Source organism: Ptychodera flava, chromosome 7, assembly GCF_041260155.1.
Source record: "Ptychodera flava strain L36383 chromosome 7, AS_Pfla_20210202, whole genome shotgun sequence".
NCBI classification, from domain to species: Eukaryota; Metazoa; Hemichordata; class Enteropneusta; family Ptychoderidae; genus Ptychodera; species Ptychodera flava.
Window position 1 is genome coordinate 24,370,981 of NC_091934.1, and position 144,179 is coordinate 24,515,159.

The following is a 144,179-nucleotide window of genomic DNA, read 5'->3' on the forward strand; positions in this document are numbered from 1 at the left end:
TTTTGCGCCTCTTACAAGACCAAGAATAAAACTCAAGGGTCACCGTGCAAGGTTTCATACAAGAGAAAGAGTTGCCAAAGATTTACCGATTATTAAATTCAAAATGGCTGCCATCCATGTGTAAACTCTGTGGAGATGAATAAGATTTCGAATTTCGAAAACTAAGACGATGAAAAAATTCCTTTCTCCAAGAGCTTTAAAATTAACCCTCAGAAATGGGACGTCAGAAAAGAATTGAAATATCTGTCCCCAACGCGATTCTAACTTAAGTAACTACTACTTCAGTGTTAACTGCTTATTTGTATATTTTTTGTCTGTGAGTAATATTGAGTTCGGAAACTAATATTTCCTTTCATGATGGTGGGTGAAGAGTGACTTAGAATGTTGGATTAATTGTTTCGATTTATCAATATTCATTACTTTTGTTATTCTGATGAATTGAAATATTATTTGATTCGTTGGAGTAGCCGGTTGCTTATCGCACTATAGAATAAGACATATCAAATGCTTCATTGCAATTCTTAAATTATTAAAAACATACTTTAATAACGCTTTTGATCTTAGAGAATTTATCACTAATACTGAAATATTGTTTATGATAAGCATGCTATGTCTTGATAAAGTTAACTGAACTACAACTGTAGTATCTTTCAGTGTTAGTTGACGTTGCATCTGTAGATTTTCAAATGACAGTTTCAGAACGACAAGTGTTCGTTGTGGTTAGGATGATATTTCCCGACGCCCATGTTCTTTCCCTCTTCTCAATAGTGCATTTGCTTTATAAATCATACAGCGTTTTGTTCGTCCACAGCCAAACCAAGGACTACTGTGTTAACAGAAAGTTCAGGTGAATTAGACACTGGGGCCCTTGGTAACGACAAATATTATCCTCGCGACTGGATCATTATTGCAAACTCAAGGCATGTCATTGCCGTAGACTTCAACGCCTTTCACGTCATTGGTTTGTTTGCCTGTGAAGATTTATTTATAATGGTAAGGACAAAAAAATCCGCGTTCTTTAAAAGCCTTTCAGAATATTGAAACATCATTTGCTGTCGCATAGTTCACTGTAGATGAAATAGTGAAAGTATCGTAAAATGAGCAAACGCGGATTGACGAATGTCACTTGTTTGCAATTCCCCTGGTATTAAATCAACAACATACAACCAATATGTGAGAATTTGTGATTTTAATTTGTCTGTTCCCTTCTCAGATTCATAAACATGTTAATTGGTCTCACAAATTGAGGTGGACATGTTCATTAATGTTTTTCAGACGGTAAAATGAGGTTCATAAAGAAAACATTGAAATCTCGTTCAGTGAATATGATATGCAAAAGATATACCTTAAAGCTTCTAAATCTTCTTCATAAATAAAACCATTATCTTCGACTAGTATTTGCTCTTTTTTTAATTTGTTGATATCAATTATTAAATCACAATTTTTCATTATACACTGCAAAAGTATTTCTCATTATTTTGTTGAATAATGCAGTGTGCTCGTTTTTCGTTACAGTAATACAATAATTGATATGCGTTTCGCTTTGCTGTTCTCCTCTTCTAACAGGTTTACACTGGTAATGAAGAATTCGGGCCTTTCTGTGGAAACGAAAACGTGTCAAACCTTCCAGCAATCATTCAGTCAGCAAATAACGTCATTACGATTCGATATGTAGTTCATTTGTTGCAAGAAGGGCTACTTCAGGCAAAGTACAATATTGTAGGTAAATGAACGTTACGATTGTATATCTTGACGTTATGATTGTATATCTTGTCAGTAAAATAACAGCCAATACTTAAATAATCCTTTCGATTTTTTTCAAGATTACAATATGAAACTGTCATATGAGATTTCAGTATATTGTTGTTATCCGATTGCTTCATCTTTTACATCCGGCTGTTTTTGAAACGGTCAAGCGAAAGATGCCTTGTTTTCAATTATTTTTCCAATACGATCTATCTGACCAAACTTCCAAGCATATAGAAATATTGAACAATATAGTCGGGTCGGAAGGTAGGGTTCCCATGCACCCCATGGATGTATTTTTTAACCTACATTTTTGTAATCCTTAGGGTCTATATTTAATGAATTTTGATGTTCCCAAAATCAAATAGTGTCCCATGGGGTTCATTTGGCGCCATCTTTGCCGCCATCTTGGCCGCCATCTTGGATTTCAACAATGGGGTAGGGGTCACGTATTTACCACTCGACGGAAACAGAAACAATAAAATACTATAAACGTTACATTTTTAAAAAGCCAAGATCATGGCCTTTTCATTGATATATAACTTAATAGGGATAAATTAATATTCGAACGTCGATTAGACTTTATATCGGCCATTGACCGTAAATCGTAAAATTTGCTAAATTTCAAACCCAATAATTAAGTTCCCGTTCCTCCAAACAATTTTTCATAAGGTATTTATATATTTTTTGGAAGAACTCAGTACAATAACAAGAAAAACAATATTAAAAGTATGTGTCTTGAGATTTAGTGGGTGCATGAGCTTGTTTTCTTATTACGCGGTATGCCATATATCCGTTTGTAACATAAGGGGCAGGGGTAATGTTTCCCTTTCTGTTTCGAACCATGAATGATGAAACCAAAAAATGTTACAGTTTTTGAAAGTGCTGCATCAGACTTTTCAAAAAATATAGAATTATGGGGAAAAGTTGCATATTTAAAAGTTACAAAGCTTAAACCTTTCGGTTTGTGTCGATTTTAAGTGATTTTTTAAGAACGAAATTACAACATATGGGGTAGGGGTAATGTTTCCCTTTCTGCCTTGAACCATGAATTATGAAACCATATAAATCGTATACTGTTTGAAAGCTCTGAAATAGGCCTTGCCAAAAATGTATAGTTCTATTGGAAAAAGTCCATATTTTAAAGTTACAAAGCTTATGCCTTTCAGTTTGTGTCAATTTTAAGTGATTTTTAGTCCCCGCGGACGAAGTCCGGCGGGGACTTATAGACTGGGTCCCGTCTGTGCGTCCGTCCGTCCGTCCGTCCGTCCGTCCGTCCGTCATCAACAGTTTCTCAGACACTGCTGAACCAATTTCATTCAAACTTGGCACAAAGGCATAGCACTATGACCTACAGATGCACGTCAATTTATTTTGTGATACGATTGAATTTGGCCGCGAGGCGGCCATTTTGTTGCGATTTTTCATGTCTTTGGACCATAACTCAGACATCCTTGAGCAGATTCTGTTCAAACTTGGCACAAAGGCATAACACTATGGCTTTCATATCCTTGTCAAATAATTTTGCGATATGATCCAATATGGGCGCGAGGCGGCCATTTTGTTGCGATTTTTCATGTCTTTGGACCATAACTCAGACATCCTTGAACAGATTCTGTTCAAACTTGGCACAAAGGCATAACACTATGGCCTACATGTGCATGTTAAATTAGTTTGCGATACGATCCAATATGGGCGTGAGGCGGCCATTTTGTTTGCGATTTTTCGTGTCTTTGAACCATAACTCAAACATCCTCGAACCGATTCTGTTCAAACTTGGCACAAAGGCATAACACTATGGCCTACATATGCATGTCAAATTATATTGCGATAAAATCCAGTATGGGCGTGAGGCGGCCATTTTGTTGCGATTTTTCATGTCTTTGGCCTATAACTCAGACATCCTTGAACCGATTCGGTTCAAATTTGGCACAAAAGCAAAACAGTATGCCCTTCATATGAACACCAATTTATTTTGTGAAATGATCCAATATGGCTGACAGGTGGCCATTTTTTTGCGATTTTTTCATGTCTTTGAACCGTAACTCAAACATCCTTGAACCGATTTTGTTCAAACTTGGCACAAAGGCAAAGCACGTACTATGGCATGCATAGGCATGTATCAATTAACCTTGTGATAGGATCCAATATGGCTGCAGAACTGCCATTTTGTTGGAATTTTGCACGTCTTTGAAGCGTAATTCAAAGGTCATTACACCCATTTTGTCCAAACTTGGCACAAAGATCAAGCACTATGGCATACATGTCAATTTACTTCGTGACATGTTCCAATATGGCTGCCAGATTGTAATTTTTTTCCAATATATCTGCCCGATGGTCATTTTTGGATTTTTTCATGTCTTTGAGGCTTAATCATATGCAAATATTCCTTAACCAATGTTGTTGAGACTTGGTACAAAGATAAAGTACTATGGCATACATATGCATGTCTACTAATTTTGTGCTATGATCCATATGGTCAATAGACAGCCATTTGATTTCAATTTTGGTGTATATGTCTTTGAAACATAAACATAGGTCACTGTCCCTCGATAGACTGATTTTGTTCAAACGTGATACGAATTCGAAGATAAAATACTATGGCTGCATTCTTGTGCACATTAATTTGCTCATTATATGATTCGAAATGGCTGATAGCTGATAGCAACAACATACCCAATCCCATAGCATTTCGAAAATTCCACCAAACCATGTGTATAGTATGTGCCGTCATGACACTAGAGGCAGTGAGGGCATCGTTATGTGTGATGTAATCAAAAGTTCCTTCAGTGGTCATTACCGGCAGAGATGAGTCATTTATTGAACGTTCCTCAGATTACTTTATTATGCAAGTCACAGGCCTGATGCACCCGTTGCATCAATGTCATTCCACAGCAACCTAGACCACAGCTACCTAGACACCGAAGATTATAACAAAATGGACAAGCGGGGACTGTGTCATCAACGATGACTTGTTAAGAACGAAATTACAACATATGGGGTAGGGGTAATGCTTCCTTTCTGCCTCGAACCATGAATTATGAACCATATAAATCGTATACTGTTTGAAAGCTCTGAAATAGGCTTTTCTAAACATGTAAATTTCATTGGGAAAAGTCCATATTTCAAAGTTTCAAAGCTTATGCCTTTCAGTTTGTGTCAATTTTAAGTGATTTTTAAGAACGAAATTACAACATATGGGGTAGGGGTAATGTTTCCCTTTCTGCCTCGAACCATGAATTATGAAACCATATAAATCGTATACTGTTTGAAAGCTCTGAAATAGGCCTTGCCAAAAATGTATAGTTCTATTGGAAAAAGTCCATATTTTAAAGTTACAAAGCTTATGCCTTTCAGTTTGTGTCAATTTTAAGTGATTTTTTAAGAACGAAATTACAACATATAGGGTAGGGGTAATGTTTCCGTTTCTGCCTCGAACCATGAATTATGAAACCATATAATCGTATACTGTTTGAAAGCTCTGAAATAGGCTTTTCTAAACATGTAAATTTCATTGGGAAAAGTCCATATTTCAAAGTTACAAAGCTTATGCCTTTCAGTTTGTGTCAATTTTAAGTGATTTTTAAGAACGAAATTACAACATATGGGGTAGGGGTAATGTTTCCCTTTCTGCCTCAAACCATGAATGATGAAACCATATAAATCGTATACTGTTTGAAAGCTCTGAAATAGGCCTTGCCAAACATGTATAGTTTTATTGGAAAAGTTGCATATTTGAAAGTTACAAAGCAAAGTTTGTGTCAATTTTAAGTGATTTTTTAAACAATATGTACAAAACAGTTAGTCCGTTGGCAAGGTATCGAAATCATCACCTCTAAGGAATTTTACACACTATGATTTTTTGTTAGCTAGTATTCTCAGCTGTCATAATCTGCGTATTTTCCATTTAACTGATGGTGTGTGAGAGTGTAACGACTTGGTTGTGAAGGCTGGCACGCCCTCAGTAGTAAAATAGGAATGGGCTAGGGGTAACATATTTACCTCTAGTCAGAAACAAAAACAAAAAAGTACCATAAACAATACATTCTCAGAAAACCCAGATATAAGCTTTTTACTTTTTTGATAATTATTCGACTCGTGTCTGCGATTTTTTCCCGGAGGTTCCATTCAAATTATATGGCGTGATAATTAAAATTCCTTGAAAAGCACCTTCATCTAACACCTTTAAGAGCGCATTAAAAAAAAGGCACATAAAGAAAATCCAAGACACGGTTTTGAAGGATATTGTCAAGGCTTGTCAATGAAGGAATTCCAACCGGAAATCTTGCAGCGTGTTTGCAATAAGGCGGGAAAACCGGATTTTGGAAGGTTCAGCAAAACGCTTGTCACGTGACTCGTATGCAAATAATGACCGTGTACTGTGCTTGGTCGGATAGCTCTATATCAGGGCTTTCAGAAAATGTATACTTTATTGGGGTTTGAGACGTGTTCAATTGAGAAAAAAATAAAAATCTGAAAGTGTCTAAAAGGTATGTAGCTACCTTAAATGGGAATTTATTGGAGTAGATTACAGTAATCGAAGAGAATGGTTGACACTATAGAAAGACTTATCTCGGACTGCGGGGACCTAACTATAAAAGAACAGCACAGAATACTTGCCGAATGTATTGACTGTTCATGTATTGTACAGGCAGTACTGTACAACATGGAATGTAAAACATACAATCAAGAAGTGGCAAATTTTCTTAACTTTTCACAAATTTTATATTCCATCATTACTATCACGATTAGGATTTTCCCAATCTATAAATAAGCTATTACTAGATTACACCTTGATTCAGCATGACTAATATTTTGCATTTTGCCACGCAACCGGCCATGCCCGTTCCTGGGATCGCGAACAATGCATTTAACGAAGCTTTTGAACGCTTTTTGTGAATTGTGTAAGAATGTCCTCTCTTTGGAGTATAATGTGTGAAGCCGTTGTCTAGCTCGCTTGACTCTGATGATTATTAGTTCCAGAGACCAGCTCTGGAACTGTTAGTTTTTGCTCACTTTCCTTCTTTCTTTCTTTCTTTCTTTTCTTTTCTTTCTTTCTTTCTTTCTCTATTTCCGGTTTTACTACCATAGAACATGCTATACACAAATTTTACCTTAATTACCCAGAATGCATTGCGACACGCTTATGACGTCATCGCTCAGCTCGGACGGGTTTTACGGGCATTTCTTGTTTGTTTATTTATTTATTTTTTATTTGGCATTGCTCAACTATCATATTGCGTTCAGTTATTAATAATTCTAGCTTTCTTTCGCTTTGTTTTTTGTTGCTTTTTGATTTTATTTTTTCTCTAAATACTCGCCGTACATGGCGCTCTACTGTTTCGCCCGAATGCTCATGAGACAACATGGCGGCGTATCGATCGCCTCGCTCGCACAGAGAGAGAAAAGTAGCCTTTCCCTAAGTTTACAAGCGCGGCTGGGCACATCGTGTACCTAGGCGAGGTGGGTGTGCTCGAAAACGATGATCAATGCAAAATTTGGACTCAAAATCGGCTGTTTTGGCGGAGAAACTGCCCGCCGTATTTCTGAGGAGCCACCAGCGGTTTTTCCTATATCAGTCTGCGGGGCTGTGGTGGGAGGCCGTTTAACGCCGGTAACACACAGCTTTGCCATGCAGAGCTAGGCATTTATAGTGAACGTACTGTCTGTCATTCACCGACATGCGTTGGCTGCACGTAAAAGCAACTCAACTTTCCAAGATCAAATGGTCAGTATCTTGTGAAAACAGCGACATAGCAATGAAAATTGTTTTACTCTGTGCTTTTAATCAAATGAAAATGCATGTGGCTCAATTTCAACGGCCTAGGTCCGATGTCTCCTCTCGTCTGATCATCGTCGTAAATGACACGCCTCTTTACGGCAACAACACGGCGCTACCCGTCAAGCGATTGATTTTTGCTTAGGTCAGCGGAGCGAAAATTATTGCTCTGGCTCACGAGAATGTCGTCTGATAAACATTTCCGTGCGTTGTCGCCCCCGTATGTATCTGTTGCGTTTTTACCGTACATGTAGGCATTTGTAATCTGTGTACTGTAATTCCCCTGACTGCCTTCCTTTTAGTTATATTATGTGTTTACTGCTATCAGCCCTGAGTATTAAAATCCGAAGCACTCTTTCATTCTGCACCTATCTTTGTCACACATTCTCTTGTTTCTTCCGCTGCTCTGGTCTCTGGAACTTCGCTTTTGCTTGCAAATGCTTTCTAGTGTTGACTTATTTTTTCTTAGCTGCCGGTGGCTGATCTAGCTCGAAAGTCAGATCAATCTAGTCTCTCTGATTCGATCATGCTGGTGGGAATGGTATCTTCAAGCATTGACCCTAACACGTCCGTTTGTAGGGTCTTTGCTTCAAAGACGTCAGGGTCTACATTGGTTAAATGTCATCCATGATAAGAAACTAATGATAGATTTATTCACAAGGCATTTTAAACATTGAGGTGTCAATGGGAATATAGCCTTTTAGAATGAGGTTTGTCTCGCCTTCTTATTGCTTGGTGTAGAGAGTGTTTGTTCGCCTTCTGTTTACTACTTAGTTGCGTAATTTGAATGCGTTCTGTGACATTTGGCTTTTCGGGTTTTAGTTCCAGAATTATTTTGCTATTGAATTTTAGTACCCAGTCGAAAATGTAATCCTCATTGGGAGTATATAGTGTTCTGCATTGTAAAATAATTTCGAAAAATTGGTTATGATCTCTTGTTTTCTGGTAAGGAAGGTAAAGTGTTGTCGATCCATCTTATCTTAGTATGGAGAAGCTATATTGTGGATTAATGGTGATTTGTTTTGAGCGATAAAAGATTCTCTCGTGTTCCCGTGTGGTATTAAAAGTAACACTATTAATAGTGAGCTCTGATTTGCCAAGACGGTCACGTGACTGTGCATATATTTATGATATACTGTAAAGTTGGCCATTCCTATTTCCAAAGTGGGTTTCTTTTAAATTGTTTTTATTTTTATCACAAGTTTCAATATACTGATATAATATAGCGATAAACAACCCCTATAAGTTGGGTACACCACTCGAGCTCGGTTTTGACAATTTCACTCCTTATACACTCGACTGAAGTTCGTGCGTATATGTTGTTTACCGGTCGAAACCGTGTGCCGTGTGATATCCTTTCAAAGTGGTGCTTTATTGCTTATATATCTCTCGCGATATGTAATTAAAGAAAATGGATTGATTGTTGCTGCTGTCATATCAACTTAGCATGACGACTATGACAACCAATTTAGTGTTTGTGGGTTTGGAATATATAATTTTTGACATATTATAGCTGTTAACTTTCTTTCCCTAATTTGAGTTATTGAAATGAGTAAAACGTCTTTTATTAACCACCATTTTAAATTTTTAGTGCTATTTAATGCCTATAGAGTATTTTTCTATGTTCCTTTTAACGAGTAAATGTCAGTAAAGTAACACAAACTTTTGAGTTTAGGCATTGTCACTGCATAATTTTTGAGTTTACCCCATCAAGCCATATCTTGTTGGAAAAACAACTGCGTTAGTGTTTCAGAGATATGATATTTATGTGGCTTCCTTATTCGCTGCGTTTGGTAGGAGAAGAAACATTACCCATACCCCTATCCCTTAAATGTATATTATAGAGGGATGTACGGCATACCATATATTAGGAAAACAATCGACGCACCCCATAAGTCTCAAGAAGATACACTCTTTTAATGTTTTTTACTTCTCTATTGCATTAAGTTCTTTCAAATGATATATAAATACCTTGTAAAAATTGTTTGGAGGAACATGAACTTAATTATTGGGTTTGAAATTAAGCAAATTTTACAATTTACATTTCATGTCGGATATAAAATCTAATCGATGTTTGAATATCGATTTATCCCCCTTAGTTGTATACCAATGGTAAGGGATTATCTTGGCTTTCTAAGAATGTATTGTTTATGGTACATTTTTGTTTTTGTTTCCGACGAGAGGTAAATATGTTACCCTAACCCATTCCTATTTTACTACTGAGGGCGTGACAGCCCTTCACAAACAAGTCGTTACACTCTCACACACCATCAGTTAAATGGAAAATACGCAGATTATGACAGCTGAGAATACTAGCTAACAGAAAATTATAGTGGGTAAAATGCCTTAGAGGGATGATTTCGATACCTGGCCAACGGACTAACTGTTTTGTGCATATTGTTCAAAAAATCACTTAAAATTGACACAAACTGAAAGGCTTAAGCTTTGTAACTTTCAAATATGCAACTTTTCCCAATAAAACTATACATGTTTGGAAAGGCCTATTTCAGAGCTTTCAAACAGTATAACATTTATATGGTTTCATAATTCATGGTACAAGGCAGAACGGGAAACATTACCTCTATCCCTTATATCATAATTTTGTTTAAAAAATCACGTAAAATTGACACAAACTGAAAGGCTTAAGCATTGTAACATTAAAATATAGACTTGTCCCAATAAAACTATACATGTTGGAAAAGCCTATTTCAGAGCTTTCAAACAGTATAACATTTATATGGTGTCATAATTCATGGTTCGAGGCAGAAAGGGAAACATTACCCCTACCCCATATGTTGTAATTTCGTTCTTTAAAAATCACTTAAAATTGACACAAACTGAAAGGCATAAGCTTTGTAACTTTGAAATATGGATTTTTCCCAATGAAACTATACATTTTTGGAAAAGCCTATTTCAGAGCTTTCAAACAGTATACGATTTATATGGTTCCATAAATCATGGTTCGAGGCAGAAAGGGAAACATTACCCCTACCCCATATGTTGTAATTTCGATCTTAAAAATCACTTAAAATCGACACAAACCGAAAGGTTTAAGCTTTGTAACTTTAAATATGCAATTTTTCCCCATAAATCTATATATTTTTTGAAAAGTCTGATGCAGCACTTTCAAAACTGTAACATTTTTATGGTTTCATCATTCATGGTTCGAAACAGAAAGGGAAACATTACCCTTACCCCTTATGTTACACACGGATATATGGCATACCGCATAATAAGAAAACAAGCTCATGCACCCACTAAATCTCAAGACACATACTTTTAATGTTGTTTTTCTTGTTTATTGCACTGAGTTCTTCCAAAATATATATAAATACCTTATGAAAAATTGTTTAGAGGAACGGGAACTTAATTACTGGGTATGAAATTAAGCAAATTTTACGATTTACGGTCAATGGCCGATATAAAGTCTAATCGACGTTCGTATATTAATTTATCCCTATTGAGTTATATATCAATGAATAGGCCATGATCTTGGCTTTTTAAAAATGTAACGTTTATAGTATTTTATTGTTTCTGTTTCCGTCGAGTGGTAATACGTGACCCCTACCCCATTGTTGAAATCCAAGATTGTGGCCAAGATGGCGGCACAGATGGCGCCAAATGAACCCCATGGGACACTATTTGATTTTTGGAACATCAAATTCATTAAATATAGTACGGCGCGCCAAATGTTTCAAAAATATTTATCGTCATAGAGTAAAATAAACTGTCAAATTTTCTTTCTAAAAAAGTTTTAAACGTGTATGAATAATAAAGAAAAAGTTCTTTCGTCCATATCATTGCATTTTATTAATGTACCTTTTCATAAAAATAGATTCATTTGAAAATACGTGTCATTTATTTGAATGTGTCTGTGCAGATAAAGATGACGTCCAACCGTCTTTCTTGATTGAAATAAAAATTCGATGGAATTACGGAAGAAAATAAACGAGAAAAGTATTATTGCAAAAAGGGCAGAATATTATGTAATGCTTAATTGTAAAATATTCTTTAAACCGTAATGAGAAGATAACTTTTCAAAAATTTGGAAATACCACACTCCCATACTTATTGACGTACACATACACGTGTATTTGAAATAAAGGTGCAATGAATGCTGATTATAAGGGAAAAAAGGAAAAAAATCAAGCACACACACAAAAAATATTGAAATGATTAAAAACAAAACCACAAATAGTACATACACTACTACCAAAAAACAAAACGAACCACCATCAGGTCTGACTAAAAAAAGTCTGACTAAAAAAAGAAAGAGAATCACAATTGAAAAGTCGACCGAGATCGCGCCGGCGTTTAGACTGTAAAGAAACCAAAACGAGGTCAGCTTGGAAAAAAAACCAAAGCGAGGTTACAAAAAAAAAAAAGAGGTTACAAAAAAAAAAAAAAAAAAAAAAAAAAAAAAAAACTCAGTAGAAAAAAAGAGGCCCGTTCGAGAAAAGAAACAGAGTGGGACACCCCGCAGAAAAAGCCAAACATGAAATTGAATAATTGTCAACGTCATGATTGTTACAGTTTAATGCCAGAGGGTTTTGGATTATCACACTCGGATGTTGGACAAGATATTTGGGGTATTTCAGCGATAACTCTCATCTTCTAGTCTTCAATATCATCTCATGGACGTCCAAGTTACCGACACGTCGCACTCTATATTAATTAAACAGTTACCAGTTTTGGTTAAAAGTGGACAAAACACTCGTGGTGGTTCGTCGGCTGCCGGCGGTCCCCTCGCTCCAATGTACACTCGAGATGGTAAGCCAGCGGCCGGCGGTCCCTGAGTACAGTAGGCCTACACGCCGGCAACCAGCGATCCCCTCGCTGTAAAGTGTAGGGCCGCCTCTCCCAAACCATAGACAGTCTGTGCCCAAACCCCAACAAAACGATGGCTAGCCGCTTGCCCACGGTTACGTGTGATTCGATACACAGCGGCCGCCGTGTGGGCCACGCAGCGCGCAGCGGCCTAGTTCTGCATGGCAGGGCTTTGTGTTACCGGCGTGACACGGCCTCCCGTATAACGCCGGTAACACATAGTCCTGCCATGCAGAGCTAGCAGCGGCCGCTATCACAGTCGCTCGAGAGCTATTCAGCTATTCGCCCCATAGACGAGTATACAGAAGCGAGGGTTGTTTCTCGCTTCTGTATACTCGTCTATGTGGCCGCTATATATCGAACCACACACGTATACCGTGGGTTTAGCCTCTAAACGGAGTGTGGCAAAGGCAAAAATACTCGGGCTGAAACACTCCGTTTAAATTCGAGGCAACGTTTTCACTAGTACATGTAGAACGCGAACGCGCCCGACTTGCAAATTTGACAAACGCTGATCAACGCTATTTCTCTGTACACTGTAGCTCTGGGTGGCAGGGCTAGGCTGTGAGTTACCGGCGTTATACGGCCAGGTCGTATAACGCCGGTAACTCACAGCCCTGCCACCCAGAGCTATGTATAGGCTACTGCACAAATATTGTAGCTCCATATATTGGACTGTGTGGATATAAAGATTTCTGCAATGGGGATCGACATGTCGTGTATGTGCTGGTCTAGCCCTGCGAGTATAGTGAGTGTCTGGCGTTGCGAAGGCCGGACACTCTCGCCATACTCGTAGTCGTAGTAAAGGCTTGTTGCGTTGCTCGTCTTGTCGAACACGGAAAACGATGGACGTTCTCTCAACACGCGGCAGATTTCTTCAAAACTATTCAATTTATCATGATTTGGGTGATCTTTGAGGATAGACGAGGAATTACCAAACAACGAGGTGGTTTATTATCGTGGTATTTGAACGCGCTGTATCTAACCACACGTATAAAACTGTGTAGAAATGTAGGCCAAACGGCGATGACAGTGCGGCTCGGTGGAAGGCCTGCAGTGGGCTCCCATGCCATACCGCACCTAAGGCATCGATATGTTCGCAGTGTTGCTATGAAGGGTCATGGGTGAGCCTCGTGATCTGACCTGTGGACTGCCTGAAATTGGCTCAGTTAACTTGACTCTCTGGATCTATTCACTGTTAACTTGGACGTTCTTTAGGTGATATTGCCCACTTCATTTCATCAAGTATGGTTTCAAGTAGAGCAGGGCCAAGCCAAACAGAGCTAGCTTTCAAGATGTCACGTTATCACTGAAATGCTCAATTAATATTTCGTCAAACATTGGAGTATGTGGTGATCGGATTCCCCGCTGTTGGGGATTCATCGATCGAAGGAAACGTGAACCATGAGTTTTTTGAATAAAATAATTGTAATTTCGGGCTTGTTGTTTTTTTTCTGTGGCGAGTGCTTTTTTTTCTTTTTTTTTTTTTTTTTTTTTTTTTTTTTCTTTTTTTTTTTTTTTTTTTTTTTTTTTTTTTTTTCTTTTTTCTTTTTTTCTTTTTGCTGTGGCGAGTCCTCATTTGTTTTTTCTTTCCACAGGCCCACGCGTTTTTTTTTGTATCTCTGTTCATGGCGTTTTTTATTTTTTTTCGTTTTTATTTTATTTTATTGTATTTTTTTGTAGATGAGATCCACTTTTGTCTAGGGCCATCACTGCCGAATTTTTTCTCCGATTTTCTCTCTTTACTGTGCGGCTGGTGATTCATATTATATTTTGATTATCTATAATACGTTTATTATGAGACGTAGTGCTTTTTAATTTTCTTAAGTACATAAATAATTTTATGTATGCATGACTTTTTTTGTCTGATTCTTTTAAAATGATTTTCTGTATGTGGTTCACATTTTTATTTTTTGTACTATTTTTTCCGAGTGGTAGTTGTGATTTTTAGTGATTTTCTTGTGAATTTTGTGGACGTACCACTGTAAAACATATTTTTCTTTTTTTTGTAAAATCAGCACTCATTGCACCTTTTACGCGAACTATTATACGTGTATGTATGTAAATAAGTATGGATGTTTGACTTTTTCAAATCGTTGAAAATTGTTTATTTCCTAATTACGCTTAAAAGATTTTTTTCTCAAGTTAAAATGAAGTATTAAATGACATTTCTGTCTTTTGTTTTTAATTATACTTTTCTTATTTATTTCCTTCCTGATGAGACCGAATTGGCAGTTTATTTTTGCACTTAATCGATAAATATTTTTGAAACATTTGGCGCGCCGTAAATATAGACCCTAAAGATTACAAAAATGTAGGTTAAAAAAATACATCCATGGGGTGCATGGGAACCCTACCTTCCGACTAGACTAATACGTCATCCAATCTCAAAACCTTTCCTTAAAGCCCCAATAGCTGCGAATGTGTAATAAACCGATCACAAAATATCCAAAGTTTTCCAAGAGTTTTCTTTGAATAGAACCTATTAAAGACTGAAAAGTGTTTAACAATGTCATAAGTGTTCGAAAGTGGCATGTAAATTCAAACGTTTTAACATCATTTTAGATTTCCTGCCATTTTCAAAAAATAATCATTTGACAGAGATAATAATGATCGTAAAAACAAAATGTTGGCTCCCAACACGAAAGGAACTAATTTGGGATAATTGGATGGTGAAGTAATGTCGATTTAATCTACAAATGTAATCTCATCTGCTTTTTCTTTTAATGTTACAAACTTGTTTTATGAGTAGTTTGCAATATTGCAACATTCAGCTATACGGCAGCTAACACTTTTGAGAAATTTGAAAAATATGAAAATCCAATTATCCCAAATTAGTTCCAATCGTGTTTATTGTGTTTTGTGCATTCAAACAAATTGGCATCATGCTTGTTTCTGATATGATCACGATGTGCATGTGCAGGAAATACTTCGTTTTTTGTACTTTTCCGTGGGGCGCCATTTTATGACTGCAGCATCCGTTTATTATTTAACCTTTTAAAACGTGTAGGCATGGTCCAAATCAGCGAGCATTGATACTTCTATACACGTCCTTCACTTGACACATTTGCCCGTACCAACTTTGGTTTGAAAATAAAATCATGAAAATAATGCAAAAAACGCATCTATTGTGGCTTTAAAGGTAAAAATTGGGTTAAAACAAGTTTTACATTAGGTACATTCCGATATTCCCCGTGATAATACAACAAGATATGTACCGAAGTCTTCCATACAATAGTGTGATTGTGATTTTTTATTCTAAAACATCGACATAGAAAAATGAGCAAAAGTTTTGCGTAAACATTACGGCATTTGGTAGAGCCAAGTCGTAACGAATATCAAAGGCGGCGAAATTATACAGAAATCAAAAGTATCAAAATCAAAGCTACGGCTACATGAAAATGGTTACAGGGGCATTTAAAAGAAAACACGAAATATATCATGTAGGACACTCTTTGAAGAAACACAAAAGATTTAATACAATGATCATATATTTTCAGACCCCTATTCAGCACCGAGATGCAGATCTCTACAGGCACCTGTGAACGGTCGTATTATTGGACGTAATTCCACTTACGATCAGTTTGTTTGGTTCAGGTGTGATAATGGATACTACATGGAAGGGTCGATGACTAGACTGTGTAAGGAAGACGGGACATGGACTGGCGTACAACCGCACTGCTATCGTAAGTAGACATTGGAAAATCAGCATAACTCACATTTAGTCTCGAAATTCATATTAGGTGATGGCTCGGACTATAAAAATATTTAAACTTTTTTTTTGAAAACATTATATGTCCTTCAGGTGTAAAACATATAACCCCATTGACTTTCTCTTTCTTCCTGTAATCCTTTTACTCCGAACAGACTTGCTAGTTCACTAACCAACTAATTCGTTCGTACGTTTGTTCGATTGTTTGTTAGTCAGTCAGTCAGTCAGTCAGTCAGTCAGTCAGTCAATCAGTCCGGACTGGGTTACTGTATTTACCCATATTCCATTCTCCACCTGTCTGACTCATCCCAGGCTCTTATCATATCACAATAATCCCCTAGGTACATTCAGTAACCTGTCTATACCCCATACATGTTGCACTGTCAGTTGCATTTCCGCCTGTCTAACCCCCACCAGGTTCATATCATACCACTTTTATCCCATGGGCTCGAGTCACCTGCCTCTCCCATGGGTTTGTCAGTGTCCGTTCCATTCTCCGCCTGTCTGGCCCCTAGGCTCATATCATATCACGCATGTTTCACTGTTTGTTCTGTTCTCCACCTGTATGAATCCTCCCAGGCTCGTATGTCACCATGATCCCCTGGCCCGTCATACCCCGAACATGCTTGTCTGTTCTGTTCGTCTGTTCCGTTCCCACCAGTCTAACCCCAGGCTCGTATCACATCACAGTGATCCCCTGGACTCGAGTCACATGTCTATAACGATGCGCCTCCACACGTTCCCTCTTTCTTGGGTCACTTCGGTCATTCGTCCCTCACCTTGGCGTTTAATTCCATCCTGACCCCTATTACTCGAGAATTCTGCAATTTCCAACATTTTTTGGCCTCGCAGGATGGATCCAACTTTGGACAGTTGCCTGACCATAGCTCTAGGTCATCAACTGCCCCTCCCCTCTTTGCAATCCGTCTGCCTGACGGAAGGGACCCTCACAATTTTGTAGTCTTAGTTTTTATACTATACTTCCTTTTGTTTTATAGCATACTTTTGAAAGAAGTTTTGAGGTTTCTTGTGTGTACATAAGTTTTCCACTGGTTTCCTTTCATTTGAAACACTGTTAGTTTTATCACAATGCAGTTGAGGTGTGTTTCACAAATGTTGGGTTAACATATTACTTAAAACTGAATAATAAAGAGATGTTGAGCAAAATATGCTGTGTTTGTAAACGCCACCTTAACACTTCAACTGTGTGTAACACATTAACGTCAACTCGCTTTGTTAGGAACAAACGCCACCTTAACACTTCAACTGTGTGTAACACATTAACGTCAACTCGCTTTGTTAGGAACAATCGGGTTCAAATAGAGTCGATCCACCAAGTCATATCTGTTGATGAAAAATCTGAAAACGAACGATCACTGTAACAACAGTGATCCCACTGAAATCAAAGGACACGGTAAGGTGATAATTCTGCTGCAGTCGTCCCTGCCAATGAAGACTGGGTACGAACCCCTGCCTCCCCCCTCCGCTGCCTTCAACTCCTGTGTTTTCTTTTGATCCGACTTCATCGTCATCGTCTTCACTCACTCAATCTCAGTCCTTAGATTTTCCTGAAACACCACTTTCAGATTTTGATATTGTTGAGTTTCAGGATTTCCATTCTCAGTCTTCCAGTTAAACTTCTCGGCAAGGAAGAAGAACTGGTATGCCAGAAAGCGATGACGTCAAAATATCCGTACACAAAGTACTATAAAAATAATTTGGGCACTGACTTACTACTAATATCGTTAAAATAAAATAATTTCCACATTTATTCCAATCACATTGACAATTACCGACTGCTTAGTTTTTGTGTCGGGGGAAGCACGGAGGGGCTAGGAGTTGGGGTTACCTGACCAAATTGTCAAAACGAAGCAAGCATAAGCGAGCGAAGTTCCGACACTTTGATCGGCTAACACCAACTCCTGGCTCGCACTGTCCTCCACCCGTCACAAAATCAAGTAAATGAACATCAACACACATTTCGAGGTTAGGGTTAATTAGTACATGTCATCGGGCCAGTAATTCTGTCTCATTCTAGATACAATATCACCTATCATTATCTTCACCAAAATTTGCTGCTACATACAAACTGACCCCAACAGCAATATTGACCCCTTTTCTATACTGCTTTTGCCAAAGACGGCCATTATTATGTAACGCCCGGAAGTACATTCAAATACAAATAGCAATAATGTGATGGCCAAAAAACTTTGTATATTTTGATTTGCATTACTACTTCTACAGACAAAAATCACACCTATATTAGTTCAAAGTCTGTTATTAATTGGTTCTATGTTTGTCAAGACATTTGTTGCTGTTATCTTCGCGATCACGCCTCCGAACAGATTGGTGGCCCGGTTGTATTGTGGCAATTGATAGATCCAAATACGGCCGGGATCGACTTCCTGACGGTCATTTTGTCTTCGGAGACATGTGTGGCGATTCTACCGCTGGCTTTTTAATTTCTGTTGACCAGAGTGATGCAAATGCTTTAATTTCTTTGATTTATAGATTTGTTTGTCCGGGTTCCACAATTATTTCTGATCAATGGAGGGCTTATTTTTCGTTGTCTAAGTGTCCTTAGTACTCTCATTTGACCAACAATCATTCTTTTCATTGTGAATCCTGGTACCTTCGCCCACACCAACACCACGGAAGGTATGTATTTCCATGCCAATCGAAGGTGGGTCCACGGTTTCAGATTTATTTGCAAGTTATCTTTATTAATTCATGTGACCGAAACGGTTTGGCGATAATGCCAAGGCGTGAGTGTCACTTGTTCATCATATTTCAGTTCTTTATCCTTTTAGTTAATAGCCCCCTTCATCGACCAAGCACAGGTATAACAGCATATTTTGTTAAATGTTTGAGAGAGTCTAATGACTAATAAAATGATACAAAAGTTTACTGCTGAGGGAGGCCGTCGCCGCTGATGTACAAGCTAGAAGTTGAATGCACGACACCATTTTACAAGTGGTATAGCCACAAACTTATGGCGTCAAACATGTGTGTGCTTATGGAAATGGGTCAAAGGTTACGTTCTAAGAGAGGCGATAAATTCTAGGGGTAAGAGTTAGAAATGGGGGCTCTGAAACTTAGCGGGAAATGATTGTGGAAAATGTCACAAAAATGACATTATGAAAATTCCACCAATTGAAGCAGTGAATTAAATACAGAAGTCACAAAATCGGCTGCCAATGTGTTATGACAGGTCAATGTTTTGTCTCAAGCATGGAATAATTTTTGTTAGTCTAGTTTGAGCATTACAAATGTCACACATCACTGGCGGCCTCCTGAATCAGTAAACTTCTGCGTTGTCATTATTCGTCAGACTGACCCACAAATTTGGCAGACACATGCCTCCCATGATGGTGATGATTTGAGGTGTGATGATCAACAAAACGAAGAGAATGATTAACGGTCAAATGCGAGAACTGGTGGGACTTACAAAACGAAGAATAAGCCCTCCATTAATCAGAATGATTGTGGAACCTGAACGAATAAATCGTTAAAGCATTGACATCAAGCCAGTCAACAGAAATTGAAAAGCAGCCACAACGAAATAGCGCGATCGATGACTTCAAAATCCCTATGTCTGTGCACAGACAAATAGAAAGACAGACTAGCAACACGGCATGCCTTTTGTTCCATGGGCGTCTCGGTAGACTATGGCCTTTTCATATTAAATTAGCTTCACAGTTGTTAGATTTTTGGAGACTATTTTCGTGGTTGATAATTTCAGGAGATTATGCGAAAAGTACTACGAGATGGCATCGTGCTGCCAGTCGCGTAGCAACCATACTTACTTTGTGTGCTCTCAGGGCAGAAACACTGCTTCATGCGTATCAAAACATACACGCCGGCAGTTTCATAAACGCGTCCTTCCATGACCAACTTTTAAAGGACGACATGACTGACTCTAAACCATTGAATTAAGCCAGAGAGTATCGATAAAAGACTTTCAAATTTGGTTCAAACACACTCATTTTATATTCATAAAACGTGAGAGGAATTTTTTAAAATGGTTAAAGTCACTTTCCCGAAGCTCAAAACTTTCCCGTTTTTGCCAGCTCGCCAATTCCGCTCAGCACCACATGACAACATAAACTTTGCCGAACGTACTTTCGCTTAAAATTAGCGAAAATCCGGAAATTACCAAAAGACGCATGGTTGGCACTCTTCGGAAAGAGAGGCGGGAGCTACCTAAGGCGAGGCGAACATGGAGGGCTTACGTAAGCGGTTCAAACCTTGAACAGTACCCGTTGCTAGTATGTCTTTCTCTTTGTCTGTGGTCTGTGACGGTGTCGACCCCAGCTGTATTTGGACTTTCCGAACTTGCATTCAGCATAGATGGTATTTTTAAATCCTTTGGTACATAAATTTCCACAATACAGCTCGGCCACCAATCTGTTCAGAGGCATAGTCGCAAATATAAAGGAAACACTTTCACGACAAAAAGCAAACCAATTAATAACAGAATTTGAACTTATTTACAGGTGTGATTTTTGGTCTGTAGAAGAAGCGATGAAAATGAAAAAAATACAAAGATTTTTTTTGGCCGTCATATTGATTGATGTTTGCATTTGAATTAACATTGACTTCTCTTACGTAACAGGGTGCCATCTTTGGCAACTGCAGTATTGAAAATTGGTCAATATGGCCACTGCCGTCAGCGTCAGCTTGAAAATGACAACAAATCTGATGAATAAAATGTGAGATAGGTGATAGCCTACCCTAAATGGGACGGAAGCATTGCCGTCATGATATGAACTAACTAACCCTAACCCTAAAATGTGTGCTGGTCTTCATTTGCTTGGTTTTGCGTCGGGTGAAGCGAAGTAGGGGCCAGAGTCGGGGTCAGCTGACCAAATTGTCGGAACTTCGCTCGCTTACACTCGCTCCGTTCCGAAAATTTTAGCTGACCCGAATTCCTGGTTCCAACTGTGCTTCACTCGACACAAAACCTAAACAGTCGGAAATTGTGAAAGTGATTGAAAGAAAGTGGAACTTCACATTTTGAACCTTATCAGTTAGTCTGTCCCTTAATTACAAGGCGTCTGTTTTTTTATACGAGGATTTCTACGTCATAACTTTGTGTCTGTACTACTTCTACAATGAAGCCACATTTTCATTAATAATAGCAATGAAATATTGAATTTCATACATATTGTGCGATAAACAATTTTTATGTTCGCTGCATTGTGACAAAAGGTGAACACATATCTCTCTGTATCGTGAAAGCAACAAACGACAACATTCGACAATAAGTACCCAACACGAAGTTTTCAATATAACATCCTTAATAACCACACTTTTGATAAGCTCTGCAAATGCAACAAATGATATAAAAGTTTATAAAAAACCTTTATCAAACCAATAATAAACCTGCAAAACTATCAGGCAATGGAAAATAAATAACAAAATGAAGTAAGTAAATAAATGCAAGGCAAAAATTGAATAAAAAAACCCCCAAAATGTCTAAATCAACTTACAATTAATACAAATGAAGAGTGTAAATAAACAGGTATCTGCATAGTATTACCATCTTAAACTTTATATTCGGCATTGCACCCCTTCATTTCATCGTTACGTAACAAAACCTTGTTTAACTGCCAACCCTAATGCATTTAACTTCAAACCATCTACGTTGACCATCAACAGATTTAGTAGTTATCTGCAATGAAGTATTCCACATTTTCAAAGACAACGCGCTACACTGTTCTAGTTTGCCCGGTCTGTCATGATAGAGACTGACAGAGTTGTGTCAAAGCAAAAATATCGATTTCACTATAAAGTTAATGAAGGATATCGTTTGTTGCTCATGTAATGTTACGTTGACTGGAGAGCAGGTCATTGACAATAATTATCGCCGACGCAAAATATTTCGGAACAAAACACGTTTGTTGGTTAATAAATAGTCACTTTATTTGAATGACCTCTTATCTTCTGATAAACTAAACCAGTCACTTGCTTTAAGTTCTAGACTGATGAAATCACCCGCCTAGGAAACATTCGTTATCTATCCGGATGTTAATGTGTTTTTTCTTCCCAGCTCCATACAGAGTGATGAATGAAAGCACCGGCGTTATCCATCTTTCACCATACGTTGATTATTCAGCATCATATTATGAATTGGAATGGGAAATTGTGGTAGAGATGGGGTACGTCATCCACCTGGAATTTGATCACTTTGCAGTTGGTGGAATACTTCCAGGAAACGTCTGCCCTGCGAGCTTGAAGGTATGGTCGACGATGATTGGAAGTGTGAGCGTTTAGATTACACTTATAACAAATAGGAATGTCCGATGACAATACTCTGATTTTCAAATTTGACGACAAGGTCATGGAATATTGATTGCCAGGTACATAATCGAAAATTTACATCGTATGAAAACATTAAGAATGATAAGAGATTTACCATCAGTATTGAATCCACACTGAAAGTAATGGAGTCCTCGTAGTCTCTCTCTCTCTCTCTCTCTCTCTCTCTCTCTCTCTCTCTCCCTACCTACCTAAAACCAACAGATTATACAATCTTCATTCCTTTTGCGGCATATCAGCACTTTTGAGGGCTGCAGCGTCATCTGATGTCATCCGTGATCTTCTCTATGAATCATTATTGAATCTGAATGTGCTTTGGCATTGTATGTCCATTTTGTACAGCTGTTACATTGACTGTCATTTCTCCTTGCTATACTTGGCAGATTTCGACAGGAACGCGTGTTTTCGATAGTTTGTGTGGAGACAATAGCGCCAACAACTTACCAGCAACAATTCAATCCTCTGGTAACGTCATGAAATTAAAGTACAAGCTAACCTGGCCGTTACATCCGCAACCAGATACATTTATCTCACGGTATTACGTTAAAGGTACGTCTTAAACGAGCATATTCTCATAACCAAGAAACCTTTTCTTATGCACATGTAAAATCTTCGCCTTGCAATATATTTTCTTGCATTATCGATGTCAGGCGGGTGTCACAGACCTGTGATATCATTTCATCTCGACACCGCAGACAAATGTGGATAAATTCTACTGTTGTATGTCGGTTTGCAAGGCCATAAATTCTGTATCAATCCAATCGCGAACCATCTTCATCGTTTTATCTTCTAGACATGCGATTTGTCAGAGAATCAACAAAAAATGTTGATGTACGCACTACGGATGCATGTGTGATCAAAAAATAAAGAAAGCGCCAGGAGAACGTGGTACTATTTCAATTACATTTCAACAGCCATATTTCTTAGTTTGATTACATAGGCAAATTAACCCCATTTAACAGCAGTGAACATGATGTCTAAAGCATACGTAGAACTTGCTGTCATACAGGGAACTGTTTTCTTGACATGTTTTGTTTCTTTAAGTTTACATACTGATCAATTGTATAAAATAAATTTTATGTGTCTGCATCTGATTCAAGTTATTCGGACGTACGTTGCCATCTTGTGTAAAATGCTCTTAAAAGGGCGACAAATGTATACTCATGCATATGTTGTTTGACACCCTCCAGACTTATAGCCTTCTTTCATTATTGGGTTGAATACGGTGTCAATCTACGTCCTTTGAATATGACAAATTTGGTTAAAATATAGTAGACTACAGATGAATGTTGACCACGACAGCTGAGATAATTTTTCAATTTAAAGCTGATCTAGAGTGTTTTAAGAAGCATATTTCGCAAGGTATAACACCATTTTTTTAAGAGTGCGTAAATGGTCTTTGCATTACATAAAATGCATTAAATTGATTATTATCTAGACACTACATGCGCACAAGTGATACTTTATATTGTCATACTTGATACAACGCAAACATTCATTGCACAACATAAAGCGAGGAAGTGTGTTCCCTAAAAACACAACATATGTTACAATAAAGATAAAGCTTTTACATAAAATGATTGGGATATAGATTTTTGCCAGCAGCAGCAGCAGCGTCAAAACTGAAGATAAATTCAATCTAGTGCGACCAAACTGTTTGGTGCACGTAAAAATGACATTTTACTGCGCTATAGTGATTTAATTCCAAGATTTAATTTCATTATAAATCGTCAGTTCGAATCAATTGTTGCTGTTCTTATTTGCGATAGGTAGAGTTTTCAAACCTCTGGATCAGTTCACTGTTCAAAGCCAGATAAAACAACATTTATCCTACAGTTGTATTTCACCGAAACAAGAAATATTCAATGATCGCCGGGCATTAAATAAGTTTAGGAAGAAATGCAATAAGTTAATTTGATGACCAGACACGGGTATGCGAATTTTATACAGAGGAACAACATATGTAAAAAAACTGTCACTATCTTTATTGATCAAAGTTGCGACATCGAAGGAGCAAAGCCTTATCGCTATGTAATTTTCAAGTACATAAAATTGTTTAAATTGATCCAACTTCACCCAAATATCCATCCCTGCGTAACGGCGAGAAATAATTCAATTTAGGCACCACATGTTAGTTACCTCAAGAACGTAGGAATCGAGGAGCACAAACAATAAAGTATTTATTTCTAGACTTCATAGTTTATGATATTCACTCCTTATTTTTATGATAACCAAAAAACAAGAAAAGCAATCATTTCGAGATACACTTCAAGTTAAGCAGAAAATCAGCCTTTTATGTGAAACAGAACCAACTTACAGAGAAAAGATAGTATCTTAGTTGCATTTGAGTTATCATGTGTAAGATACCTAAGAATTCTCAATTTAGAGAAATAAACTTTATTTGTTTACTGTAACATTAACCCTATCCCCAATTAGTTTATGCAGATGTTTTCAACATTTACCCTTGATTTTCCATTTTTATTGAATATTTAATTGTCTTCTCATATACAGGTGTTGCCTGCGGTCGACCAGAAGAAATTGATAATGGTAACTTTACAAATGATAACTTCACATACCCAAATATAATAATATATTCTTGTAACGCCTTTTTCGAACTGCTTGGACAAAATGTGAGCATGTGCCAGGCTAATGCAACCTGGTCCGCTAAAAAACCACATTGTGAACCGGGTAAGTAAAACGTTCTTCAAAATATGGCTTGTATATATACGTGTTAGGTACGTTTTTCACTCGTATCTTGATATATTGACAGTGAAAGCAAATGATATGCAGATGTTTTTAGCATTTCATACACGACTTTTCTTAATCACGTGTCTCTTTTCCGAAAATCTGAATATAGCCAACAAATACATAAACGCTAAAAAGATTTTTCCCAAACAACATCAATTTGGATTGAACATTGTTAGTTTGTTTGTATGTTGACTACGGACTGATGAAAAGTGATTAGCGTTTTCCGAATGTTAAGTTATTTCATACCGTATTAACTCTCTTGAAATAATGCATTCAACTTTAGCTTGACGACCGAAAATATTGTTGTGTTATTTTGGTCGAGAAATTCATTGAGAGGCTAGAAAATACATTTGTTTCTGGTCATCAAGCGTACTAATCTGAGTACGTGTCTTGCTTATTCCTCTCTGAAGTGCTGGTTTTCTACGTTTTAGGAGGTTGGTGTGTTTAATACAACCCCAACCATAGTGTTCCCATAAAAGCAGCTTAATTATTCATGATATCATATTAATAAGATTAATAGACGTATGCCGAACTGTCTTCCTTCTCACCCCTCCATTATTTCAAAAAAAACAATCTTTTTATCCCTTTGGCCTGAAGCCAAACCCACCTTGGGGGACTGGCAAAGAAGTTTGTTTCTTATTAGTCAATTTTTCAGCAAATGTTGAAATGCAAGTTTTATAACATTTGACAGCCTTTTTTTCAGTCTGTGGTACACCTATCGTAACACCACGATCGAGATCTCCTTCTCGCATATTCGGTGGACGTAGTGTTCAACGAGGTTCGTGGCCATGGACGGCTTTCTTGTCAGTTCACTCTCCGAACAATGGCATCAAGAATGCAATCTGCGGAGGATCTCTACTCAACAAACAATGGGTTGTAACAGCAGCACACTGTGTCGTCAATCTGGATACAAAATCAAAGACCTTCGGACAAACTCTACCTCTTGCGTCATTTAATGTTACTCTGGGTCTTCACAGACGTTCACGTCCTCGTGAATATGTACAATACGTAAGACAACCTTGATGTCAAACCGTTACAATTTTTCTTCAATTAGAACGACTGCGCGATGTACCATTATGTATAATATAACAGTTTTCTTTTGTTGATGTTACGTATACATTTCTGTATTAAAATTGTATTTAAAACGCGCAGACGTTCTTTGTGAAACAGTTGCAACTTCAGTAAAGATTATCCTTTTTGAAAATTTTCATCTTGCTTCTAAACGTATCCGCGCTCAATTCCATACACTCAAATTAAGAGAATGCTGTTCTTATTTTATTTTATTACATCTCACTCTTATATTACTAAGTTACACCTGATAAGGTGACGTAAGTAGCATATCCTTTTGACGGTTTCATAATTTATTTTCAATTGACAATTAATCGTATTTGCGTTCGACAGAGGAATGTTGTAGAGATCATCATTTCCCCACATAACGATCCCCAGACATTTGACGCAGATATAGCACTCTTGAAGTTGGATACTCCTGTAGCATTCACTAAGTACATACGACCAGTCTGTCTACCACTGAACAATGCAGACAATGGTGTAGCAGACCAAGGAGATTTGGCAGTGGTTGTAGGATGGGGTAAGACTTCAAATGGAAGGCCGTCTGATGTGTTAAGGGAGACTTACGTACCGATAGTGAGTCAGCAAACATGTGTTAAAGCTTATAATCGTTCTTATGTGGTAACCGATAACATGTTTTGCGCCGGGTATCAAACAGGTAAAGTATGTTTAAGATGCATATTATCTCTGAAATTCGTTAAATCAAAGATGTACTTTCCTTTTTAAAGGATCCTGACGTGGTGCATTAATTTGTTTTACCGACTGCTGGGTTGAATTTGTTTATGAAACCCAGGGAGAAGGTTTAGATCGCTGCATGATGTCTTTGTTTGGCAGGGATCAGAGTTCAAAGAATTAGTGAGTTTAATAATGTACTATCAACCTATGTGCCCAGCAAAGAGTGATTTAAAACTTAATAATTTAAGTCATAAACTTGACTCTACTTTCTGAAATGTAATCTTTTACTTGAAACAAGAATATATGTAAAAAAATGATCATTTTATTGTGCATTATCTATCCTTGTTCTGAAATTGCATGGGTGGAAAGAATGACACTAAAAAGTGATAGACAACATGAATTGCAAAATTAAAATGCATCTTATTCAAAATGTAAGAGCTTTATTGCTAGACAATACTGTCGCTTTGTTTTGTGCCATTTAAAGAACATGTTTTGAGAATTTCAAAACATTTGACCCAGTAGACTTAACTTCTTAAAAATCTGGAAATTGGGAAAAAGGAGAAGCCAAGAAATCGGGTGATTTACATTTGTGTGTTCCCTACACAAAACACAACGAACGTAAAAACAATTCGCCGGTCGCCTGACATCCGGTTACGGGTCCAAGGCTAAAACGAGTTAGTCTGGTTCCCTGACCCATTTTCCCCGGTAGAGGGCGTGGGCATAAATGGGGACCCTATTTTCCCCACGCCCTCTACCGGGGAAAATGGGCTAGGGAACCAGACTTAAAACGAGTCAACAGTAAAGTACCAAGCATGGTACATCATGAATATGCAAAATGTCCTTCTAGTTTCAGAACCAATCAGAGCGTTGTATTTGCATTCGCGCGCTGGTATGTTATAATTCAGGGTATGCTGTTGGCTAAGGTCCAATAGCTTGGAAATTAAAAACAGTCTGTCGTATTGCATTAGAAGTGTTGCATAATATTTTGGTAGATTTCTTCAGCGTGTCTAAGGGTTGGAAATGTTGGTAGCGCTGACCAAAATTCTTGCTTCACAATAAGGGTCTATCGAAGCCCAGACTCACGCACGCCAATCATTCGGATTACTTGAAATAGTTCCTCTCATGATGAACACTCACTGCACGCTCCCAATCTTGGTTGCTGCCGTTTTCATTCACTGAGATCAGAATAGGTTGAGTGAATAATAAACACATGATTTACTTAAGTCTCGTCTCCTCTAAAGTAGCAAAAATCACACACGTTTAATGGAGAGCTTAAGCTCCCGACCAGTTCTGATTGTCTCGGCTGCCGCCCCTACTGAAGTTAGGGTTTGGGGGACAAACATGTGATAAATATCAACCAATGAGTGCCTTGCCTAGTTTTACTGTGTAGACTACAGTATATTGTTATTAGGCCAGTTACATAAGCCTTTGTCTGTTGGGATTGCCATGACAATATGGTTCACAAACCCTACAGATAAACAATTGGTATGTTATGACTGGTCACAGCAAATGTGTACTCCAGGATATTCATGCTCAGAACACATTTAAATACAAAATATCACTTAAGGTTGAATCGGTACACTTTTGTCCAGACTAAATAAATATGCACAATCTGAACAAGTAAATGTACCTAGGTAAACTCTATTTGTCCGTTGTGATGGAATGAAGTACCTGTTGCATACATTCGGAATGACTGATAGCTACAATGTTTTCCAGGAAAAATATAGAACCCTCTATTACGAGGCAACGAAAATCTCAACGCAGCCAATCACCGTACCTTGAGGTGAATATTATTATACTAATGAGACTTGAGAGATAGATCGGCACATATTTTAGGAAATAGTAGATCATTTTGAAACAGGACTACATGTAATATGACCTACGATTTATGTCTGGACACAAGTACCGCAAACACGAATCACTTCGATCAGTACGTATGTCTCGGACGTTTATGAAAGAGGACGAATAAATACCTTTGAGCGTTAATATCTCCTCCGTCTTGAGAGTAAATATATATGATATCACATCTCATCATATCTTATTATACACAAATGCAAATTATAAACACAGCGCTCATAATAAAAAAGCGAGCAATACACGCCAACACTTATCAGTTTCACGTTGTGGACGCCAAATTTCGGACGAATTTTATCTTTTCATGATTGAAATATTGTTGAAAATTGTTTGAAACTTGTTTTTACCTAACAGTGGCAGTATTGCTTAACTTTAATCTATATCGAAAGGTGACGATACTATACTGCAAGGTTAAGTATTCTCGCGCAATCACATCAACCATGTACATGTGATGGTACAACCAGCGGAAGTAACTGGCATTAGAATGGTTGATGTAACAAAATGACCACAATTTCTCTGCTGTACCTCGATGTACGCTCATCATAACAGAAAGGACTATGAATTACAGACATAATAACCAAACATATAGTGTTGCTCGTTTTTCTTTCTCTAATATTTCAGATTTTGCTTTAAAGGGTTAACTAACACATGGTCTCCATAATGGTTTTTAGTGTGTGAGTCAAGTAAATATTGACGCCTAAAATGAACAAGTCCCGACTCTGCTTTTGTTTTAATTTTTGCAATGGATGTTTAATTATTTCAGTCGCGTATCATAACATCATTTGTACTATGTTAAGCTTCCTTAGACGCAAGACCACTTTCATTCTTCACATGACGTAGAGGAGTTGATATTCAGTGATAAACTTATAAAAATATCGCACCGTTCATTAGACTAAACGGTACATTTGTATAAGAATATCTTACGTATAATTTCAGGACACAACATTTACCCTGTAAGTAATCAGTTAATTTCTGTCGGAGCACATGAAATATTCAGGTTCAAATTTCAGATGATTCAGCTTTCGTAACTCTTGTCTTCTATGTCATGATCACTTTCTCTTTACACTCATATTGCCATGTTTGGACACCGTTACAAGACGGTTTGTCTAAAATGAAAAGGAGTAAAAATCAAACCTTTTTGTTGAACAAAGGTGTGTGACTATTTGAAAGATTACGGTATTTTTAATCTGATTTTAGTCGTACAATATCGGAGTCTTTAATCGTCGAAAACATTATCCATTATTTCCAGGACGCTTTGATTCCTGCGATGGTGACAGTGGCGGCCCACTGATGCTTCAGGATGAACAAAGTCAAAGATATTACTTGTACGGAATCGTCTCTTGGGGGCGTCCTGGGCAGTGTGCAGTTCGTGACTCTTATGGCGTATACGTTTATGTCAGTAACTTCACGCCATGGATTCAGGAAATCACGGATATACAGCCATGAGATGAAAGATGCATGATCGAAAGCCCTGAAGACTTCACGATTTTATTCAAGAAATCGTTTGACACTGAATATTGTTTTACAAATGTATTTTTCCTGCACTTAAAAAAATATATTTGTGATATCATTTCGAGAAGATGTTCAAGGTCGCAGAAAACTTTGCAAGCAATATAATAATCTCTTTTGTAAGGAAGGTAAGCACAGTTATTCATCCGGTTGCATTTATTGTTTTTACAAGCTCAAGTATATATTTTCAGTTAAAATAGTAATAGCACGGAGTTTAAAACTACAATAGACGTTATCTTACCCTTACCCTTACCCTTACAATAGACGTTATCTATCCATATATATTTTCAGTTAAAATAGTAATAGCACGGAGTTTAAAACTACAATAGACGTTATCTTACCCTTTTTGTCAATTTTGCTTTGACATGTCTTAAACAGAGAAATCAATTTTTATTTTTCCATTGGTCGGAGGCATTTTATTTTGGGTGCCTCAATATTTCAGTTGTTTATTTCTAGTAGACTTACCTTGAATGAATAAATGATACGTAGTGGAATATTTTCTTACCTATGACGTCTTTAATTTTTTTTCAATCCGTCTGTGACAAATTCTGGCAGCATTTCTAACAAGGCGGTCACTACATGGTTAGCCTGCATAATGTCAGGTGATATTATATTAAATGTGTCAAAGGATCTTTACGCTGTATATTAGTTGTCAGGGTTAGAAAGTCGGAGCAGAAGGTCTACCCCATTTGATTATTTTGGGATCTAAGCATGGTATTTCCCCGGGCAGTATGGAATTATTTCTTGCCACAAAATTGACACAGTTTGTCGTCATTGGCAGATACCTGTAACAAACTATTAGCATGAGCAAAGTTTATAACGTTTCAAAAAATTTGGTTTATATCTTCTGATTCATTGTCCCAAACTACATTGGATTGTAACAGTTGCTGTTTCTCAACACAGCAAAAGTTAACGTAGCGATCAAGACTAGCCATTGTTTGCTGACGTGGACTGCAGTGACGTGGACTTTCTTCTTGTGAGGCCGACACAAGATGTGTCTTGTGGCGCCCCAGAAGATTGGCACAAGATTAAATGAGTTACATATGTAGGTGAATTCTTCGTTAGACTGTTAATTGGTCGCCAATTTTGTGTCCAACTTTATGTATTTCACAGTTATGAGCATGTTAATCATTGTAAGGGAATTTGTTTTTGTGACAGTTTATTGGACACCAATTTTGTGGCCTATTGATGCATATCACCTTTACAACTTTATCATACGTATAAGTAGGTTAGTTATTGTAAGGTCACGCGTTTTGTACTATGTTTGTTTTTCATTAAATGGTCACCCATTTGGTGGCCCATTTCACCCACAAAGACATGAGTTGGGTATTCCTTAATTTCGCCGGTGTTGTAGCTGGCCGGGGCACAGCATCACTACCAGTGATGTGGGGCCTTGTCCAGCATTTACAGCGTTTGCGGGGGATAAATGAATATTATTTTGTATTACTTTGTACTTTTTTGATAACTTGAGGATAAAGAATATTCCTCGTTATTATTTCAGTCCACCAACAGAAAGAAAATTTATTTCTCTGCTGACACATGATGTTTTAAATATAATGCAACGTCGCTTTCACTTTTCACGCTATGAAAGTGAGAGAGGATATAAATGATAATCAATCATTCTGAGTGTTTGTAAATATCATTTTCCTGTCATTTTTGTATTATTCTGCTTACTATGTTAAGTATGCTGGGCCGATGGCCTAGAACTACTGAATAAAGACATTCATTAGAACCGTTAATGGTTTATATACTTTAATTAATTAGTATAAATGACAAATCATAATTATGCAATATTTCTTCCTTTTGCAAGCTATATCTGTAAACAATGACATTGAAACACCATGTTTACTGGTAATATTTGCCATTAGCTTTTTCAGTAGCGTTTTTCAATAGCATTTTTCGAATTAGCGGATTAGCTGACAGACGGACAACCAGCTAGACGATCAAAGGCACTAGGGCATAGAGACGGATGCACTGACAATGAACTTTGTCATATTGTTGTCCTTGCATGAGGCCATAAATTGATTCGTTGTATGTATGCAATTGATCGAATTCGTTACTAACAGTACATCCTTACATCAATGTCTGACAATTATAACGCTTTACGTTGTAGGATAACAAGTTCGCTATTTTGTGTGGGTTCAGGAACGTTCATGGGTCAAGTTCGCCTGAATGCGCATATCTCATCCTAGACCATCAATTGGCCTATTGGTTTGATTTTTTTTTGGTATGGACCAGTATGCGACCAGAATGCTTTCCCCAATAATTGGATGACATTTAACCTCATTTTACCCGTCCAGTATAGAGAAGTACAGTAGATATACATGTTTTGGCTATTTCGACTTAATTCCGACAGATTGGCGACCTATTATTATGCTGCAAGCACTCTGAACCAATTAGTACCACTAGTGGGATCACTTGCGTTGGCTTCACAATGGTTCTTACTGCATTTTAATAAACACCTATTGTTTCTCTCTATGTCTAACTCTTTTGAATTTTCGTCCACATATACTTAAATCTTTAATAAATTCTAACTTATTTTTTTCCACAAAATCATTTCTTATTTATCAATAGAACTGCTAAAGTTTAATGTCAAATTACCAGTGTAAAACAAACCTGTAACTCTGCTAGTATAATTCAAGCAAATTCCTAGCAAAGCTCAGCTGACAAGCAACATCCATGACGTCAGTTTGGTTCTCCTCATCTTCATTGGGAATGATTATGTCTGGCAAAATGATGTTATCTGTTCGTTTTTTCTGACCTGTCAATGCAAAACAGAACACCATGGGAAAGAGTACATGCCAGATGGTCCTAATCTGGAAGTATGCTTGACTCTTGACACTGGTGAGCTAAACTGCTTAGATTTTTGTTGCGTTAAGCAAACAGATGATCTAGTGTTTCTTGAGCTGTTCCTCAGGGAAACGACGAAAATTTCATAGGCACTGAAGGAAGGTGATAAATCCATTCGATTAAACCCTACAAGGCTATGCACTCTTAAAATAAATGAACGCGATGCCTGCATTCATAAGCTGCAATTAATTTTCTTGATACCTCTTGCCACATAAAAAAAATAAATCACAAAGATTTTCGCGTCTCATCCGAAACTTAACGATATGAGGGCGGCAAACAGCATTTTATTCAAGTAGCCCTGTGGCTGTGGCAGTCACCACAGTATCACGCCAATCGAGTAGCGCAAGTAATATTTTTGTGACTCATAGTAGTTTCTTCACTCCTGAAAAACTGCTGGTCCTGGCTTTGGCTATGACAACTGCTGCTTTCGTCTATGACGTCAATGGCTTGATGACTGAGGGAGTTGACCTTCGAATGTTTATCCAACCATATTAAATCACGTACATTCCTCATTTAGCTGACTTAGGACTTCAACCCCACAAGGAGAGATCATACATGTCATCATTTTTGGAAATATCCACTTTCAGGTTATAGCCCAGTAAGCACTATCCATTACTGAATGTAGTGCTGCGATGTAAAACGTAAAAAGTTTGTCATCAATCATCGAACATCCCCGCAGTCCCGATTTATGCAAAATTTTGCGAACTGCATAGATCAAATATAGTTATTTCAGCCTTTCTTGAGATTCTGAAGCAGAACCAGCTTACGGATTGAAGCATATTGAATATCTTAAAAGCACTGAAGATACAGTATGACTACAGGACTAGTATTTCAAAATTCGCAGTTTAGCATAAAAGTAAACTTACCGACTCTTTCCCTCCTTAGTCTATATAGATGGTTCAATGTTATTTTGAAATATTTAGATTTAGCATACGTGAATTTATTCCTACAACGCCTTTCACAAGCTGGTACGACAGAATACCTGCGTGTGCCAATCTAATGCCCTGGTCCGGAACGAAAACATTCTGTAAACCAAGTAAGTAAGGCAGTAATTAGAATACGGCTCATATAATCGCATAATTGAAAGGTATTTCTAATACAGATATAAAGGGGGAAAACATGCATTTGTTAACAGAAAAAATTATATTTTCTTTTCATTTATGGCCTTTAACTTCAGAAAGTGCATGTCCGAAATCATGAAAATAAGCAATAAATACAAGCAAAAAATAATGTTTCTGTAACAAAAAGTGTCTAAGTTGAACATAGTACGCTCCTGCACAGAAATTACATACACAGGGTATTTTTTTCGATCCTTTGTCACTGAAATCACACTGTTTCGTCAATCTTGAGACAAATTCTACGACGACCTTTGGACACACTGTATTATTTTTCGTCATTTAATTTACTCTGGGTCTTCATCGACGTTCATGTCCGGATAAACATGTACTACACATAAGACAACTTTGATGGTATGATGTTACCATATTTCTGGAATTTTTACGACTGCATGACGCAATATAAGGTATAAAATAACACCGTTATCACTTTAGATTTATGTATAAATTTATATTATGAAAATTCAACCGTAATAAGCATAAACATTCTTTGGTATGAAGAATTAATGCAAAACAGATGCATCGTCTTTAAACACGACCCCGTTTGTCTCCGACAGAGGAATGTTGTGGAGATCATAACCATCCCGAGAATTTTGAAACTCAACGAAGAAGAAATTCTACAGTCGGCACATGTGTCGACGAAAGACTTTGATTCGGTAGAAGACAACAATGATGATGATGATAAAGAACAACGAGCCCGTCATAACAATTCCAAGCAACAGTGAAACTGCCTATATGTTTTCACGCTGTTTGTTGTGGTTGGAAGCTCAACCGATTCGAGCTGTGAGCCAACGCAACTTTTACTGTTGCGAAGTTTAAATCAGACGGCCGAAGCAGACATCGATCACGTCATACTTTCCAAAGGCAGTTAGAAGAAAGTAAGCCAAGGTTCAATTCCATGCTTGACATGAACTTTCCTTGTGATTGGGACTGTTTATAGACAATGACTTGTGTCTGTGTTCAATGCGTGATTTTCACTCAGTTACCCTATACGGTATCTGCATAGAACAAGTGAATGTTCCGTGAAGTAATTTCTCTTTTGCTGTTTGAATCCGTTGTTTTGTAACTGTCTTCAAGTCCGCAAAAAATTAAGAAATTAAAATTCGTGGGATGAGTTTTGTGTGATTGTTTACGAAAATAAGTGTGTTTATGTGTTTTTCGTGCATCCTGCAGTAGATCCATAACCCCCTAAGATCGCATATCCGAACAAATACAATGCTCTCTAAGCATTCACATAATCAACGTTCTACTGTGCTATGCTATTACAGCTCACGGTCTCCCATCAGGATACAGCAACAGGGTATTTACTCAAATTTCTCAAAGATAACACCGTTTAATTCGTATACTTTGGTGTTACATACTAGAAGGTCTTGTCTCTTCCTTCACATTATTCTAGAAACATATCCGTAATATACATTGTTCTTTGAATACATTTGAATTTAAACACATCATATCATCCCCTGTACATATGGATATCATGCGTGACCAGACCCTCTCACACTGCTTCATCAATATAATTATTATTCTATGGTGTTATTTATGAGTTCTTGAGTTATTGTTCGTTAGGCGAAAGGTAACAAGCGTAGCAATGGTGACCTCAAGTGAATCACCTTTGTAATATTACTGCACCGAAACGGCATTCTGTACTTGTATAAGAATTCAAGACATCCGAAAGCCATCTTTGGCGTCATTCGTAATTGAATAATTCCTTTTTAAACATATGAAACATTCAATTTCAAAACTTCGGTATTTGGGCTAATGACAGCCTGTTTCCATTGTTATGATTGGTATTTTTATACAGCTACCTAGAATGATTCTCTAAATAAACAGAAGTAAACGATGAACTATTTTCTAAAACATATATGTGGCTGTTTTAGATGTAACGCTCCTTTTACCTTCTTTGTTGTTTAAGAAAACATAAGAGTCTGTCATCGCCATTGCATATATTACATACATTATGTATAATTTTCCATAGGGTATCGGGTTCCTGCGATAGTGACTTTGGCGGGCCACTAATGATTCTGGATAAAGAAATTCAAAGGCATGTTTTTTACGGAACATTTTTATTTCCTACCGACTCCTCTGTCAGAAATGAACAATTATACGCGTTTCGAAGATTAGCACATAATTACTATCTATTCGTTACGTAAGAGAATTCATTTGATTGAGGTGTGATGCGTATATATTGATGTAAAGGTCTTTTGTCTTCAGTCTCGGTCGAAACTCCACGATGTACACACAAGTATTTTTTGTGTGTATATTCTCTAAATCTTGTAATGCAGTTTTATAGGTCTTGTAAGTCCGCTGCCTTTTGACAATATGTTGTAAGGGGGAATTGTTTAATAAACGTGGTGAGTTTTTCGAGGGTACACAGTGCTCGTAGGGTGTGACGATCACTGCATGCCGCATATTATTTCTGTTGTGTAAGCTTATCGTTTTTATTTCTCGAAGTTCATTCTCGAGAGCCAGAGCAATAATTTCCGCTCCGCTGACCTACGTAAAAATCAACGGGTAGCGCTAAGCTGTTGCCGTAAAGAGGTGCGTTGTTTACGACGATGTCGAAATTCAGTATAGATATGACAGGATGATTAAGTTTGTTGATTTTTCACGTTCGGGTCGTGTAACGTTCCTATCCGACATCCTTATCGCCAACATTATAGAAGTGGTATAAGCCAATAAGTAATGACGTGTATACCTATGGGAATGGGGTCAAAGGGGACGTTCTAAAAATTGGCTTAGGGGGAAATGACTGAAAAGCAGTGACCCATTTTTGTCCCCACTCTATCAACGTCTTCTCAGCCATCGTATTACCTGTGTGGAAGGAACAGTTCATTTACTACACATTCAGGGAGAGAAGGAGTTAATCATTAGTTTTACTATGTTTTTCGTTATAACAAATACTCTGCCTGGACTTGAACCCAGCACCTTTGTCATGTGAAGCACTACCCATAACCTGTACTGCACGATATCAAGTTGCAAGAAGGAGGTGCAGTTTTCCATAGAAAGGTTAAAATGATAATAATTTGCAATAACTGATTGATTTATAATGTTAACTTGTAACGATTTTGAATTAATGTTCGTATTTTGTTCTGCTTTGTTTCTTATTGTTTCGAATTTTCACTTTTGTCATGCAGGTTTATATTGTTATAATATTATGTTTTATTATTTGTTGTATTTGCAAATTTACTCAAGCATTGTGGTTGTTGAGAATGTTACATTATGTTGAATACTTCGTGTTTGACATTTATTGTAGAATAATTCTGTCACATTTGCTGCCTTTTTACAATGCCAACGGTATGTGTTGACCGTTGTCATATAAAAGTTGTTCATCACTCAATATGTATGAAATGCAATATTTCATTGCTATTGTAAATGAAGAATGTGAATATCAATAGTTGAAGATGTCACAAACACTATATTATAAAACCTCCAGCAATTGACGAAGTGAATAAACTACAGCAGTGCACAAAATCGGCTTTCAATGTCTTATGTTGGGTCTCACCCATATACTGCCACCAGCACTCACAACTCATGTCTTTGTTTGGTTTGTGCATTCCCAGCGTCACACATCATCGGCGGTTGCCAACTGAGTAGAAAACTTTGGCATGTCGTCAGAAATTAGACCGTTTTGAAACTTGGGTAGAATATGCTGATATGTGCAGTGTGGGGTCGATGAAGGAGGCGTTTAACCAATGGATAAAGAACTGAAATATGTCGAAAATGACATCCAAGCATCGGCTTTATTGCAAAAAACGCGTCCACCACATGAATAAAGATAACTTGCAAATTACTTTGAAGAGTGGCCCCTAATCTTCCCTTGGCATGTATCCACATGCCTTCAATGGTGTTAGGGGGTGAACGTTTGAGGACCCACAAAATAAAGAAAATGATTGACGATGAAATGAGAGAACTGATAAGACTTGGACAACAAAGAATAGGCCGTCATTAATCAGCAAAGACAGAGGAACCTGGACGAACTAATCGGTAAAAGTAATTAAAGTATTCGCATCACGCCGATCTAATCGTACAATTTTGATTCCTTCATGGGGTCACCCAAAACAGGCGATGGCCCTAAGTAAAAGTGTCTTAGACCCTGTAATAAATTAACTCAGAAACAATGCAAGGTAGAGTACAGCTAAATAACGCACTTCAGTTGCACCATAGACACTCGTTTTTCTCGAGGGTCTATGGTGGCACCGAAACCATTTCAACCTCTGGTACGAGCAGCAAGTCATAAATAGAGATTGGCTCCAGTAATCTACTCATCGAAATTACATGCACGTTTACAAACTACTTAGCTGACAAAGGAAAGTTGGCTAAAGGGCTATGAGTCATTGACGTTTCGTTCAAAGTCCACTGTCTGTGTGTCCTATGTCTGTTCTTCCAACGACTTGTTCCGTCTACCTTCTCACGCACATTCAACAGAATTTTCTTAGCCTGCACTAAACATATGGTTTGCATCGTCATATTAGCCGATCGTTCGGTTTTCAAGTTTATTGTCAGCTAGTCTTGCACGGATCTCTAAAGGCAACGAAAAGCTACTACCCCGACAACAATGGGGTTTTCCTCTGTAAGGTAAGTGTTCGGCTACTTCTCCAAATGCCCACATTAACAAGAACTGAAAGTTTCGGTTTTTTTAAATGAAAACACGATGGAAAGGTAAGGAAGTAATTTACGTTTTCACTGCGCTCTCGTAAATTACGAAGAAGAATGAAAAGTTACGAAAAGTTGTACATATACGATCGGAGATTGACGAACGGTTTTGTTAATTTTAAACTATGATTATCAGTTAGGATATAAGTTCCGTGGAAATACTCTGTCATAGCCATATCTCGTCATTTAAAATTTGCATGGCCCTGTACATGTCCGCCGATGACCGACGGCGAATTCGTGGGTAGAGAATTTGTTTTCATGTAGCTGCGTTTGACTTTAACCAGAGCTAAAATGAGCATGCGCGAAAAGGTTTCAAGATCCCCGGGTCGTATGCTGTGACACTGACACGCCTTGTGTTGGGGTAGTTTCGAGACACCCAAAGAAATTGTCACGTACTGTCAACTTTCTAAATGGCCATGGGTGGTACAGAGGATCGAGGGAAACAAGCAACAGCAGGATACTTTAAATAAATAGTCCCCACCACTGGGAGAGAAACTAGGGGTAAAGTGGCAACTGATGTTACAAAACATGAAATAAGGACACCACAGAGACGAGAACAAAGACAGTTGAACCATGGTCCCTACTGTGGTGGAACGAAAAACCACCAAGTTTTTTGTCTCTGTGTGGAGATACAACGCTTACAGGCAAGCCTTGCCACTTCGATGCCTGGTATGCATGTTTTTTTACACACACTAAATGTTTCCATATCATTAACAGGAAGGATTAATGACTGGATTGTTTGTAATCTGGTCGTAAAGACATTAATTTGCACCCCAGACTTATGATAGTAATCTATCTCAAGGCTTACATGTCAGATATATTTCGGTGTCAGTTTTCTGTTGTTTATCCAGTCATTAGATCCCTTCCTATTAATGATATAAAAACGTTAAGTGCGTGTTAAAAAACATGCATACTAGGCATCGAAGTGGCAAGGCTTGCCTGTAAGCGCTGTAGAAGCAGGACTCTATGGTACAAGTAGAAGGTAAGCCTAGTAGCTTAGACGGCCAATCAGAGACTTGTCTTGTTGCCGAGCTGCTGATAGAAGTTTTCTGTTCTTTGCCGATTTGTGTAAGTTTGCTTGAAAATATTTCACAAGAAAATCCTTCGGCAGATAGTTTTATGAACCCGCCGAGAAGAATCTAGGTCGTTCTTGAAAGTTCAATGTTCTGATCAATGATTTGAGTTGCTGATCAGGACACACATGAGGGCTTCAGAGACACCATCTCAGAATGACATGAATACATTCAGATTTCACAGTAGTAACAGTAGTAACAGTAGACTGTCATATACATCGAAAGGTCCTGCAAACACTGATATTAGTAATGGCCACCTGACAACACAGAGTAATGATTTTTGTGACATCTTACTTTGAGGTTTTATTCATCCGATGGTTTTCTATTCTGAACGTCTGAGCCAAACGTACGCGACGTCTTGTTATAACATGGTGGAGACGTATACCCAGTGTAACTATACCTCTCTAATAGGTATTGTTTGGAAGCGGCAAATGTTACACTGTGGACGTGCATTGGCGTACATATTGTAGTGATCTACTATATCAGTGCAAATTTGGCAGATTTTCTGAAAGTCGCTGCGGATTGCAGTGCAGCAAGGAATTTCATGTACATACACTGTGATGACTGATATGCGCTTGAAAGGCAGTGAGCAAATCCATCGAAAAAGACTGATATTTCCCATGAATCAGTAAAAATTGGTCATTTGGTTTCCTGTAAGATGACCATTTTAAATTACAGGGATCGATGAATATTAAGCGCAGGACATTCGTCTTTTCTTTATCTAGAAAACAAAGTGGGAAAATGTTATTATTATTGTACTTGGGCCTCAGCCCAAGTACATTTGTTTTCATTCCGTGGGAAAAAACTCTGTAAGGTATAACCATTTCTGGCTGAGACCAGGGAGGGCAAAATGTCTTGGCTTCATCTTTCTTGGCATAATAAATGGCGTAATGATGTTTACTGAATGGAAGTGCTGCTCTCAGCCAGTCTTGAATAAGTGAGATGTGAATATTAATGCTTCTCTATCTGAGTTTTTGCCACAAAATCTTCTGAATATAATCAAAATGTGCATCGAAATGCAACAATTAATGCACCCTCCGTTTCCTAGGCGATGGCACGACCCTTGCTACACCCACTGGACCAGCCAAAGTGGGAGGGGTAATTTCATTTGGTCGAACAAGAGGGCTCGAGACCAGAATTTAACATTTAAACTTGAAACATGTTTAATCGCTGACAAGATGTGGACTAGTGTTAATCAAAGTATTAAGTGTGAAAAAGAAAGGTTTTATATCCCGGACACAATGAAAAACATTACGACTGGAAACTGTACCCCCAGTTGAGAATAGTAATGCCCACAGCGATGGAGAACACTTATCCTTGAGCTGAGAAAACCACACCATCATTTCGAAATAGAGCTGCAGATTCGAGAAGCTCGTTCAAAATAGCTAGGTACACCCCGTAAGGGGTGGTTCGAGTTTTGAGGGCAATTTCGCCTCCTTCATATAGAAATCGTACGTTTGTTTTTCCAGCAGAACACACCATTTGACACAAAATTTGCATGTAAAGGGTCGCCAGTAAGCACGTGGTCAAATCTGGCATAAGAAACAATATGAAATGTTGGGTAAAGCCAGTCAATATAAACTGATTTGAACTTTTGTGTTTTGTAATTTATACCACTGCAGTAACATTACCTTTTTTGACAACATCACACAATGTAATACGTTTTGAAACTGAATACTCCGACGTATTCTGTGTCTCCTTTGCTAAAAAATACGGTATGCCGATTACCATGTAAGGAGATGATGACGTCAAGACAGATTTGTAGTGCGTTTGGTCCTCGATGGTGCACGAAGTTTTGTCAAGGTAGCTTGTGTATTTATTTCCTGAATGGGAGAGATTAGGGTCGATCTAAACGAAGGCCGAAGAATGTTATGATACTCTAAGCGAGCTGAACTCTAACGCGAATGGTTGGATAATTTGGAGGATGTATAGAATGATGTCGTCTCATTAAGATTATTTGGCGGTCAGTATTGAATTTCAACTGCGTCACAAGTTTGTGAAATGAGTATTCCGTCGAACGGTCAACGAACGATATTTTAGAAATCTGGAGACATGGCACATCGCATTTTTATTTTAGTATTTTATATTTTACAAAAGATTTAAGAAGCAATGATTTTGTCGAAAATTCTGAAAAAAATATAGGAAGATTTGATTGCGAACACATTTTCACTTGGGGTCAACTAGCCCTGCGTACGATGCTGTGTGTTCCGCTACAGCTAATCGCCCCGCTCACCACAGCCCTGCAAAGACCCGTACGTAGGTTCGGTGACTTCAAATCCATTTTGGGACTTGACGTAAAAAGCCAAATTACTGCCGAAATTCAGCGTTCTTGGGCCCAAGTCGCATCCCAGCCTACCTCAGCTACTCGATCGCTTCCAAAAATGACAGTCTTTTATTCACTTCTCGTAAATAACCGTCGATGTCGGCAACTCTAGCCCTGCGTACGATGCTGTGTGTTAGCTGTAGCACATAGCATCGTACGCAGGGCTAGGGGTCAACATGGGGTCGCAGCCATGTTGCCTCAAAACTTATTTCTGTCTGCACTCAAAACTCAAAAATGTCGGATATGAACCTGAAAAATCGATGCAATTTTGTCAAACTTCGGCGAAATTTCAGCCTATAGACAAAATTTCATCTAGGTAAGGTTTTCAAGCGACGGCGGCAGACCGTACGGGGCTCTGGATATGAACCTACCGCCGGTGTAGCTGTAATAACTGTTGCGTTGTTTTAGTGCCCACGGACGAAGTCCTGGGGGAGTTATAGGTTTGGTCATGTCAGTCCGTCCGTCCGTCCGTTCACGCAGATATCTCAGACATGCCCTGGTCAATTTCTTTCAAACTTTGCACAAGAATAGTACCCAACCCATACAGATGCACGTCGATTTGTTTCACAATGCGATCGAATTTGGCCATGTTAGAGGACTTTTTAGTTTACACCTCCATAGACTCCCATGTATAAGGCAGTTCTCCATAGACTCCCATGTATAAGGCCAAGAAAAATAAAAATTTAGTTTCTCATCGTATTCATATTGCCTAAAGGATGCATTGACACAGTTTTTTGTCCCCACGGATAAAGTCCAGGGGGCTTATAGATTGGGTCATATCCGTCCGTGAGTCCATCAGTGAGTCCATCGGTTCACGCAGATATCTCAGACATTTTGACAAAATATCATGTGACCTTGGTGACCTTTGACCTCAAATATACATTATTGTCCATAACTCAGTAACCACAAGTGCTAAACCTTTCATATTTGGTATGATGGGACACCTTATGACGCCACATATTGTACCTCATTAATTATGCGCCTATCTTATTTTGAGCGAGCCAATAGAGCTAGAGGTCTGATTTTTGGTATATAGGAATAACTTAGCAATACAATTATTATGACAAAATGTGACGTGACCTCAATGACCTTTGACCTCAAATATATATATATTTGTCCACAACTCAGTAACCACAAGTGCTACATCCTTCATATTTGTATGATAAGACACCTTATGACACCACATATTGAACCTCATTAATTATGCACATATCTAATTTTGAGCGAGCCAATAGAGCTAGAGGTCTGATTTTTGGTATATAGGAATAACTTAGCAATACAATTATTTTGACAAAATGTCACATGACCTCAATGACCTTTGACCTCAAAATATATATTTGTCCACAACTCAGTAACTACAAGTGCTACACCCTTCATATTTGGTATGATGGGACACCTTATGACACCACATATTGTACCTCATTAATTATGCGCATATCTCATTCTGAGCAAGCCAATAGAGCTGGATGTCCGATTTTTGGTGTATAGGGATAACTATAGGGTAGAAATCTAAATATGTCCATCTAAATATTAGACATCTACCATCGAGAACAAAAGAAATTTGCTGTAATTTGAATATTTAAGGAGTTTAAGCAATTTCCACTATAAATAAAGAACCCCTGCCTCAAACTCCACAAAAGTTGCTAGACATATTTTGCTGTTGTCATGCCATTGCTTCGTTAATAACCAGTCAATCAAATGCCTAATTGACAGGAGGAAATTCAAGACCATATTTGAATAGTAGTATATATTGTCCTCAAAATTACTCTATCACGGCCCAAGTACTCATTGCCTTCAGCAATACTGCCTTGTTATTATTATTATTATTATTATTATATTATTTAGTCTTATATTATTATTAATTTATTATTACAATTTGTTTAAAATGCACTACACATACGTCTCAGCGCATCGTACATAGCCGGATAAAATAATTTAAAAATTACAACAACACGAGTAAATTAAAACAAAAATTACACATAAAACTGAGTAAACAGGTAGGTTTAGAATTGCTCTTACAGAGAACACCACATTAACCCGTCAAGCCATTTAGCAAAATGCCTAGTGAGACAGGGAGTCATTTGGCCAGATAACAAATAAATTGGCGATCAACTTCACTGGTTGGGTACAGCAATTGCAAACACTAAAATCAGCGGGTAATCTCAATCGGTGTCAATCGTGAATTATTCTTCATTCGATTCAGTTTATTTTCTAAGATACACCATGAGAGAAATGGTTTGTACCACTGTGCGATGTTTACGCAGCCTGTAGTATCGGTATCAATTTTATGGCCAGAGTTGGGCTTCCTGCTGACTTTTGTATTACAATCGCTGTACCAGACCACTGAAGTTGACCGCCAATTTACTTGTTATCTGGCCAAATGACTCTCTGTTTTACAAGGCATTTTGCTACAACAGATACAGGCAAGGTTTGCCACTTCGACGCCTGGTATGCATGTTTTTTTACACACACTACACGTTTTCATATCATTAACAGGAAGGAACCTAATGACTGGATTTTTTGTACTGGATAAACAACAGAAAACCCGACAGGGCATGCAAGCCTGGAAACAGATTACTATCACCAGTCTGGGGTGCCAATTAATGTCTTTACGACCTGATGGTTATTGACTCATACACATCCAAATTAAAGTCAGGCACACTACTAGGTAACAGAAACATGATATTTATTATTCCCTTGTACTTGGACAAACAACCCAGTCATTGGGAAAAACGTTTAGTGTGTGTAAAAAAACATGCATACCAGGCATCGAAGTGGCAAACCTTGCCTGTATCTGCTGGAAATGGCTTGACGGGTTAATGTGGCGTTCTCTGTAAAACTATCTACACTTCTGGTGATCTTAAAGGGACATTATTTGTATCTTTGACTTTTTTTTCATTTTTTCGATGACTGAAAGCCCTGGTCAAATCAATAGGAGACCTAAATTGTAACTATTGACGGCTTCAAGGATATGTAAAACCACCTTCTTGCGCTTTACGGCAAGGTTCAATGTTGGTAAGGGCGTCGGCGCGATTTGAACCAACCGCCATGATTGAACCCCGGGCACATGACCAATATTACTACGCATACGTCAACCATCAAAGTACAGCTGGAACGTGAACGGCCTGTGACCTACACACCAACTTCAGCACAATGGATATCGAGGAGCACACGGCGCATAAACAAATGCACGTCTCACAAACTACTGTCAAATAGTGAAACTAAGCAGGGTATGTGTTTGTAAGTTTGATTTTAGTATCGATGACACGGACTGTGAAACAAATAAAACCGTAAAGGCAATTGGGTCAATGGTAAAACTAAAACGATGTCAAGTAGCTGTGGTGATAGTGAAACAGGTACAGAGTAATGCATTTTCTGTGCATTTGATCGTTAGCAAATCTTCGTCAACTTTTAAGATTTTTAGGGCATTTTCTTGCCATTACGTTGGTTCGTTTTACAAACACGACATGATCACTTGTTGAACTTGGAAACATCGCACTCGGACTGAACAGTGCACGGTGTAGCATCGGTGACATCGTGACACCGCGCCGGGCGAGTACTGTCATTGATACTGCTCGCGATTTGAGTCACCTCTCGACACACAAGATCTGTTTGAATGTTGTTATTCTCTGTGCATCGTGTAATTATTTGTATCAGTTGAATCGCATTTCGAACCAAAAGTGAGTACATCGCAATGACAGTTGCCGAGACCCTATACGTCGCTTACGGCCTCCGTGTCTCCGACCCACTCCCAAAAGTGGGCTTTGCGTAAGTTTAGAAGCGCAGCTGAGCACATCGTGTACCTATCCAAGCCCTGCGTACAGGTCTGTGTGTTCCCGGCGTTATACGGCCTCCACGCCGTATAACGCCGGGAACACACAGACCTGTACGCAGGGCTAATCGTGTACCCAGGCGAGGTGGGTGTGCTCGAAAACGAAACTCAATGCAAGCTTGGGATTAAAAATGGGTTGTTTTTGGTGGAGAAACTGCACGCCGCAACCGAGGTGCTGCCAGCGATTTGGCACAGCCCTGCCACGCAGAGCTGGCTTTAACCAAACAATGTATAATGATGTACGTGTCAGTCGCAAAGTACATTGGTTCAATTTCACAATCACCTCGACAATAACGTGACTATCTACTGAACTTTTTCCCTTCATTTTACTCTGTTTTCACATTTCTATGCCCATAGGCTTTGGGCAAGTCTACGTATGCATATGGAGGCACGAACGAGACGAAACAAATCCGCCATTATAGGCCTTGTCGTCGACTTCTTGCAGCTAAGTTGTAGGCATTGAAATGCCCATTATAAAATGTGCTCTCTGGCAGCAAAGAATAGTGTATTTAAGAGAAGGATTGGCCGTCAAGAGCTCCATGAAAAACTGACCGTCAAAATGTAACTGAGCAAACGGCATCGGTAATAGGGAATCCCGAAACTGCAATTCTGCGCTATCGACTTTCACTTCGCGTGGTTTATATTTTTACACGCGGATGCTTACAGCGGCCCAGAGAGCAGTTAGCAGTGTGCTCTGATTTCAGGTACTGGGTCAACCTTGCCAACTCTGAGGTTAAAATTAGCCCACCATAAACCTCAGACCCAAAGTTTTTCTAGACAGTGTACGCAAACGGGATGGAAGTTGTCTATGGTCGACCGTTTTTTAGACATCTTTCAGTAAGTCTAACAACATCATCAACCGCTAGTTTGCAAGAATATATGGTCAAAAGATACGAATCATGTCCCTTTAATTTCGAATGGCAAATCATTCTATTGTACAGGTGCACATACTGAAAACGCTCTCTGTCCATATGTCTTGTTAAAGTTGCCACGGGGCTGGGTGAAACATAATTTGTAACTCGATCGCAGGTCTCTAACTGGTTCATATAAATCTAATAAATCTCTCAGATAATAGATACATTTCCATGGATAATTTTGAATGTTAGCAAGAAAATTTTAAATCTATTGCGGGCCTCTACCGGTAGCCAATTTAAATCTTTGATTACGGGTGTGATATGATCGAATTTTCAGGAACGAGAAACTAACCTCGCCACAGCATTCTGCAGAGACTGTAGTCGAGCAAGTTGTCCCGTAGGTACAAACAATAGTCTAAGTTGGACGTCACAAATGCATGGACTAGTTTTTCAGTTGTAGATCTGTCAAGAAGTTTACGAATCTTAGCTATTCCATGCAAACATGTATTTCTATAAACAATATTCTATGCAAACAATAGTCCAAGTGGGACGTCACAAATGCATGGACTAGTTTTTCAGTAGTAGATCTGTCAAGAAGTTTGCGAATCTTAGCTATTCTATGCAATGAGAAGAAACCATTTCTGCACAACGTATTGATAAGGTCAGACATGCTACCATCCCGACTTAAATAATGCCAAGATTTCTGACTGAAACTGAAGGGATTATGTCGCATTGACCAATTCTCAAACTGTCTAGCTTTGTCACATCAGATCTTAGACGTGATGAGAAGTGAATATACTTCAGTTTTGTCGTCATTCAGTACAAGCATGTTAAATTTCATCCAACTGCGGACGTCGTCGACACAGAGTTCAATATTATTTCGAATATCGTCAGGTCTATTGCAGATGACATAAATTTGCGTATCGTCCGTGTATATCATGCAATCAATACAATGGTGTACGAAGATGTCTTTCAGAGGTCCAGTGTAGAGTGTAAACAATAGGGGCCTAGAATAGATCCTAGCCTGTCAAACATATGTGTCACTAGCTCATGATGTACATTTACATGTATACAATTATTTGTTTCCATTACTTTTCATGTACAAAGCATATAACAGAAGATGTGAACAAAGCCTGCCACTGGCTATTTTTTTCGCTAAGAGTTGCCTGTTAAAAAAGCTTACTCCTTATCGAGCCTACTTTTTTGTGTTTAGCTAGACCGTCATACTAAGACATCCGAACCTTACTTGCTTCCAAATAGGTATGAAGGAATAACAGCCACCCATTTCGTCATTAGTTCACTGCTGGTCACTTTCGTCTGTTGTGAAAGCTACACCTTATCTGGCCTAAATGGATGGCTGCCGAGTCCGGAAGATCCTAATGGATACAGACGGGACTTAGTCTGGAATATTGAAGTTCCCATGGGATTACGTGTTGCCTTGGCCTTTGTGGAATTCGACATCGAACAGTCGGTCTATTCTTACAGTAATTGTGGCTCATCAGTGAAAGTAAGAAGTGAATCATTTAGCAGCTAATGGTATTTAATTCATCGAAATTGAAAATTATATTTAATGCGTGTGAACATAATCTTCTCCTTATACAGCAAAGTTTTCGATGACATTTGGAATTCATCGCACAAATGTCGACAGCTGTTCATGCCCTAGAAAAAATCGATCCACAACAATATATCTAGGAAAGATTCCACGCCTTCTTCCTTTAGCGTATGGGTCACTGGACCTTTCAAGCGTGAAAAATATAGCACAAATACGAATTTGGAAATATGTTTTATCCTAGGTAAATGCAGATGACATAGAACTCGGTACTTTCTGTGGAAGACGTGAATCACGCAATGGTCCAAAGGACATAATTAGGTCTCCAAGCAACAACTTGAAAGTACATTTCATATCGGCCTATGACAGTCTGAATGTTGAGTTCAAGGCTTACTACTATGCAGAAGGTAAAAAACCCAAAATTACTCAACCGATTGAAGATGACGAAAGAAATAAAAAGTCAGACCGAGTCTTGATAATGTCACATTGTCACCAACTTTATGCAAATCAGTTGCATCTTTACGATTTGTGGTAAAAAACTGTTTGACTTTTGAGTGCTGACGAGCTCAAGGGAATAATGTATTTAAATAATAATCCCCACCGCATCCGGGTCGACACGAACTTTGATACAATAACATCATATTGCATGAATCTCTAGGCGAGTGCTTTATGAAGCGAATAGTACCCAAATCAAGTGTATACCCAGCTGTGAAGGGGTTATTACTGTTATATTGACATATTAATTTTAAAAGTAACGTCGTTTTCTCCGTAGTGTTGGCAGCAAACAGGAGAAAGTGTACTAAAATCTTGAGCAATCGTCGTCGAACGAAATTCATTGCCCGGGACCGAGTATTTTAGACGGCAAACATATATAGCTCGCGTATTTTGCTACGGCAGTGTATGTACATAGCTGATTTGGAGAAACGCAAGCCAAATTTTTCTAAAAAGTAATTTTAAAAGCAAAATTCTTACGTTTTCACTACTTTTGTATTCTACTCCACGCATTTACTCATTAATTGTCTCCTGCTTAAACTTCGATTTTTCTGCGCTGCTTAAACAGGGTTTCTTTGAACCCCGGCCGGCACCAGATATCGGCCAATCAAAACGAAGGATCGTCGTGACTGACATTCTGATATTATATGATGCAATCTGTATAATGTTATCACATTTATACTTCTTTTCGATGATCAAATTATGGGACAGAAATGGACGACACTTCCCAGCCAATATTTTGATTAATATAATATATTCACAGATACTTTTATTGCCTTAGGTTTATAGACTGATTCAATATTTGATATGTTCTGACCTTCAGATATTGATGAATGTCTAGATCAAAATGGTGGTTGTGAACATCAATGTCACAATGTCTATGGCGGCTTTTATTGTTCATGTTCTCCTGGGTACAGACTGGATTCAGACCGTCGGAGTTGTACAGGTTGGTATCGAAAGGTACTTCATTTTGCAGAATTTTCATCACTGACACACCCACGCTACCATGTAATACATAACTAGTGTAACACCGAAGAGTAAGGAAAGAATCTGCACTTCACTTTCTGTAGCTTATTAAACGGATTTTTTTTTGTTCGATAAGACTAATCTGTCACCATCATATCGTGCAATTAAAACAGCAATTATCATATGTGGAAAATTTATACAATTGCCAGCTTTTCTCACGAACTTTCGAGTCGCGTAACTTTAGCTATTCTTACTGGGATGCGGGATGCCCATGCCCGACCGACTCCCTATCCTGACTGTCCACATGCATCGAAGCCGAGTACATGACATTTGCACGGCTCGATTGGAATCTTGAAGCTACGCTTAGCTCAGTCGGATAAATAATGTCAATATTGTTGAATATATGATTTGATGAAAGGCGATATAGAAAGTGTGCAGTCATTGCATCATTGAACGGAAAAAGATTAATTTCTTTCACCACAGAAAAGATTCACCATAGCAAGCGCAGGGTCGATGTATTGCCAAGGCATTCATGTAAATTGTAATGAGCAAAAATCGAATCAGCAACTAGGGTAAACTTAATCATTGTAAAATTTCATGGCAGGTACGTGCAAAGAATGCATCACAGCACATGAAAACAATAATGACAGCATGGGCATGTGGTGTATTATAAAACACCTATAACCTGTAACATGGTCTTTATGCTGCCTATAACGCCCGTTTATTACCCCCTCGTGGCCGTGCGTTAAAAGAAACACATCGATATACCCCTCGGTATAGCGATTTATTTCTGGAGTGACACGGTCCCTCGGTATAATAAACGGGCGCTGTAGCCCTCATGACAAGGTAATAGGTGTTTACTATGATTTTCGTCGACAATCGAAACCACGACGGGTTTCCACAAAGAGATTGAAGATTAAAGGCATCTACACGTGGGATGTTTGACACGGCAAACATCATGCAGCCACAGTCATGGCCAGCAATGAGCTCGTCAGAGTGCATGATGCTTGACGTCTCTTGGACAGCGCATGACAATGATTAAAGAGTCGACGATACCTAAGAAGAGGATCTGATTGTTAAATATGGCGCGCGCTGCATCGAAATTTTAACTTAATAGACCATGTTCCGAACCGCGCGAGACATTCCGAGATGTCGCGAGAATATGTGGTTCGCAGTGGACGTGTTCTCGCAACACAGGACAAACTGCGTAAAACAGGACAAGTCGCTAATTACGTTAAACACTGCATAAAATCTATGAAGTTACAATCTTTGCTCAGTTCTGCACTTTTTCTAGTTCCATACAAAGTTTGACTTGTATTACTAAGCTGGAAAGCTGTTTTCTACGGGCATGTATTAAAGTCTCGCGAGATCTCGCAATCAGCGGAACATCGTCTATTGGATTTGTTTCCTCGTTGATAATTTTACTCATGGAAAAATATGTAATCTGGGGAACTAAAGCACAGATCAGGAGAATATTTTTGCATTTTGCTAAAATATATTTATTTATTTATTCCACATCCGAAAGAAGATGCAAAGACTGTTCATCTGATAAATATGTAATGCCGTTAATTTTCTATTTGTTTGACGTCATCGGATACCAGTGTTTTTCGAGGAGCCGTAGAACTGTAAGCTGAATTTCATGGGAATAAACATCGTTATTACATCTGACAATAAAATCATCTGGCACTTCGTTAAGCTACTAGGTTCAGTTCAGTGTTAACTGCTTAATGGTATCATTTTTGTCTGTGAGTAACATTGAGTTCGGACAACTGATATTGATGGTGGGTGAAGAGCGACTTAGAACGCTCGGTTAATCAAATTTGTTTCGATTTACCAACATTGATTACATTTGTTTTTCTGGCGAATGGAGATGTTATTCAATTTGTTTCAGTAGCCGGTTGCTCATCACACATACTGTAACTGTTCTTAAATTAACGACACATGTTCTTTACTTTATTACGCTTTTGTTCTGTATTTATAAAGATTGTTAATGATAAGCACATAGTGTCTTGATAATGCTAACTGAACTACAACTGTATTATATTTCAATGATGATTCACGTTACAGCTGTAGATTTTCAAATGACAGTTCCAGTGTGACAAGTGTTCGTTCCTGGGTGTTCTTCGTGGTTCGCACGATATTTTCCAGTTCTAGTTATTCTCTTTCTTTATGAATCATTACCATGCAGTATCTTGTTTTCGTCTCCAGTCAAACCAAGGACTACTTTGTTGACTGAAAATTCAGGTGAATTAGACACAAAGATAGTTAGTATCGACGAATGTTACCAACACGATTGGACCATTGTTGCTAAATCAGGGCATGTCATTGCCCTAGATTTCAATGCCTTTAACATCATTGGTTTGGTTGCCTGTTACTTTGTATACGTAAAGGTAAGAACAAAAACACTGTGCTTTAAATCCTATTCAGAATATTATATTATGATTAAAATATCATTTGACGTAACATATTTCACTACAGATGACTGTAGTGCAAAATAAGAAAAAACTAAACGAACGCTACTTGTTTTAATTTCACGTATTACTAAATCAACAACATCCAGCCAAGGCGAGTGTATGATAGCTTCTTCTTTTGACATGCCTGTCCTCTTCTCAATAACAGAAACACGTAAATTAATCTCACAAATTAACTCAGAAATGTTCACTAACGTACTTTAGTCGGTGAAATGGATTTCATATATACAGCATCTAAACCTCATTCTATTAAATTATGAAATGAAATTATGAAGTTGACATCAAAAAATAAACAAAATCAGAATTGAGCATGTAGCGGATGAAAGTATACTTTCTGAAGAAAATTTTGAAACCTGAATGCCACCAAGGGAATGGCCATCCTGGCTAATGATAACCAGTGTATAGGGCTATTTATCAGCACGAAGACATTTGACACATGCTGATATGTTTATAGTGTCTATTTGCATTTATTTTGGGCAGGAAGAAACCATGATGTCAACTGCACGTAACGATTATGTCACTTCTAAATTATATTGTTCAATGATCGATTGCAAATGTATCAATGCATCATTTTGTTGAATAATTCATCTAGTTCATCGTTATGTTAACATTTGAACTTATATGCGTCTCGCTTTGCTGTTGTCCTCGTCCATCAGATTTACACTGGTGATGAAGAATTCGGACCTTTCTGTGGAGATGTACACGTATCAAACTTTCCAACAATCATTCACTCAATAAGTCACGTCATGACAATTCGATATGTAGATCATAGTTATTCAAACGATGGGCTAGTGCAGGCAAGATACAATGTTATAGGTAAATAAACATTATAGGTTTTGATATCTTGTCAGTTATACAGCTATCAGTAATATCATTTTTATTCAATACTAATATAACTCATTCAATCTTTTTTTCAAGATTACGATGTAAAATTATCGCATTGAATTTTAGTACTTTGTCTTATATCAGTTGCCTATATATTTCACAACCAACAGCTTTTGACATGATCAAACGAGAGAGTTTTACATAGGTGTATTCTGGTAATTCCCATGATTAAAAGATATGTACCGAAGTCTTCCATAGGATAGCATCGATCATTGCTATTTATTTTGTTTAACGTCTGTGGATAAATTTTAGGGCACCTAGGAGAGTCAAGTCGTAGCAAGTACGAAATGTGATATTCTCCAGAAAAAAAACAAACAAAACAAAACCAAAGTTAAAACTACTGGTACTTTTATAAAAGGGGCATTTAAAAGCAAACACTAAAATATTTTAAGACGCAAAAAGGTTTTATACAGTAATCATATTTTTCAGATCCTTCTTCAGCACCGAGATGCAGATCTCTGCAGGCACCTGTGCCCGGTCGGATTATTGGACGTAATTCTACTTACGATCAGTTTGTTTGGTTCAAGTGTGGTGATGGGTACAACATGGATGGGTCTATGACTAGACTATGCACAGAAGACCGGACATGGACTGGTGTTCAACCGCACTGCTATCGTAAGTAGACTTTGAAAATTTAAATACGACTCATGTTCAGTTTCTTAATTCATGTAAAATGATGGTTTTGACAGTATCAAATATATCTACTTTTGATAACAAAATATATGTAGTGTGTTTCAGGAACAGAACATATTACCCCATTGACCTTCGACCCTTTTACTCCAAGCAGACTTGCAAAATTCGAAATCATTAACAGACTGTTTACCTTCACTTAAGCAAATGTGTTCGTGCTAAAATGAGTTACATGAAACCATTTTCTGTGGAAAGTTACAATGTTTGTATAAGACGCGCACACGTATTTGACTGAAGAAAACAACTTTGGACTAAAGAGAATTATTATAACTCCTTATTTTGGGAAGGAAAGTTCAAAACAATGTTCATCAAGTTAAAATTACTTGGTTTGTTGAGGGCAGTCATTAGTCACTAGATGCAATCTAGGTAGCAAACAATCTAGTTCGTTCGTGCGTTTGCTCGATCGTCAGTCAGAGAGTCTGTTAGCCAGAGTCAGTCAGAGAGTATATCAGATACTACAGAAAAGTTCGTCAGCTATTACGTTCATCTTATTTCAATAAATTGGTAAATTCGAAAGCATGACGGGGGTAATCTTGACAAAAGTAATGTTCGATAATTTCTCATTAAAACAAACTCTCTCTAGACGAGTTTGGATGCGAATAAGATAATGACAGTCTTCCGATAGAAGTAAAATCTAATGACGATGTTGCCGCGAAAACAAAAATAATCGATCGAGATATGGAAAAAGTAGCTTTGATAGAAGATGATTTTGCACGTCAATAGGTATATCATCTTAGAAGCAATTTTCTTGTTGACTATAAATGCACGGTCTTCATAAGACATGCCAGAAACTATATCGTAATTCTTCCACTGATATAAACAAATTCATTGTAGTTCTGTTGATGATACTGCACGCTGTCACCCATTTGACGAACATGTTAAGGCTTTTCCCGTTGTATTTCAAGCTTAAGAGGGTCATCACATATTTCGACCTTCTGGCCTCTTATCTTTTCCCAATTGATCATGGTATTTGATGGATTTTCATATAAAGTCTCAGCTCAATATTTCAATTATTTTAAGTACAGTATTTTGAGTTATCATGGCTTCAACGTCGTCGACATAGGTAGATACACTGGTTTAGGAAAAGCGTGTCCAGAAATTGACAGCCCTTTGATGTCACATTTATATGACGTAGAGTTTTTATGACACTGAGCAGCCAAGACCACGGTTGATATCGATTAGGTCAGCGAGTCTGCTATCGGGGTTCTGATAAGAGATTAATTTCCGTTTAGAGTAACCTTGTAACAAAGCGGTAACCAATGTAAAGGAGTGCAGGGTATTGACTAGTTAACATGGTGTACATTATCAATAGCTTTCTCCATGTATTGAACCATATATAATTCCACGAGCTATGTCATTGTCGATGGCATATGAGATGCTGTCTCGTTATGAGAGGTTATTATCCGATATCGCCAGATAGTTTTTTGTGTCACTTTTAATGTAATTTGTGACGATGTACGGCACGAGACGAAGTTACTGACAAATGACACTGATAAGACATGTGCACGGGCGGACACAGGCAGAGGCAGTATTTTGTAATAACCGATTTGTCATATACACATTCTCATAATTTTGCAAATGATAGGAAAACTTTAAGTATCGGGGTATTACTTTCTTTGGGCCATGGTTGACATGAACAAGCTTCATTTATAAACTACGCAATGTTTCAACAGGAGTCAACATCACACGCAACGATAAATTTACATCTCATTGCACGCCAAACGGAAAGACAACAGGACTCAGAAACATTGCATGGGAAAAACTTTTTAAGGTAGAATATGTATTCACAATCATTATTAATCCAGACTCTCCTCTACTTCAAAACTGCACATTGAGTAGAGATTGGCCGCCATTTTGTTTGTCTACATTGTGAGTTGCTATGTCAACCCAGTTGTCACACTTATAGAATGGCATGGCAGCTGTACGAGTTCCACAAAATTTCGAAACACAGCTTCGATTTTCCCACAGAACAGAACACTTATTTGGTAAATATAGGAGAAAATTAGATCACCGTTCTAAAATCTACAAAACCAAGGAGAGGGGAAAATAATTTTAAAATACAGTAACAGCCATATCAAATTTGTGTAGAGCAATGAGATTGCTTACACACAACCGTATGCTGTTTTTGTAAGTAGCAGCTACAGCAGTAGCTTTAATACTATAGCGATATTACTATTTTGGGAAAAGAGTATGCATGATACATCTTATTTGAATCAATCACATTTTAGAACTGGAATGGCCGTACATCTAGGAAAATTGTTTACCACATTTCTAACGATTATTTCACCGACGGGCTTTTTGGAATAAAGAGTTCCCTTTTTCTTGTTTTCACAGACCGTTATGGCGAACAAAACGCCCTATTTTCTATGACAAAGAGAACACTCATTTATACTCATTTTCCACGAGAGACCCACAACCGGACATATCTAAAGGTGTAATTGTCACACCAGGAAAAACAAGAAGTCCACATATGCTTTTAATGATACATGAGAGGAAATGCCAAGAGGATTTGACCGGTTAAGAAGGGCTTGACACCGCAATTTCTGCGTAGTGAAGCTTCATTACGTATTCATGGTGACCCCTGGCCAGCTGTCAATATCTTTTGGGCTTTTGTCTTTTGGCCTGCTTTGCATATGACGTCGTTGGACACGACCTGCCAATCACCCAGGTAGTCAATTAAACTATTAATTGAGTGTTTACCGACCCACGTAACACTATCCAGCAGTATCAGTCATATTTTAATCGCATGGCCCGGGTGAGCACAACGTAGGAACGCGTGTATTTCTAGGTGTACGTTTCACTTGTGGTGTTGTTTGTACCATCGTGCGTTTGAAGTCCTTGTTTCACCTACAGTATTACCTTCAAGGTGACAGGCTTACTATTAAAGTTCAGTATCATGGCACCGAGTTCTGCCCACGGTGAAAACCACCTGTTTTGCCTACTAATTACTGCCCGTCGCTGCCCGTCCTGAATGTAGCCTATGTATAGCTACAGTAATCAGTCAATATATCATACCCCGCGCCTTATACTTTTTATATAAAGTTATAAAATCATAGTCCGAGCCGCAAAATTGTTGACTTTCGATCCGATATACAGGCTGATCGTTGAATCGCACCGGCGCATTCATGTTTACTTGCCCCATAAGCTTACTACTCTGCAAAGGGTGGGTAGATGGAATTCCTGGGCCAAAAATGAACACCGGGGCGAAACTTTTTGTGAATCCATGTGAAAACATAAATCATTTATCAGTTTTGATATATACTCCTAAATTATAAGTTTGATAAAAATCGAGACCACATTCGAGGGCTATGCAGACTGTCCATGTACGCACACACAGTGACAAGAAGGCGGCAAACACCTACTCACCAAGCACATCGAATCGGCGAAAAGAAGCATAAAAAAGCTAGGCTCATCGCCAAAACAAACGCGCCAAGCGCTAACAAAAACCCATACCAAGCGGCCTTTTCAGGGCCACCAAATACTCCAAAAAGAGAACTACCCAAAAAAAACCATAAAATGACATAGAACACACAAACACTTAAAAGAAATAACAAAAATCGTACACATAACAAACAACTGAAACACAACATTAAATACAAAATAAACAATCACCGTAACGTAACAGAAAAAATGGCCGTGGAAATAAATCAGCTATTTCCAAAGAAAAGCCGACAACAACATGAAATTCAGCAAGAACCTATCATCGCTCAAACTATGAAACTCCGAAAAATAGCACTAGGCAAAAGCCTTAAAATTCATTCGGACACCAACAAAACCAAACAGAATAAAACCACCTCAGGATTTCAACAAATACAGTCGTAAAATGTGACTACGCTACATCGTGAGACACAAACAATCGCAACAACATCAATTCAAAGAAAAGTCAAATTGGACTCCCCGAACAACAACAAAAAAAAAACAAAAACTTGAAAGCTATCTGAAGCTGCTAAACTCGCACTTCTATCCTTTCAAACAAGGAAACAAAACATGTCGCGTGCCAAAAGAATCGCGATAAACCAGCTTGCAAACAATAGACAAATTTTGGGAAAAAACCCTTCGACAAGGGTCGGATTTTCGTCATTGTCAACACAAACGATTACGTACTCGAATGCGAAAGGCAATTACGCAACACTCAGTATTATACACAACAAGCCAGAACAAACAGTAGACAAAGTAAACGAACTATTAATCAAAATGTGCGAGAACAAGCACATTGTAAGTATCTTGATCCAATAAACATAAAATCCGTACCCCACAGTGGTACTTATTGCCTAAAAATTCACAAACCTCCGCAAAAATCTAAAAGACACACCAGTCAAAACAAAATTTACCGAAGTAAAGAAACATAGAACAAACAAACCGAACCACCAAACGGACTCACAACGTGACCAAAAATTAATATACTTGCCTCGCTACTCGAAGAGCAAGACTACTAAAATGCATTAAAATAAATTTTCACAAACACAAACTAAGGAAAGAATCTACACTGCGACTGATAAGAAACCACACTCGGGTTTCGCCGCAAGCGTCAAAGGGCCACTCTATTAACTTTGTAACACCATAGGCCCGGCTGCGTCTCGCCATAAGCTTTCCCCACACAAACAAAACATTACCGTACACGCTAATCCAAACTTCCCTACAAATATCCAAAGCGAAACAAACATTTCATTAACACAAACAATCGGATAAGAAAAATAAAGTCATCTGCCACTTTGAAATTTCTGTATACGCGGTTTGGCATAACTCTCTTCAATCGAAAGTCGGGCGATTTCATGGTTCTTTGGCGCACTTAAGTGTACGTCGAGCTTAAGGAATGTGGTTACATTCGCGATATTTTATTCGAAATTATTTCTTCTAGGGAAAATGCACATAATTTATGCTGTTGTAAATACTGGCCGCTCATAAACAAGACAATAAACTCAATATGTGTGCATCTTTACTTTTATTGTCAAAGTACCACCGACACCCACAAAAAACAAATGGTTCAGTCCAGGTATTTGCAACTCTGCCTTCCGACTGGTCTACAGGAAATCAATCATAGGTGTCTTCTGGCACGCGTATGCGCCAGTCACCTAGGCGATGGTAAACCGCACCACTTATCACCATCGGGAAGGTACTCCTCCCCTATACCACTGACGATCCCACCCTCAAAGCACTGCGTCATTCGACCAAGCAATGTTATTGTAATTTCCTGCAAAAATTAACAGCGAGGTTAACCGGTCAAATCCTCTTGGCATTTCCTGGCATGATCTTTATGATATCTGTGATATTTCCGATAAAGTCATGTATTTTATATCACAGCCCCTCTATGTACTTGTATCAACGATCTCCTCTCCCTCCAATTAACACGCTAATTGCGACCTCTGATCACTTTATAAACACTGTTATTAGTCCATAACGTTGATATACTTATGACTTGTGCATTCATGTTCTCTGTGTATCACGAAATCTTCACTGATTGATTTAATTCCCTAATAAGGTAATTACATATGCGAAACAGTAATTTGGCGATTAGGAATTGTTTTAGTGCCAATTGTCATTTTAGTTATTACCATCAACCAACCTTTGTTGACAGGCAGTGCTGTCTAATGTATAGGTTGTGCATGGATCTGATTCTGCGCTATCACCTCAATTTAAATTGGCATTCAGTGTACAAATAAAATTTCCATTCCATGTAGCAGAAACTCCGTTTAGACTCAATGAAAGAGAGGTGGGTTGACAAAAACAGTGTGGGCGTTCTTTGTATATGTTTATGAGCACAATAGCCATGCTTTACGGTTGCCTACCAAGCCCTAGGGAAAAGACAGTCAATGTCTTGGGTTTGGTAAATTCTTACCAGAGAATACGACGATGCCATGGCTAAACACACACACACACAGCGATACCACCAGTAATCCCCAGTTCTGTGATCTGTTACCCACTTAAGAACCTTCAAGAGGTAAGAACTGAGTTGTTCGCCCGCTGCTTGTGGAAGGTCTGATCTCTTCACTCGCCTGTTGAAGCAATGCATACAGTTATGATATCACAAACCCTTGCTTATAATCCCTTGCGGTTTCGGTTGCGCTCAAATTGCGTGCAAGTTGCAAGTCTTGCAAGTCTTGTGCTTCATTTGTGTCAATACGAAGAAATTGTCTGAAGTGGTATTGCGAAATAGATAGGTGTTAATTACTAGTAGAGAAACTGGAAACTTTGTCACTAAAAAACAAAGTAAAGAGTTGCGAATCTTTTCTTCTTGATCTTTGCAATAGGCATGCTGCGAAATTGCAGAAAACCAGACAAGTGCAACTTGTGAGTGTCTGGCTCAGTTGCACTGAAAACAGCACTGAGGTGAGCAGCGCCCTCTACCTTACAGTTATCGACGTCGCGAATTTTACACTTGACCATGGTTAGCCATGACTTGATTTGGCTGACTTTAGTAATTCGCAATTTTACTGCAATGACTGTATGCATATCTCAATAAATTACATTGCCGTACAGCAATATATATTAGTCCTACGTTTGATAATTCAAGATAGTCACAAAGCTTAGTAGCCGCTGTGACACAGATATCGTAACATTTCTGTCTGAGCGCTCTACACGCCACGAGCGTGTCCGATGTCTGTAGTTCATTGCATGTTGTCACTGTTCAAACTGCTCCTCAAACCGTTGACGTTCTTCAAGCAGTTCAAAGTTGACCGTCAAAACTTTTCAGTCAGCTTCGCTTGTACCCATAGAATCTGTTTCGCACTTCGAGGCTCACTATGTATGTGTAACGGTTTTTAATGGCATTGAATGAATCACAGACTAAAAAAGCAGACCTGAAGTATGGGTCTAAGGTCTAGCTACTGGATCAGCTACTGGAGACGTGAGACTCAGAAACGCACATTGCTTAAACGTTTGGGACATTCCATCGATCACACCACGGTACATCTATCACCATGATTACATGCAGTGGCAAAAAGGGAGCAACCATTGGTTAACAATGTGTCTAACCTGTTACATGCTCAAATAAATTATATGCATGACAAGAGACCAGCCAAATTTTGGTTAACTTTGTAAAATTTTACCTTGAATAGGGTTCATCTGTTTACCTAATCACGAATTCAAATGTGTTCATAGATTTTACGAAAATTGAGATATACTAAAGTCAAAACGAATGCACGTGGGTATGGCTCGCCAAGCGTTGCAAAATTAAAAAAAAACCAAAAAAACAATTGTATGTTCCAAATTTTGATATTTGTTTTCTAAACTCTCATGCTTGTGTTCTTAAAATGTGTGTTTATGTTCATAAAAACCATGCTTGTATTCAAAACTTTCATATTTGTCTTCTAAAAAATTATGTTGATGTTCATGAGGCGTATGTGTCACATTTCAAGCTTTGTTCATGAAAGGTCATTCGTGTTTTCGTTGTACAATTTACATATTAAAAAAATTATGTCCATTTCTCCCTGTTAATAATGGGGGCTCTGGGTGCTCTTGGTGCCCTTTATTGAAACAGCTGGATTTTATAAGGTAAAATGGCAGCAACAGGAACCGTGGAACTAAGTGATTGTGCTACTCAGATCTCATTGTTAACAAAGTTAGAGAGTTGATAAATTCATGTGAGAGGTCTTTTTCAGCGAGTATACCGATTTTGTACAGGTAATAGTTGACCAAATGAGGAGGTGTCTTCAAACCAAATTAATATTCTTCTTGACTATCAGATTTACAGCTTATTAGATGATGATAGCAAGTTACGTATTGGCATGATTATCTACAGCCTACCGTCATCATGTACATATTCCTTGGGGTTTTTTGAGAGGGTTTAGGTGCTTTTAGATTGTTTCGTTGTTTGATTGTTTCTTTGAAGGATGTCATATCGGCTATTGGCTCTTGGCAGTTTACGATAATAACAATTATAATATTAAAAAAAACTGCTCACTGCATCATTTCTCCCAAGCAGAAACCTAGGATGTGAAACAAATCTATAATTCATTCCTGCCTCATTATGGAAAATATTTTCACTGGTTGTGCATTTTTCAACTGAAATAGTTTTCATCATTCCATTTTGTACAAGTTATGTAACTAGTTTACCCTAATTGCTAATGCCATTTATTTTGCGTGCCATCAGACAGTCTAACTATTATGTGACACGCGTATGAAACGCCACGAATGTGTCACTAAAAATCACTTATCATCATGACAATAAGTAAATATATTGACATCGACGCGTTATGTGTATACACTGACATGGTGTCATCAACACAAAAACTTTATGCTTCTCCATCCCGTCGCGAAAAAACTTGTTTGACTAACCCTACTGCAGTTTACGTCAAATCTCATTTTGGCTATCCACAAGAATTCGTTTACCTTCAACAGATTTAGTATTTTTCTATGATAAAATATTCCAAAACTTTCAACGACAACGCTCCAAAGTTCTAGCTAGACTGGTCTGTTATGATAGAGACTGACAGAGCTGTGTCAAAACAAGAATATTGATTTCACTTTCTGCAATAAAAAGTGTCAAAAGGATACCGTTCATACTTTGTCTATATGGAATAACTATAGTCTTCGTTTACTTGCAGACAGGGTTATTAATGATGGTCAGCGTTGCAACAGATTCTGATTAGAAACAAAAATATGAATCTTTGTAATACATAAATATTGTATTTGAATGACCTTTATTTGCTGATAAATTAAAAATAAAATTTGCTTTCAGTTTCAGACTGATTAATATCTGCCAAGGAAATATCCGTTGTAAAACGGATGTGTATGTGTTTTTTGTTCCCAGCTGCATACAGAGTGATAAATGAAAGCACCGGCGTTATCCGCTTTCCACCTTACATATACATCTATGACGATATCGAATGGAAAATCACGGTAGAAATTGGGTACGTCATCCATCTGGAATTCGATCACTTTGCTGTCGGTAAACTACGTACTAGGAGACAGAAATGTTCTAAGGGCTTGAAGGTATGGACGACAATGATCGAAATATAATGTGTACATTCACATTACACTCATAACAAAAGAAATGTCTGATTACAATACACACGCCCAGGTTTACCGGGTACATTACATTGTGGATGGCCGGGTACATAAGCGTGGACTTCCACTCTATGAAAACATTAAGAAATGAGATTTACCCTCCGTGTTGAAACCACAATGACAAGCTTTGAAGTATATCAATATGTCAAAAATTACATTATCAGAAGTCGTCGTATATATATTTCTAATAATGCCATTAATATATACTTCTGGTCAGTCCAAGCCACGACGGCTAAACGAGCGCTTTATTAGAAAGAAAGGTACCTAAAACATTTGTTTTCTTTGGCCATAGGCTGTAGTCAAAGCCATCTCCACAAGCCAAGCAATCTAATTTTTAGCTACCATTGACTATAGTCTATAGAAGCTATTGGGATGGGTATCCGTCCGGCGTCCGTCGTCAGTATGTATGTATGTATGTATGTATGTATGTATGTATGTATGTATGTATGTATGTATGTGTGTGTGTGTGTGTGTGTGTGTGTGTGTGTGTGTGTGTGTGTGTGTGTGTGTGTGTGTGTGTGTGTGTGTGTGTGTGTGTGTGTGTATGTATGTATGTATGTATGTATGTATGTATGTATGTATGTATGTATGTATGTATGTCCGTTTGTGAGGCGTCCGTCCACTCAAATATCTTGAGAACCACAGTACTTACTGATTTGATATTTGTTGTGTAGATGAAAAATATGATTTTGAGAAACTATTTTTTAATTTTTTGATATTGTTGAAAATAGGCAAATTAATGCCAAAAAAGGTGTTTTTGGTAAAAAATCTTCTTCTTCATAACCGCTGGTCAGACAGCTTTGTTATTTGGTATACAGGTCCCTAGGGGTAACCCAACTTAGATTTGTTCAAATTGTGATGAAATATGCAAATGTGTATTTTTAAGGAATTTTTTTGTCATTTTTGGTCAAAATTTGACTTACATTGTATGTAATTCTTGTACTGTGTAAACCCTATCAATTCACCCAGAAAAAAAATAATTAATATGATTTTAAATAATTGAATTAATAAGGAAATCATCAAAGCCAAAATAATTTTAGTGTAGAATTATCAGAAAGTCAACTTTTTTTGACAGTTCATAGTGAAATGGTTACCATATTGGAGGATTAAAACATGTAAAGGCAACTTTCCTGAATCCCAACTTTGACATATTCTGAACCGTCATTTATTGTGCCCTGTATGTTATCTAAAAGAAATTGCTCAAAATAGTCAATAGAGATAGAGATAGAGAAAGTTCTAATTTCCATTTATGGTGGCTTGGTAAGGATAAAATAAAATTACTTTTTGAGAAAAAAAATAGAGTGGTCAATTAAAAGAGTGGTCAAAGTGATAGGGTTTTTATGGTAAAGCTGGGCTGTAAGATTCCTCATGTGCTATTTGTAGCAATTATGCAATCTGTGTAAACAGTGCAATGAAAGTTACATGATTCCTTATAATGCTTTTGATGACCTTGAACTTCTTAAGTTTCAAGCATTTGTCTCTTCAGTGTGCTTTCTCTGAATATGTACAGTCTCAACTTATTCAACAGAACTCACTTACAATGTTACAATGTTACTTAGCCGGCTATTGAACCACTCTTTTTTGGGAGTGGAGATTTAGCCGAGCGGTTCTGTCTGTGGCCTCTCAGCTAGGCGACTGATGCCGTATGTTGTGGGTTCGAATCCGATTGAAAACTATCCGTATTAATCAAAGATATCCACCTTCTTCATCAGTACATGTGTCACAAAAGGTTATTCTCTACATAACACAGCAGAGCTCTGTCAACTGTTGAGTTGCTTGTTCTTTCAAAACCGCTGGTCAGACAGCTTTAATATTTGGTTTACAAGTCCCTAGGATGACCTAAGTGAGATAATTCATACAGTCAGGAAATACTTAATTTTGTATCCATGTCTATTTTAGCTTCAGGGACTTTGGCCCTGTTTAAGTATCCTTTAGGCCAGAAAATAATGGGGTTTCTCTTCCATCCTACGTCTATTAGGAAGATGATCCGGCGAAGCATTGTTTCGTTTTATGTTAGTTTACTTTTTAAGATCATAAGATCGGCATTTCAACCACTATGCAAAGACAAGGACTGTACAGCACAGACATATATGTATGACCCTCTGTATATTACATTTTAATCGTGATCATACCCTGCAAGGATTATGGCAAGTATCAGAAACACAAGATTCTGGTTTGTGGCTAAAGGATGGTCGTCCATTTTCTTTCAATCATATTTTTACCATTTCGACTTGACTTCTGACACCGAGAGCCTGAGGTTATTCTGTTTATGATTTAAACAAGGAAACAACGTGTCACTTTTGTGTATTATCATCTCTGTCTGTCTGTCTGTCTGTCTGTCTCTCTCTCTCTCTGTCTGTCTGTCTGTCTGTCTGTCTGTCTGTCTGTCTGTCTGTCTGTCTCTCTCTCTCTCTCTCTCTCTCTCTCTCTCTCTCTCTCTCTCTCTCTCTCTCTCTCTCTCTCTCTCTCTCCTCTCTCTCTCTCTCTCTCTCTCTCTCTCTCTCTCTCTCTCTCTCTCATATATGGACTAAAACCAACAGATCATACAATTCTTACTTTTACGACAAATCGCCACTTCTTGAGAGCTGCAGCGTCATCTGATATCATCCGTTATGTTCACCATGATTCATAATAGAATCTGAATGTACGCGTCAGTCTTATAAGGGAAAAGAGGCTTGTGCATTTCAACATTCCAAATTACCGTCTCACATTTTGGCTCATCTGCCACATTGAACGTCGTTTTTCCTTGCTCTACTTGGCAGATTGGGAAGGAACGCAGGTGTTAGATCATTTGTGCGGAGACAATAGTGCCAACAACTTACCAGCAGCAATTCAGTCCTCTGGCAACGTCATGGAGTTAAAGCACGATCCACTGTGGAATATAAACCCAGATAACTTTATCGCACGGTATTACGTTCATGGTATGTCTTACCGAGCACAGTTTCATCACCAATAAATGTTTTAGTGTAAAAATATTAAACTCTCACCTCGCATTATATTGCCTTATAACGTTTAAGCGCGTTTAAACCTGTGATATCCTTCCATCTCAAAACCATAGGCAAAAGTGAATAAATAGCAAAGGTATTTGATGGTTTGCAAGGCGATAAAACTCTGTTCTTGCCCGAACATAAATCAACTTCATTCTTATATCTTCTAGGTATACGATTTGTCATAGGATCAAGCACCGACTTGATTTTTCATGCGTACAATACGACTGCGCGTGTAATCAAATTAAATATAGAATGTGACACAAGAATACAGTACTACTTAAATCACGTATCAAGAGCCATACTTCTTAAAGCAGTAAACATAATGTGTAAAGTATGCTTTGTACTTTGTGTCATACAGTAAAATGATTTAATTACTTATTTTGTTTATTTATACACTGATGAATACATTGGTTTGCGTTGTCAACACGGGAACTAAACATACAGTCCAAATTGTGGAGTTTCCAATACTGTCAGGCGTAATTATTATCTAGGGGGTAAAATATTAGTCAATAACAAAGAAATCAACTCTGCCAAAAGTATAAATATTGTCGGGAACGAGTTCACGACTAGTCATGACACGTGACCATCAAACATTTAGCTGGATGTTCAGAACACATAATTTGCAAGCCTCGTTTGTGCGGATCTGGTGTTGTTGTGTTGACTTCACCCGACCTCCTTCTGAACAATGTTTCAACTTTCGCAGAGTTAATTTTTTGTTATCGACTGATATTGCCGCCTAAACGATAATCACTTCTGACAGCTTTGGCAACTACACAATTTAGGCATTATGACGAGTTACAGTATTGCCAACGGTTCAACGCAACCACTGTAAATTTGTACAAAATGGAGTTTTATTGATCTGTATCTGATTCAAATATTTCAGACGTACGTTGCCATCGTTTATAAAGTGATCTTAAAAAGGGCGATAAATGAATACATATTATGAACTGTTGTTTGATACTTTCTTCAATATACGCCTTCGTTCATTATTGGCAATAATCAAAACGTACATACTAAAACACGACCTGATCATACTATTGGAAACTTACATAACTAAAGCCAATTAGTCTTTGCTTTGAAACCTGAACGCTTCTGTAATCTTTAAATACCATCGGAGGTATAGAAAGATACGAAAATCTTCACCCTCACAGCCATGACTGCTTTCCGTCACAGATTTAGACGTGGTGGGCATGGCCTATTTCGGGTAAATCGGCCATACCCACAATGTCTATTAAAATTCATGAGTTTACTTTTCTTTTTGTACACCCATATCTATTGGAAATCTTGTGAATGGCTATTACATCAGGATGACAACTCCCGCATGTGGGCAATGAATTAAGATTACTCTCGTAAAACATTTACGATTCCGAATAAGTGAAGACAAATTTGTTGCTTTCACGAATTTCTCTTCAAACACAACACCAATGTTTATCGAACAGGGAAAACTATGGAAAACTAACGACATTCGAAACACAGTGAGCATGTAATGACCAAGGTATTCCACATTGCTTACCGTGACGGTATAGCATGGAGGTATAAGCTCCGCTCCTAGCTGGCTCCAGGGTCGTAGCGAGCGACTAAGCATGGAGGTAGGAAGAGAACTCTTTTTCCTCTACAGACGAATTTATACGTAGCCGAAAAAATACACCTATGGAGGTTAATACTTCTAGTATTTATTTAAAGCAATTCTATTCACTGGTATCACCGACGGGAGATGATCAGCTATTAGCCCTACGGCCTGTATGAGTCAAGAGTGCTCGGCTATGACTAAGCCCTAGCCGCCCTGCCACGCAGAGTAGAGTAGCCAGAGCCAGTAGCCAGAGCCAGAGTAGCCACCGAGGCCTTTCTTCTATGTTTATACGTAGATTTTGTCAAGCCAAAATTTCCAGAACCTGGAGCAACGACGCGGTAACCTCGGGGGCCACTTCTATTACTTGCCAATATGTATACGTGCCGCCCAATGGTTGGGTATTTCAGCAACTTGGTCTAAATGGGTGTATCAATTCACAATTAGCCAGGGTCTAAAATGGGGTCGATTTTTGAGTGCCATAGAAGAACAAATGCCAACTATCAGTTCCCGTCTTTCTAGCAGGGTTTTGAGCTGCACTCTACAAGCATCGATATCTTTTTGTGTTGCAGGGGAAACATTAGAGACATCCCCTGGCTTTAGCCAAAGTAAATATAGACTTTGCGTTAAAACACTGTCACTAAAGGTCAGAACTCCATATTAGGAAGAATTTGCCCAATATAAAATATCAAAACAAAGTGGCTACACTATCAGAACAGGTCGATCATGGGAAAACTAGCAGTGCCTTATGGACGAACGGCGAGGCTTCTTGTAGTTTAGAATTTTAAAAATCATTAGTGAGACAGTATTTCCAGATAACTGCTAATTTAAGAAGCTGGACAAAACTTTGGTGAGGGTGAAAGATAGTTTCTTTCACCCAATATTTTTAGTATTTCCAAACCGTTTTTCGGAAATCACGGCTTGGCCAGAAACAACATAGCCGTAAATGCAGTATAGTGGTAGGCTTTGCCGTAACTCGGTCATGCAAATGCTTGCTTTTTACCAGATTACGTTTTTAGCAAATTTTGACGATATGACTTTGACCTGGGTCAAAGGTTATAGGTCTAAAACGGGAGTCCTAAAATAACGAGATTTTAGGTCTAAAATTGTTCCGTTTTTTTTTAAATGCGGCCGCACACCCCTACGACTTCTCAGAGCAAGTACCCCCACGCCGGGGGGGGGGGCGCTAACAGCGTCTTCAACAAAGCTTTAAAAAATTGAAAAAAAACATTCTAAAAAAACTGTTAGAAGAGCAAAGCAATCAAACAAGAACCAAATGAAACACATAAATTCAAGAGACTGATAAAATAAGGAATTCAACTACTCAGATTTCCGAAACGAAAGCGTCAAAAAATTCACAGTGTCTCCGACATTGGCCTAACCGACCCGTCTATGTCACACCATGGCTAATTTCTAACACCAGAAAACCTACACACAAAGTGCACAGCATGAATATAGAGTACTACTTAAATTGTCACTAAACAATTACGCAATCTGACCATATATCACAATACAGTAAATCACATGACTACCAACATAATAGCCGATGTTTGCAGCCGCGTTCCCTTATTTTACTTGCAATGTGTTTTAATTTCCTGTGTTTCGCTAAACTGCTAATGAAACTTTTAATTACAATGTTGCTTTCCAAGTCACCCACCAACCATTTTAAAGGGGTGATCAAGGTTGCCAGAACAGCCAATTTCGACCAATTAGGTTCAAGAATGTGGGAAAAAGTGCTAAAAGCATGCGATAGATATATTTACGAGACAAACATTGAGAACAGTAGGAGTAAGATATGTGTGACTCGTTCTGGCTGGAGAAAAGTTGGAATGCTGGGTATTTTCCTCATTTTTTCAGCTATAGCACTCCGTGTCTTGTCTGCATTTTGTTGACAAATGAACTATCTGTCACAGACACAAATTTGTGTTTAAAAGCTTTATTCTAGCGCCAATTCATGACGTTTTACGTGAGCCTTACTAAAATACTTATAACCAGATATGAACTGAATATGCTCACGTGTTTTACAACAGGTTCATTAATAGTAGTGCGCTTCACAGAACAATGAGATATATGTTATCACTATATGTAGCAGGTTTTTTCAACTTCGCACAGTACTCTCAGAGTTTAATCACTAATTACAAAACTTTATTTAATATGCAAATGAGCTGTTCATTAACTTGACACTGCTCAATGCTTTATGGGACAATTAGATATCCATCAGATCAACATTTGTATCATGTTTTATTTAATTTAATGCTGTAATTTTAGAGTAATGTCACTAATTACAAAGTTCATTAAATATGCAAATAAACCCTAAATTAACTTGACACTGTTCAATGATTCATAGCACAATTAAATATTTATCAAATCAATATCTGTAGCACGTTTCACAAAATGTTGGTGCCGAAATTTCAGTGTTATATACCTAATTACAAAGTTTATTAAATATGCAAATGAACCCTTAATTAACTTTACACTACTAAATGCTTTACAACACAGATAGATATCTGTCGTATCGGTATGTGCAGCAGTTTTCATCACATCTGATGCAGTTATTTCGGAGTTATATGACTAATTATAAGACTTCATGAAATATGCAAATGAGCTAATTATTAACTTGACACTGCTAAATACTTCTCAGTACAATTGGATATTTATCAGATCAACATCTGTAGCAAGTTTCATCAAATTTAACGCTGTAATTTTGGAGTAATATCACTAATTACAAAGTTCATTAAATATGCAAATGAACCCTTAATTAACTTCACACAACTAAATGCTCTACACCACAATTAGATATCTGTCGGATCAGTATCTGCAGCAGATTTCATCACATTTGGTGCAGTTATTTTGGAGTTATATCGCTAATTACAAAACTTCATAAAATATGCAAATGACCTATTTGTTAACTTGACACTGCCAAATGCTCCTCAGTACAATTAGATATTTATCAAAACAATATCTGTACCCAATGTCACTGACTTGGGTGCCGTAATTTTAGAGTTATATACCTAATTACAAAGTTCGTTAAATATGCAAATGAACCCTTAATTAATTTAACACTACTAAATGCTTTACACTACAGTTAGATATCAGTCGGATCAGTATCTGCAGCAGATTTCATCACATTTGGTGAAGTTACATCGGAGTTATATGACTAATTACAAACCTTCATAAAATATGCAAATGAGCTATTTATTAACTTTACACTGCCTAATGCTTCTAAGTATAATTAGATATATATCAGATCAATATTTGTTGCAAGTATCATCAAGTTTGGTGCAGGAATTTCAGAGTTATCTCACTAATAACAAAAGTTCATTAAATATGCAAATGAGAAGATAATTGACATGACACTCACAGTATCATCATAATATTCTTAGATTGTCATCTGTGAAAAGTTTCATGAAATTTTGTGCAGTATTTCTTGATATATGTCTACACTGTCATTACCGTCTCCATAGGGAAACCATTGTACGGAAAAAAACGATATTGCATACCTTCATTAATATGCAAGCCACACTAACCAAAATCTAATCAGTTCTTGCAAGTAGCATATGGTACCTGTCTACTAAATCTGACTTGAATCCGTTCAGGCGTTTTTGAGTTATCGTGTAAACAGACAGACAGACAGACAGACACACACACACACACGGACAGACAGACAGACAGACATCGCTATGACATAGGCCCACGTGTTTACACAGGTGAGCTAAAAATATTGTTAGACATACCGAACACCTTTGCTTGTGGTAAACACTGTGACCTCGTTTAGCTCAAATTGGCCACTGGCTTTCTAGTTGATAATATTTTTTGCATTCCTTTAATTGACGATAGTATGAAGACAGTGGCATAACTCCAACAGTATGAATTTACAGTCTTAGAATTTTGCAAATTGGTCAAAATGTAGTAGATGATATGAATGTTGACCTCGACAGTTCCTCAAACAGCACATCACTAATTTTGGTTAAAACCGCGAAACTCATATCTATCAGATAATTTATTAATCTGTAAATGCCTCATTCTCAAGCTGATCAAGTGTTTTAAAAGCAGATTTCGCAAGATACGCCATTTTTAGCTCACGTGTGTAAACACGTGGGCTAATGTCATAGCGATGTCTGTCTGTCTGTCCGTGTGTGTGTGTGTTAGTGTGTGTGTGTGTGTGTGTGTCTGTCTGTCTGTTTACACGATAACTCAAAAACGCCTGAACGGATTCACGTCAGATTTGGTACACAGGTACCATATGCTACTTGCAAGAACTGATTAGATTTTGGTTAGTGTGGCTTGCATATTAATGAAGTTATGCAATATCGTTTTTTCCCTACAATGGTTTCCCTATGGAGACGGTAATGACAGTGTAGACATATATCAAGAAATACTGCACAAAATTTCATGAAACTTTTCACAGATGACAATCTCAGAACATTATGATGATACTGTGAGTGTCATGTCAATTATCTTCTCATTTGCATATTTAATGAACTTTTGTTATTAGTGAGATAACTCTGAAATTCCTGCACCAAACTCGATGATACTTGCAACAAATATTGATCTGATATATATCTAATTATACTTAGAAGCATTAGGCAGTGTCAAGTTAATAAATAGCTCATTTGCATATTTTATGAAGGTTTGTAATTAGTCATATAACTCTGATATAACTTCACCAATGTGATGAAATCTGCTGCAGATACTGATCCAACTGATATCTAACTGTAGTGTAAAGCATTTAGTAGTGTGAAATTAATTAAGGGTTGATTTGCATATTTAATGAACTTTGTAATTAGGTATATAACTCTGAAATTACGGCACCAAAGTCAGTGAAATTGGGTACAGATATTGTTTTGATAAATATCTAATTATACTGAGAAGCATTTGGCAGTGTCAAGTTAATAAATAGGTCATTTGCATATTTTATGAAGTTTTGTAATTAGTGATATAAATCCAAAATAACTGCACCAAATGTGATGAAATCTTCTGCAGATACTGATCCGACAGATATCTAATTGTGGTGTAGAACATTTAGTTGTGTGAAGTTAATTAAGGGTTCATTTGCATATTTAATGAACTTTGTAATTAGTGATATTACTCCAAAATTACAATGTTAAATTTGATGAAACTTGCTACAGATGTTGATCTGATAAATATCCAATTGTACTGAGAAGCATTGAAAATGTGTCAAGTTAATAATTAGCTCATTTGCATATTTCATGAAGTCTTATAATTAGTCATATAACTCCGAAATAACTGCATCAAATGTGATGAAAACTGCTGCACATACTGATACGACAGATATCTAACCGTATTGCAAAGCATTTAGTAGTTTAAAATTAATTAAGGGTTCATTTGCATATATAATAAACTTTGTAATTAGGTATATAACTATGAAATTTCGGCACCAAAATTTTGTGAAACGTGCTACAGATATTGATTTGATAAATATTTAATTGTGCTATGAATCATTGAACAGTGTCAAGTTAATTTAGGGTTTATTTGCATATTTAATGAACTTTGTAATTAGTGACATTACTCTAAAATTACAGCATTAAATTAAATAAAACGTGCCACAAATGTTGATCTGATGGATATCTAATTGTCCCATAAAGCATTGAGCAGTGTCAAGTTAATGAACAGCTCATTTGCATATTAGATAAAGTTTTGTAATTAGTGATTAAACTCTGAGAGTACTGTGCGAAGTTGAAAAAAAAACCCTGCTATATATAGTGATAACATATATCTCATTGTTCTGTGAAGCACTACTATTAATGAACCTGTTGTAAAACACGTGAGCATATTCAGTTCATATCTGGTTACGAGTGTGTGTATGTCTTTTCATTACATAATATCAATGAAGGTGATTACTATCAGGAGAGTACGTGCTCGCAAGAGATACTTAATTTACATTGTCTCATGTACAAGCAAAGTCGGTCGTATCTGAACAAAAAATACCTTTATTTATTTTCTGGTCACTCTACGTCACGATAACCGCGTCTATTTCATCAATATTTTACGACGATCTTTGATGTGCTCATCAATGTAAATAAATAACATGGCTATTTATCCAACAATTAAAATGTGTGTGTGACGTGACAATGTCGTAAAAATTAGTAATAATGATTAGCGTCATACAAAATACATCCACTTGGCAAATTTATGTCTCTGCTTTTTAGCTCACGTGTGTAAACACGTGGGCTAATGTCATAGCGATGTCTGTCTGTCTGTGTGTGTGTGTGTTAGTGTGTGTGTGTGTGTGTGTCTGTCTGTCTGTTTACACGATAACTCAAAAACGCCTGAACGGATTCAAGTCAGATTTAGTACACGGGTACCATATGCTACTTGCAAGAACTGATTAGATTTTGGTTAGTGTGGCTTGCATATTAATGAAGTTATGCAATATCGTTTTTTCCCGTACAATGGTTTCCCTATGGAGACGGTAATGACAGTGTAGACATATATCAAGAAATACTGCACAAAATTTCATGAAACTTTTCACAGATGACAATCTAAGAACATTATGATGATACTGTGAGTATCATGTCAATTATCTTCTCATTTGCATATTTAATGAATTTTTGTTATTAGTGAGATAACTCTGAAATTCCTGCACCAAACTTGATGATACTTGCAACAAATATTGATCTGATATATGTCTAATTATACTTAGAAGCATTAGGCAGTGTCAAGTTAATAAATAGCTCATTTGCATATTTTATGAAGGTTTGTAATTAGTCATATAACTCCGATATAACTTCACCAAATGTGATGAAATCTGCTGCAGATACTGATCCAACTGATATCTAACTGTAGTGCAAAGCATTTAGTAGTGTGAAATTAATTAAGGGTTCATTTGCATATTTAATGAACTTTGTAATTAGGTATATAACTCTGAAATTACGGCACCTAAGTCAGTGAAATTGGGTACAGATATTGTCTTGATAAATATCTAATTGTACTGAGAAGCATTTGGCAGTGTCAAGTTAACAAATAGGTCATTTGCATATTTTATGAAGTTTTGTAATTAGTGATATAACTCCAAAATAACTGCACCAAATGTGATGAAATCTGCTGCAGATACTGATCCGACAGATATCTAATTGTGGTGTAGAGCATTTAGTTGTGTGAAGTTAATTAAGGGTTCATTTGCATATTTAATGAACTTTGTAATTAGTGATATTACTCCAAAATTACAGCGTTAAATTTGATGAAACTTGCTACAGATGTTGATCTGATAAATATCCAATTGTACTGAGAAGCATTGAGCAGTGTCAAGTTAATAATTAGCTCATTTGCATATTTCATGACGTCTTATAATTAGTCATATAACTCTGAAATAACTGCACCAAATGCGATGAAAACTGCTGCACATACTGATACGACAGATATCTAAATGTATTATAAAGCATCTGGTAGTGAAAAGTTAATTAAGGGTTCATTTGCATATTTAATAAACTTTGTAAATAGGTATATAACTCTGAAATTTCGGCACCAAAATTTTGTGAAATGTGCTACAGATATTGATTTGATAAATATTTAATTGTGCTATGAATCATTGAACAGTGTCAAGTTAATTTAGGGTTTATTTGCATATTTAATGAACTTTGTAATTAGTGACATTACTCTAAAATTACAGCATTAAATTAAATAAAACGTGCTACAAATGTTGATCTGATGGATATCTAATTGTCCCATAAAGCATTGAGCAGTGTCAAGTTAATGAACAGCTCATTTGCATATTAAATAAAGTTTTGTAATTAGTGATTAAACTCTGAGAGTACTGTGCGAAGTTGAAAAAAACCTGCTACATATAGTGATAACATATATCTCATTGTTCTGTGAAGTTCAATACTATTAATGAACCTGTTGTAAAACACGTGAGCATATTCAGTTCATATCTGGTTATTTTGGGGTTAGTATTCGTATAGACCCCCACCGCAGCCTGAAATTTTGACGTACAGAGTACTTTCATTCGGTGGACTTGGTTTCCATCCCAATGAGAAGGTTATATGCTCTGTCCAGGCCTCCAAAAGCCTTTCAATGACATGAATATTTTCACACACTATGACAATAATCATCTGACGTTAAACACAAGAGTATAACGCCTGATGTGGAAAAAATCAAATGGATAAGTTGTAAAAAACTAACTTGGAGCTGGTTGCATTATGTCGGTTCCGAAAGAAATGCAGCAAGGGTCGATCGCGACGTTTTTGCGCCGTTCAGTTCAATCGATTCTTGTTCTCGAAAAGTAGTGTAACTTCGTCTTATTGAATTTCTGGGCCTATGTTTATCCTTGAAATCGTGTATAACTTCGGAGAAGGTACTTGTAGACCGATAGATCATTGGCATTCTGCGCCAGCTGCTGCGTACACGACCGTGAGCGCCGTATTTCCTCGCACACGCGACGGATAACTGGAAATAATTGACAAGTCGCCCATGGCGTATTTAAATTATTTCTAAAATAGTTTAAAATTTTAAACGCGTAATCGCTTTGACAATTCGTATTCTGCAAATAATAACTAATACATGGCTTGTGCGTGTGATAGACGTATTATTCGCCTGATACTTTTCTTTGATAAGCTTGGAAAATACTCGTGATGTAATAACCTTGCCATTCACCTCTCGTCTTCTACTCATGGTGACATGCTCATAACGTCATTCGCATTTTCTTTCTGAACTAGTAAAAGATTAAGGAATAATATGTAATTGTAACACTTAATAAAATACAATGCTTTTTTGGACAACATCAAACATAGAACTGTGTTTCCGCAAAAAACAAGAAATAGTCACGGTAAGTATGAAAGTGTTATATAAATGATTAAGATGTAAATATTTGCCAGCTGCATCGGCGTTAAAACTTTAGGTCAATCGAGTACGACCGAACTGTTTGATGCATGCAAAAATGACATTATACTGCGCTGTAGCGATTCAATGTTCAAGTAAATACACGTTTATTGTCACACTTCACCGAATATCCATCCCTACGCGAAAAGCGAGAAAATATTTTAAATTAGGCACCACATGTTAGATACCTAAATAACGTAGCAGTCAAGGAGCACAAGCAATAATAGTGTTTATTTCTCGACTTAATAGTTTATGATTTCACCCTCCATTCTTATGCCAGCCACAAAACCAACTTGCAATCATTTCGAGATAACCTTCAGAGGAAACCATGGACTACATTTCTTTCCAATTGAATCAGTCTTTCATCGGAAACAGAGAAAACTTAGCGAAATTATCGTGTGTAGAAAACCTATTTCTAAAGCTCTCTACAGCGTAAAACTATATTTGTTTACAATAACATTAACCCCATCCCGTTTATACAAACGTTTTTGCCATTCACTCTCGATCTTCAAATTTCATTAACTATTAACAGGTGTTGACTGCGGTCGACCAGAAGAAATTGATAATGGTAACTTTACAAATGATAACTTCACATACCCAAATACAATAATGTATTCCTGCAACGCCTTCCACAAGCTGCTTGGAAACAATGAGCGCATGTGCCAAGCTGATGCCACCTGGTCCGGAACAAAACCACATTGTGAACCAGGTGAGTGAAACTGTATTCAGAATATGGCTCGTATATTATGCGTGTAAGGAACGTTTTTTATCAGTACCTTGACTTACCAAAGGTGACAAAATGGTATGAAAGATCAGTTTGGTAATTCATACACGACCTCTCAATTCCCGTGCCTCTATGAAAATAGGCAACAAATACTCAAACACTAAATCTATTTGGATTAAACATTGTTAGTTCGTTTGCATGATTACAGTGTGGGGAAAAGCGACTAGCGATTTTGGAGTCCCTGCCATTCATACCGTATTAACTCTCTTGAAATATTGCATTCAACCTTAGGTTTGCGACCGAAAATATTGCTGTGTTCTTTAGCGAAGAATTTCAATCAGAACAATAACCTTAATCTACTCCAAGAATCTGGCTTGTTTGTTTGTCTCTTTGTTTGTTTGTAGTGCTGTTTTGTGTGCTTTGGGGGATTGGTTGGTTGAACAAAACCCTGGCCATGATGGTCTAATAAGAACAGATGACAATCAGCTAAATTATTCCTAATATCGTATTGACAAGATAATAGATGTTTATGTGGTATGCTTTCCTTCACACCTAGACGATATTTCAAAAACAAATATAAACTATGATGAAAATGCCAAAGAGATTTAATTATAATTAGATGATTCAGCAAATCTTAGAAAGTAAAATATTTTACTATTTTATACCGTTCATTTCAGTCTGTGGTATACCTCTCGTATCACCACGATCGAGATCTCCCTCTCGCATATTCGGTGGACTTAGCGTCCTTCGAGGTTCGTGGCCATGGACCGCTTTCTTGTCAGTTCACTCACCAGCCCATGGCGTTCGTAAAGCAATCTGTGGTGGATCACTACTGAATAATGAATGGGTTGTAACAGCAGCACATTGTGTCATCAATCCTCAGGCAAATTCTAGAACCTTTGGACACACTCTACCTCTTGCATCATTTAATGTTACTCTGGGTCTTCACAGACGTTCACGTCCGCGTAAATATGTACAATACGTAAGATAACCTTTATATTATAACGTTACCATTTTGGGGGGAATTTGTACGACTGCATGACTTATCGTTAAGTATTATATAACTCAGTCATCTTTTCCAAGTGTTATGTAAAAATATCTTATTTAATTTGATTATAAAAGTGCAGACGTTCTTTGCGATAAGCACACTATATGAAACCGTTGCAACTCAAGTAAAGAAGATCTTTTTCTTCGTGCACTTGAAATTGCCAATTGTGCGTCCAAAAGACATCGTCAATGTATTCTTTATATTCTAGTCAGAATGTTCTGCCTATTATATTACATACCCACTCTAATATTACTCAGTTACATCTGATAAAGTCACCTAAGTAGTATATCATTTTGAAATCTTCATAATTTATTTCATCTTGATAATTCATTTCATTTGTGTTCGACAGAGGAACGTTGTGGAGATCATCCCTTCCCCACATAACGATCCCAAGACATTTGACGCAGATATAGCACTCTTGAAGTTGGATACTCCCGTAGCATTTACAAAGTACATACGACCAATCTGTCTTCCACTTAACGATGCAGACAGTGGTGTAGCAGACCAAGGAGATTTGGCAGTGGTTGTAGGATGGGGAAGACTTCAAATGGAAGGCCGTCTGATGTGTTAAGGGAGACTTACGTACCGATAGTGAGTCAGCAAACATGTGTTAAAGCTTATAATCGTTCTTATGTGGTAACCGATAACATGTTTTGCGCCGGGTATCAAACAGGTAAACTATGTTTAAGATGCATATTATCTCTGAATTCGTTAAATCAAAGATGTGCTTTCTTTTAAGGGATCGTGACGTAGTCCAATAATTTGTTTAACCATAGACAGTCTTCCCCCCCCCCCCACTGTCTATGGTTTAACCGACTGCCATTTATGGTTGAAAACGGTTTATGAACCCACAGGAGAAGGTTTAGATCGCGGCATGATGGCATTGTTCGGTAAAGGATCAAAGAATTAGTGAAACGAACTTAAAAACAACTCTGCGGTCGCCTGACATCCAGTTACGGGTCCAAGGCTAAAAACGAGTCAACAGTAAAGTTCCAAGCGTAGTACATCATGAATAATTATGCAAATGTCTTTCTAGTTTCAGAACCAATCATAGCGTTATATTTGCACTCGCGCGCTGGTATGTTATAATTCAGGGTATGCTGTTGGCAAAGGTCGAATAGCTGGGAAATTAAAAACAGTCCCTCATATTGCATTAGAAGTGTTATATAATAATTTGATAGATTTCTTCAGCGTCTAAACCTTGGAAATGTCAGTAGAGCTGACCAAAATTCTTGCTTCACAAATAAGGTCTATCGAAGCCTTGACTCACGTCAATCGTCCGGCTTACTTGATATAGTTCCCCTCCTGATGAACACTCACTGCTCCCAATCTTGGTTGCTGCCGTTTTCAGTCACTGAGATCAGAAGGAGTTGAGCGAAAATTAATACATGATTTGCCGGTTTATTGAAGTCTCATTTCCTCGAAAGTAGTGCAAACCACACAAGTTCCATGGAGAACTGTACTACTGAAGCGCCCGACCAGTTCTGCCTGTCTCGGCTACCGCCCCCTGCTGAAGTTGAGTTTGGGTGAGACAAATACGTGATAAATGTTAGCCAATGAGTGCCTTGCTAGTTTCACCATACAGACTACAGTATTTCCCTATTAGGCCAGTTACATAAGTCTTTGTCTGTAGGGATTGCCATGACAATATGTTTCACAAACCCTACTGATAAACAATAGATATGTTATAACTTGTCACAGCAAATGTGTACTCTCCAGGATATTCATGCACAGAACAAATTTAAATACAAAAAATCATTTAAAGTTGAATCGGTACAAGTGTACAGACTAAATAAATATGCAGAATCTGAACAAGTGAATGTACCTAGGTGAACTCAGCTTTCTGTACTTGTCTTTGTCCGTTGTGATTGAAGGAGGTACCTGGTGCACACATCCGGAATGACTGATTGCTACATTTTTTCCAGCAAAAACATAGAACACTCTATTATAAGGCAGCGCAAACACTACAGATTGAGGCTAACACAAAGTCTCAAGGCAACCAATCACCGTACCTTGAGGTGAATATTATATACTATTGAGACCTGAGAGACAGGGTTAAACCACTCATTGCACTGTAAATGCAGGGCTCCCATAGAGAGCTAAGCCGAGCATGTGAACACCCTACATGAGCAAAAAAAACATTAGGCTGAGCGTGAAAACGCCCTACATGAGAGAAAAGAACATTGGGCTGAGCATGAAAACACCCTACATGAGTAAAAAAACATGTTGCATTGTGGGTATTTTCAAGATGGCAGCCGCCATGACAGCCTGCACTGAAAGCTCTGGTGAGTACATATTTTGGTCGATTTTACCCTTGAGAAGCATTATTTGGGAAAAATAAAAACATCAGAGTATGCAGCAGTGTTTCAAGTGTCTATGCACATAGTTCATTACATAATAGAAGCTCAAACTACAAAGATTACTTCAACACAAAATCACTTAGTGGGTTAGGATAACACTTGGATTGCCTTAGCTCTCCATGGCAGGGCTGTGTGTTACCGGCGTTATACAGTATATGGTGGGAGACCGTATAACGCCGTTAACACACAGCCCTGCCATGCAGAGCTAGCATTGCCTCTGAGCATAGAACTACCAATGCTCTGAAGCACTGCAAGAACTTTCTTACACACTGCACAGCCGACAAGCGATGCATGTAGTCTCTTGTACACTGTACAGCTCAAATGTGTTGCAAGTTTACAGCTACAGTCATTCACCTACTTCGAGTTTTAGTGCTGAAGTAATTATTACAGTTTGAGCATCTGAGATGTAATGAACTGTGCATAGACACTTGAATGCATAATGCTGACTCAGATTGTGTCCTACATATACATTAATATGATTTAAAATATGTCACTTTTCATTCAGGATAAGGATTATTGAAAAAAGTATCCAAAATATCAATGTGCTTGCTATTTGTCGTGCATCATGTGCATGTTTGTGTGAGCTTTACTATTTAGCAGAGAATTAGAGAGCCATTAAAAGGCAGTGAACACTATATTAGAGAAAATACATGTATCATTGTGCTAATGATGGTAACCTTCACCAACCAATGTTAAGAACAGCTACAGGTCAGAGAGATCATCGGCTTTATTAATGCTGTGAATATTTGGAAATCCATTGCCCATCTATTTGAAACAGTCAAACTTGTCAACTTTTAAATCAAAATTGAATGAATATCTTTTCATGATGTACTGTATGAAGGTTCAGATCTGGATTAGCCTGTCATAGTCTTTGACATTTTCTTTTTTACTCTCTCTGCTCCTGTATTTTTCTAGAGGTCCAAATTTTAAATTAAGGTACAGGTAACCATAGCTAGCTGTTGTGATGTAACTGTCTTGTTAGCAGAAACTAATCAAATTGTACTCAGTAACTTCACAACAATCTACAGCTGAACTTGACATATATCATCAAAATTAAAATATTTTATAACTCATGACAGCTTCTCTTTTGTTTTCCAGAACCACTTGTTTAGAGAAAAAAAAAACCAGAAGATGAGCAAGACACAAACCAGTTGGGATGTCTCACTTAGATGAGGCAGCAAAAAGGGGGAGTTTTGACACAGGGTGTTTGACATTACCACAATCTCAATGGGAAATTTAATTTGTTGATTAGAATTGGAAAAAGTTGGAAAAAATTAAGGTCAGAGGATAATTTCACCATCAAAACAGGCCCAGTTTTGCTAGCTTTCAGCACATGCATTTTACATGTAAGAAGATACAGTGCTTGACTTGTCACATTCATTTATTATTTTGGAATAATTGATGAATCAATACAGTTTTTGTTTTCTAGTAATTGCATGTATGCATATTAGTAGTTGAAGACCCTGGGTTATTGGCATAGATAGTTTTGGCACTGATCAAAATGGCAAAACTTGAAAAACCTGAGAATAAAATCATATTTGTGGACAGTGTGTAACACATTAATCAAGTATGTCCTCAGTCTTTTTTATGTTGTCAAACACAGATTCTAGCATTTTGCATGATAGTTCCAAAGCTAATGCCAGAGCAAGCATGCTGAGGAGAATGCAAGAGGACTTGCCATGGAAGTCAACAAAAGTTGATGTGTTTCTACTCATTGTAACCAGTAATGATTTGATCACTGAGGTGTAACTCTGATAAACATAATTAGTTATTGGTAACCCCTGCCTGCACTATTATCCTAAATCCAATCAACAGAGGGTCATATTCTCTCATTGACTTCCAGGATAAGCCAGTTGCATATTGTCTACGGTGGTTATCCAATACCAGGTTGGAAGCAATAGTGCAAAACTAAACTTGGGTAACGTCAAGAAATCCAAATATGATACTAGACTAGCTACCGGTACATATACGATGAAATGAAAGTAAAGTAAAAAATAGTGACTTTCCCTTCAATTCACCAGCACTCTTTCATTTTATGAAATACCAGAAACTAATAATATTTTATGGAACAGATTTATTTTTCACTTATTTATTCAAATATATTTACTTCTTGCAAAGTAAATGAAATCATCTTATTGAAACTAAATAATATGAAATAAACAGAATATAATATAGAACTGTATGAAACAACAAGTGTAGCCCTTTTCTTGAAAGAACACATCTCCATAAATATGCCAACAAAACTCACTGACCAACGCAGACTTTGGTGCTGCAGAATATAAAACAAGACCATGTTGGCTTTTACTCTACTGGGATAAATACAGCTGACAGTAAAGCTAACAGATTCCTTTTCTGCCTATTATTCTGCTTTTCTATTTATAGAATAACAGATGATCTACATGCCTTATCGAGCGAAAAACTTGTAGAACAATATACAAAACTGTCTTTGTTAAATAATTTAGAGATATGATAGTGTTTACTGGAATGTTAGAATCCCTTCATTGTCATCAGTACCATTCACTTCATCAGCTGTTACAGTTTCATTGTTATTGTTGTCATCTGATATTTGAGTGGCATTCTCAATGCAATTATCTTCCTCTGACAAGTTCACCCATGGCCATCAGTACAGCAAGATATGTAGAGTTGCATGCTGTTGTAAATGAAGGAAAAGTTTAGGAGTTTTTGAACCACAGAAATATGATCATTTTTCGCAGTTTACAGAAAGGTTTAGCTTTAGTATTAATCGTGAATAAAAGTATAAGCACATCCTTTGTACATAATTGAATGGTCTTCAGTGGACTTGAGTTATTGAAGCTGGCTAGTTGAGGACAAAATCTGTTTACGACCCCCGAAAATACTCGTAAACATGCACATCCATTGCTTCAGTCTCTTGTACACAGTTTACAGCACACTGTGAAGTAAAGTTGTAGCAGTTAATCACCCACTGAGCGATTTTGTGTTGAAGTAATCTTTGTAGTTTGAGCTTCTGCTATGTAATGAACTATGTGCATAGACACTTGAAACACTGCTGCATACTCTGATGTTTTTATTTTTCCCAAATAATGCTTCTCAACGGTAAAATCGACCAAAATATGTACTCACCAGAGCTTTCAGTGCAGGCTGTCATGGCGGCTGCCATCTTGAAAATACCCACAATGCAACATGTTTTTTACTCATGTAGGGTGTTTTCATGCTCAGCCCAATGTTCTTTTCTCTCATGTAGGGCGTTTTCACGCTCAGCCTAATGTTTTTTTTTGCTCATGTAGGGTGTTCACATGCTCGGCTTAGCTCTCTATGGGAGCCCTGAAATGGAGTAGGACCACAAGCATCGATCACTGTAATGGGCACATATTTTTAGGAAATCGTAGATCATTTTGAAACAGGACTAATATGACCTATGATTTATGTCTGGACACATATACCGCAAACACGAATCACTTCGATCGGTACGTATGTCTCGGACTTTTCTGAAAGAGGACGAATAAACCCCACCCGAGCGTTAATATCTCTTACGTCTTGAGAGGAAATGCATATGACCTCACATCTCATCATATCTTATTATACACAAATGCAAATTATAAACACAACGCTCATAAGAAAAAATGGCGAGCAATACACGCCATTACTTACAAGTTTTACGTCACAGACGCTGGAATTCGAACGAGATTGAGGGGGATGTAGCTTTTTTATGATTTAAATATTGTTAAAAATTGTTTGAAACTTGTTTTTAACTAACAGTGGCAGCATCGCTTATTCTTTTACCTATATCTAAAGGTGACGATACTGCAAGGTAAAGTCTTTTCGCGCAATCACATCAAACCATGTACATGTACCGTGATACAACCAGCATAAGTAACTTGCATTAGTATTGTTGATGTAACAAAATGACCATAATTTCTCTGCTGCACCTCGATGTACGGACATCGAAGCGGAAAAGACTATCATGAATTACAGACATGATAACCGAACATATAGTGTTGCTCGTTCCTTCCCTTAACTTACAGCTTTTGCTGTAAACTAACAAATGGTCTCCATGATGGTTGTTAATTTGTCAATTTCTGTCGGAGCACATGAAATATTCCGTTTGGAATTTCAGATGATTCGGCTTTCGTTATTCTTGTCTTTACTGTCATGATCACTGTTTCTTATACAACACATGGCCACGTTTGGACACTGTAACAAGACTGTTTGTCTTAAAGGAGCAAAAGTCAAACCTTTTTGTTTGACAAAGGTGTGTGACTATTTGAATGATTAAGGAAAGCGTTTTTAATTCTTTTTAATTATACAATATCGGAATCTTTAATCACCTTCAAACTTATCCATTATTTCCAGGACGCTTTGATTCCTGCGATGGTGACAGCGGCGGCCCACTGATGCTTCAGGATGAACAAAGTCAAAGATATTACTTGTATGGAATCGTCTCTTGGGGGCGTCCTGGGCAGTGTGCAGCTCGTGATTCTTATGGCGTGTACGTTAATGTCAGTAACTTCACGCCATGGATTCAGGAAATCACGGATATACAGCCATGAGATCAAATAGCCATGATCGAAAGCCCTGATTACTTCAAGGTTTCATTTTAGAAATCGATTTAGTATCGCATTTTAGAATAATATTTAGAATATTGTTTTACAGGTGTATTTATATCTAGCACTAAAAATATGTATTTGTGATATCACTTCGAGATGGCGTTCAAGGTCGAGGAAACTTTACATGCAGTACAATAATCTACTCTATAAGAAAGTGATTCATTCATTGTGTTTATTGATTTTACAAGCTCAAGTAGTTTAGTGTTTTTTTTTCATTCATATCCATATATTTCAGTCATCGTTGTAATATTACAGAGTTTAAAACTACAACCGGCGTTATTTCACTCTTTACGTCTGTCTTCAGTTTTGATTTAACATGTCTGAAACAATTTAATCCATTGAAGAGTATTTGTATTATATTCATTGATTGGAGTCATTTGTTTTGATGACTTGAAAATTTCAGGGCTTATCCCAAAAATTTAAATACACATATATTACGTAGTTGAACATTTCTTTCACCTTAGACATCCTCAACTTTTGCCATCCGTCTGTGACAAAGTCTGGCAACACTTCAAACAAGACGGCCACTACAAGCTGTGAAACACCAGAGGATATGATGGTCAATAATGTTTCAAGGATGTTTGTGTTTGAATTTAATCATAAATTTAAAATTTATACATCGCCAAACGGCGGACATTTAGTGGCCGATTGTAATTACCTTTAGTGAAGTAACGTTCTAAGGATAATATAAAACCTGCAAATTAATATCTGGTTAATGAAAAAAAAATATTATTATGAAGTAAATCTTACACCAAAGCCGAATTTGCCACTACTTTACATCACGTATCATTTGTTTAGAGATTAAATTATTTTGTGTATGAATGAAAATTACCATTGTTCTTAACTACTTTATTTAGTTGCTTAACAATTGTATGCATTCTTTTATCGATAAAGATCATTGGCGATGAGTGAGTAGTACTATCCGTTCGCCCAAACGGTTTGACTCAACTGTTATATATTGCAATATACAACTTCTCGCATATGTTCGCCTTTCTTAACAGTGCCACTAGTTTAAAAGTGCCAAGACCTGATTTATTATGACGTAACGGATTGATTTCATAAGTTGTATTCATGAAAATTGGTTACGCCGAAGAAAGTGTGTGGAGGTTTGGCATAATGAATAAGCAATGAAAAGTAGCCATGTCAGGTAAGTTCACTACAATAGAAGCAACCTCAGATGTTTCAAATATTTAATATAGAAAGTCCCAAGATGTACTTGCATTTTAAGAAATGAGGTATGACAGAAAGCTTTGTATATTCGAATTTGTTCGTTTCATCACGTCAAAAACGAACACCTAAGCAGGTGACATTCCATACAAACTTTTTGCAAAGATATTTGTCTTAAGGAGGTTGATCAGACTGTATGGGAACATAAATAGGAATTCGAGTGTGGAGTTGGTGTGACATGTCATCGAAACAGTTTAAAATGATAAGTACACTGTATATGAGTTTTCAGGATTAGAAAGGTCAGAGCATTAGGTCTAACCCATTTGATATTTGGGGATCTAGCCACAGTATTTCCGTGGCAGTATGAAAAAGTTACTCTTTCTCGCCACAAAATTGACACAGTTCATCGTCATTGGCAGGTACCTGTAAAAAAATATTAATATGAGCAAATCTTACAACGTGTTACAGACATGGTTTTCTATCTTCTAATTCACTGTTCCATAATGCATTGAATTGTTGCTGTCGGAAATGCTGAGATCGAAGCGCTGGACTACACTCACCGGGCCAGCATTCAGCTAGGTGGTCCTACTTTTATCGCCTATAGGAGAGTTTCCAAAGAACAGAATGGTTTTAGCAAGATTGTACCAAGTGTACCTGGAATAATCAGGTTGTGCGAAACCTCTGACTTTCAGACTTCGTCAAATTTATACCATAAGATTATGCAAAGTTTATATCACGTATATGAACACTTTGCATGCTATAAAGACGTTGAATTTTTTCAGTTGAGAAAATAACGTCATTTTTGCAGCTGATCTAACCAGTTGAGTTCATAAACCAACCTGTACCAAGTCGTATTCACTGTAACCTTTCTCTTTCTTGAGGAGGAATAAGAAACAACAACCATAACAACAACAACAACAACAACAACAACAACAACAACAACAGTGCTCTGAACTTTCTAGATCGAAAGCTGAAAAGTACAAGACGGCACGATATCCTTCGGGCACTTTGATGTTCCAGGCAGCGCCCTCAATGTGCGGACTCTCCTGTGGATAGTTAGTGGATGAGAAGGAACTGCCAAGGCCAGACAAAGTTTCCTCAGAGAGAACAAGGGTGACGAATGTTGCACTCAATAGCAAGGAAATTAAAATGGAGGTGGAAAGTCCGTTTGATCTGCTATAAAAATAAACGATGGCCAACAAGGATATTGTGACCATAATCAAAGTAAAATTTGATTGTTTGATTGATTTATTGTGAGCGAGTTGAAAATAATAGCTGTCTCCAGCATGACTGCTAGCAGATCAGCACCAGGTGGCAGAGCATGGTATCACATACGCTTCAACCACATGTCAAGTGCTCTGCTATTTCCTTCCAAGCATCCGGTGAAACATAATCAGTTCATTTAGTACACAAGGGGAGAAGGATTAATCATTAGTTTTAATATCTTTTTTGGTAATGACCGTTACCCTGCCTGGACTCGAACTCAGAACATTTGGCATGTGAAGCACTCTTATACCTATAACCTGTACTCCACGAAAACAAGTTGCAAGTCAAGGGGATGTAAATTAATTAAAGATAATTTGCAAATACCGCTGAAGATGAGCAAGCTCTTCGCTTCGCATGTATCCACATGCCTTCAATGCTGTAGATGGGGTAAGTTTGAGGATCCACAAAATTAAGAGAATAATTGACGGTGAAATGAGAGAACTTATGAAACTTAGACAACAAAGAATATGCCGTCTATTCATCAGACTCAACAGTTACTGTGGAACCTGTACCATCAAATCGACAAATCAAAGTAATTTACGTTTTTTGCAATTTTCGCCGGTGAAGAAAAATGCAGGTTTCCACTTTAATTTAATCTAATGGTGAAATATTCTTCACCAAAGAACAGACACCAAAAACGGCAATGGCCAAAAGTAACAGATCCTGTACTAAATTCTTTCAAACACGTTGCAAGGTTGCAGGGATTGCTGAATCATGCCCTTCAGTTACACCGAAACTGTTTCAGCCTCTTGTAAGAGTAGCAAGTCATAAATAAAGATTGGTTTCGGCAATAAACCGGAAAAAATTACAATATGTTTACAAACGGTGAGCTGACGACTAAAAATTGACTAAAGGGCGATAAATCAGGGAGCCAATAACGATTCGTTCAAAGTCCATTGTCTGTGTGTCCCTCTGCCTGTTCTTCCAGCGACTTGTTCCGTCTACATCCTCATACAAATTCATCAGAATTTTCTCAGCCTGCATAGTTTACATCGTCATATTAGCCGAGTATTCGGTTTGCAAGATTCTTATGAGCTTGTATTCACAGATCTCTAAAGGTGACGAAAAACTGCTTCCGAAAATAATGGCGTTATCCTATGTAAGGTAAGTGTTCGGGTACTTCATCAAAACTCACATAGACACGAAATGATACGGTTGTTTTTATGACAACACGAAGGAAAGGCGAAAAAGTCAACCTAATAGTAGGTTTTCACTGTGCTCTCGAAAATTAAAAGGAAAATGAAAAACCACGAATGTAGGATCGGCTATTGACGAACGGTTTTGTTAAGTTGAATGACGTTTAGGATTATTAGTTCCGGGGAAATATTCTGTCATAGCCATTTCTCGTCATTTAAGAACTAGTCTTGGCCCTGTCGTTTGCCGATGGTCGACGGCAGAAGTTCTTGGGGATGCAATTGGTTTTCATGTGACAGCTTTGGACTTTGACAAGAACGAAAATGAGCAAGCGCGAAATGGTTAAGATCGCAGGATCATATGCTGTGACATAGGGTTGTTTCGTGACACCCAACAAAACATTGTCAAGTACAGTCAACTTTCTGAAATAGTTGTAGCAGGCAGCAGCAGATACTTTAAATGAATTTTCCCCATCGCCAAGAGAGAAGCTAGAGGTAAAATGGCAACTGGGAAAAAGATGGCATAAGGAAACCGCGGATTAGAGAACACAAGAACCATGGTCCGGATGTAAGATTGTTATCTCTGTATAGAGTTAGAAGCACCTTGCACGTGTTCGATCACAACATATAGAGACAAAGACAGAAGGCCGATTTGGCCTGAGAAACATTTACTTGTTCATTAAAATTGCGAGTGTATTTGTCTCAGAATACTTGCGAGTAACGATTCAGTTTTTAAGTGATATTTTGACGGTCGCTGGTGTGAACTAAAGTCTCTTCTATTGTAAATTTGTTCTGAACACAAACATTCTGAACACTATCGAATATATCAACTGTTCATCCATGGCATTGTAAACCATGTTATGCAATGTCACGGATACCATTTCCAATTTCCGAGCATGCCGACAGCATGCCGTTAATTATACTATACCAGCTCGCCGCTTGCAAGTCAAGCGCTCTGATTGGTTCAGATACTGAAGTATTCGTTCACTCTTAGTCAGGAAAGCAAACATTATGGTAAGGGACTGGACATAAATTACCGGGGGTGGGCCGGTGTTTTATTTGGGGGGTGGCCAGCCATTTTTCGCGCAAGCATTTTTGAAGGGTCACAAAATTTTGTGTAAGCCTATGGGGGACGGTCACCTTTTTCATACATTAAAGCTCAAGATGCATGTGCACGTATTGAAAAATATGGAATACTGAAAAAAGGGGAAAAATACCTCCTAGCACTTTCATTTTCTGCCATTACGATTTTCGGTGCGCCCTTCGGGCGCAAATTTCAGGTATAATAAACAATATATTGATGATACAAGCAGCCACATTGATTTAACTTTTCATGATTTCTACTTATTCAACTCCTCTATTGTGCATAACTGTCCCCTATAATGACTCAATCAATAACAATTTTGGAGATCACTTATTTGACATCATTCTCCCATTGACAATACACTGGGTATAGGTCGAAGTCAAACGTTCATGTCGCTGTATGTACATTTTTTAATTTTTGAGGACATTGACAAGATACAAACTTTCAGAATAGTGCATAGTGTCATCAATAACAACTGGAAGCTTCAGGTCGAACAACTTTTGAATAACAATTTAGGATCAGATAACCTATGAGTTATTTGTAGTTTCCTCATAGCCTACAATGTATAGTGAATGGACATTTTGGTGAAATTCCAAAATCAAATTTCTTGCACAACCATTGACTTGAAACCACTCTAGTCTAATCATGAATATTACTACTAATAATTAGGTGTACATAAATGCACAGGTTTACTTAGTTTTGTATAGTAAAAAAAATTATTCATTGTTTCATCATAGACTGCCACGTACAGTAAATGGACATTTCAGTGAAATTCCAAAATCAAATTTCTTGCAATCCCATTGACTTGAAACCACTCTACTCTAATCATGAACATAAATACCAATAATCAAGTGTACATAAATGCACAGATTTACTTAGTTTTTGTATTAGAAAAAAAATATTCATAGGTTTCATCATAGACTGCCATGCATAATAAATCAACATTTCGGTGAAATTCCAAAATCAAATTTCTAGCACAACCATTGACTTGAAACCACTCTACTCTAATCATGAACATTCATACCAATAAGTAAGTGTACAGTAAATGCACAGATTTTCCTATTTTTGTATTGGAAAAAATTATTTATCGGGTTTCATCACACACTGCCATGTATAGTGAATCAACATTTTGGTGATATTCTAAAATCAAATTTCTTGCACATACACGGACTTGTAACCTCTCTATTCTAATCAAGAACATACATATCAATAATCAAGCATACATAAATACACATATTTGCCAAGTTTTGTTTTAAAAAAAATTTTCATAGTTTCGTCATAGACTACAATATATAATGGATCAACATTTTATGCGAAATTGCAAAAACAAAGTTATTGTACACAGATGAACGTGTTAATATTGAAATTTTTTTACAGTTTTGTCATAGACTACAATGTATAGTGGATCAACATTTTATGCGAAATTCCAAAAGCAAAGTTATTGTACACAGATGCACGTGTTACCATACCCTCTTCTAATCAAGCACAATTATGTCAATTATTCAGGGTCCATATATGCACAAATAGTGCAAATTTTTAATTCTGATAAAAAATTTTAGTTTTGTCATAGACTCCCATGTATAGTTTTGTTCATAGACTCCCATGTATAGTGGATCAACATTTTGCGCGAAATTCCAAAATCAAATATCTTGTTCACATGTGCATTGTAAACAACCCATGCTAATCAAGTATATCTATATCAGTTATTAAACATCTATATATGAACAGATATTGCTAGTTTTATACTGGAAAATACACGTTCGTAGTTTTCTTATAGTCGACTACCATGTACAGTAAATCAACATTATCGATGAAATCTAAAAATTACATTTTTTGTATAGGCATGCACTGTTTACGTGCCACTTCAAGCAAAGTACATTTACATGAATTATCACACACATATGATTTGATATTTTTTGGAAAACGCGTTATATCGGCCACATTTTGCCTTCCTTTCGGGAGGGCGACTTAAAAAGTATACCAGAATGAGGGGGCCTTGAACAACATTGCCGGTTTGTTGGGGTATTGAGTAATAGGGGAGGGTGACTTATTTTCATGCACGGATAAGGGGGGGGTCACTAATTTTTGTGCATGAACTTTTGAAGGGTCACTATTTTTGACGCAGCGGTGTTTCGAAAAACACCGCCCCCCCCCCCGTAATTTATGTCCAGTCCCTAAATTAGGCATGTAGTACACAAGTTGCAATAAATAATATTCCCATTGCGTTATTTCAAATGAATCAATTTTTGTGAATTCGTTGTGTAATTAGAACAATTTCTGCGACATCATCGCCAACTGACTCAAAACAGAATGCTGCAATGTATAATTTACTCTTTTTCCTTGTTTTGAATGCTATTGATATTTTCTAAAGAGGAAATAGAAATATCAGTAAATCCACCACGGCGACACCTGTCCGTCCAACACAGCATTATTATTGAACATCCCAATTTTTTACCTTTAACGGGTGATAATAGTCGTAACGGATTCGGTATTCAAAATTTCGCTGGTTTCTTCGCAATACTGGCGGTGATGTTTGTTAGAGATAGCGCTTCAGGTGTCTGAACCCTGTAAGCATTGTTAGTGTTATGTAAGACGTCCTTACTGGCCCAAATGTCTCTAAATTTTCTCATAATTTATTTTGCGCTTCGGACCACATCAAAATATAACTATTAAAAGGTGAAATCGCTGAACACCAAAGGTGCAGTGTAAAATAAACCCACCAAATTGAATGACTTCATATTTCTCAGTGAGCATTTGTCCTTGTCTTAGTGTCGGGGTCGAACCAGCTAGGTACAAACATCCTGAATGACTGGTTACTTCAAGGGTTTCCAGGAAGTACATGGGACACTACACAGCGAGGCAGTGAACATTACAAAACGAGGCTAACACAGGGATATGAGACTGCCAATCACAGTGCCGTGAGCTGAACATTACATAGTAATGAGACCTAAGACAAAGGGTCCAGTCAATGAGTGGGTTGTAAGCGGATCTCATAGGACCAAACACACCAATCACTCTGACCGGTACATGTCTCGCACCTTTCTTATGAAACAGGACGACTTTAAAACTCGAGTCTTACTTCCTCCCAAACAGATATAAAGGAGTAGCAGCGCCAATTTTGTCATAACTTCCCTGTTGGTTACTGTTGCCTATTCGGAAAACTACACTATATCTGGTCCACATGGATGGCTGCCAAGTCCGGAAAACTCTCATGGATACCAACGGGATGCAGTCTGGAATATTGAAGTCCCCATGGGATCACGAGTTGCCTTGGACTTTGTGGAATTCGACCTAGAAGGGTCGGTCTTTCCTCGCCATAATTGTGACTCATCAGTGGAAGTAAGGAGAAGGGAATCGCTAATTAGTGACATTTATTTCATTGGTTTGAAATTGCTACAATGCCTATTGTATAATATTCCCCGCATACAGCAAGGTTTTCAATGACAATTGTTATTCATCGCATACATGATTCTAATACGAGCAACTGTTCATTCCCAAGTAAAAAATCCATCCACAACGAACTCAGGATAAATTTGATGCCTTCTTCTCTTAGAGTATAGGCATTGACTTTTGAACTTGACAAAATATGGTATAAAAAAACTAATTTCAAAATCTGTTTTATCCTAGATATATGAAGATGGCATAGAACTTGGTACATTCTATGGAAGACGCGAATTACGCAATGGTCCAAAGGACATAATTAGGTCTTCAAGCAACCATTTGAAAGTACATTTCATATCTGATAATAATGGGTTGAATGTTGCCTTCAAGGCTTACTACTATGCAGAAGGTAAAATCTCAAAATTACTCATGACAAGTGATTGAAGATGAAGAAAAATAAAAAATTAGACCGAGTCTCGATAATGCAATATTTCACCAACTGTATGCGTTATGTTTGCATATTCATGGTTTGTGAAAAATAACTGTATAGCATACGAGCCAGAATGCTGACGAGCTCAAGGGAATAATCTATTTCAGCAATAAAACCACACAGCATCCGGGTTGAAACGAATTTTGGTACAATTAGTATCATATGGCATAATCTCAAGGCAGGTGCTATATGAAGCGGAATGTACTCTAATTAAGTGTATACCCAGCTGCGAAGGGGTAATTGCTGTTATATTTAACATTTTTTCTGTGGAGCGTTAAAGGTAACGTCGGTTTCTCCGTAGTGCAGGCACCAACAACAGGAGAAGCGACCGTGCAAAATAAACCCACCAAATTGAATGACTTCATGTTTCTCAGTGAGCATTGAGTCTCTTTGTCCTTGTTTTGGTGTCGGGGTCTTGAGCGACCGTCGTCTAACGAAATTAAGTGCCCGGACCGAGTACTTTCGGTGGTAAACACACACACACACACACACACACACCACACACACACACACACACACACACACACACACACACTTATATATATATATATATATATATATATATATATATATATATATATATATATATATATAATATATACACACACAAAATGTATACAATGTGCCCTCCCGGTTATCACCATAATGGCTTTATGGCAACCTCTGAACTTGGGCACAGAGCGTACGGTTATATATATATATATATATATATATATATATATATATATTATATATATATATATATATATATATATATATATATATATATATATATATATATATATATATATATTATATATATATATATATATATATATATATATATATATATATATATATATATATATATATATATATATATATATATATATATATATATATATATATATATATATATATATATATATATATATATATATAATTATATGGCATTGGAAGCGATGCAAACGACCAAAATGACATTATATCGCTGATTTGGAGAAACGCAAGCCAGATTTTCTCAAAAGGCAATTCTGAAAGCTTTTTTTACGTTTATACTACTTTTGCAATATACTCCGCATTTATTATTAATTAGTTGTAAGAGCGATTTTCTGCTATCTAACGCTCTTTCTATTCTCAATAAACTTCTATATTAATTGAGGGACTCATTTTGGCTCTTCTAAAAAAGGATTTCTTTTAACCCGTGTCAGTTATCATCTAATCAGAACATTGGATTGGCGTGACTGACATGCTGATATTGCATGATAGAACTTTTAAATGTTATCATATTTGTACTTCTGGGACAGAAATGAACGACACTTCCCGGCCAAATATTTAATTAATATAACATATTCACAGATGCTTTTATTGGTGTAGGTTTAACAGACTGATTCAAATTTTGATATATTCTGACCTTCAGATATTGATGAATGTCTAGACAAAATGGTGGTTGTGAACATCTATGTCACAATGTTTATGGTGGTTTTTACTGTCATGTTTTCCTGGGTACAGACTGGATTCAGATGGTCATACTTGTACAGGTTTGTATCGTAAGGTACTTCATTTTGCAGAATGTCCATCACTCAAACACTCACACTTCCATGTAATACATAACTCGTGTAAGATCGAAGAGGACAGGAAAAAATCCGCACTTCACTTTCTATAGCTCATTAAACGGAAGCGTTTTTGTTCGATAAGACTAATCTGTCTACCACCATATCGTGCAATTCCTTACTATTGTCGTACTAACTTTCTGTGTAACTTAAGCTATTCGTACTGGGATTGCGGGATGCCCATGCCCGACCGACTCCCTATCCCGACTGTCCACATGCAGCGAGCAATACAGTAAGCGAATCAATCCGTTGCGTTGACTGGTGAAAGAGCCGTCATTATTTACGGCCTTGGGGGGGGAGGGGGGGTTCGGAGAAATGTGAGGTGGTCACTCAAAAAATGAAAGCTACAAGCGGATTGCTCAAAATGAGGACAGAAAGAGGGAGTTACTCAATTTTAGATGCAAAATGAATTGGAACACCTCTCAGATTGCACCATTTCGCACATCAGTTTCTCAAAATTTTCGATGCGAGAGGGGGAATACCCCCTCGGGCTCCCCTCTGGGTGTTCTTACAGTTGTACTTAGCAAAGATACAAATTAAAAAACCCTCTCACATTGCACCAGACTGCATCATTGCACACATCAATTTCTCATTTTTCCTACATGCGTTGATAGATCATTTTACTCATGGAAAAAGAATGTAAACAGGGAAATAAAACACAGGTCGAGATTTGGTTGTTTGACGTCATCGGATACGACTGTTATTCGAGGAGCCGTAGCACTGTAAGCTGAATTTCAAAGGAGCACATGTCGTTATTACACCTGACAATAAAATCATCACGCAAATTTCTTTAAGCTACTAGGTTCAGTTCAGTGTTAACTGCAGCTTAATGGTATCATTTTGTCTGTGAGTAACATTGAGTCTGGACAACTGATATTGATGGTGGGCGAAGAGCGACTTAGAACGCTCGGTCGATTTTTTTCAATTTATCAACATTGATTACAATTTGTTGACCAATGGAAATGTTATTCGATTCGTTTGAGTAGCCGGTTGCTCATCACACAACTTTAGACACAAAGTAAGATACATCCAATACTGACACTTTTCTTAAGATTAACAACATACCTTATTAAGGTAATATGCACCTCGAAAGTGAAAGACTTAAACTTTTGCTCAAACTTGCCTCAGTGAAACCTTCAACCATTCTCTTACCGAAACAAGAATAAAAATCAGGGTCACACCGTGCAAACTTTGGCACTAGAGAGACAAATAACTTGCGATTTCTCGATATTTGAAATTCAAAATGGCCGCCATCCCTGTGTTAACTCTATTGGAAAAAATAAAATTTTCGATTTTCGAAAAACTAAGACGGTAAAAACTTTTCTTTCGCCAAGAGCTTCAAAATGAGTACCCACAAGTGGTAGGTCAGAAGAAAATTGATAAAATTTGAAGGCCCGAATATCTGTCCCCGAGGTGCGTTCTACCTTAAAAAGATTGTGAATAATAAGCACATAATGTCTTGATAATGTTAACTGAACTACAATTGTATAGGATCTATCAATGTTTATTCACGTTGCATCTTTAGATTTTGAAATGAACCTCCCGCCACCACAAGTGTTCGTTGTTGTGTCCCGACGCTCATGTTCTCTTTCCAAGTTCTCAGTAATGTTTTGCTTTATGAATCATTAATATGCAGTATCTTGTTTTTGTCTACAGTCAAACCAAGGACTACTTTGCTGACTGAAAGTTCAGGCGAATTAGATACAAAGGACCTTCGTAGCAACCGATATCACTATCACGATTGGACCATTGTTGCTGAATCAGGGCATGTTATTGCCCTAAATTTCAATGCCTTCCACATAATTGATTGGTCTGCCTGTTACCTTTTATTTGTGAAGGTAAGAACAAAAACACCTTGCTTAAAATTCTATTCAGAATATTAAAATATCCTTTGACGTAACAGTTTACACTACAGATGAATGTAGTGTTTAATATGAAAGAGCTAAACGAATGCTACTTGTTTAAATTTCACGTATTATTAAAGAAACAACATCCAGCCAATCAAGAGTATGACAACTTCTTCTTTTGACATGTCTACATCCTCTTCTCAAATACATAAACACGTAAATTAATCTCTAAAATTAACTCAGCATGTTCACTAACGTACTTTACTCGGGAAATATGTCATATATAGCTCATTGAAACCTCATTCTAGGAACGTGACATAAAAATAAACAAAACCAGTATTGAGTATGTAGCAGATAACAGTATCCTTTCTGGAGATTATTAAAACCCTGACGATCATCAAAGGAAGGGTCGTCATGAACTAATGATATGAGGGTATTTATCATCAGGAAGACATTTGACACATGCTAATATGTTTGTCGTGTCAATGTATTTATTTTGGACAGAAACTATGATTTTTACTGCATGTTACGATTATATCATTTCTAAATCATATTGTTCAATGATATGTTCCAAAGTATCAATGAATCATAGTGTTGAAACATGCGATATGATGGTTTATCGTTATGATAACATTTGAATTTATATGGTTTTTTACTTTACCGTTATCCTCAATCATCAGATTTACACTGGTAATGAAGAATTTGGACCTTTCTGCGGAGATGGAAACTTATCAAACCTTCCAGCAATGATTCACTCAACAAGTAACATCATGACCGTTCGATATGTCGACAATAGTTATTCCACAGAAGGGCTTGTACAGGCAAGATACAGTTCCACAGGTAAATGAACGTTATAGATTTGATATCTTGTCAGCTATCCGCAATCTTTCAGTCAATAATACAATAACTCATTCATCTTTTCAAGATTACGTAAATGTAAAAGTATCACATTGAATTTTGATACATTGTCTTTCTCAGACGCCTTTATCTTTCACATTCAGATGGGGTTTTTTTCCAATAAGCTCAAACGAGAGAATGCTTTATTTTTCCTTTTCCCAAATATGATCTATTTTACAATCTCACAATTCAAGCACTTATAAAAATGATTGCAACAATAGATAAATGTTTTAATCGCTATATGCCTTTCTTCTCATTTAAAAAATGAAGTTAAAACAAGTTTTACATTATGATGGGTACTGAAGACATGAATACGATAGTATGATCATTACTATATACTTGTGTAACGCCTATATTAACACAAATATGAGCGAAGTGGTTGGGTAAATCTTAGGGCACTTGGGAGAGTCAAGTCTTAGCAAGTATTAACTGTGATGACATTCTCCTGAACAGGTATCAAGCCAAAGTTACAACTACATTAATATCATAAAAGGGGCAAGTAAGAGGAAAAACAAAAATATAGGACAATTTTTTCAAGACACAAAAAGGTTTTATACAGTAGTCATGTATTTTCAGACCCTTCTTCAGCACCGAGATGCAGATCTCTGCAGGCACCTGTGAACGGTCGTATTATGGACGTAATTCTACTTACGATCGATCAGTTTGTTTGGTTCAAGTGTGATAATGGATATTACATGGATGGGTCGATGACTAGACTGTGCAACGAAGACGGGACATGGACTGGCGTACAACCGCACTGCTATCGTAAGTAGACGTTTACAGTTTAAATACGACCCATATCCATTTTCTTAATTCATGTAAGATAATTGTTCTGAGTATAGATACCTTTATTGTTGATAAAAAATGATATGTGTAGTATGTTTTACGAATACAACATAAAACCTCATTCACTTCCGACCAATAAACACCAAGCAGACTTGCAAAATCTGAAATCATGAGAGGATGGTTACCTTCATTTCAACAAATGTGTTCGTGCTAAAGTGAGTTGCATGAAACCATTTTCCGTTGAGAGTTCAATGCTTCTACAAGGGGTTCACACTTTAAACAAACTGAAGACTAACAAACATTATTATACCGTCCTAATTTTCTGGAATGTTTAAAACAATTTTCATCTAGTTAAAGATAGTTGGTCGGGTCGGTCGGTCGGTCCAACTCGGCCTACTAGGTGTTTGTTCCTATTGATTTAGTTCAAATTCAAACTCTTCAAATCTATTTGCCCCAGTTACTGGTCATGCGTGTTTAAAGTGAAATACTCTTCAGCATTCAATTTTCTACAAGTTATGTTGCTAGTGTCCCTTATCGCTGATGCAATTATTTTGCGTACTATCAGACAGTTTAACTATATTGTGTGTACGTAAGAAACGTCACAAATATTTTTATCTTCATGAAATTCACTAAAATTCACTTATCATCATGTCTAAAGGTACATATCATAGACATTGACGTCTTTGATGCACTGACCAACTGCAGTAGCATAGTTACGTGTAAAGTAAGTTGGTTACATTAACACAGATAAAATTATATGCTTCTCCATTACGTCGCAAAGAAACTTGCTTAACAACCATCCCTACTGCAGTTCACTTCAAAACATATAATTATCTAGTCATCCTCAAGAACTCGTTTACATTCAACAGATTTGGTATTTTTCTATGATAAAATATTCCAACATTTCAACGACAACACATTACATTGTTCTAGCTAGCCTGGTGTGTATTGATGGAGGCCGGCAGAGTTGTGTCAAAACCAAGAATATTGATTTCACTTTTTGCACTTTAAAGTGAAAAAAGGATACCTTGAATAACTATAGCTTTCTTTTTCTTCCACAAAGGGTCATAAATAATGGTCACCGTTACAAAAGATTCCGAAACAAAAAAACCTGAATCTTTGAAATGCATAGTCATTATACTTGAATAACCTTTTATCTTCTGATAAACTAAAATGTTCTTTGAGTTTTAGACGGACAAATATCTGCCACGGAAATATCCGTTATGTAACCGGATATATATGTATTTTCTGTTCCCAGCTCCACATAGAGTGATGAATGAACGCAAGGGAGTTATCCATCTTCCACCATATGTAGACAGTTTAGCATTGGGTGACGATATGGAATGGGCAATCTTGGCAGAGATTGGGTCCGTCATCCGCCTTGAATTTGATCGCTTTGCAGTCGGTAAATTACGGACCAATCAGAACTGTACTACGAGCTTGCAGGTATGGACGACAATGATCAAAAAATAGTGTCTGTGTTCACATTACATTCATAACATATAAATGTCCGATGACAATTCTCTGATTGTCAGAATCGATGGGTCACGGCATTATTGATTACCAAGTACATATGCGAAGATTTTCATTCTATTAAACATTTAGAAATCATAAAAAATTATCTTCAGTATTGAACCCACATTGACAAGCTTTGATTGTTGTAACTCAAGTGTATAATTCGTCAAAACGTAAATTATCACAAGTCGTATTTCAATAAATGCCATTAATACAGACTTCCGGTCAATCCAAATCACGGCCAAACGAACGCTATATTCGAAACAAAGGTCCCTGAAAAACTGTTTTTTGGGGGGGGGCATAGGCTATAGTCAAAGCCATCTCCCGAAGCCATGCAATCTAATTTTAAAGGACCTTAAGGCCAGAAAATAATGGGGTTCTTTCCCATCCTAAGTTTATTATTTGTTTTATGTCTTACATATGTTATTTTTTTGTTACACTTCTTAATTGTTATCATAGTATTTTCAAGAGAAACACTCACACCAGTTTACCGAGGAAAGCTTTATGGCGAGCATTCGAAACACAATATTTTTGCTTGTGGCTAAAGAATTGTCGTGGATTTTCTTTAATATTTGTACCGTTTTCGGCTGGACTTCTGACACCGAGATCTAAGGTTGACCTCGTTTATTATTGTAATCAAGGAAAACAAAATGCCAGTTTTGTGTATTTTCATCTCTCTCTCTCTCTCTCTCTCTCTCTCTCTCTCTCTCTCTCTCTCTCTCTCGGTATTTCAAACTTAAAGTCCTATCTCACATTTTGGTTCATCTGTCACATTAAAATTTTTTTCTCCTTGCTCTACTTGGCAGATTGCGGCAGGAAGCGTGTTGTCGATTTTTGTGTGGAAACGATAGCATCAACAACTTACCAGCAGCAATTCAGTCCTCTGGTAACGTCATGAAGTTAAAGTACGCGACACAATGGCCACGACCAAGACCAAATAACTTCATCGTAAGGTATTACGTTCAGGGTATTCTTAAACGGGAATATCTTCATTACCAATACATCTTTTCGTATGAAAATATTTAATCTTCGCTTCCCATTATATTGCATATTAGTTTAGACAGGTGTAAACCTGTGATATTCTTTGATCTCAAGACCAGAGGCAAGAGTGGATAAATTGCACGGGCATAGGTTGGTTTGCAAGGCAATAAAACTCTGTTCTTACCCATCCGTGAATTAATTTCATTGCTATATCTTCTAGATATACGTTTAACACCATCAAAAGCAGTAAGCATAGTATGTATGCTTAGTACTTTCTGTTATACAGTAAACTGCTTTATTTACATATTTTTATTTCTTTATACACTGATCAATACATTGGTTTGTGTTGGCAATACGGAAAATAGACATACAGTCAAAATTGCGGAGTTTCCAACACTGTCAGGCGTAATTATTATCTAGGCAGTGATATCAGTCAATAACAAAGAAATCAACTCTGCTAAAGTTGAAACATTGTCGGAGAGGAATTCACGATTAGTCAATTAGTCACAACACCGCCACACATCAAGCTGGCTGTTCAGAACCCATATTTTGCTAGCCTCGTTTGTGCAGATCTGGTGTTGTTGTGTTTACTTCGTCTAACTCCTTCTGAACAATGTTTCAACTCTCGCAGAGTTGAACTTGTTGTGATCGACTGATATTACCGCCAAACGATAATTACACCTGACGGCGTTGGTAGCTTCACAATTAAGACAGTTTGTCGAGTTGAAGTATTGCTGACCGTGCAAAGCAAAATTTGTATAAAATGAAGCTATATTGGTCTGTATCTAATTCAAATATTTCAGACGTACGTTGCTATCGTTTATAAAGTTATCCTAAAAAGACCGATTAATGTATACATGTGCACTATTGTTTGATACTTTCTACAATTTAAGCCTTCGTTCATGATTGGCAATATTCAGCTATGGAAACAATTTTACTGTCAATCACATCGTGAGTCACTTGTAAAAATTGTCAATAATTAATTAAGCTTTACCTTATATGAACCTAGCAGGCCCAAGTATCCTATACTTAATATAGTCTAGGTAGTTATTTGTATTCTGTCAATCTGCCAACGCTTTATTATTTTCGGTTCATTTTGTCAGTATGTCAGTACTTTATTATTTTCATTTTATTCCAAGAAGGAATAATCAAAACAAACATAACAAATACACCACCGTGGTTATACCATGGGAAACTTATATAATTAAAGCCAATTAGTCTTTGGTATGAAAACTGAAAACTTCTGTAATCTTTATATACCATCGGAGGTATAGATAGATACGAAAAATTTCACTCTGGATATTTTCCTCATTTTTTTAGCTACAGCATTGCATGCCTTGTCTACATTTGTTGACGAATGAAATTGCTGTCACAGACACAAACATTGTGTTGAAAAGCTGTTTTCTCGCTATTTTATCAGGCTTTATGGAAGGAACATGAACCTTATTAAAACACTGATAAAAATATTGTTAGATATGCCAATAAGGTACCTTGCGGTAAAACACTGTGACCTCATTTGGCGTTTAGCTCAATTGGCCACTAACTTTCCAGTTAATAAATTTGTTTTTCTTTACTCGACATCAATATGAAGACAGTGGAATAACTCCGGCAATTTGAATCTCCGTTCTTTGTATTTTGCAAATTTGTTAAAATGTAGTAAATGAGATGCAATGTTAACAACTACAGTTCTTCCAACAGACAACATCGTTTTGTTGAAACCACAAAATTCACAGTGCAGCACATATGTGAGATAATTTGCAATCAATATTTTCGTACAATGTGAGAAAAATTCGAATAGTGAAAACACAAGAGTGTAACGCCTGCATATTCCTGTGGAATCCAGTGAATAATTTGCGGAAACAACAAACAAATCACTGTCGATTCCAAAAGCAATGCAACAAGGGTCGATCGCGACGTTACAGTATTTGCGCCATTGAGATTCAATCGATTTTTATCCTCGAAAAGTACGTAACTTCTTGTGAGGTAAATTTCTAGGCCTATTCTATCTCTGAAACCGTGTATAACTTTGCGGAAGGTACGTGTAACCGAGAGATTATTAGCATCTTGCGTCGGCTGCTGCGTACTCGTGACGCGACAGACAACTAGAAATGATAGAGAAGTTGCCCACGGCGTATTGATATCATTTAAAAGTAGTTTGACATTTTAATTGCATTTCTAGTGGAGCCAAACTTGACTAGCGAAAAGCCAGTTTTTTGAAACCAAAATTGCCATTTCAGTATTGTGCTGTGTATTTTGGATAACTGTAAGTAACTTATGTATTTTTTTGCTTCAATGGCAATAAACATGAATGAATGAATGAATAAATGAAAAAAATGAATCGTTATGGAAAACTTCTCGCATTGATTCCTCCAAATTGTAACGAATACTTGATTTTTAAATGTGATAAATGATAGGAGGGAAATGGCAAAGAGGTTTGCTAAAAAGTCAGTGTTTAGCAAATCTTGAAAAGCACGTGTTATAACATTTGACAACTTTTTTCAGTCTGTGGTACACCTATCGTAACACCAAGATCGATATCTCCTTATCGCATATTCGGTGGACGACGCGTCGTACGAGGTTCGTGCCATGGATGGCTCTCTTGTCAGTTCACTCTGTAGCCCACGGCGTCGAGAATGCAATCTGTGGCGGATCTCTACTGAACGAAGAATGGGTTGTTACAGCAGCACACTGTGTCGTAAATCTGGAGACAAAATCAAAGACATTTGGACACATTCTACCTCTTGCGTCATTTAATGTTACTCTGGGTCTTCACAGACGTTCACGTCAGCGTGATTATTTACAATACGTAAGTTAACCATAGTGATACCATTCTTCTGCAATTTTAAGGACTGCATGACATAAAATTGAGTGTGAAATAACTCATTCATCTTTTCTTGTAATTATTTACAAATTTATATGGTGCAAATTCGATTGTAAGAAAAGCATGGACCTTCTTTGCATAAAATGTAATGTGACGCTTTTGCCTTCTGTAAATCAATTCCCGCCATCATGCATTTTGAAATTCACAAGTTGCTTCAACCACCTGCACACTCGATTTCATTCACTCTGTGTAAAAGAATTCTCTCCGAAAACTATTGCATGCCTCTGTAACACTGCTCAAATACATCGGAGAAGGTCACCGTATCAGCATATCCTTTCGACATATTCCGTCTTTATCATGCGATTACTTCATCCAAGCCATGTAATATTATTTGTCTTTGACAGAGGAATGTTGTAGAAATTGTCCCTTCGCCAAATAATAACCCCAAGACTTTGGAAGCAGATTTAGCACTCTTGAGGTTGGATACCCCAGTAGAATTTACCAAGTTCATACGACCAATCTGTCTGCCACTGAAAGATACGGACATTGGTGTAGAGAACCGAGAGGGTTAACCGTGGTCCTAGGCTGGGGAATCAGGCAAAACCAAAAGTCATCTGACGTCCTAAGGGAGACTTATGTACCAATAGTGAGTCAGCAAACATGTGTGGACGCATATGACCCGTTTTTTGTGGTGACTGATAACATGTTTGTGCCGGATACCACAGAGGTAAACAATGTTGGTGTTACAACTTCAGTCTGAAAAATCAATACAATTACAGTGACAGTGATAGCCGGTTAGTGAATGATGAAATTAGCTACATGTTATCTAACTTTTGTATTTGTTGTAAAGCTGCCAGTACTTGGACTTACTTGAATAATTCCAATTCTCCGGGTTAGAATGACCTCAGGGGTGCTTTTTCATAACCTTCGACTAAGACCCAGATTTTGACACAGATCTCACTTCTTTTGGTGTGAGCAAACTTCTTACTTCTACTTGTGTGTGCAAACTTTAGGGATCTTTAAGGATCAACAAAATGAGAGAATGATTGGCTTTCAAATCAGAGACATGATGACCCTTTGACCACCAAGAATAAGCCGTCTATTCATCAGATACAATAGTGGAACATGGAAGAACAAATATATAATTAAACAGAGAGTAGGAATAGCTCTAACGATGACTCCGAACATCCAAAGTCTTTGACGATCAGACGATGTCGACCGCGCTGTATTTGGGACTTTCTGAACTTTGATTCACAAAGATATTTTTACTGGTACATTCATTGATTCATAAATTTCCGCAATACAGCCGGTCGACCAATCTGTTCTGGGGCATATGAAATAACATTTTGTAATTAGTGATCTAACTCTGAGAGTACTGTGCGAAAGTTGATGAAACCTGCTACATATAATGATATAACAGATATCTGATTGTTCTTATTACACGCCTCACACGGATGTCGATTATATTGGTATGAATTGGGTTTATTGACAGGAATATTGAAAAACATAATACAATAAATCCTCGTTAGAGATAGTTACTCTGGCAGTAGACCGTATACACGTCTAGTCTTATCAGAAGTCTGTCTTCCACTCCGCGTCGTGTGCTCAATTGAACTACTGTCAGAATATACAATGTCTGTCTTTGTTCTTGTGTTTTGGTTAGTGATTATCCTGAGGTCTGCAAATGTTGCGTAACATCTCCTTGCTCGTTGTTTTGTTACATTGTAAACCTTCTAGCAATTGACGAAGTGAATAATAACAAAAATCAGCTGTCAGTGTCTTCTGTAGGGTTCTTATACTTCCACTACCACTTACAACCCATGTTTTCGTCTGGTTTGTGCATTCCAGTGTCACACATCGGCGGCAGCGGCATCCAGAGTATTAAACTTTGGCGTGTTTTTAGTATTTAGACATTAAAAATTGGGCACAATATGCGGTTTTGTGCAGTGTTGGGTCGATGAAAAGGGCTGTTAACTGAATAGATATAGAATTGAAATATGTTGAGAAGTGACATCTACGCCTCGGCTTTATCATCTAGACGCGTGCGCCACATGAACTAATAAAAATAACTTGCACATAACTCTGAAGATGTGGCTCCCGACCTTCGCTTGCCACGTATCCACATGCATTCCGAGGTGTTAGTGGGGGCGATGGTTTGAGAATAAACAAAATGAAGAGAATGATTGAGAGTCAAATGAGAGAACTGATGAGAATCGGACAAAAAAGAATAAGACGTCCTTTAATTAGAAAGAACAGTGGAACCTGGACGATAAATCCATAAATCAAGATAATTAAAGTTTTCACATCACGCAGGTGAAGAAATTGCACGTTTCTAATATAAGTTAATCGAGTGCTATTTACTTCATGGTGTCACCAAACAACGGAAATGGCCAAAAGTAACAGACCATGTACTAAATTTTGTCAGAAACGTTGCAAGGTAGGGAACAGCGAATAACGCCCATCAGTAACCAAATATCAGTAACATGGAATTAGTCTCAACCTTTGATACGAGCAACAAAGTTATAAATAGAGATTGGTTTTGGTAATCAGCTCGACGGAATTACAATCATGTTGACAGACCAGTGTGCTGACAACGGGAAGTTTACTGAAGGGCGATAAATCAGGGAGCCATTGACGTTTCGTTCAAAGTCCATTCTTTGTGTGTCGTATCACAGACAAATAGAAGAAACAGACTAGCAACGCGGCATGGCTTTTGTTCCATGGTCGTCTCGGTAGACTATGGCCTTTTCATATTAAAATGAGCTTTACAGGTGTTAGATTTTTTTGAGACCTTTGTTCGTGGTTGATAATTGCACGAGATTATGCAAAAAGTACGACGAGATGGCATCGTGCTGCCAGTCGCGTAGCAACCATACTTACTTTGTAAGCTCTCAGGGCAGAAACACTGCTTCACGCCATCAAAACATAACACGCCCGCAGTACTTCAATGACCAACTTTTAATAGACGATATGAATGACCGTAAACCATTGAGTAAAACCAGACAGTATCGATAGAATATTTTCAAAGTTGGTTGAAACACACTCATTGTATATTCATAAAAATGTGAGAGGAATTTTTTAAATGGTAAAACTCACTTTTCCGAAGCTCAAAAATTTCCCGTTTTCGCCAGCATGCCGATTCCACTCAGCACCACATGACAACAATAACACAAACTTTGCAGAACATACTTTCGCTTAAAAATTGGCGAAAATCCGGAGACTACCGAAAGGTGTATGGTCGGAAGTCTTCGGAAAAGCGAGACGAGACCTATCTGAGGCAAGGCGAACATGGATGACTTACGTAACCGCTTCACGCCTTGAACAATACACGTTGCCAGTCTGTTTCAATTTGTCTGTGGTCGTGTGCCTGTTCTTTCTACGACTTGTTCCGCCTACATTCTCACGCAAATTCAACGGAATTTTCTCAGCCTGCACTAAATATATAGCTTGCATCGCCATATTAGCCGAGCATTCGGTTTCCAGGTTATTCATGAGCCTGTCTTGCACGGATCTCTAAAGGCGACGAAAAGCTGCTGCCGACAACAATGGCGTTTTCCTATATAAGGTAAGTGTTCGGATACTTCTGCAAATACCCACATAGACACGAAATGAATAAACTACAGCAGTGCACAAAATCGGCTATCAATGTCTTATGTTGGGTCCATATACTGCCACTAGCACTTGCAAATCCTGTCTTCGTCTGGTTTGTGCATTCCCAGTGACCCCACTGAACAATACACCGACCAACTCCAGAAAAAATCAAACGCTGGAAGAGAAAGGGCTGGAATTCTAACAAGACAGCTGCACAACTCCTACCTCCTGTACCAAAACCCGGTCATTTCTACGGACTTCCCAATGTGCACAAGAAAGACATCCCACTTTGTCCCATAATCCCACAATGTCAAGCTCTTACTAACAACTCGCAACATTTGTCGACTACGACCTCCACCCTATATTGTCAAATCCCTACCGTCATATGTACAGGACACTAACCACCATCTTCAAGAGATCGATCAAGTCCCCGACTATGCTCTTCTCGTCACCATGGATGTCAAATCGCCATATACCAACATACCATATGAATTAGGTCTCAACGCTGTTTGTGGTTTTGTCACAACATCTAATATAGACAATCCGGAACTTCTCATAGAGATGTTAGATTTCATTCTCAACCACAGCTGCTTTGTTTTCCATGATACCTTTTACTTACAGAAACATGGTACAGCCATGGGATGAAAGGTCGCACCGTCCTACGCAAACCTTGCCATGGGTAAGATCGAAAAATCTATTTTACATGGTCATGATTTCAAACCCCAGAGATGGAAAAGATTCATTGATGATGTTCGTTTCATCTGGATACATGGACTGACCAAACTACACTATTTCCTCCAATTCTGTCATCAAATCCACCCACAATCAAATTCACTATGGAATATAGTTCACCCAGCCTGCCCTTTTTAGACACTCCCATGACAATTCAAGACAACCAAATTTCCACCTCCATCTACAGCAAACCCACTGATCGCCACACCTACCTGTGATTCACCTCTTGTCACCCAAAACATACGTTTAGATTTTTCTCATGGAGCCAAACCCTTCGCTCTCGCCGAAAATACGCTCCAACGAAACCCAATTTGACCATGCCACTAAACAAATGAAAGAACGTTTTGTCAACCGTGGTTACAATGCTAATGAGATTGATAAACAAATTAATTAGTGAAAGCAATTGACAGAAAAGAATAACTCTTAAATCCACCAACGCCGATAAACGTAAAAAGAGAATACCTGTTGTTGTTACTTTCAATCCCAGTCTACCCAAAATCTCCAAATTCCTACCAAACACTGGAGAATAATTGCACATGATAAAGAAATCGCCATAGCCATAACCGATGTTCCATTCACTGCCTATAAACAGCCACTAAATATCAGGAAATCTCTCGTACGGGCTAGACTCAAAAGACCCTCAAACTACGTTAATCCTGGTTCAAACAAAATGCTGTGGTGGATGCAACCAATGTAAATTTGTCGCTGAAACCAACACCATTACAAGCAAAAATAATGGCAAAGTTCACAATATTATCGGTAACATCACCTGTAACACACGCAACCTAATATATGTTATCACTGCAGAAAATGTCTTCAACAATATGTTGGTGAAACGAAAAGAGAGTTTAAAAGACGCATTTATGAGCATGTTTACACTATTCGCAATAGAAAATCCACTCCGATCTCCGAACTCTTCAACAAACCCGGCTAAACCTTACTCATTTTCAAGTAAGTGGCATTTGTAAAATGCATTCTGTTAGCATCCAACTTAGAGGAAAACATGAACTTCCATACATTACTACACTTGAAACGCTATCAACCATTGGAATTAACCGAAAAGAAGGGTGATTTCTCTTCTACCTTTCTTTAAGCCCCCTCCCGCTCTCTGTTCTCCAGTTAGGGGGTCTTGTTGCTCCGTCTCTTTAACAAGCACCTAAGAGTTCCCCTGACAATGACATTTCATTCTCCATCCAGACCTCACACGATCTAGGTTAGTAGAGTCCCTTCTCCGTTTTACCTATGTTGACTTTCACATTCTCATTTTCATTACCGTATTTTATATCAATCCGGTATTTTTACTCTGAGTACTGTATTTTTAATCGCCGTGTGAAGTTTTTGTTAGGTTTTGTCATGATTTTACTTTTCTATAGTCGTTCCACTTTCCTTTGACACGTTCTATTTTATGCGCTTTTATCTATTAGTTTTTACCCTTAGGAAGGCAATCTGTGCATTGCCGAAACGTCAGTTTTGGAAATAAAGATCGTTTGAAGATTGAAGAAATTGGTCGAGTACGCCTTTCATTTTTCCACACCATTCCCAGTGTTACACGTCAGTGACGGCTGCCTCCTGAGTAGCAAACTTGGACATGTCGTCAGAAATTAGACCGTTCCAAAATTGGGCACAATATGCTGTTATGTACGGTGTTGGGTCGATGAAGACGGCTGTTAACTCAATGGACAAAAGATATGTTGAAAAGTGACATTCACGCCTCGGCTTTATCGCCCAAACGTGTCCGCCAGATAAACTACTAAAGATAACTTGCAAATAGCTCTGAAGATGTGGCCCCTACTCTTCGCTTGCCACGTATCCACATGCATTACATGGTGCTGGTGGGGGCGATGGTTTGAGAATAAACAAAATGAAGAGAATGATTAATAGTGAAATGAGAGAATTTATGAGAATTGGAAACAAAAAATAAGCCGTCCTTTAATTAGAAATTACAGTGACCTTGACAATAAATCCATAAATCAGGGTAATTAACCCTTTGAGCGCCAAAGTCATTTTTGTTGCCCTTACAAAATATACCTTAGTCAATTTTTGTCAGAGTTTTGCCAAAATTTTGATAAAAATGTAATGAAATGTTATGTTAGTTTGGCCAAAATTATCTAAAAAATTACAAAAAAATTCATAAAAATGATTGCATTAAAATTTGGGTGGGAAAAATACAGCACTCAAAGGGTTAAAGGTTTCGCATTATGCAGGTGAAGAATTGCATGTTTCCAATATAATATAATCGAGTGCTATTTCCTTCAATTTTACCAAACGATGGAAATGGCCAAAAGTAACAGACCCTGTACTTAATTTTGTCAGAAACCATGCAAGGTGGGGAACAGCTGAATAACGCCAATCAATAACAGCGAAACAGTTTCATTCTTTGGTATGTGCAGCAAGTCATAAATAGAGATTGTTTCGGTAATACACTTGACAGAATTACAATCATGTTTACAAACCAGTGTGCTGACAATGGAAAATTTACTAAAGGGCGATAAATCAGGTGGCCATAAACGTTTCGTTCAAAGTCCATTCTCTGTGTGTCGTATCACTGTTCATCCGACGACTTGTTCCGTCTACATTCTCAGGCAAAAATTCAACAGAATTTTTTTCCTGAACTACAAATACAGTTTGCATCGTCATATAAGCCGAGCATTAGGGCTTATCTTGCACGGATCTCCAAAGGCAACGAAAAGCTGCTTCCGACAACAATGGCGCTTTCCACTGTAAGGTAAGTGTTCGGGTACTTTATGCAAAAACCTAGTACATAGACAGGAAATCAATTTTTTATGAAAGCACGTTAGAAAGGTGAAGAAATTGACATTAGATCTTCACTGCGCTTCCGCAAATTACAAAGAAAAATGAAAGAAATAAACGTACGATCAGCATTTTACGAACGGATTTGTTGTTTTAAACCATTGTTTTCGGTTAGGATTATGAGTTCTTGGGAAATACTCTGCCATATGCATATCTTGTCGTTTAGAACTACCCTGGCATTATCGTCCGCCAATGATTCACGGCGAAGTTCAAGTGGTTTTCATGTGACAGCGTTGGACTTTTTGGTTAGGATTATGAGTTCCGGGTATATACTCTGTTATATCTGGTCATTTAAAACTACCCTGGCCCTGGCGTCCGCCGATGATCGACGGCGAAGCTCTTGGGCATACAATTTGCTTTCATTTGACAGCGTTAGACTTTGACCAAAGCTAAAATGAGCATGCACGAAAAGGTTTCAAGATCTCCGGGTCGTATGCTGTGACACTAGCACGCTTTGCGTTGGGGTAGTTTTGAGACACCCAAAAAACATTGTTGCGTACTTTTCCGTATCTCTCAGCCACACGTACCATATATGGAGACGTCTCGTACATTGATGGAACGTAATCACGTGTAACTAAACCTCTCTAATACGTATTGTTTACATGCGGTAAATGTAACACTGTCAACGCGCATTATCGTACACATTGTGTGATTTACTAAAACATGCAGATTTGGCAGATTCTTTTGAAAGTCGCTGTTGAATTTTATGTAAGTACACTGTGAATACTGATTGTGCGCTTGAAATGAAGTGAGCAAATCTATCGAAAAAGATTTAAATTTTCCATGACACAGTAAATATGGTCGTTTCGTTTCCTGTATTATGACCATCTTTTAATGCCAGGGATCGATGAATATTAAGCGCAGGACACTCGTCTTTTCTTTTGTTTAGAAAACAAAGTGGCAAAATGTTAGCCAGTCAAATATAGTACACTATCGCATGATGTACATGTACATGTACGTAATTATTTATTTTCGATTACTTTTCATTCACAACACATATTACAGAGAAGAGATGAAAGAAATCCTGATACTTCTCTGACTGATTTTTCGCTAAGAGTACCCCAATAAATGTAAGAAATAAGCTTACTATTTTAAGGCTGTGTCACACCTTGACGATTTAGCCAGCGCATGCCGACGTATCAAAATTTCTCTGAAACGATGGTATACGTTTACGAAGCACTTTCAATTTTGGGAGTATAGCGTATTCATAACCATTTTGACGCATACATAATGTATTAGTAATGTATATAATAGATTTAAGTACCATAAAGATAACTTATAGCAACGAATGATTAGCGTGTTACCGGCGTTCACAACTTATACCCAAAGACAGTCTAACGTGTGCATAGTGCGCGGCAAGGTGACGCACAGTCAAGTCCAGCTCCATACCAGGCTCAAGCGGATCCCGAGAGAATGTCATGAATGTGTACTGTTCTGTTAGGCCATTTAAAGAAAATTCTTTTTTTGCCGTCCTTGGATGTTTGAAAACCTACCAGCCAGCCAGCAAAAAACAAAAACAGAAAGCAAAACAAAACAAAACACATAGCAATCGCACAAACCTTAACGTTCCCATCGGTCTATTTGGCACAAGAATGAGAAAGTGGTCATAGGCACCAGCAAAATTATGATTTTGTCAAATGCAAAAGATACAAATTACGTATTACGAGGATGTTCACGAAGTTTTGATGAAAAACAAGAATATATTCGAATTATATTGAGAATGATGAGGTAGTAAACTCTTAATGAAGGAACGGGAGAATTTCACGTAACGGGTTCAATTTTCAGCGTGTCTGAGTGACAAGTGTATCTTAATTATGACATGTAAATTTAAGATCAAGACCTGTATTGATGTTTACGATTGGATTCAACATGTATTTTATCTATAATTAATATCTATCGTATGACGAAAGCAAAGCCTTTAAGATACCGTTTAAAATCCCATTCTAAAATAATATGCGAAAGGGAATATAAATGGCAAGAGAAAAAATACGACAGACAGGGCAGGAGGACAGAAAGACCAAAGAGTCAAAAGGCATTTCCACAATTGGAGAAACATATCTTTTGCGATGGCACCTGTCAAGCTTGTTGACCTTGAAAACAATAATAATTATAATAATTATTATCATTATTATTATTGATTACTATTTATTTTTTTATTTATTTTTAATTTATTTATTTATTTATTTATTTATTTATTTATGCATTTTAAGAGGGTAATGTGAGGTACAAATCAAATTGTAATTTACATCAGAGCCCTCTGAGAGCTCGAAAAAATACAAGCGTATTAATAGCAGATATAATGTCCATGTACATACAGCAAGTGTTCAAAATAAGGATGCGTCATTACAACAAAAGAAAATAAATTAATCTAAATCAGAACCCTCATTGTAAACTTTATCACATTACAATATCGCAAACTAACTTTAAAATATGGGCAAGTTTGAGCTATTTCTAATCGAATGGGAAATTGTATTCCAAGTACTCGCAAGGCGGAAATAGGAAGACTTTTGACATGTGGCGGTCTTATTTTTTGGAAGATACAAATTTCCATGACTGGTGTTACGGGTGTTTGATTAAATTCTATGAAAAATGTCAGTCAGATAAGGGGGGAGGGCATTCAATGATTTGAATGTCAATAACGCAGTGAAAAAGACAATACGTAGGTTAATCGGCAACCAGTGCAAAGTTAAAAATACAGTTCGTGAGAAAACACATTGTCAACCCCTAAAATTAATCTTCCAGCCCTTTTCTGGAGTTTGTAAATACGGTAAAGATTTAACTTCGAAGTATTGCCCGAAACAGTGCAACAATAATCAATCAAAGAAAGGAATGCGTACACAAAAGAGTAGATGAAATGGACGTAGTTTGCGAAGGATAACAATTCTCATAGAAAGTTTCTTACACAGGTTATCGACGTGAACACCCCAACTTAAAATTGAATCAATAGAAACACCTAAGGGGATAAGATATATTTGTTTGGTTTATTTTGACACGAATAGATTCGTCAGTGTTAGTATTAACATGTCTAATTTGGGGGCAAGAGGTAATGGCCATACTTTTGCTTTGTTGACTGCCATAGCATCATTAGAAACCCACGATGAGATTGGAACAACATTATCATTCATACGAGAAACAATTTTATCGACGCTATTACCTGCAACACAAAAAGTTGTATATTTTCTGTTTATTCTGTTGGTAATTTTGATACAACGTTTCGTCCTAAAAGTAGGACTTCATCAGGTTGAAGATGTCTACAAGGGAGAATACAGACAAATACAGAACAGTGTAAGGATAATGTTGATCCTAATTAAATGCTAAATGGTCTTATAGGCTGAGTAAATTAGAAAGTTAAAATGGATATAGAATATCACAATTCTTACCGTTTATGTGTGGCGCAGATGGAAGTGGCAATTTAAAATCGGCGGTAATGGTTATTTATAGTGCCTGTCCGAGGGCGCTGTGAGCAATTGTTATTTAAATTACTTTTAGTTAAGAATGTTGAGGCCGTTTGGTGACAATGTACCCAGTTTTGAAATCCAGATGGATTCTCTTTTCTTGCGAAGCGTGTCATCTTGTTTATTTAATTTGATAATACCTATTATTGAAACGTCGTGAATGGTGTGTTGATTCTCGTTGAAATGAATCGCGACGGGAGTGTTAGTTTTGAGTCTTATGGTTGATAGATGGTTATTGAACCTGAGGCGAAATTCTGTTTTAGTTTCTCCAGCATACTGTTTATTGCATCTGTTACATGTGATTAGATAAACCAGGTTTTTGGATTTGCAAGTAATGCTATCTTTGATGGTGTAAACGGAGTTTGTTACGTGACTTTGAAATTGCATGGCACTTGCATAACTTGGGACCATCTTTTGACCCATCGCTGTGCCGAATATTTGTAAATAATGTTGACCATTGAAGCTGAAATTATTGTTATGCAAAATGAGGGTGAGGAATTTGATTATGGTTTTTGTTGGCGGGTTCTTTTCTTTGCCGTTTTCCAGGGCAATTTCACATGCTTTGATTCCTTCATCGATAGGAATGTTAGAGTAGAGGGATGGGTCAAAAGATGGCCCCAAGTTATGCAAATATTTTCATGGGCCAACTGGAATCAAAAATCTCAGCACAAACACCTCACAAACCACTTGACTGGGCTAGATTTATTGATGATGTCAATTCCATCTGGTCATGGACCGATCAATAATTACCGCGTTCTTTACATTTATCAACGACATTCACCCTACAATCAAATTCACTATGACCGTCTCTAACACTTCTGTCCCCTTTCTTGATGTTACACAGCAAGTGGACCAAGATGGAAACATAGAAACAGACCTTTACAAAAAGCCGACCGACCCAATCAATATTTGCTATTCACTTCTTCTCATCCTAGGCATACAAAAACAGGCATTCCATACGGCCTGGCGTTGCGTATCTGCCGCATCTGCTCCAAAAATGACTGGCGGGATGTTCGTTTAAATGAACTGAAAGCATCACTCGTTCAACGTGGCTATCCCGAAAATCTCGTAGCAAATACATCGCGCCAAACAAATATCCCGAGACACCCTACTACAGTATAAATCAAAACAAGACCAGTCACGCATACCATTAGTAACAACGTTTAACCCACACCACCCCAACATCAAACAAATTGTCAATTCCCACTTCGATATCTTACACAAATCAACTCGCTGCAAAACTGCCTTTCCAAATCCACCAATAATAGCTCATAGACGAAGTCATAATCTACGAGACCTCCTAGACTATAGCGACATACAACAGTCAAAACTTTCAGCAGGTTTCTACAAATGCGGTTCAAACAGAGGTTGCAACATCTGCAAGTACTTCACTAATGCCACGCAATTTCAAAGTCACGTAACAAACTCCGTTTACACCATCAAACATAACCTTACTTGCAAATCCAAAAACCTGGTTTATCTAATCACATGTAACAGATGCAATAAACAGTATGTTGGAGAAACTAAAACAGAATTTCGCCTCAGGTTCAATAACCATCTATCAACCATAAGACTCAAAACTAACACTCCCGTCGCGATTCATTCCAACGAAAATCAACACACCATTCACGACGTATCAATAATAGGGATTATCAAAATAAATAAACAAGATGACACGCTTCGCAAGAAAATAGAATCCATCTGGATTTCAAAACTGGTACTTGTCACCAAACAGCCTCACATTGATTGCCACTTCCATCTGCGCCCACAACATTAAACGGTAACAATTGTCATATTCTATATCCTTGTAACTTTCTAATTTACTCAGCCTATAAAGTCCGTTTAGCATTTAATTAGGATCAACACTATCCTTACACTGTTCTGTATTTGTCTGTATTCTCCCTTGTAGACATCTTCAACCTGATGAAGTCCTACTTTTAGGACGAAACGTTGTATCAAAATTACCACAGAATAAACAGAAAATATACAACAGATCAGTAGACGTGTGCAATTTTATTTATCCGCTATATATATATATTATATATCTATATATATATATATATATATATATATATATATATATATATATATATATATATATATATATATATATATATATATATATATATATATATATATATATATACATACAATGGCCATACATATGTACTTCCACATATACATACACATAATCAGCATATGCCATACGCGCACGCACATAGTGTATTCATTCATACATGTACAATCATACATACATACATACATACATACACATACATACATACATACATACATACATACATACATACATACATACATACATACATACATACATACATACATACATACATACATACATACATACATACATACATACATACATACATACATACATACATACATACATACATACATACATACATACATACATACCAGGCGCCAAATGCAAAAAAATTAATTTACACAATTAAGCTTTTTTTAGAGATAGAAAAGATGGAAAATGTAAATATATATATATTATATATATATATATATATATATATATATATATATATATATATATATATATATATATATATATATATATATATATATATATATATATATATATTATATATATATATATATATAATATATATATATATATATATATATATATAATATATATATATATATATATATATATATATCTCATCAACCACCACGAAGAGTGATATGGGTAGAGTAAGTAAACAAATCCTTGACAGAATAAATAATACCATCAGATCAATCACAGCTGTAAACCAATGGAGAAAGTCAACATCAGTCATCCGCTGGTTTGAAAACATAGAAGACAAGATGCAATCAAATTCGTGACATTCGACATTGTGAATTTCTACCCATCTATCTCAGAATCCCTGCTACAAAAATCGCTTGAATTTGCAACGCAACACACCACCATTGCAGATAGGGATGTTGATATTATTATGCATTCAAGGAAATCACTCCTATTTGATGACTCTGTACCATTGATTAAAACGTGATAGCACCAATTTGTATGACGTTACAATGGGAAGTTATGACGGAGCTGAGGTATGTGAGCTGGTTGGGCTTTATATTCTCAACATACTTGCTTGATCCTTCGATTAAAAAACAATATTGGTCTATATAGAGATGACGTCTTGGTGTAATAAAGAACGCCACTGGCAGAAAAGCAGACAGAATGAAAAAGGACTTATCAAGTCGTTCAATGACCTCGGCCTGAAAGTAACCATCGATGTAAACAGAAGTATCGTGAACTTCCTTGACATAACTCTAAACTTGAGCAACGGCCAATACTACCCATACAGAAAACCTAACGACAACACGATATATGTCAATAAGAAATCCAACCACCCTCCCTCCATAATTAAACACATCCCCGATACAGTTGGAAAGCGCATCTCTTCGATATCCAGCGATGAGAGTCTGTTCAACAAGGCATGCAGTGATACATGTATTTACAGTGAGGCACTTAAGGCCAGTGGGTATATGATGACCAGTTAAATTACACACGTGTTGACAAGCCGGCAAAGAAAACAAGGAGCAGACAGCGTAGAATTACATGGTTCAACCCACCCTACAGTAAGAGTGTGAAAACCAACGTCGGAAAGGAATTCTTCCATCTCCTTGAGAAACATTTCCAAAAGGATTGTAAATTACATAAAGTTCTTAACAGAAATACAGTCAAATTAAGCTACAGCTGCATGCAAAACATGGATAGTATTATAAAATCACACAACAAACGGGTAACCCAGCGCAATGATAGAAAACTCAATGATGTAACTGCCGCATCAAGACCAATTGCCCACTCCAGGGGGCTTGCCAGTCTAAATCCATAATCTATAAAGCTACTGTTACAAGCGATGCCAATGAGGCGAAACATTACATCGGTCTAACTGACAACACATTTAAAACACGCTATGCAAATCATGTTCAATCTTTCCGAAGTAAGGCATTTGCCAACAGCACAGAATTGTCAAAATATGTCTGTCACTTGAAATCTCAGGACAAACCATTAATATATCATGGTCAATCCTATCAAAAGCAAGCAGTTACTCAAATGTGTCAAAGAAATGCAACCTTTGCCTTACAGAGAAGCTATTCATAATCAATGCAGATAAATCTAGCCTTTTAAACAAGCGTTCCTAGTTGGTCTCCAAGTGCCGACACGAAAACAAATTTTACTTGTCGAAGTTCAATCCAACCCACAACACCAAATGGTTTGACCCAACCTGATACTTATATGTAAGCACCTGAAGCAAATTTCACACAATAAAATCTACCTATCTGACGATCGCAGGTATGCGAGAAACTCGAGTAATAGGTACCAAACATACTTGATGTGTTCTCATATTTATTGTAATAATTGCTCTGCATCCCTGCATCGAGCACTTTACCCCTCTGAGAAGATACAAACAAGTTTTTGTGTATATATATATATATATATATATATATATATATATATATATATATATATATATATATATATATATATATATATATATATATATATATACGATATATATGTGTGTGTGTGTATAAACACACACAGATACATTGCCCAACGCATATGTTTGCGTAAGCATACATATACATACATATAGAAAAAATACGCGCACGCATATAGCGTATTCATTCATACATGTAGAATACATACATACATACATACATACACCCACACACACACACATACACACACACACACACACACACACACATACATACATACATACATACATACATACATACATACATACATACATACATACATACTACGTACTTACGTATGTATGTAGATCGACTTTGATACAGCTCGAAGATTTTACATTAAGCCTCGTTTTCGAGGCAGCTGCTGACGTTTACAGTATCCGACAGCGCTGTAATCTTCTGATGAAGTATCGCTGTATCAGAACGACGTTCTATATGTAAGAAACTAACTCAGCTCAGCACAGCTGCAAAAAGTTTATATATATCGGCCTCGTTCTGATGATACAACTACACACAGCAAAATTTTACATACAGCCTCGTTCTGAGGGCACAGCTATAGCTGGAGGTTTTGTACACAGACTCACAGACTCGGTGGGTAAATTTTACATACAGACTCGTTCTGAAGAGAGCTATAGCTGAGAAGTTTTATACACAGACTCGGTGGGAAAGTTTTACATACAAACCCGTTCTGAAGAGAGCTATAGCTGAAAGTTTTATACAAAGACTCGATGCTGAAGAGAGCTATAGCTGAAAAGTTTTATACAAAGACTCGAAGGAAAAATTTACATACAAACTCGTTCTGAAGACACAGCATGCTGGGAAGTTTTATACACAGACTCGATGGGAAAATTTTACATACAGCTAGCTGGGAAGTTTTATACACAGACTCGATGGGAAACTTTTACATACAGACTCGTCTTGGATTAAGTGTAATACCTAGTGATGCTTGTGCTCAGAAAGCATGATTGAACTCTGCCCGGTATTTTACGCGGCTAGACCCTGGCAAGACGAAAGCTAATACACTTATAGTGCTGGCGCTTGTGCGTTTCAAGGCATTTGAACTTTCCAGTTTATTTTCATCTAGTAAGCTAGCCACAACAATGATCGTGGTATTGCTATCAGGAGAGATCACCACTGATCTGGGCTGCTCGTAGCCTAGCCCTGTGTACATGTCTGTGTGTTCCTAGCGTTAGAAGGAGTCTGTATGTGTAAAATTTTCCCACCGAGTCTGTGTATAAAACTTCCCAGCGTGCTGTGTCTTCAGAACGGGTCTGTATGTAAAACTTTCCCACCGAGTCTGTGTATAAAACTTCTCAGCTATAGCTCTCTTCAGAACGAGTCTGTATGTAAATTTACCCACCGAGTCTGTGAGTCTGTGAGTTTGTATGTGAAATTTTCCCTTCGAGTCTTTGTATAAAACTTTAGTATAGCTTCTCAGCATCCAGTCTTTGTATAAAACTTCTCAGCTATAGCTCTCTTCAGAACGGGTTTGTATGTAAAACTTTCCCATCGAGTCTGTGTATAAAACTTCTCAGCTATAGCTGTGCCCTCAGAACGAGGCTGTATGTAAAATTTTGCTGTGTGTAGTTAATAGTTGTATCATCAGAACGAGGCCAATATATATAAACTTTTTGCAGCTGTGCTGAGCTAGGTTCTTACATATAGAACCTAGTTCTGATACAGCGATACTTCATCAGAACGGGCTGTATATATAAGATTTTGCAGCGCTGTCAGATACTGTAAACGTCAGCAGCTGCCTCGAAAACGAGGCTTAATGTAAAATCTTCGAGCTGTATCAAAATCCGATGTATGTATGTATGTATGTATGTATGTATGTATGTATGTATGTATGTATGTATGTATGTATGTATGTATGTATGTATGTAGATGTATGTATGTATGTATGCAATGCATGCAGTATGTATGTATGTATGTATGTTGTATGTATGTATGTATGTATGTATGTATGTATGTGCGTATGTATGTATGTATGTATGTATTCTACATGTATGAATGATAGTTTATGTCGTATGCATAACGCAAAACATGTGTGGGGCAAAGTATCTGTATGTGTGTGTATACACGCACGCACACACACACACACACACACACACACACACATACACATATACACATATATATATATATATATATATATATATATATATATATATAATTCCTCTCTATTTATAATTTTCCATCTTTTCTATCTCTAAAAAAGCTTGATGGTGTAAATTAATTTTTAACATTTGGCGCCTGTTACATAACATACATACATACATCATACATACATACGTACATACGTACATACATACATACATACATACATACATACATACATACATACATACATACATACATACATACATACATACATACATACATACATACATACATACATCACACGCACGCACGTACACACATACATTCGCACAAACATGCATAAACACACACCACTACACATAAATTCTCAAACTGAACAGCTCTACCGAATTTGTGATGTGATTGTTTCTTATTATTTATGTAATGATGTCGCGCCTCTCAGCAGTTTTCACTCCAGTATCATCTTTACCTTTCATGGAATAAAATACGCGTAATAAGAAATAAGAAATAGCTCGTCGCTTAATTGACTGCTTTATCCTAATGTTACAACGGACATATTTGCAAGGTCATGAACATTACATGATCACAGTGACTGTAAGGCAGCATCGCCATAGAAACGGTCGTGTATAATTATGATGATTAATGATGAGTATCGTCAATATCGCATTGAGCACGAGGTTCTCCTAAAAATCAACTTGCGGATATTGTTATAAACGAAATTATGTCACACAGAGTGTCCATAGCTTTGCTTACGCACGCAATCACATCGCGTATATTCCTACCTTCCCAGGATGACCTTCAAATAACAATGTAAACAGTCAAAGCACGTTAGCGGGGGGGATAACAACCGAATAGTGGTACAACATCACAACATCCTGAAAAACTTTGCTAGCTCAGGTTTGTTTACTCGCCGGACAGGGGACCTCAACGCCGACCCGGTGAAACCAAGCCGTATGGAGCGAAGGACGCGCCATCACGAAAGGTAGTGCTGTGAATCGTGATTGCATAAGCACTGGCCAAGTAATAAACAATTGTGAGCTATTGTGAACGGAATTGTTAATATCGCACGACACTGGAAAATCGTGTGACGTCGTGACAATGAATATCCTGTTCCATCACCATGAGAATCACTACCTAAAGGGCCGCGGATTAATTAAAACACTCCCAGAGTAAACGCAATTTCTGTTTTTACCGGAAGAGGCTTTGGCTGTATTTAGATTACCGTGCGTAAATTCGCATAATGATTTATATCGCAATATCTCGCTACACGTTTCATGTATAGCAAAATATCTCGCTTTATTACATGCCTCGTATATCGAACGTCGCGCGCTCCATAGGATTCAATGGTAATCGTCGATGACGTCGCGGGCCGCATAGTAATCATTGGACTGAAAGTGAACCGGAACTATTTTCAACAACTTTTTTATGTAAAAATGTCGAAATTTCATGTTTTGCACAGGAAATCTGGTTTTGAAAAGTTTTGCAGAAAAATTGATAAACTCGCATAACAGTTGTTTAAATATATCCAATTGCGCCATTCGATGATGAAATATTTTTAACGAATTTTCGTCTGAGATGGAAATAAAGCATTTGATTATCATTTGCCAATAAATCTAAATATTTTGAGTGAAAACTGTGTAAGAGAGGCATTTAATAAAAACATTATAGCCCAAACATGGGACTATGTACCCTCGAGGCAGGAGACCATTTGCCCTCCTTACGTCGGGCAAATGGTCACCTGCCCTCGGACACATAGTCCCATGTTTGGCTATAATATATAATCTTCTTTGGCTTGTACCAGGCCAGTGCAGTGCACCAGCCCTGCATACATGTGGTTCAATGCTCGTGTAAATAACGGAAAAATCATTTTGGATACAATGTTTCGGTTCATATCATTCTGATGGTTGCGTCATTGTGAAGTTGGCAGAAACTGTCAAACCAGATATGAACTGAAAATGCCCAAGTGTTTCAATATATATTGCTTCAGTATACATTGCAGTTGTCTGTGAATTAAATTTTTGCCATGTTTCGCCAACTTGGTGAAGTTAATCCAGGCATATCCCGAATTAGGAAAGTTATTAAATATTCAAATTAGGAATTGACTGAATAAAAGTGCTTAATGTCACTCAAAAATACTGTATCATAGTGCCTTCAATGTACATAGCAAGTTTCGTCAACTTTAGTCAAATCAATCAAGATGTATAACCCTAATTAGGAAAGTCATTAAATTTGCAATTAGAATTATCTGCATTTAAAATTACAAAAATACTTTCAATAATGGTGTATCTTAGTATCTTCTATGTCAATAGCAAGTTTCGTCAAGTTTGGTCTAGGCAATCAAGATACATATCCCTTATTAGGAAAGTTCATTAAATAATCAAATTGGTAATTGGCTGAAGTAAAAATGACTTTCAATATCGTTGCATCATAGTATCCTCAAGGTACAGAGCAAGTTTTGTCACGTTTGGTCAAGGCAATCAAGATATATAACCTGATTAGGAAAGTTTATTGAATATGCAAATGAGGAATTGGCTGAAGTAAAATGCTTAGCGACTTTCAGTAATGTTTAATCATAATACCTTCATATACATACCTAGTTTCTTAAACTTTGATTCAGTCAATTCAGTTACATTCATAATTAGGAAAGTTCATCAAATGTGCAATTAGAAATTTACTTTCATGTCACACCTCTATGTTTTTTAATGCCGATAAATCCTTGTGTGATCAACATTTGTAGCAAATTTCATCAAATTCAGTGCAGCCGGTCTCAATGTATGTCTGTTTTTTTTTCTAAAATCATTAATTATGCATATGAGCATGAAATCTGCAAGCCACACCCACCAAAACTTATCATGTCTTGCCACTTTCAAACTAAATCTTTGTACCAAATTTGATCCTGATCCGATAAGCCTTTCTTTAGATATCTCGCCAAAAGACAGACATACAGATAGACAGACGCCGCTGCCACATTAGCCCACGTGTGTGAACAGTGAGCTAAAACGGAAAGAGTTGCAGGTGATCATCAGATTACAAAGATTCAGTGTGTTACCCATCTATTGCAATGTGTTGCAATGCCATAGCTACGTATTCCTATTGTTGGTATGCCTATACCGAGTAGGCTTGGTTGGACTGTTCGCACTTCCAAATATTCGTGAGGTGGACGGGTTGGGGGTTTGAGGCCAAACACAATTGATTGCGTTTACCGTACGCGTGCTTTAATAACCCACGGCCAATAAGGCGCAAAAAGCTACAAATGTTAATTTCCCACTTATTGTTGTTGCTGTTTGGAAAATACCCTTTATAGTAAAACCATATAAAATATCCGGTGCCAACCTGTACCTGTTCAAATGTCCTATTTTATTGTTGACTACTATATTTGAGTCCGGACTAAAATTCATATAACATCAATAAGATTATAATATATAAATTAATTGCTTGTTTGCATTTACATAATGGATTTTTGATGAATTCAAAGTAATGCATCAATTGTGAAATATGGTACCGGTGAAAATCTGTCAGAGTTGGGATAGGATGCAAAAATTTTTGGCAGCATCCTGTCGATTAAGTACTAATTGATTCATTTTAATGACCTTTTGTAATTAGTATGGCGGCTTACATTGGTTTTATGTTTTCACCACCATGGAACTCATTTTTGGCCATTAAGCCCCATCTGTATCGCAGTATTTTTAATCACAGACCTAATTAATGAAGAGGACTCTTTCCTCTCAGAGGACTTGTAATTAAAGTACCCATTAACAAGTGGGGACTGTGTCATTGTCAATGACTTGTTTTACTACGTTTTCCGTAATAAGCAATACCCTGCCTGGACTCGAACCCAGCACCTTTAGCATGTGACGCACTACCTATACCTTATAATCCAAGAGAACAAGTTGCAAGGAGGAGGTCATTTTCCATAGAGAAATTAGAATGATTGCAGGAATGATTAGAATGATTGCAGGATCCTGTTGATTTGATAATGGTAACTTGCAATGGTTTTAAATAGTGGCCCCACTCTTCGCTTGGTATGTATCCACATGACTTCAATGATGTTGACGAGACGAAGGTTTGAGGGTCACAAAATAAGGAGAATGATTGACGGTGAAATGAGACACCTGATGAGAATCGGGCAATAAAGAATAGGCCGTACATTCATCAGAAATAACAGTGGAACCTGGACGAACCAATCTATAAATCAAAGTAATTAAAGTATCTGTGAAGTAATCGCACGTTTCTAATCTAATTGTACAATTTCCTTCATGGTGTCACCAAAAAGATAATAGTCCCTGAGTAAAAGACCCTGCATTAAATTTTGTCAGAAACGTTGCAAGGTAGGGTACAGCTGAATAACGCTTTTCATAAACACCGAAACCACAACCTCAGGTACGAGCAGCAAGTCATAAATAGAGATTGGCTGCAGTAATCTACTCAACGAAATTACATGCACGTTTACAAAGTACTTAGCTGACAAAGGAAAGTTGGCTAAAGCGCTATGAGCCATTGACGTTTCGTTCAAAGTCCACTGTCTGTGTGTCGTATGTCTGTTCTCCCAACGACTTGTTCCGTCTACATTCTTATGAAAATTTAACAGAATTTTCACAGCCTGCACTAAATATATGGTTTGCAGTGTCATATGAACCAAGCATTCTGTTTGAAATTTCTTGTTATAAGCTTGTCTTGCCCGGATATAAAGGCAACGAAAAGCTACTGCCGACAACAATGGCGTTTTCCTCTGTAAGGTAAGTGTTGGGGTACTTCTGCAAATACCCATATAGACACGAAATGAAAAGCTTGTTTTTATGAAAACACGATAGAATTAACTTGGGTTTTCAGTGCGCTCTCGTAAATTAAAATGAAAAATTACGAGAAGTAATAAATGTACGATCGGATATTGACGAACGGTTTTGTTAATTTTGAACGATGATTTCGGGTAGGATTTGCGCTCCGAGGAAATACTCTGTGATAGCCTTATCTCATCATTTTAAACTACCCTGGCCCTCCGCCAATGATCGACGGCGAAGTTCTTGGGCATGCAATTGGTTTTCATGTGGCAATGTTGGACTTTAACCAGAGCTAAAATGAGCATGCGCGAAAGGTTACAAGTCCCGGGGACGTATGCTGTGACACTAGCACGCTTTATGTTAGAGTAGTTTCGAGACACGCAAAAGCTTGTCACGTACTTTCAACTGAATGGTTGGTATAGAGGATCGAAGGAACAGGCAGCAACATAAACTGAATAGTCCCACCGCTGGGAAAGAAAACTAGATGAAAAATATCAAGTGATATGATAAAAACATGAAATAAAAAACCGCGGAGAGAAGAGCAAAGACAGTCCAATCATGGTCTGGACCGTAGTGGGACGAAGTACCACAAAGTTTTGTCTCTGCTTGGAGGTGGGAGCGAGACTCTATGGTACAAGCAGAAGGATAGCTCAGTAGCGGTAGACTGTAGATCTTAGATTTTTCCTGTTGCCGAGCAGATGATAGAGTTGTTCAGTGGTTTGCGCCGGAGGTAGCAGAGAAGGAGTCACAACTAGGCGGAGATCAAAGGGACCATGTGTTTTGCCGCTGTTTGCCTTACAAACTACTCCATTAGCACCAACGGGACTTGCGAACGCGTTTTCTCGGATTTAGGAAACAAGATTAAATTCGTTCGGGGTCGTTCGGGTGTTTCGGCCGTCCCTCGGCAGTTGACAGATCTTCAAACATGGCGTCACGTGTCCAAGCGTCGCGTCGGGAAGTTCGAGTCGTTCCACTGATTTTGATGTACACGATGTTAAAGAGGTCGAGGAACAGATAATTGAGGAAGGGAGCTTTTGTATCTGCAAAGGCGCGGAGACTGAGTTGATGATAGCTTGCGATCACAAAAAAATGCCATACATCGTAGAGCAGCATTGTTAACACGCCAACTTTTTTCCAAATCCAGTTCTTGGTTCTTGCCGTGTTTTATCATGTTGTACTTGCATTAATGATAAGGTTAAATAGGAAAGCATAGCTTTTAACTGCTACGTCCCTGACTTTAATGAATGGTCGCGATATAAAAACAACACGTACGATGCATTGAAACAAAGCGTCGCAACGTCGCCTATGGCGTCGCTGGCGTCGCGTCATAAACACCCGGGAAACGCTACAAGTTTAACCCACACTCACGGCAGTGCTGCAGTCCGCTGCACCATACTCAGTACATGATTGAAAAGTTCGTGATCAGAACTTTCATTCTAACAAGGAAAGGTTCCTGCGATCGAATGTAAAGTATATAAAAAACGACGTTAAAATTACCAAGATTTTGAGAATGAAAACTTAAATTCCTTGTAACTTCACTTTTCGTGGACGGAACAGATCGGGACAGGCATGAAGGCTTGAGCTTCAGAGACAGCACCTGAGAACGACATGCATACTTTAACATTTCCCACAGCTTCACAATACGTAGCTACAGTAGACTGTCATATTTCTATATCGAAAGGTCGTGCAAACACTGATAATATTAATGACCACCTGATACACTGATCAGTCATTGACAACGCGTAAAGAGTAATGATTTGTGTGACATTTTACTTAGAGGTTTTATCCATTCGATTGTGTTCTATACCGAACGTCTGAGCCACAGGTACCACGATGGAGACGTCACTAGTACTGATAGAACGCAATTACATGTGACTAAACCTTTCTAATACGTATTGTTTACGTATGGCAAATGTAACACAGTTAACGCTCATAGTCGTACACATTGTGTGAAATACTGAAACAGCATGAAGTTGGCATATTTTCTGAAGTGCCTTCAGATTCCAGTGCCGTTAGGAATATTATATAAGTATACTGTGATGACTGAAATTCGCTTGAAATGAAGTAAGCGAATCGTCGAAAACGGTGTAAAATTCCCATTACTTAGTAAATATTGGTAATTTGGTTTCCTATATAATGACCATCTTTTAATGCCAGGGATCGATTAATATTAAGCCAAGGCCATTCGTCATTTCTTTTATCTTTAAAGCAAGTGGTAAAATATTAGCCAGTCGAATATACGTATCACTATCGCATGATGTACTTTTACGTGTACGTAATTATTTATTTCCGATTACTTTTCATGTACGAAACATATTACAAAGAAAGATTAAAGAAAAATCCTACTACTTCTTTTGCTATTTTTCGCTAATTATTCGCCTATTATATGCCAAACAAGTCATCGTTGATGATACAGTCCCCACTTGTTAATGGGTACTTTGATTACAAGTTCTTAGAGAGAATAGAGTCCCTGTTCATTAATTTGGTCTATGATTAGGGTGAGATCCATGGTGGTGAAAACGTAAAACCAATGCGGGCTGCCATCTTAATACAATAGGTCATTAAATAAGTCAATAAGTAATTAATCGATAGAATGTTTCCATACATTTTTGCATACTACTATAGCACTATTAATAAACTATACCGCAATGAATTGTATTACAGCGCTGTGAGATCAACATCTGTACCAAGTTTCATCAAAATGTGATGAAGTATTTGTGGACATATCACTCTAAGTAGGAAAGTTCATTGAATATGTAAATTAAAAATTAGTTGACTGCTGAGTGTCTTCGTTCAAGTTAAAGCACTGAGTTCAACATCTGACCAAGTTCCATGGAATTGATGAACAATTTCCTAACACATCAGCCTAATTACAAAAAAATCGCTAAATAGGCAAATCAGCAGTTAAGGAGGTACGCTACCATTCCAAAAAATGTTGGGATAATCTTGAAGTTGACTTTTCTGAAATAATCTTTATGTGTACATTGCAAAGATATGAAAACAATATGGGGTACCCATGCAACATTTTTGAAAAAAACACATGCCAAAATTGACAGAAAACCACGAAATCTCCCATTTTGCGAAATTTGCACTTGCCAGCGGAATGTTTATTTATCGCAAACGATTAACAGATCCCAGTAAGCATACCACATTTTTGCATTGCCAGGACAGCGGCTGCATTAGGACAATCAACTAAAAGTTGTGATGTCTTGTCTTCAAAATTAAATATTAGACCCTAAATTTATCATTTAACTGTAAAATTAGTCTTTTTAAAAATATAAAATTGATATAAATGCACAAAATAATTTTCAAAATGTTAAAAAGTACAGCAATATCTATCAAAAAGGACATTGTTCTTTGATTTAGAAGCAAAAATAGTTGGGGTCACCACGCAAATTTTCTTACTAAACAGCAAAAAGTGACGAAAAAGATGAATTTTGTTAGACCTGAGATTTGACCCTCTCGCTTACTGATATTACTTCAGAGCTACAATTGTTAATTATTCTCTACTGATCTTTTCAAATAAAAATAACAAAAATATAATTTCGGTTCTTTTGATTCATAGAAACTTCTGAAAGAAATATTATAAGGTCACTGGCATGATTTTTTGCGATTTTGTCCTGTTATTCACGCTCACCAGGTTAGGTAGTCTAAAAGGAACATGTACATGTTCTGGACAAAAGAGGACGCTCTCCTATATAGAATGGTAGGGTACTACCTTAATTGACACAATACCTTACATATCTTTGCATGCCATAACACTACTGGGAGATTTACATCTGTACCATGTTTAATCAAATTTGATGCAGCATTTCTAGACATATCACACTAATTATGAAAGTTCATCAAATATGCAAATTAGCAATCAATTGACATGATACTACTAAATGTCTTCACAAAGTATTAAAATACTGAAAGATCAACATCTGCACCAAGTTTCATCAAATTTGATGCTGTCTTTCTTCTGACATAGGTCATTAATTGGAAAGTTCATTAATATGCAAATTAGCAATTAATTCGAATCACACTGTTAGTTGTCTTCATTCAAATGTTAAAGCAATGTGAGCTCATCAACATCTTTACAACGTTTAATGAAATTTGATGAACCATTTCTTGACATATCAGCCTAATTACAAAAAGTCATTAAATATGCAAATCAGCAGTTAATTGACATAATACTATTACGTATTTATGTACGCCATTATATCATGGAAAGATAAACATCTGTGCCACGTTTTATCAAATTTCATGGGACATTTCTAGACATATCACACTAATTATGAAAGTTCATCAAATATGCAAATGAGCAATTACTTCATATGATACTGCTTATTGTACTTCACACAGTATTACAGTACTGAGTGAATAAATCTATGTTTCATCAAATTTGATGCAGTTTTCTGGAGATTAGCCCACTAATTAGGAAAGTTCATCAAATATGCCATATGAGTAATTAATTCACATGACACTGCTAAGTGTCTTTGTACACTATTATGAGACTGTCTGCTAAAAATCTGTACCGATTTCATCAAATTTGCTGCATTTTTCTAGACATAGCACCCTAATTACAAAAATTCATCAATTTGCAAATTAGCAAGTAATATGCAATACTGACATATCTCATTGTGTCGGAGCTCTGTGGACGAACACCTCTACAAAGTTGCATTAAATTTAGTGATGTCGCTCTAGAAAAAGATCTCTTTTTCAAAACCATTTGTCAATGATATAGTACCTGCTTTTTCAATAAAATGGCCGTCACATGATCCATATTGAATTGGATCACTAAACAAATCGACGTGCATGTGTATGACATAAGAGTAATCCTTGTACCAAGGTTGAATGAAATCGCTCCAGGCATCTCTGAAATACTGCGTGAACGGATGGACGCACGCACACAGACGCACGCACGGACGTACGGACTAAAAAGCTTACTCCTTATAAAGTCTTCTTTGAGTGTTTAGCTAGACCATTATACTAAGGGAGCGTTCAGTTATTGTGGCCGGGGGTGGGCCGGCAAATTCTTCCTGCGCATCAGTCAAAATAAGTGAACCCCCCCACCCCATTGTACCAAAAAATTGATGATCCCCCTTTTAAGATGACAAAATTTCATGACCCCCCCCCCACATTGCTATGAGTAAAGCTGAACACACAAACACCTCGGGGTATGGGGACGAATAGAATTAAAAATAAAAGATTCTTTGGATTTATTCAAATGACCCTCCTTACAAACTCACATGGTGTTAATATTTAATTTCCCCTTCTGGCTTACTATAATTTTGAAATTGCCCCTCAAAGGGATTGGACAGAAATTACAAGGTGGATCGCAATATTTTTGCACAAGCGTGTGTGTACAAAAATTTGATATTTTCATTTAATTGATAATCAGCTGTTGATAATGTTGATTCCTATACATGGTATTGTATGGGAAAAATATGTAATACTTTTTCAATACAAACTATATCAATGCATTTATAGATATTTGATAATTGCTATAAATGTACCTAATTGGAATAGGGTTGTTACAACTGGTACGTGGGCAAAAATTTGACTTTAGAATTTCACCAAAATGCTCATCCACTATACATGGAGTCTATGATAAAATTGTGAATATTTTTTATCGAATGAAAAACTTGCTATACTTGCGCATATACAGACATAGAATAATTAACATAATTGTACTCGATTAGAATATGATGGTTAAAGGTACATATTATGTGTACAAGAAATCTGATTTCGGAATTTCACTGAAAATGTTCATCCCACTATACATGGGAGTCTATAAGGAAACTATGAATAATATTTTTCAATACAAAAATATTTGGTACTCTCGATTTAACATTAATGTACTTGATTAGACTAGGGTGGTAAAAAATGAATGTGTTTGCGAAAAAATTGGATTTTGGAATTTCACTGAAATGTAGATTAACTGTACATGAGAGTCTATAAGAAACTATGACAATTTTTTTTTTCCAATTCAAAACTGCCTAAATCTGTATATTCATAGACGTTTGATAATTCATTTTAGAGTACTTATTAGACTATGATAGGATGGTTAAAGGTTGATATGTGTGCAAGAAATTTGATTTTGGAATTTCACCGAAATGTTGATTTACTATACATTGGAGTCTATGAGAAAAATTATGAATATTTTTTTTTCAATGCTAAACTAAATTAATCTGTGCTTTTATAGGTGTTTGACAATTGATACAAATGTACTTGATTCAAATAGGGTGTTTGAAAGTTCAGATGTTGATAACAATTATGATATTGGAATTTCACCTAAAAGTATTATTTAACTTTTCATGGTAGTCTACAGGTAACTGTTAAATAATTTCCCTGACAAAACTTGCTATATCTCTAATATGTAAGTAATAGGAATTGTTCATTGCCCTCAGTGAGTTCGATTTACAATAAGACAAGCCTCAGAGTTGGCAAGTCAAGATGTTCATGTGACAGATAATTATACTTTTGTTCAGATTTACAGTTAAATGACTTCAGAGAATGAAATCATGCAGCGAATCATTTTTATCTCCCAGAATATTTCTGAACACTGAAACTGCTTTTTGACGGGACGGATACTTATGAAAATTAAGTGACCCCCCTCTGAGCTGTTTGAAAAAAAAATGACCCCCCCCCCCCCCCGCTTGCAGTTTTCAACTTTGAGGCGGGCTTTGAGGTGACCCCCCTTGATTTTGCCGGCCCACCCTGGCCATAATAACTGAACGCTCCCTAATACATCGAAACTTACTTGTTTCCAAATAGGCATAGAGGAATACCAGCCACCCATATCGTCATTAGTTCACTGCTGGTCACTTTCGTCTGTTCAGAAAGCTACACCTTATTATCAGGTTAAGTGGATGGCTGCCGAGTCCGGAAGATCCTAATGGATACAAACGGGAATTAATCTGGAATATTGAAGTACCCATGGGATTACGTGTTGCCTTGGACTTTGTTGAATTCGACATCGAACAGTGGTCCTCTTCTGACAATTATTGTTGGTCATCAGTGAAAGTAAGAGCGGAATCATTAATGATAATTAATTAATAATTAATAGTTAATGATATTTAATTCATCGGTTGGAAATCGATACATTATATTCAATGCATGAGAACATAATCTCCTCTCTATACAGCAAAGTTTCGATGACATATGAAATACATCACACATAATTTAGCGAATACGAGCAAGTGTCCATGCCCTAGCACAAAAACGATCCACAACAATATATCTAGCTGGAATGTTGTCGACGCCTTCTTCTCTTAGCGTATGGGCATTGGACCTTTTATCCATGACAAAATGTAGGACACGTACGACTTTGGAATTATGTTTTATCCTAGGTGAATGCAGATGACATAGAACTGGGTACTTTCTGTGGAAGACATGAATCACATTATGGTCCAAAGGGCATAATTAGGTCTCCAAGCAACAACTTGAAAGTACATTTCATACCGGAAGATCTTATTACTATGAATGTTGAGTTAAAGGCTTACTACTATGCAGAAGGTAAAAACCCTAGAGTTTAATAACAATTGAAGATGACGAAAGAAATAAAAAGTTAGACCGACTCTTGATAGTGCCACATTGTCACCCACTTCATGCGATGTAAATCAGTTGCATCTTCACGATTTGTGGAAAAACACTGTATGCTGACAAGCTCAAGGGAATAATTTATTTAAGCAAAAATCCCCACCGCATTCTGGTCTACACTAACTCTGGTAGAAATGCCATGAATCACTATGAGAGTTATACAGGGAAATGTAACCAAATCAAGTGCTATACACAGCCGGGGAAGGGTTATTCCTGTTATATCTATCAACGTTTGTGTCCGTGGCATTTAAAGTTTGTTTTCTGTAGTACAGGCACAAAGCACGAAAAAGAAAGTAAAATATTGAACAATCGTCGTCGAACGAAATTCAGTGCCCGGGACCGGGTATTATTGACTGCAAAATATATAGCTCCCTGTACTCTACCTTGCAGTGGAAGCCATGCAAACGACAAAAATGCCAGTACAATACCAGTTAATTCGGCTAAACTCAAGCCAACTGTTCTCATAAGGCGATGCTTAAATCAGCATTCTTTTCATTTACACTACTCTTGCAATTTACTCAACAGATTACTCATTAATAAGTTTAAGGCCGATTTTCAGCTACCTTAAAGCTCTTTGTACTTCTACATTAGTCGAGGGGCCCTTTTTAGCATTGCTAAAATACTTTTTTTAACCGCGGCTGGCGTCATCTATCTTCCAAATAGAATCGCTGATCGGCGTCGACTGAAACGCTGATACAATGTGATATAATCTTTCTAATGTTATCATATTTTTGTGTTTTTCGACGATCAAATAATAGGACAAATGAACGATATTTCTCGGCAATTTTTTAATTAGTATACTGCATTTACCGATATTTTTATTGCTTACTGTTTATAAGTGATATAATTTTTAATATATTCTGACCTTCAGATATTGATGAATGTCTAGACCAAAATGGTGGTTGTGAACATCTATGTCACAATATCTATGGTGGCTTTTACTGCTCATGTTCTCCTGGGTACAGACTGGCTTCAGACGGTCTGACTTGCAAAGGTTGGTGTTGAAACATACTTTGTTTTGCAGAATTTATATCACTGACACATACGAGACGCCAATGCAAAAAAAATAATTTGCACAATCAAGCTTATTTCCAGAGACAGAACAGATGGAAAATATGTATAGAGAGGAATGAAAAAAAATACCTAGAATCATACGCACTCGCATATAGTACATTTACTCATATATGTAGAATACATACATATAAACGTACATCATACGTACGCACGTACAAAATACATTCGCACAAACATGCATTAACACACACACACACTTCAAATACACACACTACAAATACACACATACATACATACATACATACATACATACATACATACATACATACATACATACATACATACATACATACATACTGACTAGAAAATTGATATATATATATATATATATATATATATATATATATATATATATATATATATATATATATATATATATATATATATATACAATAAATATGAGAACACATCAAGTATGTTTGGTACCTATTACTCGAGTTTCACGCATACACGCGATCGTCAGATAGGTAGATTTTATTGTGTGAAATTTGCTTCAGGTGCTTACATATAAGTGTCAGGTTGGGTCAAACCATTTGGTGTTGTGGGTTGGATTGAAATTTGACAAGTAAAATTTGTTTTCGTGTCGGCACTTGGAGACCAACTCCGAACGCTTGTTTAAAAGGCTAGATTTATCTGCATTGATTATGAATAGCTTCTCTGTAAGGCAAAGGTTGCATTGCACCTTTGCCTTACAGAGAAGCTATTCATAATCAATGCAGATAAATCTAGCCTTTTAAACAAGCGTTCGGAGTTGGTCTCCAAGTGCCGACACGAAAACAAATTTTACTTGTCAAATTTCAATCCAACCCACAACACCAAATGGTTTGACCCAACCTGACACTTATATGTAAGCACCTGAAGCAAATTTCACACAATAAAATCTACCTATCTGACGATCGCGTGTATGCGTGAAACTCGAGTAATAGGTACCAAACATACTTGATGTGTTCTCATATTTATTGTAATATTGCTCTGCATCCCTGCATCGAGCACTTTACCCCTCTGAAAACATACAAAAAGTTTTGGTATATATATATATATATATATATATTATATAATATATATATATATATATATATATATATATATATATATATATATATATATATATATATATATATATATATATATATATATATACCATAGAAGGACCCTTAGTGGTGCGATCTGGCAAGTCAGTTGTGCATTTTGTGATAAAAGCAACAAACTTGGCTCAGATGTGTCTTAATATATGTTAAACAAATTCAGATACCAACATTCCAGCTTTTGGCCATACAAGTTTTGACGTGGGCACTATACGGTCAAGGCCCCGAGAACCGTATAGTGCCCACGTCTATGAATATTCAGCGTGAACGAGGGCGATAAAACTACAAAGACTGCTTCGGATAAGGCTGGCAGGAATGCAAACAAATTATCTCCACTGAGTCCCAAAATTCTACACTTGGCTCTTGTAAGTATTTCTCTGCATTCCCACCTCACCAGTCCACAACAACTGGATTTTCGGTAGTTGAGAACGGCGACACCAAACGATGTGAGTTGAAACGGATACTAGCAAACTATTAAAAGTGCATTTTATGTTGTAAAATACCAAAGTCACCATTTTTGGTCGAAAATGAAAAGAAATGCGCTGCGACACACGATAATTTCGAGTATTTAAGCCCCACAGTCCCTCAAACCACGGCCATACATGAACGCGCTCGCTTATGTCTGTAAGCTCCGAGTGCTACGCTTGCGATTGTGTCGATCGGTACGACGGTATGACATGTATCAATCACGGTCCCTCCCCATGGTCCAGTTCAAGTGACTTGAATGACTACAAAACTGATGTTTTCTCCGTTGTTATGGACAAGGGTCCGGCATTCACAGACACAGAACATTTCGGCTAATGGGACATAACAATAAAACAAAAACTGACCAACTTCGCCTGTTTGTAAGCGCTAGCGTTCACGGGGACAAGGATTCGCTCAGCCCGTACCCGGTCCGTACCTCGATCCCTGTTTTGTACTTAGCTGGCGGTTAACTGTTTTTATCTTTTATCTAATGTAGGCCTAGTATATCCATGTGAGATATATATGTGGTCCAATTTTTATATACTGTAGTCTAATTTTGATATGCTGACTTATTCACAGACAAACTGAAAAAATGCTCACATGCCGGCTAGCCCGTGTAATGCAGGGAACACACGGAGGCTGAACGCAACTTACGGCTAACATTGCCGGCAAACTTCAAGAATTATGGCTCAATTTTTTCCTTTCTTTTCCAATGAACCGAGACAATTTTACTGACAGTATTACGCTATTAATAACTTGTTATTAATAGCGTAATAATTGGTCTTGTTATGAGGAACTGTGTATACACTAAAGTTTTCGATTTCATAAACCAGAATTCAGATCTCTCTGTTCAAGTTTCTCTTAAAACTCGACCAACAAGACTAAAACTATGATGATCGTTCTTTCTCATATGTCGCCGTAGCAACAGCCATAGCTAGCTCTCGTACGTTGCGACGGAAAAAAAAACTTTTTTTCCGTTGCACGACTCGGAGTTTCCCTTTGCAATCCATATTCGTCCGAGAAAAACGAGAGCTACGACTACACAGATGAATGCCGCTGCTTCCTTATGGAATAGACTTTCTAGTCATATTCCTTCAGCACCAAAGACCTGCTTTTTTAGAAAGCATAGTCATGCAACACTGTGCAAAGCGCTAGTGAAAATTTTCTTTATGCTTTGTCTAGAAAACTTAGAAAATAGCGTTTAGGACCCGATGAACAAAATGTTACACTTGGTGGGGGTGTTCGTGATAAGTGGAATGGCGTTTCTGTCCTTATCACTGGCCATGCTTGGTTTAGGCGTCAAATTAAAATTCACTGTTATCAGTCAGTACATATTGACAAACACACCCACTAACTCATTAAGCTGGCAACCGCTCTTGCAGAAATTTGTATGGCAAAAAGCTATCATGGAGCCGCTGAAAATCTGTTGAAAAGCATTGCCATGGCAGCCATAGAGAATGTCCGATATTTAGTCGATTAATTATCGTTTAAAATTTTATAAATTATCTCAGGTTTAGCTGGGCATTCTTCAGTAAAATATTTCCAGGATATATACGATGTTGAGCAGATCTTATTATCACTTATGATCTTTTAGAATTAACTCAAGTTTAAAAGGATTTTCTATAGTTTAAAAGCATGTATCCGATACGCAGTCGATCTAATTATTGCCTCTAAACTTTATAAAGCTGCTCAAATTTAGCTACGCTGACATGTTCAAAAAGTTCAAAATTTGGGAATAACTTTGCTGTAATCGTATATCACTGAATGTGCAATTTGTTTATTGTGATTATGGAACTACGTAAACTCTCTGAGGTTTATGTAAAATCTCAGAATTGTCGTTTAAACTTGTCTTAGCCTATGTAAACACAATGGAAAGGAATGAAATACTCGCCAGCTGACAAGCTATGCAAAAGCAAGCACAGGTCCGGGATGTGCCAAGAACGGACATCACTGACAAAAGCTTAGGATTGTGTTTGAGCTTTGCTTTCCCAACCTGGTCTCAGTCAGAAAAATGTAACAACTTAGCCGGCTATTGAACCACTCTTTTTTGGAGTGGAGAGTTAGCCGAGCGGTTCTGTTCAGTGGCCTCTCAGCTAGGCGACTGATGCCGTATGTTGTGGGTTCGAATCCGATTAAAACTAGCCGTATTTCATGTTTGTTAAAACAAAAGAAAGTTGAGTAATACCATTTAATGACTATGGTACCCGTTTTTGCATTTGAATAACAAATTATGTACTATCAAAAAATTTAGTACCAAATATACGATGTTCAAAATATGATTGGGCATGAATCTAAATTATGCAATAGACCATTGACGTGACATTAAAATAACTATTAAACTAATTTATAAATCATGAAATTTATATAAAATTACACAAGATCAGTTTTATGTTAAATTAATTACGAGAAGTAATGTACAAAACATAATACGTTTAGCCAAAAAAATAATATAAAGATATGTTCGTGTTCTCCACGTGGTCAAATTTTAAACGGCGCCACTACGAATTGTAGTTTACATGATTAATCTCTAACATCGACAATTATGGGGATATATAAGAGATTTTCCCAAAAATGTTACAACTTTAAGATTTGTTATACAGTAAAATTATTATGTTTTTTTGTGTAGGCCTACGTATGAATTTAGATGAACAAGAGAGATATTTGGTTAAATCCCCTACACAATTTTCCATCTTAGGAATTATGATAAAGAACGCTCTTCAAAACTCGTCAATGGCTAATTATAAAGTTTAGAAACGATAATTAGAATGTCAAAATATTGCACATATTCAACGTTGTACTCAAGAACACCCCATCCATTGGCTATTCTTACACTTGGACGCTTCATACCCAAAATCACAAAATGACAAAATCAAAGTTATTCTTAGGCTGCATTCACAAAAAAAAATGGTTAGGAAGGGGGAGTGGTAGGGGATTTGAACGTTACCTCTGTTATAAGGGGATGGGTCAAAAATATTTTTGTTCCTTTCACTTTTTACATTTTCCTAACCAAAGGCCTGGTAGCTCGGTAATCAAATGGAAAATAAATAACATTTTTATGTCATTCAATGGTTCTAAGTAATAATAGAACAAAATCTAGAACCGTTTTGTCGCGATTAAAGACTTTTGAGTCGAAAAAAATCTAAAAACTACGCATGAATGCCATAGATTAACGGAAATAAAATCAAGTAGGCTTCGTAATGGGGCAGAAGCTGCAACTGTTGGTATTTTTTTTAATATTTCTGTTCAATGTATCAAATGCAGTTTCTTATTGTCTCTCTACAACACAATATTTAGTTTGGCGACAAAGCCTGCATATATTTATACTTATGATAATTGAATTAACGTCCAAACAGAAACTTAAGTAATTTGTCAATGATAAAAATGCTTGGTACACATACACATTCTGTGTGCAAGATGTATACTGGACAGTTCAACATGATGTATGTCCTATGAACTGAACAAAATATTGTCACAATTATCAAATTTAATACAACTACTGCCGTGCTACTGGTAACTTGCAGTGTCACTGTCACTACATACCTGTAGAGATGGTGATAGCTCTGACTCTAATGTAGTTGAAGAAGAGTTTCGGTCTAATGACGCTCCTGAAAGTGATACTTGTATACAAGGTTAGGCTAGGGAGCAACACATTGAAGACCGGGAGACCAGACACTTAGTATGTCCCTTATTTTTAAATTCTGGTACAGTATATTAAAATTATCCAATAGTATAGAAAAAAGATGGGGTCACCATGCTTAATTTACTACAAATCAAACAATGATCAGTATGTGAAACCATTCGTTCAAGTCCTTTGAGTAAATGCAATTTCTCATTCTCATCGTACAAGTAAATCTGTTCACAGTAAGGATTTTAATTTTTAAAAAAATAAGCTTGAACAAATGGAATTATTTATTTTTACTAAATTTGTCAGTATTAGACCCAAAAGTTCAGAGATTAAAATGTTTTTTTGATGGAATATTTTAAATTTCCAGTGTTGTCGACTTTTTTGAACTTCCCGAGCGATTGGAACTTATTCTTGATAATTGGATCTTCATTTTTTCAAATTTCTCAAAAGTGTTAGGTGCCCTATAGCTGAATGTTGCAATATTACAAATTACTAAAAAACAAGTGTGTAACTTAAAAAGAAAAGCAGAAGAGGTAACATTATTTGCAGATTAAACCGACATTACTTCATCATCCAATTGTCCCAAATTAGTTCCAATCGTGCTTAAAGTTTTTTTATAGCATCTAAGTCATATATGTCTTGTACGTAATAAACGATACTTTTTGTTCGGTAGATCACCATGTGGAGTTTTTTATAATTGGCACTTAAGGAATTCAGAATTTGCATACTCTCACAGGATCGTCATTTAGTGTGCTCTTCAGCAGGTGCCGTGTGGATCTGGTCAGATTCGGATTAACTCTAGCCTGACTATCGATTCTTTAATGACTTTAATGACGTTACATTTTCAGTCATGGAGGTACTTGTGAAGGGCATTGTTGATTGTGCGACTGGTCCTATTTATTTTCCCGAAATATCAGCATTTTTCTGACTTAGAGGAAAGAGATGCAAGAAAAGACACAATATTTTTGACTGGTTAGTCTGAACTTGACAGAAAAAACGTCCACACGACACACAAAATAAAAGCGTAACATTCCAAAGTTTCACATTCCGATAGCTATGCCAGAAATATACTACTTTTTTACATCAAATACGACTTGTATATGTACGGCCTACAGGACACCCATAACCATGATGAGAAGCGACTAAAAAACCATACAGTGCGTAAGAAAATAAATGCTGTACAGTGGTTTAGTAGCTATCTTCAGGTTCACAATCATACATATGTAGGCTGTTTTATATGATTAGGAACTAAATTGGATCGTCCGCCTATGCGCACGGATAAGATCGGCAAGGGACAAAAAACGGCACTACATCGCATCGTATAACCGCCACTCAACTATTTACTATCTACGATGATCATTTTCTACTCATTAAATATTCTTTTTTCTCTTCAGAAGACTTACATATTTCATAATTTTCTCTTGTTGCACTCCTCTCAGAACGTCGACTTTCAAAGTTCGATTTTGCGATGCTCTTGTGTTTGCAAGGCTTGTTTTCGCCTGAGTGCTCACGAGTTGAATAAGATTAACAATGGTGGCGGATAGAACGCTTCCCTCGCATGAAGAGAGAAAAGTAGGCTTTACGTAAGTTTACAAGCGCAGCTAAGCACATCGTATACCTAGGGAGGTGGATTGTGCTCGAAACGAAGATCAATGCAAGTTTTAGATTCAAAATCGGCTGTTTTCGGCAGAGAAACTGCGCGTCGTGAATCAGAGGCGATACCAACGGTTTTGTCGTCGTCGATGGCAGTCAGCAGGGCAGTGGTGGGAGGTTGTATAACGCCGCACTATGCGTGTATTAGCGATAGTCATGCCAGGGTCTAGCTGCAATAAATGCAGCTTAGGGGCTGTGCACCGCCTTTTCTGACGTGTTGGCTGTGCGGCGCCGGCCGCTATGGGCCAGCGCTGCACAGCCAACATGTCAGAAAAGCCGATGCACGGCCCATGGGCTACAATAATTGCAGCTAGCCAGGGTCCTTCCAAGCCCTGCCATGATACTTTTTTTAGCTCCATGGCCCTGCATACGATACTGAGTGTTCCCAGCGCAGCGCTACAGGCTCACCGCCTTCCGTCCACCACCGTATGAATCTAGGAAAACACCGCATCGTACGCTGGGCTACTGCGTAGTCTTGGTCCATAGCCGTGGTGTTTTCAGACAGGTCTTCTGCCTTTTAGAGGCGTGGTTTGACTTACACGTTTTTAACCCCGCCAAGTTAAAAAGGTATAATCAAAACCAGCCCGTATAAGGCAGGAATCCCGTCCGGAAACACCACAGCTATGGACCAACAGCTAGGCTACTACGGTTCTTCTATGGTCTTGTGAAACACACAAGCCCTGCTGTGTGCAGCATTGTGAAGGCAACGTTTTTGTATGTAAATCCAGCTAGCTGCGACCAACATTATATGAGCATTTGAAAGTCATTATCTGTTTCCAATACGAGGATATGTGTGTGTCTATAATGATGTCCTCGTGGGAAATTACAGTGCTCGATGCTAAAGCAGAGCGTATAAATAATAATAATACAAAATTACTCCAAGCAAAAATTATTAAAGTAATTCTGTTACTCAGGTTTCGTGCATCTTGCAATCATCAGACAGAAGAATTGAAAGGATTCTTAGCTTGATAGTCTTATATATATATATATATATAATATATATATATATATATATATATATATATATATATATCTATATATTATCGGGAGGTACCATTCTATTTGTATGTGGTGTTAAAATTTGATAAATAATATTTGTTTTGGTAAAGACATTTCGAAATCAACTCCGAGCATTTGTTTAATAGCGTAGATTTATCAGCGCTGATGATGTGTAGCTTTTCTGATATACAAAGATTACATCACTTGCTTATGTTAGAGTAACTTGATGCTTTGTCAATGATTGAGCACGAAATGTCAAAGATCTGGTTCTTTTGTCTTAAGGACCAAATGTACTCGGACAACTCCGTGCACTGATGATATTTTTGTATCGGAACGATTGCATGTGATTAGCGAAGCGCGTGTTAAAGGGTTTTATCAGTGAATCCAATGTAGACCTTCTCCGTGTTGTCCCCCGTTGATACCTTGGACTTGTAATTCATAGCTTTGGCATGGCAGTTCCCTTCAAGGGGCATGTAAACTTGTCCCGGCAATTACAATCAGCTGGTCGATCTTGACGCTGGTCTCCTGAGATTATTCTCTTATTATGTGATTTGATTATACTTACCATATTCTTCATGCAACTGTAACTCACTTTAATTGTGTTTCTATTGAAGCTCTTATGAAGCTTAGACCCCCATGGAAAGTGTTTGTAGACAAGTTGAAGGAATTTCTTGAGTAGTAATATACAGGTGGTCAACTGTGATAAATTTTGTTTTATTTAACTACAGAAGGGGGAATTCCCCCTTCTCTTATGCGTTTGCCTATTGTGCATGCGTGGAAGAGGGAATTCCCCACTGAGTCAGATATAGGTCACTCAGCGCTAGCTATGACTCACTGGGTAATCCCCTAACAGAACAGCATTCTATTATCGGATGGAAGGGAGATCATTTGTTAGATAGATTCTGACTGTGATGTAAGTAAAAACCTACCGGAACGAGTCTACTCTTCCGAAGGCAACAGGGGAACCGAGCCCGTTCCAAAGGCGATTCTTGTCTTCTGAATGTAAGTATGAATTTTATCAATATCTTCTGGTTGGTCCCTTTTCACTATGTTTCTCATTTTTTCCTACGGAGCAATATTAACACTTATGTTCCCCCTACCCTACCGGAACGCTGTTGCGCAATACCCCTATTGGAACGTTTCCAGCAGGGGCTTTCCAGTAGGGAGATTCCCATTCCGATAGGCTTCGAGTGTTGCTTAGCAGCCTGTGATGTCATGACACAGGTCTGTCATTCTACAGTTTTCGGAACGGTTTTCATGAAAATTTTCTACAGAATTGTTCCGGTAGGTTTTTTCTGAACTCGAGAGTTCCTATCGGTACGAACTTGTTCACCCGATAGATAAAATTTTAGAAATTTCCTCTGAACTTAAAATATGTCGGAAGACCATTACTTCAAATAAAATGAGACGTTTTAGATAAATGGTACTGATATCTAAAGTGTAAGTAGTTGTATCTTTTTTAACAAATGAAATGTTGCCGGAACGACTTTCTTCCGGAGTACTAGTAAAAATATCTAAATCTTTTTTATCTTTATCAATAGTTATGATAACATTGCAAGGTGTTCTTGAATCTGTTTTTATAGCAATATTTCCAACTAAATCATCAAACTCGTCTCCTGTACCCAATTTTATGCATTTGAT

General features: G+C 37.3%; 3 protein-coding genes across 3 annotated transcripts in view; all 3 read left to right on the top strand.

The window, feature by feature from the left end:
- Positions 1 to 1,731, top strand: part of LOC139136392 (mannan-binding lectin serine protease 1-like) — a 6,602-nt gene extending 4,871 nt beyond the window's left edge. The window contains exons 5-6 of the mRNA XM_070704116.1: positions 812 to 993; positions 1,567 to 1,731. Of these exons, the coding sequence (XP_070560217.1) occupies positions 812 to 993; positions 1,567 to 1,731 (347 nt within the window). The remainder of the gene's footprint in view (positions 1 to 811; positions 994 to 1,566) is intronic.
- A 14,130-nt stretch (positions 1,732 to 15,861) lies between these two features.
- LOC139137080 (clotting factor C-like) lies at positions 15,862 to 32,028 on the top strand. The gene is made up of 7 exons (XM_070705047.1): positions 15,862 to 16,038; positions 22,117 to 22,304; positions 22,769 to 22,934; positions 24,897 to 25,073; positions 25,837 to 26,141; positions 26,535 to 26,859; positions 29,980 to 32,028. Exons 1-7 carry the CDS (start codon positions 15,969 to 15,971, stop codon positions 30,174 to 30,176), a joined length of 1,428 nt encoding a protein of 475 aa, XP_070561148.1. The 5' UTR covers positions 15,862 to 15,968; the 3' UTR covers positions 30,177 to 32,028.
- Positions 32,029 to 53,847: 21,819 nt separating this feature from the next.
- Positions 53,848 to 85,074, top strand: LOC139136394 (clotting factor C-like). The gene is made up of 6 exons (XM_070704117.1): positions 53,848 to 53,917; positions 65,761 to 65,919; positions 76,926 to 77,102; positions 77,795 to 78,099; positions 78,515 to 78,838; positions 84,858 to 85,074. The coding sequence occupies exons 1-5, from the start codon at positions 53,848 to 53,850 to the stop codon at positions 78,734 to 78,736; spliced, it is 933 nt and encodes a 310-aa protein (XP_070560218.1). The 3' UTR covers positions 78,737 to 78,838; positions 84,858 to 85,074.
- Positions 85,075 to 144,179: the final 59,105 nt, after the last annotated feature.

Coding starts and splice junctions, on each gene's coding strand:
- LOC139137080 (XM_070705047.1), top strand. CDS start 15,969: ATGGAAGGGTCGATGACTAGACTGTGTAAGGAAGACGGGACATGGACT. Junction 16,039..22,116: donor CGTACAACCGCACTGCTATC/GTAAGTAGACAT, acceptor TTTTCTTCCCAG/CTCCATACAGAGTGATGAAT. Junction 22,305..22,768: donor TCTGCCCTGCGAGCTTGAAG/GTATGGTCGACG, acceptor TATACTTGGCAG/ATTTCGACAGGAACGCGTGT.
- LOC139136394 (XM_070704117.1), top strand. CDS start 53,848: ATGGATGGGTCTATGACTAGACTATGCACAGAAGACCGGACATGGACT. Junction 53,918..65,760: donor TGTTCAACCGCACTGCTATC/GTAAGTAGACTT, acceptor TCTACTTGGCAG/ATTGGGAAGGAACGCAGGTG. Junction 65,920..76,925: donor CGCACGGTATTACGTTCATG/GTATGTCTTACC, acceptor AACTATTAACAG/GTGTTGACTGCGGTCGACCA.